The sequence below is a fragment of the Phyllostomus hastatus genome, unplaced genomic scaffold (assembly GCF_019186645.2).
Source record: "Phyllostomus hastatus isolate PE091 unplaced genomic scaffold, TTU_PhHast_1.1 phas_contig_38, whole genome shotgun sequence".
In the NCBI taxonomy this organism is placed as follows: domain Eukaryota; kingdom Metazoa; phylum Chordata; class Mammalia; order Chiroptera; family Phyllostomidae; genus Phyllostomus; species Phyllostomus hastatus.
In genome coordinates, this window is record NW_025333869.1 from 7558919 (window position 1) to 7682410 (window position 123492).

The following is a 123492-nucleotide window of genomic DNA, read 5'->3' on the forward strand; positions in this document are numbered from 1 at the left end:
TCTGAGCTGCAGGGGGCCTTACTCACCTGGGTGATTTGATATTTCACCAGAAAACTCTGCACAAGATGTGATACATGAGAGGTATGTTGTCATGTTGAAGCTGCCAATCACCAGTTGCCTCTAGCTGAGGCCATTTTTGTCATGTTGCATCTCTCATCTGATGAAGAACATTGAGCTAGTATTCATCAATTGTTTGGCCTGGAATGGCATACTCATGATTGACAACACCTTCTCAATCAAAAACACAGTTAACGCTGTGAACCAAAGTGTTGCACGTTCGATTCCCAGTCAGGGCACATGCCTGGGTTGCAGGCCAGGTCCCCAGCAACTGCACATTGATGTTTCTCTCTCTCTCTCCCTCCCTTCCCTCTATAAAAATAAATAAAAATAAAATCTATAAAAACACACACACACAGTTAACATGGTCTTGGTCTTGCGGCAACTTTGCCATGCCTTCTTTGGGAGTGGAGAACCACGTGACCTCCATTGAGATTACTAGGCCTTTGTTTCTAGATCGTAGCCATAGACCCACAATTCATCTCTAGTTATGACCTCCTTGAGGAAATCTGGTTCATTGGTAGCGGGTTGAATCAAGTCATTAGCAACTGCAGCATAATGTTCTTTCTGCTCTGATAGCAGAAGATGTAGAACAAATTTTGCCATGACACATTTCATGCCAAGATTTTGTGCCAAAATCTTAGACACAGTAGTTTTTGGAATCCCCAGATCAGCTTCTAGTTATCGCACTGTCAGTTGCTGATCTTTGCTGATTGCAGCCCATACACGTTCAACATTCTCAGGTATTCTACTTGTTGTTGGGCTTCCAGAACATGGATCACTTTCAACAGATTTTTGACCACCCTTGAACCATTTGTGTCACACCTTTATTTGTGTTGCACTCATTGCATCATCCCCAAAAGCCTTCTGGGTCATCCAAATAATTTCCATGGAGGAACGTTCAAGCCTAATGCAAAATTTGGTGTAGATTTATTGCTCTACTCACCCATTTTGAATGGAATGGCCACATAGTACACATGCCCACTCAACAGTGTCTACCACTGTCACTGACTAGTATAGTGAAGTTGTCATTGTTTACCTACACACATTCCAGTTCACTCTCCTTGGCTACCAGGTTCCATTGATGTCATGCAAACCATTCTCATTGTATTAACAATGGCTGGACTTTTTCTGGACAGACCTCATATGTGATAAGAGCAAACCCACATTACGTGGATCCTGAAACTTCCTAACCCTTCCATTCCCCATGGGACATTCTTAACCCTTATCTTTTTGAATAATGCCTTTTCCATATCCTAATCACACAAATCATACATTTGGAGGTTCTTTTTAGGCTCTGATTGAAAAGCATTTGGTTTCTATTTGGAGGAATTTCCATTCTAGTTCTGTGATTATTGTGGCTGTGTAGCCAGTCTTGCAGCTTGGAATGATCTTTTGGCCATGCTGGCTGAGGGAACCTGTGTGCACAGGTATCTGTGAACCTGCAATAAGAATGCTAGTTTTTTTTAAATATCACTTCCTAAGTCTTCATAAATTCCCATCTTATGTCATTTTACCACAACCCTAGAAGTGGATAGTGCTGATATCAACATCCACATTTTACAGATTAGTAAACTCAAGGTTATACAGGTGAAATAACATCCCAAAAGTTCATGGTTAAGTTACAGGTAGAGCTGGGTTCATATTTTAGGCATCCTACCTCTGAGTCTGGTGCTTTTCCCTCCACTCCATTCTTGCTGTGCATGTTTGTGCAGGCTTAAATGGAGATACCTAAATCTACACCCAGCTCTCTATCAACCTTACCATAAACACACTGTGAAGATTCTCTGCCCCTCACCCCCACCCCATGGTGGTGTACCACACACTAGAGATTTAATGTTTCTTCTTCCCCTTTCTCTTTTGGTCCCTGTATCTAAAGACATTCACCACTGCTGCTAACACATCTCAAATAAAGGCAAATGAATTGTTGACCCAGATCACAGAATTTATACCAAAATTTTAATAGCATTTCTGGGTAGAAATAATGGCCAACACCATCTTTCTTGGCATTACTTTTTATTGAATACAGACTTACAGTCTTTAAATAATTTGAATATAGTGTTTTTAATATACAGTTCTTTAGTCATATATATATTTCTTTAAAGCACAAAACTATAACTTAGAATGGAATGGCTATAAATGCTCATGTACATATCACCATAAATCTGAAACTATTTTATAAAAATAGAACTCAAATAACTATATATTTTGGCAACATAGCAGTATTGTAAGGTGGCCACATACATTTTTATTATGCAGCACTATCCCCAAATGACTGTCTCAAGTTTCATTTTCCATCTCTTTGGGGCAGTCTCCTTTATTAGGGTCCCCACAGAGATGCCCATGGCCATGGCTCAGTGTCGCTTTTCCATAAAGAGTCTGTGCACCCACCTGTGCATGGAGGGAGAAGACCAGCTTCCATTCCCTTCCTCTAAGAGAGGAGGTATCCCTCCTGCCACACATCAGCATCAAACTTCTCAAAGCCCTCACAATGCATGGTTAATATCTGAACATACAGAGTTAGTTTCCTTTCCCTATACTCATAAAATGGCAGATGTGAGTTTGGTTCTGTCAAATTGGTATAAAATGTTTGAAATAAAGACCACTTGCATGGTGCCCACTGGGGAAACAACATCCTGAAAGTGGGAGCCAATGCCCATCTGTTTGAGCAAGGCCTTTACATATGTAAGGCAATCTTCACAGCCTCACAAGGTTGGGACATTCTTGTCCCCATTTGATGAGTCTCTTGGCCAAAGTCAGTAGGGCTCCCTGACCCCAAATCCAGAGCTCTCTACCTGCCCAGAAATTCCTGGAGTGAAACCAGAAAAGAACTCAGATCTGCACTATGGTCATTGGGTGAGGAGGACAGACAAGTGGCTTTGGGTCAACTTATATCAGGTGGACAGCAGTTCCCAGACATTCTCGAGACTCTTGGGCTGCCACTTCCCAAGGAGCACAGGAAGATGGATGTCTGAGAGCCAGAGCAAGGACCTACAGACCAATGACTTTGATGGTCAGTGCTGGAATCTCTAGGGTTATTCAATAGAAGTCCACAATCTAAAACCAGGGTCTCAGGGAATTGACTGCTTGGGACTGCGTGTATTTTTGAAGAGCTAAGGAAAGGTAAAAATGCCTGCTCCCATCTCTACCCTACCTGCTTCAAAACAGGTCAAAGGCAGACAGCATACAGAGTGACCCAATGAAGGGACAGGTGCAGCATCCCTGGGCCAGGGTGGAGTGCTCAGAATGTCACAGAACACAGCAGGATGGGTGGGGGTGGGGCAGGAATGGGGATGACTTTTTCAGGACTCTGCCACTCCCACCCAGGAACCCGAAGTTATGAGAGCTGAACTCTGCAGTTCCTCTGGTCAGAAAGAGGCAGCCTCAGCTATGTGCTATTTGGTTTTTCTGGCTGCTTTCCTACTTCTTTGTCCTTTAGGTTTCCCATAAAAACATGCCCCAGTGGGAAGATCTCTTCAATGATCAAAGCCTCTCAGGACAATTCCAACTATGGCTCTGTGGACTGTCTGCCCTCCATCAGGGTTGGCTCTGGATGTGGCTGTACTCCCTCCTGGCCAGCTATCCCACAGCCCCTAAGGCCATAGGAGAGTCCTGCTCTGGGCTCCTCCATGTAGGTTTAAGTTCTAATCCCTGGACAACATCCCTCACATAAAGACACCCACCCATCTGTCCAAGGATGTCCTACTTGGGCCACTGAGATCATTTCCTGAAATTAACATCACAACAGTATTCTTAAAAGCATCTCTTAAAGGTAAATAAAACAAATCAACAACAACATTCTCAATGCAACCGTCTCTCCTCTCCTCTAAAAGGCAGGTCACCTATGGGCACTTTTTTGTGTGAAGGGGAGTAAGAAAGCAGCCAGAAAAAACAAAAGTGGCAGGTTCCTTGGGGAAGTGTGCTGGTCCTCCCTCCATCTCCACTGCTTGCCCTGGGCTACACTGTTTATTCAACAGGGATTGTCCCTGAGGCCCCTGGGGAAGCAGAGAGCAGCAAGTACTCCAAAGCAATGACAGACAAGTTTTTTTCCCTTTCCAGTATAGCCATATCAGATTTTATGAGTTCAATTGAAAGCTGTCCCTGGGAAGTGAAAGGTGTAATGCATTTGTGGGTCCAGGTCACTATATATTAAATTAACTTGGGTTCTGTGTGTATAGGTGAGTAAGAGCTTATAGAACTGTATGGCTCAGCACAGGCCACTTTGAATGATTAGACTGTTTGAATCTAAAAACGAATCCCCCTACTCCTCCCCAAAAGAAAAGAGGTAATGACTTAGAGTTAGACTCTTTCCTCATGATTCATTAGGTACATTGCACTTAATAAGGTGATTCATTCTTCTGTTGGCCAAAAATGTGACCTAGACATTCTAGGTCCTCTCAGGGAAGCAAATACCAACATTAAGCTTCCAAGGTGGTGAAGGGAAGTCAGTGTGCATTTCCCCAATTCACCCCAGCCACTTCTGAACCGGGCTGGTCTGATTTTCTTATCACCAATTTTATCAGTGCACAGGCCAGAAGGCAGCTCTACAACCAATGACAATTTCATGCCTAATGAGAGACAGTTTCTTCCAGACATTCGACTTTGTGTGATGTCCCCCTTTGGTCTGTGTGTTTGGCCCTGGGGACAGAGGAGCTGCAGAAAGCTAGGGTGAGGGTTGAAAGCAGGGGTTCAGCAGGGTCTGGCAGCTGCAGAATGCTGGATTTGGGGAGGTGATATGCAGTGGTAGGAGTCAAGGTTGGTGGCACTGGCTGGGCCTTGTTGCTTTTTCTTTTGTCACCAGTGGCTTGCCTGCAGCAGACTGAGGCAGACTGCAGAGGTCTTTCATTTCAGTCAGGCTTTCTTCTACAGCTTTTGCAAACTTGGGAGAAGAGGTTTCTTTGCAGCTGTGGAAGCTTGAGATGCAGAAAAGAATGCTTTCAGGCTGGGGGTTGTAGCAGGCACCATACCCTTCGGGCACGACTGGCCCATAGCAGCAAAACATCTCCATGGCTGTGGGCACCTGCAGGAGAGGACAGATCAGGAGCTGATTGTTCTGAAATGCAACGTGTGAGCCTGCCAGAATGAAATATGTTCTAACAATCTGGGGGCCTCAATGGAATATTTGCTTCTCTGACTATTTTCCACCTGGGCATTTGACTGAATTAAACAAATCAACTAACTGCTTCAGCATAGATGGCCACACCCAGAGTCATAATGACAAACCCATCTAACTGCATGATATGAGGAGAAGAGGGTCATAAGCCATTCCCTGGTGTGAAATCTGCTCTTCTTGTGGAGTCAGAAGCTCCCAAATTCAACTGCTGCTGGGTCTCAGCTGAGTCTCTCCTTCACCTGGGGGCCATTTGAGGCACTGAGGCAATCAGAGTAATTTAGTAAATGGCACCCTGGTGACACCCAATGGTTCAATGTCTTTCCAGAGGGAGAAATTTATGAACTGGAGGAAATCTGGCCTGTCTCCTCTGTCAGTTTCCCCCATATCCTTAATTACTGTCAGCATTGCCTGGCTGGTCTGATTTTTTTCCCCCCAGTCTGGTCATGCACAATTACCAGGCACTGGGTATTTTGAAGTTTGCCATCAATTGGAGTTTTAGTTATATACCTGATATGTTTTGAATTCAGAGCACCGATATTTTGTAATCCAGATCACAAACCCAGAAAATTGTTTCTGAAGGCATTTAAGTCATAAATGTTTATTTCCAGTTGAAACAAAGAACCCCAAACCACTGCACTCCAATTAATTTTATTAGCTGGTCTTAGGGAGAAAATAGAACACATTTTGGGTCAGGTGCAGGGTAGGTTTGTTTTAAACCCATAGGTTTCTGGCACTGTGTACTCAGGCCTTCAGAAATGACACTGGTTGTTTCAATGGGGCAGAACAAACCACTAGTCTTGCTAATAGAGTCACCTCATTGTCAGATAAATTTGCCATGCAACAGCCAAAGGCCATAAAGCCATTCCAAAGCACTTTTTGCCCATGGATGGTTTCCTGAAGAATTTATGTTGTGTTCTGCCCCCATTTAGTCATGTTTGTGAGCTCACTGCTGTAATAAGAAAATCAAATTACTGAGAGGACTTTTATCCTCAAACACAATTTTATGAGTTCCTTTTATTGCCGATGTCCAGCCTTTCACAGATGAGGTGGAGTTTAGGAAACTGACATATTGGGGCAGCGAGGGAGTGGTACTTTCTTTCCTAAACTGCTGCCTTTCTCTAATGGATTTCATTCTGTCTTTGTGACAGCAGGCCTCCAACAGAACAAGCCTGTGGGGCTGGTTAGGAGATGCTGGGCTGGCAGCCAATCACCTACTGTTGGTCACTGGACCCTTATAATGGCCGTGGCCTGCTTGGAGGACCCTGTCATACCAGGCACTGGGCTGGGCTTTCTACCTACATCAATGCATATAGTTGAGTCAGGACTTCATTCTAGGCCTGTCAGGCTTCAGAGGTAACATTGACAGAGAGTAAACATAATGGTTAGGGCACCAGGATGGGTGCTTTCCTGTCCTGTCCACCTCTACTAAAGTCATGTTTGTGATTACTCCCACTTAGAAGATGAAAACCAGTTCTCTGGCCATTTAGGTCATTTTGCAGGTTGCAGAGCTCATGAGATGTAGATACAGGACTTTCTGAAATCCAACCAGTGGGCCATATTCACTGAGCTCTACAGAAAGCCCACTGGTTACACTAAGTGGCTTCTTAGGTGATGGTCGCAATAGGGCTACATGTACCTGGCTGGTGGAGAGGACAAATTGATTGCTCATCAAGTATGTTTCATCCGTGAATATCTCAGGTAGCTCCTTGCACATTTCTCGGGCCAGCTCCCGCAATCCCAGCAGGTGGTTGTCAATAGCCATCCCTGTTATGGCCTAGGTAGTAAGGAACAAAGAATAGTAAATGAGATGTGGGCTCCTTATACCTCCTGCCTTCCTTTCCAGTTTACAGTGCTAATGGTGACTCCAGTGACCATAGTTTCTCAGTGCTTGCTGCAAACAGTGTGCATGGGAGGGAGCCCAGAACTGACCACTTTAACATGTGGCTCTGCTCCTTAGGCCCTTGTGCATTTGTTATGTGCACAGGATGAGTCCAGATCTAGCTTCATTCTAACATGAGTCCCTCCCATGGTCACTACTGATGTGTACCATGTATGACCACTTAGTGCTATAAGTGAAAGGAGCAGAGTTGCCGAGCCATCCTCAGAACCTTCTCAGATAGTGAAGGAGTCTGGGGAGGACAAGTGCTGGGCCCAGGGACTGCCAAGCCCTACACAAACATGGTGAGGGGTGCCCTAGGCTGCCACTGGGCAGACTCTCACCATAACCAACACTTGATCCTCCAGCCAGAGCCCTAGGAGTGAGGATAGAGGGTGTTCCTGAATCTTGGCTGCTATTTCATGGGCTCAAAATCAATTCAATTCAACTGGATTCAAAATCTAAGAAATCATTTTCAGACAGAAAGTAGACATCTTAGCAGAGGTCCAGCTGATATTTTTAAGGAAAAAGCTCTTTAAATGGAGAAAGGTTGTTTTCCTTCTTATCACAAGCTATCATCAAAGGATAAGATAATAGCAGTGGGAGCTCCAGAATCTCTATGTAGGAGGCACTCAGTGTGGTGGTGTGGCTGAAAGTGGGTCCGTGGGTCAGGGCACATATTCTATATCTTTCCCACTTTAGGCTGCATGTATAGGACACATGCTGGTTTTGCTTGGATTACATGTTTATTTGGGACAATTTTGGGGGGGCTGATGTAGGCATGGGGTCCACCTCTGGCCTACAGTGATAACCTCTGGGTCACCCTCAGGGCAGTTGTAACTGTTGTGGAATGCCCTCCCCAACTGTTAAAGCCCCACATATGAGGAAACCTCCCATCACAGTGAACTTTGCTCAGATTTACAAAGCACATTTGGAGATTTTGACAGCTATTGTCTTTCAGTTGGGAACGAATGCATAAAGATGGCTCAGACGCTCTAGTCTCTCTAAATGCACCCAATTATAGGCTGAAAAGGCATGTTATACAACCACAGCTGACTTTATTATTATTATTTTTCAATCTTCACCTGAGGACATTTTTAAAAGAGAGAGAGAAACATCAGTGTGAGAGGGAAACATTGATTGGTTGCCTCTCTTGGCCTCACAACCTGGGATCAAACCTGCAACCCTGGTATATGCCCTGACTGGGAATCAAACCTGCAGCCTTTCAGTGTACAGGATGATGCTCCAGCTGACTGAGCCACATCAGTGAGGGAAACCACAGCTCTCTTTAGTCTTGCCCCGTTAGGACAAGGGAAGAACTGAGACCATCTATGAAGTAGAGTTCACTTCTAATTTCTCTGTTTAACTCTGTTTAATTGCTGATTTCTGTGGATCTGTAAAAGAAGCCAACCCACCCCTGTTTTCACTCTCTCTGAACTGACAATGTGACAACTTGCATTGGTTTAACAGATTGTTTGGATTAGAACCATGAGTAGTAATGAGTAAAATGACACATCATCAATCTTAATTGAATGCCTACTATGTGCCTGATGTTGCTGGGCACTGGAAAGACAACAGAGAACAAAGAAGTCCTAGATCAACCCTCATTGGAGCCTTGTGTGTGGTGAAAGGCAGATATTAACTAATCATTCACAGAAACTTATGATCAAAACTGAGGTAAGTGCTATGAAGGAAACCATATGGTGCTGTGGAAAAATGTGATAGGGGTCTGGACAACATTTACTCCTTCACTGTAATTTCCTTTCTTTATCACCACTACCAAATATATTTGCTAGATATTTGCAGGTTTCCTTGATCCTTTCCCTTGTCCCTTACCCTTCATGGCCAACCAAGCACCAGATTTACTTATAAAACATCGTCATAGCTCTCCTCTCCCCATACTCTATTTATTTTTTTAGATAGAGTCAACTTAAAGCAGTTAACACAAAATAACCTTGTGGCAATGCTTTGAAGAATAGTTTTCTAAATTTTTTTCCTAAACATTTAATTATCCAAGTTATCTATTTATATAGTTTAAAAACCCAAATAAACCAAAGGCTTATGTTGCCTTATCAGCATTGATTCCCACTCCACAGAGACAACCACCCAGAACACTTTCAACTTTTACTTTCTTACTTCTAAATAACATGCTTTGATAATCATTACTGTATTTTTTGTTTTACCTATAATCTTATGATAGAAGATGAACTTTAACTCTTTGGTACCACTGCTCCCCCAATACACTTGCACTCTCCCACCTTCCCAATAGTTACATTTTAACTCTTTGTTGCTTAATCAACATTCAGTGTTTACATGATTATAATTATTCAGTTATTCACAGATGAGTCCTTAGTGTATTGTGATTAGATTTCCTTTCTTACTCAACTTTTTTTGTTTTCCCTAGAATTGACAACTTTTAAATTATGATTTTTCCCACTTGCTGAGCTTTCTATATATCTATAACTAGTTGATTCCTAAATGCTCAGCCAGAAGTATAAAACTTCTCTCAGTTGAAATATATCTGAAAATTATCAGGTTCATTTCTCTTCTCAATTCTTGCTCTTCTATGGACTGCTGAACAGCTGTCAACTTGGAATCTCCCTTTACTATCATCATCCTCTTTCTCTGCCTCTTGTATTGATCTTGTTATTTTTGGATCCTCTAACTTTTATTTTTCTTTTTTGTTTTATTCTTACTTTAGTGGTCTACATCCTCCAATAGCTTTACAAGAAACAGAGCCTAATAAGTAAAAATTTTGAAATCTTATCTGTCTGAAAATATCCTTATTCTTTTTTCAAACTTGGTGATAGTTTGGCTGGGTATGGAATATGTGTTAAAAATTATGTATCCTTTAGAATTTGAAAGCATTGCTCCATCATATTCCGCCTTCCAGTGATGCTGTTGAGAAGTCCGATTACATTTCCACCATATTTTCCCTGAGATATTTTTATTTATTGAAAAAGAAATAAAATTTTATTTTTATTTATGAATGCAATAATATCACTTATCTTTCAGATTTCATTTATAGTTCTAACGAGTCCTGTTTCCTGCATTGTTTTCATTCAATTTGTGTTTTAAGTTACTTTTAAAATTACACAAAATTGTTTGTACTGGTTTTAAACTTTTCTGTTAGCAGCTCTCCTCAATGTATGATGATTTATGGCCATCCATTTATACTTAAGAATAAAGCACTGATAATATGAGTAGAAGAGTGAGAATATGTTTGTCAACTGGTAGACTTTCCTGTGAAGTGAGCTAGCTGGGTTTTTCATTGGGACCCCCACTGTCAGTATCTGTGTCTCTATTCTCTTAGCCAGATCAGTTTTACCACAAAGAAACCCTTTAATCTGCTTGGGGAGAGGTGGTAATAAAAGTGGTTAGCAGTGTACCTGGAGCTGAATGGCTAGAGGGTTTATTATTAGGTAAGCCAACGTTGACTAATCCTCTATTTTGAGGAAAATATCCACTCCCTCAGATGTACCCGGTGTCCCCAAATGTAGAGTACTTCTTCGGCCTATCCAGAAGCTAAGCTTCTAGTTTACCCTTGGGGAAGAGGAAGGTACTAGCCTGGCTGTGTGGGGCGGTGGAGGGGAACTGGAAGTCTGTTTCTTATATAAATCAACCAATCCTCTTCAGCACCACATGAACCCCTACTTTTTTAAAAGTATATTTTACTGATTATGCTATTACAATTGTCCATTCTTTCTCACCTTTATTCCCCTCTCCACCATGCACCCTGCCTCCCACCAGCATTTCCGCCACCTTAGCTCATGTACATGGGTCATACATATAAGTTCTTTGGCTTCTCCATTTCCTATACTATATCTTACCCTGTCTATTTTGTACCTATCATTTATGCTTCTTATTCCCTGTACTTCTTCCCCGATTCTCTCCCCACCCCCTCTCTTTGACAACCCTCCATGTGATCTACATTTCTGTGATACTGTTCCTGCTCTAGTTGTTTGCTTGTTGTTGTTTTTTTTTTTAGGTTCAGTTGTTGATAGTTGTTTGTTGTCATTTCACAGTTCATAGTTTTGATCTTTTTCTTTTTCTTAGAGAGGTCCCTTTAACATTTCATATAATAAGGGCTAGGTGATGATGAACTCCTTTAACTTGACCTTATCTGGAAAACACTTTATCTGACCTTCAATTCTAAATGATAGCTTTGTGGGGTAGAGTAATTTTGGATGGGGGTCCTTGCCTTTCATGACCTCAAATACTTCTTTCCAGCCCCTTCTTGCCTGCAAGGTTTCTTTTGAGAAATCAGCTGACAGACTAATGGGAACTCCTTTGCAGGTAACTGTTTCCCTTTCTCTTGCTACTTTTAAGAGTCTCTCCTTATCTTTAATCTTGGGTAATGTGATTTTGACCTGCCTTGGTGTGTGCTTCCTTGGGTCCAACTTCTTTGGGACTCTCTGAGCTTCCTGGACTTTCTGGAAGCCTATTTCTTTTGCCAGACAGGGAAGGTTCTCCATTATTTTTTCAAATAAGTTTTCAGTTTCTTGCTCTTCCTCTTCTCCTTCTGGCACCCCTATGATTCAGATGTTGGAACATTTAAAGTTGTCCCAGAGTTTCCTCAGCCTTTTCTCACTTTTTTGAATTCTTGTTTCTTCATTCTGTTCTGGATGAGAGTTTATTTCTTCCTTTTGCTCCAAATGGTTGATTTGAGTTCTGGTTTCCTTCCCTTCACTGTTGGTTCCCTGTATATTTTTCTTTATTTCACTTTGCATAGCCTTCACCTTTTCCTCTATTTTGTGACCATACTCAACCATCTCTGTGAACATCTTGATTACTAGTGCTTTCAAGTCTGCATCTGATAGGTTGGTTATCTCTTTGCTGCTTAGTTGTTTTTCTGGAGTTTTGATCTGTCCTTTCATTTGGGCCATATCTCTTTGTCTTGGCACATCGGATACATTGTAAGGGGTGGATCCTTAGGTATTCACCTGGGCAGGACAGCCTATATCACTGCATTGTGACACTGTATGTGTGGGAAGGGTCAAAGGGAACAATGCCACTTTCTCGGCTCTCCACTGGCTTTTAGTGACTCCCTCTGCTGTCCAGAAGCAAATTGGGCCCTTCTGGTGCTGATTCCCAGGTGGATGTGCTTGTGTGCATCCTAGGACCCTATGGGTTTCTCCAATGAACTCTCCTATGAGGCTGGGAGTTTCTCCCACTGCTGCAATCCCCACAACTTTTTACAGCCAGAGCTTTTGAGGTTTTCTTTTCCCAGACTGGAACTCTGGGTTGGACGGTCTATCTTTCTCCCCAGTTGTTCCTCCCAGTTTATCTGCACACAAATGTGAGACCACCAGCTACCACCTTTCCCACATAGTCCTCCAACTGCCACCTTGCCAAGCATCCTCTCCACCCCTGCTGCTCATCTCTACCCACCCCCTACCAGTCCGTATGAATATTTCTTCTTTACTTCCTTGGTTGTTGGGCTTCCATACAGTTTGATTTTATGGCAGTTCTTGTTGTTTTTTGTTTTTAAATTTGTTGTTGTCCTTGTTTTGCTTTTGCAAGGCAGCAAAGTGTATCTACCTATGTGTCCCTCTTGGCCAGGTGTACCCCTACATGTGGTGGGACCCTCCAATGTCTGAGGTCCTGCAATATAGTTCATTAGCTTTCTGAACCTCCCTCATGATTTTCTTGGGTTTTAGCTTCCTCAGATCTGCTAAATTAGTTGTCACCTATTTTACTTTTCAGCTCTGAAACTTTGCTGTCACCTCCTTTTCTATTCTCTTTTTCCTAGTGTATTTGTGACTTAAGAAATTTCTTTGCTGGCCTGGCGTGTGTGGCTCAGTTGGTTGGAGTGTCATCTCATAACTGAAAGGTTGCGAGTTCAATCTGCAGTCCATGTGTGTACAATTACCAGTCCGGGCACACATGGAAGGCAACCAATTGATGCTTCTCTCTTGCATCAATATTTCTCTCTCTCTCTCTCTCTCTCTCTCTCTCTCTCTCTCTCTCTCTCTCTCTCCCCCCCACCCTCTTTCTCTCTCTTCCTTTCTCTCTAAAAGCAACAAAAATGTCTTCAGGTTAGGATAGAAAAATTTTGAAATCCCTTTGCTGGTATCTGTGACCATTTTAGAGGGAGTGACAGTTAACCCTTGTGTTCAAGCCACCATATTTAATCAAGAGTTTGTGCTTCTTCTTCAGCCTCCATCCCTGGTCTACTTCAGTCCTTATACAAGGTCTTTCTAAATATATATAGGTTCTTGTACATAATCAGTATTGCTATGTCTTGGCAGACCAGTCCTTCTACCTGGTCATCAGAGTAGCTTTGTGACAGGAAAATCCAAAGTCATGACCTCTCTTGCTCCTCTGTTTGTATGTTTATTTATTTATTTACTTACTTACTTACTTACTTTTTAGACAGAGGGGAAGGGAAGGAGGAAGAGATGGAAAGAAACATTAATGTGTGGTTGCCTCTCGTGCCCCCTCTACTGGGGACCTGGCCCACAACCCAGGTATGTGCCCTGACTGGGAATCAAACCAGTGACCCTTTGGTTCACAGACCCACACTCAATCCACTGAACCACACCAACCAGGGTACTCCTCTGTTCTTTGCACATACCAAACTACTTACTTTTCCTCCAATGTCTCTCAAGACTTTTTGCACATGCTGTTGCCTTCTGGAGCCATCCTTTGCTTCTATGTATGTTACAAGTACTTCCTCATCCTTCATGTCTCATTAAGCACCATTTCCTCCATGAAGTCATTTTAGCTTTCCCAAGCAGAAGAATGAGCAGTTTCTCCATGCTCTCTGCTACTTCCTGAGGGCGTCTTTCACGTGGGCTTGGATTTATCATTTAAGGGTCTCTCCTCCTAACTACAGAGTAAACTCCCAATGATGGGCTTATTGACTACATTGTTTATTTCCTAACTCTCAGCAGTTTATCTGGCATAAAGCAGAAAACCAAAAAATACCCATTGAGAGTATTTTTGAGAGTAAGCTTGATTTTCCCCAAACAGAACAAACACTTTACTCTTCAGAATTGGAGACCTACATTAGAGAACATAGTGAATTAGAGGAAAGTCTACATTGACTAGTTCTAAAACCCAAATATGCATTGTACTTGCTTTCAACTACATAAAGTAAAATCTGGTAAACTTTTCTTTCTAAAGACTGTAGGAGAATGATTTGCAATTAATATATTGATCACTGGCCCCAGTAATAGCTTATTCTCTGTTGTTTGTATGCTGGCTTGCAGTGCTAGAAAGTAAATTATTTCCCTAAACTAGGGAAATATTTTCCTTGTGATTTTGATGTTACTATTAATTTTCAGAAAAGACTTTTTATTTACAAGCTGTATAAAAAACCACGAAGAATCAGAAGGCAAAATGAGTATTTATTCCCTTGGTGGAAATAAACACTGCTTCATCTATGATTGTGTGAGGTGTACAAGCACTACAGTTTGGCAAGCCCAGGTGCAATCCCTCGCATTATACTTCTCTTGTAGTATAAAGTAGAAATTGCTATATGTATTTGGTGCAATTATTATTGTTGTTGTTTCAAAGACTATTCATTGTATTCTTGTAAAATTCATGTAGAACGCAGGAAAGGTGTGTTATCTAGGTTCTAAAAGTAAGAAGAAGGAAACTCTAAAAGGCAGGGGGCCTTGCCTAGTTGCTGCACAGTTGGTAGCTCAGCTCTTACCCAGCTTGGGTGGTGGCTCTGCTCTGGTGGACCCAGCTCTGGCCCAGCCCACAGTAGGAGCTCAAGCAAGGAGGTGCCTTAACACTTACCATGACTGTGTACTCGGTCTGGGCTCGGATAGCATCCTTCAGAAGCAGCAGCTTCTCTGAATCCTGGAAACAAACCAGATAGATGTCTCAGATGGCAGACACTAAGCATATGGAGTTTTAAGAGGCTGTTCAGTGACAAACAGGTCAAAGGAGCTAACTGTCACAAAGTCAAGCAGACCAGTGGCCTCCTTGAGACTTCTCAGATGGAGTAAGACTTACTGTCAGAGCAGCCTTGTGGTCAGTGATGGCTTTCACAAAGCTCAGTGCCTCTGGAGTGGCTGATCGAATGTTGTCCACCCGTCCCTCCTGGAACCGGCGAATGGATGCACTCTCATAGGTGGGTGTGAGTCTGAGATGGAGCCTGCACAAGTGATGGATGAAATGCAAATAGAGATGCATTCTTGGGTATTCTGAAAAGCTGAGAGAATGATAGTCCAGCTGGGTTTATTTTTACAGTCCTGACTTTACTTGGCATAGTATTACATTTTAACCTTAATAGAATTTTAGAGGCAGTTTCCCAAAGATGAATATCAGGGAGTCTAATATGAAGAGCTATGTATCTTTCTATACACTGGTGATACTACAAAGATATAAAATAAAGAAGTGACTGGTTGCATTAAAAAAATCCCAATATGGCAGGAAACCTAGAATTTTCTACAAGACCTGATGAATGTTTGATTAATGGCACAGAATGGAACAATTGTACAATTAATCATTCATACCCTTGAGAGAGTCCTGTTTTATTTAAAATAAGTCAAGCATGAACTATGGATGGAGGGAGGAAAGGGCCTCAGTGGTCCCTGGAGTAAACTGTTGCAATGTCTAGGGATGGCTGAGCTTCCAACAGACCCATAGGAACTATGGTTGTGCCTCTCCTTCTTAAAGCCTATGATGGGAACAGTAGCAGCCACTGCCCCTGCCACTGTCTCCTCCTTAAGCATGTGAGTTCCCCTAGGTTTGTGTACCCCAAGTGAGTACCCCTAGGCTTGTGTACCTGGCTGCTTCACACCTTTGTTTACCAGTCAGTAAAGTCCTTGATGTTGGGGTTGAAAGAAAGGAAAGACACAGAAGTCAGAGAATAGTGGTGACAACCCCAAATCACACAGCAAGTCAGCCTCCTCAGGGCATGTCTGTGCCACACGGGGTTAGCTCCAGGAGGGTAGAAGGCCAAGTATGATTCGGCCTGGTTCTGTATTGCTTGGTGAGCAAGTGAATAAACTTCTATTACACTTATATCTCATTTTCCCAGGACACAGGCAGGGAGCTCATTTCCCAAATCTCTATGGCCCCTGGAGGCAAATGCTCTGCCAAGCATGAAAATAGATGCCATCACTGGCTGGCAACTAATCAACTCCAACTGAGGCAGCTTCCAGTGTTTTGCTGAATCTAGATGCAGATTTTTAAAAATGTATTAAAGCTTAGACTATGAAGAATGTTCTCCATGGGAAGCAGATCATGTTTTAGCTTTTCAATGAGGTCCGAGATTGTCTGGCCACAACCATTTCTGGTCATGTCCAGTGACAGCAAAGATCATGTGAGAAGGGGGTGCTCTGTGTAGGTTCCTCTTAGCTTTGGATCTGAAGCTCTGAAGTGCTCATTGAGTAAGTACAGTCCCCAGTCATAGCTCCAGCAGGGACCTGACCTCATGGTCTATTTCAGTCCATTGATATCTGAGTATCAGAACAACAATGACTGCAGTTCCAGACACCAGGTCCTGCCACGGTTCTATGCTGGCAAGGTCTCTGTGTACCAGTGATGCAGGGTGACATCAGACTTTACCAATGAGTTGTAAGAAGACAGATGCTCAGAGTGGCTGCCCCTTTCGCAATGAGTTACAGCCCCACATGGGACACTAGGATCAGGATGCTGTGTCTGCAGGGGTGCTGCCTGCATATTAGTGAGACTTCCTTACTCCAGCTTTAGAGAAGATCACTTCCTGTTTTCCTGGGTGTTGAAAACTGAAAGCAGATCTGGTGGGACAACTGCCATTTGCCAGCCATGCCAGTTTATGAGCAGTTGCTTCTGGAATTCTGGAGCCACTGAAGCCAGTCCTATCTTGAGGAAGATCTGCTTTGTTTTGTATGTTAGTTTTAGTGTTCTATAAAAGTTGAGTCAGGTGCCCTACTTAACCTTCAACCATTACTTCCTACAACTATAGAGGTTTTTCTAAATCACAGACCTGATTATGCCACCCCAAGCTAACACTCTTATGGTGTCTTCTCATGTTTGACTCAGTAGCTGATGCCTGCTCTGTGCCAGGCATGTAAGGTACCCAGAATGTTATGCTTGGGAGAAACAGTCTAGAAAACAAAGTTGACAAATCAATGAACAATGTAGTTCACATGAAAATAGTACCATGAAAATAGTGGGATACAAAGTCAATATCCAGAAATCAAAGGCATTTTTGTATACCAACAATGAAACAACAGAAGCAGAAATCAAGAAAAAATCCCATTCTATACAGCAAAAATAAAAATGAAATACCTAGGAATAAACCTAACCAAGGAGGTAAAAGACCTGTATGCAGGAAACTATACAACACTGAAGAAAGAAATCAAAGAAGACACAAACAGAAACATACACCATGTTCATGGATCAGAAGAATTAACATCATCAAAATGTCCATACTACCCAAAGCAATTTACAGATTCAATGTAATACCTATTAAAGTACCAATGGCATATTTCACAGACATAGAACAAACACTTCAAAAATTTATATGGAACCATAAATTACCTCGAATACCTGTGGCAATTTTGAGAAAGAAGAGCAAAGTAGGAGGGATCATAATACCTGATACCAAACTGTATTACAAGGCCACTGTAATCAAAACAGCTTGGTACTGGCATAAAAACAGGCACATGGACCAATGGAACTGAATGGAGAGCCCAGAAATAAACCCAAACCTGTAAGGTTAATTAATATTTGACAAAGGGGGCAGCAACATAAAATGGAGTAACAATAGCCTCATCAACAAGTGGTGTTGGGAGAACTGGACAGCTACGTACAAAAAAAAATGAAACTTGAGCACCAACTTACACCATACACAAAAATAAATTCAAGGTAAAGAAAAGATTTAAATATAAACTGAGACACCATTAAAGTCCTAGAGGATAACGTAGGCAGGAAAATCTCAGATATTTCACACAGAAACATTTTTACTGATACATCCCCCAGAGCAAGGGACATAAAGGAAAGAATAAACAAATGGTATCTCATCAAAATAAAAAGCTTCTGCATGGCTATAGAAAACAGTATTAAAATCAAAAGAGAACCAACTGTATGGGAAAACATATTTGCCAATGATATCTCAGACAAAGGTTTAATATCCAAAATACATGAAGAACTTACATGACTCCACTGTAAGATGACAAGCAACTCAATTAAAAATTGGGCAAAGGACTTGAACAGACACTTCTCCAAGAAGGACACACAGAGGATCCCGAGACACATGAAAAGATGTGCAATATCGCTAGCTATCAGAGAGATGCAAATTAAAACCACAATGAGATACCACTTTACACCAGTCAGAATGGTCATCATAAACAAAGCAGCAAACAACAAGTGTTGGAGAGGTTGTGGAGGAAAGGGGACCCTAGTGCACTGCTCTTGGGACTGCAGACTGGTACAACCACTGTGAAAAACAGTATGGAACTTCCTCAGAAAACTAAAAATGCATCTGCCTTTTGACCCAGCAATTCCACTGCTGGGACTATATCCTAAGAATCCTGAAACACCAATCCAAAAGAACCTATGCACCCCAATGTTCATAGCAGCACAATTTATAATACCCAAGTGCTGGGAGCAACCTAGGTGCCCATCAGTAAATGAATGGATCAAAAACTATGGTCCATTTACACAATGGAATTCTATGCAGCAGAAGGAAAGAAGGAGCTTCTTCCTTTTGCAACAGCATGGATGGAACTGGAAATCATTAGGCTAAGCGAAATAAGCCAGGCAGTGAAAGACAAATACCATATGATCTCACCCTTAAGTGGAACCTAATCAACAAAACAAAGAAACAAGCAAAATATAACCAGAGACACTGAAATAGAGAGCAGGGTGACAGTGTTCAGAGGGGAGATGGGATGGAATTTCAGGGGAATTTCAGGGGGAAAAGGGAAGGGTTTACAGAAACAAGTATAAAGGACACATGGACCAAAACTGGGAGGAGGGGTGGGAAATGGGAGGGAAGTGGGGAAGGCTGGGTGGGTGGGCTGGGATAGGAGTAAAATATAGAAAAATTGTATTTGAACAATAATTAAAATTTTAAAAAGTGAAAAAAATTAAAAAAAAGAAAATATAAAAATATAAATTCACACAGAAAAAAAATGAAAAAAAAAAGAAAAACAATTGCCATGAAAGAAAAAGAGAGCGCAATTGGTATGATAGAAAACTGGGTGGCAAGGTTCTCTAAGGGCTGAGAACTAAGTAATGGGAAGCAGCTGGCAGGTGAAGAGTGGTGGTTACAGGTGAATAGGCACCTATCAGAGCAAAGGTCTAGAGGTGGGAGAGAGATTTGGGGAGGACCCCAGATGAGGCCAGGGAGCCTCTCTAAGTCTGGGCTTTGTTTTAAGCATGGTGGGAAGCCACTGGAAAGGTTCAAGGAGGTAAATGATGAAATCTGATTTTCGTATTTCCAAGTTCATGTTTTATGAAGATAGGATATAGCGGGTAAGATTGGAGGCAGAGATCCCCAGGAAGCATGTTGCAGTTGACCGAGCATGAGATGGCAGGGGCTTGGGAGGAGCCAATGGTGGTAGAGGTAGAAATGGAAGTGAAAGGCAAAGAGACGCAGGGAAAATAACTGACATGGTGGGAGGTGAACGATAGGGACAAATGAAGGGGGAATCTAAAATCTTTGACTTGGTCCACTGAGGGATGTTAGTTCTATTTCATTATTGAGGCCAGAATAATGGGAGGTCACATCACAACTCCAGAGGCCCAGGTGGACTGGATGAGATCTGGAGGAGGAGCATCTTCTCAATCTTGTGTCCCAATCACCTCCCTGGCCTTAGTTAGCTTTGTTCCTGCTCTTTGTGCTCTGTGCCCCTGGACTATCACTCAGGTAAGTGACTGACTATGACATCCTTCTTTCTCTTTTCTGAGAGGGTTTTATATCTTGCAACCCAGTTAGGTGGCACCTCCTATCAAGCAGTCTACCCTGATTATCCTCCCATCCTCTAAGCCCATAGAAAGTCTTTCTCCCTCCAGGGTACTTCTAGACTCTAGAGTCTAGAGCAACTCATCAGTTAGGCCTTCTGGGCAGGTTTTGCTCACCTGTAGAAGGCCAGTTGGAGGGCCACCTGAATAAAGGCATCGGGGCTGCTTTTCTGCTTCTTAATGAATGTCTTCCCATAGTTGTCAAACTTGTAAACAATGAAGTCAAGATTCTTTACTATTCTATGGAGAGAAAAAAGATGCTTTTATTTCATGCAAAATAGAATGCCCAGATCACAGAATCTAACCAAATTTCTTGAGCTTGGTCTATGTCCTACCATCCCAGAAGTTCAGGACAGTCTCTGTGCTCCAGAAATGGATCAGTGTGTCAGAGACAGTCCTTGACATATGGAAGTGGCAGAGGGTGTACTGGACCAAGGTTACTCTGAGCTGAAGATGAGGTGTGGCTGGGCAGGCTGGTGGCCCAGCCCTGGAGCTGGAGGAAGGTGGGCTTAGCTGCAGGGAGGGACATGGAGGCAAAACATACATTTGCATGGGCAGGGAAAACACTGCTAACAAACACAGTCATAAAATCCTGCTCCTCACGGGAGTGAGCCTGAGAGAGGTCACTCATTTGAACTGTTTGGAAAGTGTGTCCAGCACCCTTGTGGGTTTTTGTTTTTGTTTTGTGGGTTTTGTTATGTGTTTGTTTGTTTGTTTGTTTGTTTTGCTGCATCTTGGCCATCCTGCCAGATCCATAAACCCTCCCTGTTCAGGGAAGAGCCCACTTCTCATATGGTTGCAAATAGCGTCTCCTCACTCAGACTCATCCCTGTGCTTCGGAAAGAAAGGTGTGGGGCCTGGCTGCTCAGCACCACAGTGAAGGCTGCTTGCCAGTAACTAAAAATCCATTTTACTCAGATACTGCTGTTGTGGCTGCCATGACATGCTCAGGTCTTTGCTGCCCAGGAGCCATTGTAAGAGTAGTGGGAAGATTTCCTGAGTCTACACTGAAAGCCTTGAGCGCCCCAATAATGACCAGTCTCCTCCTCCAAAATGAGCTTGGGGTCTGGGATGACTGCCCCCTGGAGCAATGTCCAACAAGGTCCACACCATTCATCTACCAGCCATATGTAAAATCAGAGTCTAGGAGGAGCAACCTGGGCCCCCACTCACACACTCACTCCCTCGGGACTTGACACTCCCTGACTGCCCCTCCTTGAATTATTTCTCCTGCCTCACAGGACTTCAGCTCTTGTGGGGCCATGGTAGGTTCTGGGGACTCAGCAGAACTCAGAGAACCAGTTCCAATGAGCCTGTCTGGCCCTTAACTCACTGCCTCCAGTCTGGCCTGTTGACTGCCTCTACACAGGCTGAGCACAGAGTCACCACAGCCCTCTGGAAACCTTTTGCTCAAGTTCTGCCCACTTGGACCCCACCTCCAAGTGGGGTGCCACTCTTTCCCTTCTACTTCCCCATCCTCCAGAAAGAGGAGCTAGGGGCCTTGGGATCAAGTGGAACCTGCTCAAACCCCTAAAAGTGTGCAGGTTCCTTCTTCTTCCCAGGGCTCAGCAATGAACTCACCCTCCTAGTGGCCTGTTTATCCCCAAACAGCTGCATATGCTTGAGAATGGACACCACCTTATCATGATCACCTAAGGCCACTCCTCCACAAAAGCCAGTCTCCACAGCAGCTTTCAGGGGACTTGTCCTTCCTGCTCTAGGTCTCAAGCCCAGCCACACTCTATCCAGCTCACCTACCCTTTTACCACAGTCTCTTCCCTGGCTCCCTGGAACCCTCTGTACAAAATCTGCCAGGGCTCCTCACAGCTTCCAGGCCCTGTGACATAGGAGAATAAAGCTCTTCACAATGTGGCCCTAGTTTCCCTTTAGTGTCTCCAGCTCTGACCATTCTCTCACTTGCTGGTCTCCAAAGTAGTCTGGATCTTTTATGAACCCCCCTCCCCCAGCTGCCTGCAACACAAATTCCTCTCCATCCTTCAAGGCCCATCTTGGCAAAGCCCTACCTCATTATCTTGGCAGAATTCACCTCTTGTGTCTTCTGTGGGTTCATGCCTGTATGCCTTTGTCTGAGTTTGGTACTTAATGCATCACACATTTTTGCTCTGGGGATTCACTTCCTCCACTAAAGTCTGGAAGGCAGGCCTCATAGCACATTCATTTCTTTGTTTGCAGAGCCTTACCACAGGCCTGACACAAATTAGAGCTCTGCACACATTGGCTGAATGAATGAATGAATGCACTCATGCTCACTTACTGAATGAGAGAATGAACAACCAAGATCCGGACTCAGTTGTCAGCCTGTAGCTCCCCTCACACCTTGCCACTGACAATTCTGTGGTCCCCAAGAGGGGCCCTATGCCCATCTCTGGCCTCCCCCCCCCCCCGCCTGGGTCCTGTTAGGGGTCCTTACCCCCCTGCCCAGGTTCTGTTAGGGCCTGAACTGCCCTTGGGAATAAAACCTTCCTTGTCAAGATGCAGTGAAAATTCAAGCAAATTAAAATAGCTTGGATTCAAATGACCTATTCAAACCAGTTGTTTATTGCTCCCCCTAAACAGAATGATTTTCCCTTCTTGACTGTGCTCAGTCAGGTGAAACCCTTGAAAAAAATAGGTCCACGTTTGCATTTTATGGAAATGATGGATCCTTCAACAAGGTTATTTCCCCTAGAGTTATAACTCCCCTTTAATTTGACTACATTTCCATGAAGTCATGGGAAGTGGAGGAACTGGGGTCTCTGAAACCTTTCAGGGAGTCTCAGCAGCCAGGGTGGGAAGGAGGACACAGGTGACCCCCAGGGCATCACTCTGAAGGAGAGTTGGGCTTTTCCTTACCGTTGAAGTTTTTCTGCTGAAGAGGCTAAGAAACCTTGAATTACTGGGGAGCATTTCCACCTCAGCCTCCTGGGGGCCGGCAGCTCAGTAACGGAGTCAGCTCGGACTAGCTTCTTGCTATTCCTCATCCTGCAGGCACAGAGAGATGACCTCTTCAGACCTGTGAGGTGAGGCCTGCAGGCAGCATGTTTCTTTGCCCTCTGCAGTCATCTCAGCTGTTGGAAGTTCATAGGCATAAGTTGCCCCCAGAGCATTGTACCAATGAACAGAGTGAAGCTCAGAGAGCCCACCCAGATTAGCAAGTGGCAGAGTGAGGATTCCATCCAGTTCCACCTGGCTGCAAAGCCAATTTTTTTTTTTTTTTTGCATTTTCCTGTTCCACTACATTACACCATGACAATTATAAAACCTTTGGAGAAAAATTGAAGCAAATTATGTCATTATGTTTGCAAGGATTGGTTTGGGTTTTCAGAGATCCTAAAGAGATCCTAACCCATGGAAGAGGTTTAGAACTTAGAATCATGGAGAAGATTCTAAAAAAAAAAAGAGAATGAGGGAAGTGGTAAATGGAGGAAGGAACCCAGTGTGTTAAAGGTCAGAGAAGCCCTTAGCTTTCTCGGAAGCTAGGGAGAGAGACCCAGCCTGAGGGGATGGAGAGAATTGCAGCTCAGAAAACTTCTACCTGTGCTGGGTCATCAGTTGGCCCATCCTGGACTCAGGACAGACAATAGGGATTGATCGGAGCTCCCCTGGTCAAAGCAGATGCTCCTTCTTAGCTAGAAATTCTTTACCAAGCTCCTCCTTAACTGCCTGGATGGCCCCTTCTATCCATGGCTGATAAAATGTACAATGTATCATTTTAGCTAGTTTGCAAACTCATTTTTGACTAAGACGCTTTCCAGGCTAACAGTCCCCACGTGGCCACCCCAGTTTTTCTTGGCCTAGCTGGGCAGTCCAGTTTTGACACCATGGCCGCTCTGGAGGGGTCCTGTGCTCCAGACTCACATGTGCTTGAGCAGATGTTCCACACACTGTACCAGGACAATGCCATCAAATGGGGAGTGCTCACACACCACACCACAGGTGCCATCCTGGCCCACCACGAACTGCAATAAGGAAGAGAGAGGTGAGCAGACCTCTGGTAGAGTCAGCATTTCAAACCTGCCCCTTGGCTCCAGGTCAGGTGCTCCTCACCTCTCAAGGGGATCCCTCCTTAAGGACACCAAAGCACATTGTTTTCTGAAAAGAACACCTCATGCAGTCGCCATGGCCTGAGAATATAGGAGTCTCAAACAGCAGGAAATGGTGAGACCTCCTTCCTAGAAAAACTCCAGGCAGTGAAGGTACAGCATGAAGTTCACTGGCTGAAGTATCCCAGCAATTCCTGAAAGGCTGTGCATATTCTCCGCAGGTCATGGGTAAACTCCTTCAGCTTCATTTAGCCATGTTTCCCCTTTACAGTGAGTGAGAGGATCACCCCGCTACTACACTGGGTCATGATGTACCTGATGGCCCCTGTGGTTTGGGCAAGATTGATTTTATTCCCAGCCTCTAGACCAGTGTCCACCCTACAGTAAGTGCTCAATAATTTTGTTGGATGACTGAATGAAAGATAACAACCCTATTTGAATGGTGAACAAATTCCTAGGGAGAAATAAAACTTCCCTTGATGGGAGTGAGAAAAATTGTGCTGAGGGCACCCCATCAACTGCTGCCTGGGCTTTCATGTCTGTGATCCAGATTTCAGTTCTGTTGTTGTGGCTAGCCAGCTGGGAGAGCTTCAACAAGACACTTCAGCTCTCTGATTTCAGTCTGCTCTCATTTAACTTGGACCCAATAAGGCTAGTTCACAGGATTGATATAAGGATTGGAGAGAAGATATATGAAAGGACCATGGGAACTGTAAAGATTACTTATGCTCTTTTCGTGACCTTACAAAGGCTGTATTTAGCTGACATGGAAAAGGGACATACTCAGTGCAGAAAAGTGTTGGAAGAAAATAAGAATGAGATTTGATTCTTAAAGCATAATCCAAATAAAGTAGGGCTGCCTTGTAGCTCATCTAGCATAGCAGCACACTCAGGAGGTATTTGCCTAACATCCATAATCAACAAGCAAACGAGGAAGCTATTGAAGTCTGTATGGCACACACTGGAGCTATCTCCAGGTCTCCCCCAATCTCAGATAGTTGTCCTCTGCCCGAATCTTTGCTTCCATTCTTCAAACTTCCCATAGAGTTTCTTTCAAAACATAGCTCTGCAGGCTCTTTTCTCTCTTTCCTGGTATCCCCTGCCTTCTGTCCTGTGAAATCTCTCAGTCCTTTCAATTCCCATTCATGAAGCCAGTTGGGCTTCTCCAACTCACCTACCTGATAAAGTGTCCTACCTTTAAAAATAACCCAGAGGTGGGTACAGCTACCCACATAAGGCACAGAGGGGAGGACTCTGCCCAATCATATGTTAGTGCTTTTCTGTCCCTGTCACTAATAGAAAAAGAGGCAAACAGTACCTTTTAAAAATTGCTACTAAGCCTTGCTATGTTTCAGTTCCTGTACATCCATGATATCATGTCCCTCCCACAGTTTCTCCATGAAAGGTTATAAGCCATTAGCAATGGTGGTGAAGGCTGAAACAGCCAGCACAGCAGCAACAGGACTCATCAGAAAGAGCAGAATCAAATGCACACCAATAAAAAGGATAACCTGTAGAATGCAGGGGACAGTGAAAGAGAAAAATATGCCTAGAAATGCTCATTACGTGTGAGCAATGCTAACCAAAAGCATAGAGATAGTTGGCTGCCATTTAATAAGGGCATTGTGAAAGTGTGGTGGCTTTAAAAATAAACAAGATTAGATTTAGGATTGGCATGCTGGGGTAAAAAGGATGTAAGAACAGGAATGAATGGCCCAACCTCAACCTTATCCCCATTTGCATGAGTGTTTTCCTCCAGGCTAAAGTGACTGTTTTGTTTCTGAGCTAATGTCATACGAATGAAAAAAACAAAACAAAACAAATTGCTTTATTTCATTTTATGACTTTTTTCTGTGTAGACACTGGGATGCCACACTTCTCAGGGAAGGAGGGAGGTGTGTCAAAATGGCCAGACCAGGGTGACAGAAATTCAGAACAGCTGACATTCCTAGGAATCAGATGTGATTGTTGCTGAACATGTTGAAGATTTGTTCAGTGGGAGGAGCCCCTGGCATGCCCCCATCTTATAGTGTGTGATGGGAGATGGGGAGTGAGCCCCAGGTCTGACCCAGAGGGCCCTCAACCTTTCCTCAGGTTTCAGGAAAGTTAGGGAGCTTGAGTGAGGTTTGGCCACTTGATCCTTATCCAAGGGCTTATCTCCTGGCCAGGTCAGCAGACAACATCAATGACACATCTCCAACCCCTGTAGTTATCTTGGCCCCACATGCAGCATCCTAGGCAGCAGAGGCCAGTAAGTGAGTCTGCCAGCTGTGAGCAGAGCTGGCTTAGGCCGCTGGCCATACTGCAAGGGAGGCTTACCTGCAGGGACTTGTCATACCAACGGTTTGCCCCATTCTTGCTGCAGCCTCCACCATGAAGGAGCTGGAGTGCCCTGTTGGTGTCGTTGAGCTCCAAGCCCCCCGGGGCATCCAGACACACCACACAGATGCAGCGCTCGATCATGTCCAGCGAGTCCCGATTGGTGGAGTCTGCAGGGTGGGCAAGCAAGGCCTTATCTTCTGTCCCACTTGGGGCCTGGGGTCCCCTCTGCAAAGCCTCACACACCACAGGCAGATACACATGGACTGTCAGATCTGTATCCAGTCCTGACCCCTCCCCTATCCCAGTCCATGGCCTGGAGAGTCAGTCAGACTGTCCTGGGCTTCTGTACTAACCTCAGGGCCCAGCTCAGCCTCAGAGTCCCTCCAGCTGTGACAAGTTCTGTCTCCAGCTGTGTGGTCACTTGGCCTGCTTGCAAGGATGAGAAGAGCTGGTGTAGAGCCTTCTCCATGGACATTAAACTATGCCAAGAGAGGAGCTCCACTTCCCCCTTCAACAGCACCCAGTACTGTGGCACCAGGAAGCTGCATCTGACACATAGGCAAGTTTATTTGTCCTGAACTATGATTTTCAAACATTAGTTTCCAGAATTTTAAAGTTAGTCAATTTCACATGAAAATCTTTAGTAAGAGAATAAGGGTGTTGCTCTCCTTGTCCTCTGCCACCCCAGCTGTTATGTTGATGCAGAGGCAGATAGAAGGGCCAGGCTACCCTAAACCTATAACCACGTGAGCCACTGGGGCCATTTCAGGCCCGTGGAACTCATCAGGACAAATAGGTTAAAAGCCACTGAGTTATGCAGGAGATGGGTTGTCAAGGGAGCTTAAATCCTCCAAAGGGACATTGGACAAGGTGTTCCTCCTGGAATAGAGCAAGGCCAGCAGATGGGCTGCTGGTAGCTTCCTCAACCAAGCACAGGAAGGTTCACAAAGCCTGGCCAGTGGGACCATGGCTGGTGTTGCTACACGTTCCTTCTCTAAGTCAGGAGTCTTTACGGTGGTGATTGTGTTCCTTCTCCACTATCCCATACAGGGTGTGGCATCAGGACCTAATGGGTAGGCTGCACATTGCCCAGAGATCCAGACTTCTGGGCTGGATGATGTAACAGGATGAGAGTTACCATCACCACCCCCAAGTCTCAGAATATCATATGCATGGGAAGGTGGGGTGTGTGGTGTTTGGTGGCAGAGGGATATCATGTGTCAGTGACTGCTAGTTGCATATAATAATATTCATTCTCTTTAGCCACAGAACACTTGGCTTTTAGCTTGGCACAGGGACAACCAGAAATAAGGCTATATTGCCCAGCCTCCCTTATAACTACGAGTAACCATGTATTTAAATTCTACCAACAAGATCTAGAAACACTATATGACAACTTCCAAGAAACTTCCTTAAAGACAGCTGGCATGTGGTCTTTGTCATATTTTCACCCTTTCTCTATCCTGCTGCCTGGAACACAGGTAAAATAACTGAAGCTCTAGCCCCCATTTGGGACCATGAGGATGAGGGCCACACCCTTGTAGTGAGATGGAAGAACACGAGCCACCCTGTATCAATTCTGGCTCATTTCCAATATACATGAAAGAGATAAAAACGTGTGCTTTTTAAAATACTATTATTTCAGGTTTTCTGTCACATGTGGCCATAACCAATTCTAACTTATATTGTCTGGTGATGTTAGATTCACATTCATACACTGCAGGAATTAGCTGGAGCTTAGAGGCTATACCTTGGTTTGCCAGAGTCCTCTCTCACTTATTTAGCATATTGATTTCTTCAGGTATTTAAATTCAAGATCCTTGTCCAAAATGCCGTCCTCTTTGTTAAATATGGGAGGCAGGGGATCCCTCCAAAATGACAGTCAAGTCCCTCTGTTCTCCCTCTTGTGTCAGAATCAAAGCAGGTACTTGTGTGGCACTGGTCCTAGGTGCTGGCCCTTCTACTTCCTGTTGCCAGCTCTGTGCCCCTTGATTCTGAGCCCAGGTACACATGCAGTCACATGTACCTCTCAGCTCCTGCCTCTTCCCTTCCCTAATGGGATCTCAGTAACTGCTGAGTTAGGACTCCCCTTTTCAGAGTCCCTGGCCCTGGAGGCTTCTCTGCTTCTAGAGCCTCAAGCTGAGAATTAAGCCCATTATCTCTCATAGTCATCTGGAATCTGCCTTCCCGAAGTCCAGGGCATGTGTGGGAGGAGGTGCAGCTTTCACTTGCTTCCACTCTCAGGCTTAATGTCCTCTAGCACCCTCTATTCACCAGTTGGGTCTAGCCTGTGGGGCAGGGCTACCCATAGCAGCACCTTCCTCAGGCAGTGGGAGGCTGAGTCTACACTTGGCCTATGATGACAGTGGGGGACCACATCGGGAGTATGCCTGTCCTTTCTTCTGTCCAGCAGGGACCTGAAGTGATCAAGGTGGGTATTGTCTGCTCCTCTCTACTCTTGGCCTTGACCTAGCCTCTCTGGGCTGCTACCCTACTCAAGCGTGTGGCAAGTTCCCCTTGCTGGTGTTGTCAGCCTTGAGTGAAACAATCCCTAAGACCCTCTCCTGGTTCTCCTCAATACTTGCTGGACACACAGATGCTAAAGGTACCTGTGCTGTTCCCTATTCTGCCCAGGTAATTCCTCCAGGTTCGTGAGAAGTTTTCACATGTCTTCATGTGAAAGGAGTTTCCAGTCCCCACCTATCCCCTTCCTCCCACTCTGAAAATTCTGGAGATAGGAGCCGTTGCTCACAGCAGGTCTTCTACTCAGGGAAGGAAGGTGTCCAGCAAGCTAACCCATTCTCTGTCATCCACCCCACCTTCCTGTCTGGAATAATGAGAGTTCAGGAAGCACTGTTCTTTCAGGATGCTTCTTAATCCCTAAGGGGCTAGGATGATTCATCACCTTGCACTTGACCTCTTGGGCTCTCCTGCCTCAATCTGCTGAACTTCAAAGCTCTGAGCCCTGCCCTGAGGAGCTAAAGATAAATGAGATGCCATAGTGGCCCTCCCTTCCTTCCACTCCTTAAGTGTAATGCAATTACCATGTTACCCCTTTGACCTAAAACAGCTTCTGGTGCTCACCAGGTAGAATCCAAACTTGTAAATATAGCTCTTGGGATCCAGGGCTAGCTTTTGCTGCCCCTCATGGCTCAACTCCTCTGACTCTTTGGAATGACTTCACACAAGCCTCATGCCACTCCCTGGACATCTGTGCACATGCATCCCCTCACCATCATTCAGGCTGTCCCCAGGATGGCGGCCGTTCTCCTACTCTACCTATCAAATTCCTTCTTATAGACTCTCCCCAAGCTCCCTAAACCTCTAACAGTGCTTGTCGTGTGCCCAGGATTAGTGGGAGCAATCTAGACAGAGTTCCTGCTACCCCCCACCCCAGGACTCCTCACACTTGGAGCTGTCTGCTTGGTGCAGATGAGGAACCTCTGCTCTGTCTACCAGGTCAACCTCACATAGCATCTGAGTCAGAGCTGGACAATTCCCTCTATACCAATAGTCTCCTACCACATAGCACATGACCTTATAGCACACAAACCCACCACTGTCCCCAGATCCCCATGCTTCAAGCAGTTACTGAGAGTCTAACCCAGGAAGCCCTGTGTTGGTCCCTTCTCCTCTATCTGTAAGCTTACAGAGGGTGGGGTCTGTGTCCCCAGCTGAAGCAGGCAACTTCCATGGCTGGCAATGAACTTGAGAGTGCATGGACAGGTAAAGTTGACATCTCTGTGTACAGCTCAGAGGAGCCCAGAGAAGCCCAGATGGCCAACAACAATAAGAACAAAAAGGCCTATGGCTCCTGGAGGGTCAGAAAACCACTACTTTGAGGGACCTGGAGCTTCATGGTGGGGGTGAGGGATGGGGAAGAGATAGAGAGGGGTTTGCAAAGCTCCAAGCTCTACCTCTCTCTACTCCTGTTCCTATTGGCCATGACCATGGTGCCTGGCCTTGTACCATGTGCTGTTCTGGGGGTTTCTTTGGGCTCCTAGGCTAGCTAATGACTTCAGAATATAGGGAGGCCTTAGTTAGGCCTGTGTCAGATTCAAATAAGCAGAGAGGAAGAGAGAAGCATGTCAGGAAGGACATAACAGTAAAGAAAAGGCTTTGAGGGCTGGGAGGTAGACATCCAGGATTGTGGGTAAAGGCATGCAGGATTTAGGAGACTGAAAAAACACAGTACAGTAATGATGTTAACTAACTTTTTTGAGCACCTACTATGTGCCAAGCATCAATCTAAGCACTCATACAAAATAATACTGAATAGGTACTATTATCATCCCTATTCACAGGTGAGAAACTGAGGAGCTACATGTCTTACCTAAAGTCACCACTAAATGAAGGGAGCTGAACTTGATCCAAACCTAACACAAAAGCTGGAAGCAGATCATCAAGGACTAAATGCAGTATTGAGAATATGGACTTCATCTAGCAACAGCAGGGGACCACTGAAGGATCTACATAGAAACTGATGTGGTAAGAGAGAATCTAGGTTGCCTAGGAGCTTGGGAAGGGCATGAGACTAGAAGCCAGACAAGAGGCCATAAGGAGCTCCATGGATGCCCATTTTAACCTTGTTGGCCATGTCTCAGTGAGGTCTGAGAACCCACTTATCTGCCTACACCAATATTTGTTATCTGCTTACACCAAGGTTTGCTCAAGAAGAGCTCTAAGGCCAACGTGGAGTGGGAAGGCTTCAGCTCTCCCCAACACCCCCAGGAGTCCAACCAGAAGACTACAGAACAGGCCTAGCAGAGCCTCTGGAAAGGAAAGTAGAGGCTTGGAACAAGCCTTCCCAGGAGCTGGTCAACTTGAGGCTGGCAGCAAAAAAGAACAGCTTCCCAGGCATCAGTGCTCCATCCTCCTCCAAACAGGAGAGAGGGACTCCTGAGAAGGCTGACCCATCACTATCCAGCATGCTGGTTGTACAGGGCCCTGGAGCTCGGTGCCAACCAACAGGAGCTGGTCCTGGGTCATTAGACAGAGTAAAATGGGAGCAGGACAGTGGGGATGCCAGGTGGCCTTGCAAATGAACTCCCTGCATACAGGAGCTGATCAGTCAAATGCTGACAAGTTTATCATGTCAGGCAGAAAATAAGCTACAGCCAAACTCTTCCACCATGACTCTTGCCCAAATGTGATGGAAATGTAGCAGTGGGCTGGAGGCACATAGCAGAGGCCATTTGTCTTGTGAACTCCTCATTGAGCACATGGAGGTTCAGTTAATTTGGTAAATCAATCTTCCTCAAGGAGCCCATGCTTAATAGTGAGAAGTAGGAGTTGAATAATAGGAGGAGCTTGCTCTGTCACCCACACCTAAGGAGTTGATATCTTTGGTGATGCAGAAATTCTAGAGGCCACAAGGACTTTGAGGGCCCTGGTGCTTCTGTTAGATGTGGAAAGCTTACAGACCATGACTAAGGTGAACAAAGAGAAAATCAACATGGCACCTCTGCCTTTGGAGGGCTGAAGAACTCTCAGGTGCTATACACAAATGTACACATATAGCCCTCTGTGAGATGCTTGCTCTGATCTATTACCTGGGAGGTTGGCTCAGGTCAGCCTCATAAGGTCTAGGGAGATGGAGGTACCTGGCATATTCTCAGAAGCTTATAGCTTCTAAACCATTATCAATCCCATCTGACAATCTTTCCTCCTCAGATGAATGAATTGTATCTTTCTTAGGAGGGAAATATGCCCTGGTACATCCCATATACTTCTCCACTCTGTAGTTTATGGGGTAATCTTCAAGCTCCCCACTCCCAGAGGTTATGAGAATTCTAACAAATGTATCTCTTTCCCAACTAAACCTGTTTTAGCAAATCAGAACTACTTTGACTTGAGTTGCAAAGCCCTCTTTAAATAGTGCAAGGAGGAGGGGCTTCTTCTAGGAAGATCAAGTAGACTCTCTATTCCACTAAAAACTCTGGACATTATTTCAAACAAACATAAGATTCTGAAAGGCGAAAAGTGGAAGTCAGAGTGACTAAGAACCTCAGAACCAAAGGAACACATGATAGTGAGTTCCCTGGCTGCTATGGACTGAATTAGGTTCCCTCTCTCCACCCTCAAATTTATACTTTGAAGCCCTAACCCCCAATGTGACTATATTTAGAAACAAAGCCTTTAAAGAGTTACTTAAAGTCATAAGGGTTGTGCCCTAAACCAATATGCCTATTGTCCTTAGAAGAAGAAGAAGAAGAGACACCAGCAATATGTGTGGAAAGAGTTTACTCTGAATTGGTCATGGGATGATTCAGTGAGATGGAAGTCATATGCAAGCCAGGGAGAGTGGCCCCAGGAGAATCCAGCCCTTCTAACTCCTTAATCTTGGACTTCTAGCTTCCGAAACTGTCAGAGATAAATTTCTGTTGTTTAAGCCACCGAGTCTTTGGGCTTTCTGTTTTAGAAAACTTCAGACTTGGAGTTAAAGTAGCCAGTAAGAAACAAATAAGCCATAAGCCAGTAAGTAAGCCATAAAGAAACAAATAATGTGGACAAGAAAAGAGCCTGATAAAAACCTGCTCTCTTTAGCCAAAGAACCAGTCTGTAAGGGACAGACTAGCAAAACAGAATGCTTTTAGATAACCTATTCCTCCCACCCTCATGCCAGCAAAGAGAATGGAGAGATTAGACTTATACCATTACCAGTCCTTTAAAGAGGCAGCTCATCTTGGGTGGTTTCAGAGAAGGCATGACTTCACATGGAAGCTGTAACTTCCATCTTCATTGGATAGTAACCATCACCACAGTACATCCCAAGCAGCATCAGTAGAGACCATGTGGGGAGACTGAATTCTTAACCCCTCACCAATAACAAAGCGTACCCACCCTTGGCATGTCAACAAAGACTATATGAAGAGCCTGAACATCTATACCCACCTGGCTGGAACAAGGCAGCATCTATTTCTGCCCCTGTTGGAGCAGTGTTGGAGGAAGCCAGCTAAAACAAAACATTTAAATAAGGTCCAGAGTCTCAGAACATAATATATCCAGGTTTCAATAGAAAATCACTTTTCATACCAAGAACAAAGGAAATCTCAAGTTGAATTTAAAAAGACAATCAGTAGCCCTGGCCATGTAGTTCAGTCTGTTAGAGCGCTGCCCTGATATGCCAAGGTTGTGGGTTTGATTCCTGGTCCGGACAAGGTATACAAGAATCAACCAATGAATGCACAAATAAATGGAACAACAGATAGATGTTTCATGCTCTCTCTCTCTCTCTCTCTCTCTCTCTCTCTCTCTCTCTCTCTCTCTCTTTCTCTCTCTCTTTCTTCCTCCCTCCCTCCCTCTCTTCATCTCTCTCTAAAAAATCAATAAATAAAAATTTTTAAAGAGAATCAGTAGATGCCAGCACTGACATCACAGAAATGATAGAATTATTTGACAAATATTTTTAAATTAGCCATCATAAAAAATGCTTCAGCAATCAATTAAGAACATATTTGAGACAAATGAAAAAATATCCAGAGAGTCTCAGCAAAGCAATAAAAAATAGAAAGGGGACCCAAGATAGCAGCAGAGCAAGTGGAAATCACGCTCATCTCCTCCTAAGACAAAACTGGGATTACTACTAATATATAGAACTATCAGTCTAAGTAACCAACTGGTGACTAGCTAAACAGAAGTCTTATAATCGAAGTTTTACATAAGAAGCCATATAGAGACTTGCAGGAAAGGCAGAGATGCAAAAAAGCCTGACCCAGCTCCCACAGATGGTGGCTGAAGTTTGGGAGGGATAGCTCACCCACAAAGTTTCCTTGTGAGGAGCGAGGGGTCTCAGACCCACACCATGTTCCCCAGTCAAGAACACCAGAGTCAGAAAGAGGTTCCCATATAACATCTGGATATGAAAATCATCAAAGACTCTGTCCTCTAGGGAAAGATGGGAGTCTGCTGGAGACCCAGGCACCCTCTTAAAGTTCCATTGCCCAAAATCTCACTTGCAGCCACTCAAGCCTGCACTCGAGTGGAGAGAAGGCAGAGTAGACTACAATTATATGAGGAGAGACTGGAGTTTGTGGATCATGGAAGAGTTGAAGAGACAGCTTCCAGGGTCTCTCCCAGTGCTGAGTCCATCTTCCACACCCCAGATACTATATTTCTTGGGTGAAGCACTCTCCTCTTCACAGCATCAGCATGGGGAAATGCAATAGCCCCACCCTCTAGACTCCCTGTTGCTCTACCCTGCTGAGCTCACACCCTGAGGAGGAGTAAATTGCTTGGTGTAGAGGTCTGGGCAGACTGGGGGTTGGGGAACTGAGTTCTGTGACTCTGGGGCAGGGACCATTTCCTCCACCTTTCTGTGAGCCTGACTGGTGCCTCTCCTAAAGGGAGATCCAAAAACACCATCCTCTGGGCTGGTGGACACCCCCTACCAACCCCTAATGTCCCCACCCTGCTGAACTCTGGCCTTGCAGGAAGTAGAGGCAGAATTTGGCACAGACTAGGTTGTGTGGCTGCAGACCTGAGCCATATCCCCACCTTCCCTGCCTCCCCCTCACAGTAGATGCACTAGCCCTACACTCCAGACTCCTGCAGCCCATGCCCTACTGAGCTCAGGTTCTCCAGGAGGTCCCAACAGAATCTGGGACAGACTGAATTTTGCAGCCCTAGGACAGGGGCCATTTCCCCCTTACTACCCAATAGGTGCAAAGCCCTCCCTTCACATGGTCAACTCTTGGTCTGTATGGCCTGATAAACTCTACAGACTTCATCCTGATGACTCCCTGAATCCCTGCCCCACCACAACAGCCTGCAGGCATTCGATGGTTGCAGGGTTGGGGGCAGCTAGACTTGTTATACCCTGAGAATTTTGCTGACTGGCCTCAGACCCAGTACTAGCACCAACTTTGAATTTGTATCAGTCTGGTGAGCACTCACTACTACCTGGTGACTCACTGAAAACCTACCTCATGCAACTCAAGTTCAGCTAGAGACTTCTTAGGTGACTAAACCTAACAGGTGGCTGGCAAGCAGAGGCAGGCAGAGGTGGATTTTGGGGTGCTTTGGCAATTTTGCTGGCCTGCCCCTGGGGTCAGTACTGGTGGAAGCTGGCCTTGGTGTGCAGCTTGGTCCTTCCCATGCACACCCAGAGCCAGCAGAGGCAGTCACAAACTGTGGACCACTGTGAAACTCTTAACAGGTTACACAGGGCCAGTCACAAGCAGACCAGAGTCACTCCCAAGAGTCTGTAGAACCAACACACCCAGTCACTAGCTTCAGACAGATCAGAGCAGGATCCAATTAGCATCACAAGCAGGATATTGAAAGGAAAATTGTGGTAGGCACAACACCCTGCTAAAGTGAATTCTACTTTCTGAAGTCAGTCCCTACACAGCAGCTTGTACCTTGTGGCAGAGTCAGTTCCCACAATTTTGAGGGTTGACCCTAGCACAAATGACAATCAAGACCCAATTACAATAGGAGAGCTCACATAACCTACACAAGGGACATTCATGGAGAACTTAGTTCAAGAGATCAAGGAGACTGTGCCACAGGTCCCACAAGATAACTACTACATAAGACCATCCTGCCAAGACTGAGAGACTTAGATCTACCTAATACATAGAAACTAACATAAAAGGCATCCAAAATGGGGAGACAAAATGAAAGAACAGAAAAATATCTCCAGAAAAAGAGCTAAATGAATAGAGGCAAGCAGTTTACCAGGTATAGAGTTTTAAAAATGGTAATAGGGATACTCAAGGAATGTAGTGAGAACTTAAACAACATGATAAATGACATAGGAATCATAAAAAAGAACCAATTAGAAATGAGGAATACAATAAATGAAACAAAGGATACACTGGAAGGAGTAAACAGTAGGTGCAGTAGGAGCAGAGGATTGCATAAGTAATATGGTAGACAAGGTAGCAAGGAACACTAAATAAGTACTTCAAAAAAAAGAACATAAAAATTGGGGATAGTTTAAGGGGCTTTTGGGATTACATGAAGCATAACAATAACCACATCACAGGGGTACCAGAAGGAGAAGAGAGAGAGCAAGGAATTGAGAACTTATTTGAATAAATAATGACTGAAACTTCCCTAACCTCGTGAAGGAAAAAGATGCACAAGCCCAGAGTCCAGGAAGTATAGAAAGTCCCAAACAAGATGGACCCAAAGAAGCCCACACCAAGACACATTATAATTAAAACAACAAAGGTTAAAGAAAAAGAGGGAATCTTAGAAGCAAAAAGAGAAAGACAGTTAGTTACCTGAAGGAAATTCCCATAAGTCTGTCATCTGATTTCTCAACAGAAAAATTTCAGACCAGAAGGGATTGGCATGAAGTATTCAAAATGATGAGAGCAAGAACCTACAACCAAGATTACTTTGCCCAGCAAGGTTAGCATTTAAAATTGAAGAAGGAAAAAAGGAGCTTCCCAGACAAGAAAAAGCTAAAGAATTTAATCTTGTAGTACTAAACCAGTACTACAAGAAATTTCCTCCATCTTCCAGAGGAAAAAGAAGGAAAAAGGGGAGGAGGAGGAGAAGAAAGAAAGAAAGAAAGAAAGAAGAAACCAGAGGAAGATAGTTACAAAGAATAAAATAGCAATAAATACATACCTATCATTAATCACTTTAAATATAAATGGCTTAAATGCTGCAATCAAAAGACATAGGGTAACTAACTAAATAAAAAAAAACCCTATATATCTACTGTCTACAAAGACCCACCTCAGAAGGGAAGGTATAGGAAAAGTTATTTCATGCAAATGGAAATTTTAAAAAAGCTGGGATAGCAATACCTGTATCAGGCAAAACAGACTTTTAAGAAGGCTATAATAATAGGCAAAAAAGACTTTACAAAATGATAAAGGATTAATTAAAAAAAGGATACAACCCTAGTAAACATTTACACACCCAGCACAGGAACACCTAAATATATAAAGCAAATCTTGATGGACATAAAGAGAGAGAATGACAGTAATATACTCATAGTAGGGAATTTTAACACCCCTTTAACTTCAAATGATAGAAATTTAACAAATAAACAGCTGCCTTTAACAATACATTAGATTAGATGGATTTCATCGATCTCTTCAGAGCATTTCATCCCAAAGCCACAGAATATACATTCTTTTCAAGTACACATGGAACATTTTCTAGGATAGACCACATATTAGGACACAAAACAAATATCAATAAATTTAAGAAGACTGAAATCTTATCAAGCATATTCTTTGACTGTAATGATATGAAGTAAAAATCAATCACAAGAAAAAAACTGAAAAACAAACAAAGGCATAAGACTAAATAACATATTACTAAACAACAAATGGATAAACAATGAGATCAAGGATGAAATCAAATAAAAACAAATGAAAATTAGAACACAACACCCCAAAATACTTGGGACAAAATGAAAACATCCCTAAGAGGAAAATTCATATTATTATAGGCCTATCTCAAGAAACAAACAAACCAAAAAAGCTCAAATAAACAATCTAAATTTATACTAATGAACTAGAAAAAGAATAGCAAACAAATCCCAGTGTAACATGGCTTGTGGACTTCTGGTCAAGATGGAGGCCCAGGTAAACACCTCCTCACACAACCACATCAAAATTACAACTAAACTATAGAACAACCATTACTCAGGACTGTCAGAAATTGAGTTGAATGGGAGTCTGATAGCAACAGAATTAAAGAAACCTCATCCATTCAGACTGTTAGGAGTGGCAGAGATGTGGACATGTGGAATGGGCTGGCACCACACCTATGTGTGTAGATAAAAAATGGGAGGAATATCTCAGGAGTGAGCAGGTCAAGCCTCACACTAGGACCCCAGCCCAGGGTTCTAGTGCCAGGAAAATAAGTCTCCATAACTTTGGGATGCAAAAACCATGGGGATTGAGTTGGTGGAAGGAAATTCTGGATTTCCAAGCAGTTCCTCTTAAAAGGCCCACACACAAACTTACCAGTACTCAGACTCACTCACTCTGAGCTCCAGCACTGGAGTAGCAGCTTAAAAAGCATCAGTGGCATACAGGAAGGACCTGAAGTATCTGACATCGGGTCAGGAGATGGGAGAAAGCTTTCTCCCAGACAGAGCTTCAGGCAGAGGCCACTGGTCCTTTTCTGAGCCTTCCCACTACAGAGCCACAAAGCTGACAGACAGGTGCCATTTCTGAGATTCCATCAACGTGGCTCACACTGTTTGTCTCACCTTAGTGATTTCCTGAAGTTCTGTCCCACCCATCTTAGGAGTCTACACAAGATGAAACTTTTCTATATAAGTGGCTTGTCTTGGCTCATGTTTCAGAACTTCCAAAATCCTCTAAACAAGCAACATCTGGCCTCAGTAAGCCCCCAGTCCTCTGTACTCCTTGCTAGGTGGCCTCAGGCTTGGCATTAGTCTTGCAGGCAGCCTTGGTTCACAGCTTGGCTTCACTGGGAGCCTCCAAGCACAAGTAACAGCCATCTTCAGATTAATTTGTAGCTCATGCTGGGTAGCACACAGCAAAACACAGGTGGTAGATGATCTTGGCCTACACCAACTTGGAAACCCTAGAGCCTGTACACTCAGTGGACAGCTATGGACCATGTCAGAGCACCACCACCCAACTACCTCTAAATTGATGTGTTCAAGGGGTGGACTCCCTAGGCTCCAGAGCCTTACTGAAGTAAGTCCTGCTCTGCTGAGTAGGCCCCTGCAGAGCTGATTCTCCATGGAGGGTGGAGGCCAGTAGTCAGGGGTCATAGCCAGTCCCTGCAGATGACTGGCCTAGGTAAATCCCTTCATTAACCTTCCAATAGCAATCAAAGCTCAACTAAAGAGGAGGGTGTACAGAGCCAACAGGGAGGGTGTGCCTCAAGTCCCCAGCTTGGGTGATAGGGGAGGCTGTGCCACTGGACCCTACAGTACATCTACTGCGGTAGGCCATGTTACCAAGACAGAGAGTCATAGCATCTCTACCTAATACATAGAAACCAACACAGGAAAGCTGCCATACTGAGGAGAAAAGAAACATGGCCCAAATGAAAGGACAGATAAAATTCCAGAAAAGAACTGAACAAAATAGATATAAGTGATTTACCAGATGCACAGCTCAAAACAGTGGTTATAAGGATGCTTAAGGAACTTACTGAGGATCTCAACAGAATAAAAGAAATTCCATCAGAAATGAAGGATATAATAATTAAATAAGAACAATTTATAGGGAAACAACAGTAGAGTAGATAAAGCTGAGAATCAAATCAGTAATTTGGATCATAAGGAAGCACAAAAGCAGACAACCAGAATGACATGAAGCAAAAATTAATCTAAAAAATCAAGAGTAGTTTAAGGAGCTTCTGAGACAACTTCAAGAGGTCCAATATTCACATCATAAGGATACCAGAAGGAGAAGAGAATGAGAAAGAAAATGGAAATCTTTTGAATAATGAAAAAATATTTTCTTGATTTGATGAAGGAAATAGCCACACAAGTCCAGGAAGCACAGAGTCCCAAACAAGATGGCAGCAAGGAGGCCCACATAAACACATCATCATTAAAATACCAAAAGTTAAAGATAAAAAAAGAATCTTCAAAGCAGCAAGAGAAAAGCAGTTAGTTACCTATGGGGGAGTTCCCATAAGACTGTCAGCTAACTTCTCAAGAAACTTTGCAGGCTAAAAGGAATTGACAAGAAATATTCAAAGTCATGAAAATCAGGGACCACAGCCAAGACTGCTCTATCCAGCAAAGCTATCATTTAGAATCAGAAGGCAGATAAAGAACTTCCCAGACAAGAAAAAACTAAAGGAGTTCATCAGTACCAAACCATTATTATATGAAATGTTAAATAGATTTATTTAAGAAAAAAAATAAAAACTTGACTAAAATGGCAAAAATACATATCTATCAACAACTGAATGTGAAAAAAAAACTAAGCAAAAAGGAAGAAAAGAGATAGAAACATGGATCTGGAGAGCATTTTATTGGTTGTCAGATGGGAGAGCTGTTTGGGGGACTGGGTGAAGAGGTGAGGGGACTAAGAAGTACAAAAGTTAGGAATAGAATAGTCATGGGGATGCAAAGTAGAGTGTAGGAAATGGATTAACCAAAGAAATTATATGCATGACCCATGAACATGAACAAAGGTGTGGCAATTTCCTGATGGGGGTGCTGGGTGGAGGGAGGCAAAGGGGTAAAAGTTGGGGCAACTGTAATAGCATATTCAATAAAATACAGTTTTTAAACTTTAAAAAAGCCCAATGTAAGTAGAAGAAAAGATATAATGAAGAACAGAGCAGAAATAAAGAAAATAGAGTCTAAAAAACAATGCAAAAGGTCAATAAAATCAAGATCTGGTTCTTTGAATAGACAAACAAGGTGATAAACCCTTACCCAGAATTATCAAGAAAAAAAAGAGAGAGGACCCAAATAAATAAAATCAGAATAGAAAAGAAGGAAGTAACAGCTGAAAGCACAGAAATGCAAAAGATTGTAAGAAAATATTACATACAACTATACATCAACAAACTGGACAATCTAGAAGAAATGAACAAATTCTTATAGGCTTTCTGTCTTCCAAAACTGAATCAGGAAGAATCAGAAAAACTGAACAGGCCAGTTACAACCAATAAAATTGAAACAGGTATCAAAAAACTTCTAACAAATTAATGTCCTGTACTGGATGGATGGCTTCACAAGTAAATTTTACCAAATACTCAAAGAGTAACTAACACTTATTATAATGAAATTGTTCTAAAAAATTCAAGGGGAGGGAAGACTCCCAAGCTCATTTTATGAGGCCAGCATTATCCTAGTTCCAAAACCAGATAAAGACACTATCAGGATAGAAAATTATACAATATCCCTGATGAACATAGATGCTAAAATCCTCAACAAAATATTATGAAACTGGATCTAGCAATGCATTAAAAAGATTAGTCACCATGATTAAGTTGGATTTATTCTGGGGATATAGGGTTGGTATAATTTCCGAAAACCAATAAATGAGATACACCACATAAACAAAAGGAATGATTAAAACCACATGATCATATCAATAGATGCAGAAATAGCATTTGATGAAATCCAATACCCATTTATAATAAAAACTCTGAGCAAAGTGGGAATAGAAGGAACATACCTCAACATAACAAAGGCCATATATCCCAAACCCACAGCCAACGTCATAGTCAATGAGCAAAAACTACAAGTATTTCCCTTAAGATCGGGAACAAGACAGTGATATTCACTTTCATCACTCTTATTTAACACAGTGCTGGAAATCCTAGCTGTAGGAGACTGTTCTGCGTGGCGTGGGCCCAGCTCCCACTTGGAGATACACAGGACCCATGCCTATGGATAGGTTCTCCTGTGGGGAATCAGGCCTGCAGTGTGCCTAGGCCACTTTGAGTCTTGCTCTTGCTAAAAAAACTCTCTCACCCTGAATCGAGGACATTTACTGCAAAGTAACTTCCTAAATTCCATGCTAAACCTTCCAAGGATGAGTGTAACTGGTTCAACCACTTTTGCCTTTTCATTTGCAAATATCCCTCTTCTGTGATGTGATTAACAGCATTGGCTCCTTTGTTTTCTGTAAAAGGTAATCACCAAAAGCCAACCTGTGCATAGTAAATGAGGACCATCATGTAATGTGCAGAGATAGAAAAAATGGCCTGTCATGGTGGGGGCCACTGCTCTTGCTCCCCTTGAGAGAAAAGCCGTGCTGTCCCTTTTCCTCCACTGGACTCGATAGTCTGTGTGAATGTCTCATTTCATCTGTAATGTCGTGGACCCTGTGGGCTGGTGTCTGCATCACCTAGCCATAGCAATCTGATAAGAAGAATAAATAAAAAACATTCAAATTAGAAATAAAGAAGTAAAACTATCATTGTTTGCAGATGACATGATACCCTGTATAGAGAACTCTAAAGAGTCCACCAAGAAACTACTAGAATTGATCAATGAATTCAGTAAAGCTGCAGCATACAAAACAATTATCCAAAAATTGGTTGCATTTTCATACACCAGAAATGAACTATCAGAAAGGGAAACTAGGAAAATAATCCCATTTACACCTGTTTCAGATAAAATAAAGTACCTAGGAATAAATTTAACCACAGAGGCAAAAGACCTGTATTTGGAAAATTATGAAACACTAAAGAGAAGATACAAATAAAAGCAAGTGTGCACTGTGCTTATGAATAGGAAAAATTAACATTGTACAAATGTCCATACTACCCAAAGCAATCTATAGATTCAATGCAATTCCTATTAAAATCCCAATGGTGTATTTCACAGAACTGGTGCATTTTTATACATCAAAAATGAACTATCAGATTGTATAAGAAAACAATCCCATCCACAATTGCATAAAATAAAATAATAAAATAAAATACCTAGTAATAAATTTAACCAAGTATGTAAAAGTATTGTACTCAGAAAATTATAAGATGCTGAAGAAAGACTTTGAATAAATGGAAACATATACCATGGTCATAAATAGAAAGAATTAACATCATTAAAATGTCTAAACTACCCAAAGCAATCTACAGATTCAGTGCAATCCTTGTCAAAATATGAATGGCATATTTTGCAGAACTAGAACAAATATTTCAATAATTTATATGAAACTACAAAAAGACCCCAAATTACCTCAGCAATATTGAGAAAGAAAAACACAGTCAGAGGTGCCATGCTACCCAACAGAAAACTATACTACAAGGCCAAAATTATCAAAACAGCATGGCACTGGCATAAAAACAGACATACAGATCAATGGAATACAATAGAGAGCCCATATACCCAAGTCTATATGGTAAATTAGTACTTGACAAAGGAGGCAAGAACATACAATAGGGTAAAAGCAATCTGTTCAATAATTGGTGTTGGGAAAATTGAACAGATATGTGCAAAAATATGAAAGTAAACCACCTTCTTACACTATTTACAAGAATAAACTCAAAATTTATTAAAGACTTAAGTGTAAGACTCGAAATAATTAAAATCCTAGAAAACAACATAGGCAGTAAAATCTCAGGCACTTCTTGTAGCAATATTTTTTTCTGATATATCTCTTTGGGCAAGGGAACAAAAGAAAAATAAACAAATGGGGCTACCTCAAACTAAAAAGTGTTTGCACAGCAAGGGTACCATAAATAAAATGAAATGACAATGTGCTGGATGGGAGAACATATTCACCAATGAAACATTTGATAAGGCATTACTATCCAAAATTTATAAGGTACTCATACAGTTCAACACCATAAAAACAAACAATCCAAGTAAAAAAATGGGCAAAGGACCTGAATACACACTTCTCCAAAGAGGACATACAGATGGCCAATAGACATATGAAAAGATGCTCAATGTCACTAATTATCTGAGAAGTGCAAATTAAAACCAAAATAAGAAATCACTGCACACCTGTCAGAATGGCTATCATCAATAAATCAACAAACAACAAATGTTGGTGAGAGTCTGGAGAAAACTTATTGTGGAAAACAATATGGAGTTTCCTCAAAAAATTAAAAGTGGAACTGCCTTATGACCCAGACATTCCACTTCTGGGAATATATTTGAAGAAACCCAAAACAGTGATTCAAAAGAATATGTTTGCCCCTTTGTTCATTGCAGCCTTATTTATAGTAACCAAGATTTGGAAGCAGCCCAAATGCCCATCAAGTAGATGGGTGGATAAAAAAAAGTTGTGGTATATTACACAGTAGAATACTACATGGCTGTAAAAAAAATGGAAATTCTACCATTTTTTACATCATGGATAGACCTGGAGACTATTATGCTAGTGAATAAGACTATTATGAGACTATTATGAGACTATTATGCTAGTGAAGTCAGTCAGAGAAGGACACATACTATATGATTTCACTTATATGGGGAGTCTAATGAACAAAATAAATAAACAGACTCATAGATACAGAAAACAGACTTACAGTGATCAGAGATGAGAGGGTTTGGGGGACTGGGTAAAAAAGGTGAAGGAATTAAGAAAAAAAAGCGTAGACTCAAACAACAGTATAGTGATTGCCAGAGGGGAAAGGGGATGGGGACAAGTAGAAGAGAATAAAGGGGAGATAAATAGTGATGGAAAGAGACTTGACTTGGGTGGTGAATGTAATACAATATATGGATGATGTATTATAGAATTGTACAGTGGAAACCTATACAATTTTATGAAACAATGTCATCCCAATAAATTCAGTAAAAGTGAAAATAAAATTTAAAAGAAGGAGTAAGAGAGATCTTGGACATATTGTGCCTGAAGTTTCTGTGGAATATGCAGAAATCTCCAGGAGTCAGCTGGATATGTGGTTCTGAAGATCAGGTGGGAAGACCAAGATGAAAGAGAGGTTGGGAAACACTGGTATTTTGTGGTAACTGACACCAGCAGTGAATCAGATGGCTCTCTAGGAAAGAGACTGAGCAGGTGAAAGTCCAAGTACAGAATCTGAGGGAACTCTACACAGGAGCCTGGAAGAATAGGCCATGGAAACTGAGAAGTTTAATGAAAGGTGAAAATAAAATTAGCAACCTACATTAAACATATAGCTTTTTACTTATGGAAAATAAACAGAAAGTTTAAAAAGCAGAGATGTTTTAAGAAAACCAAGGGCATAATGGTAAGAACTAAGATAATCAAAACTAAACACAGATAACATAAAATCACAGCAAAAATTGTCAGAAAACATTTTTTATTCCAGTATCTGTGTGTCTGTGGAGAGACGAGAGGGAGAGGGAACAGAAAACTGTTTAAATTAAAACTGACTGGAATTACAAGGAGTCACCCCCAAACAAGAAAGAATTTTCAAAAATTAAAAATTATCTGCTTAATTGTGAAAATCAAAATTCTTAACTGAAAATAAACTCTCAACTGAAGGTCTAAAATAGAATGGACATATATCTTTAAGAAGTACAAATCTCCTAGATCATAGAAGAAAGGATAGAGACAGCCCAGTATACATGGGAGATCCCCAAAAGACTGAGTCTTTTTTCCTAGCATTTAAAACTGTAAGAGTCCAGTCCAAGATGGCAACAGAGGAGGCTCCTGAATTCACCTCCTCCAATAGACAAATTCAATCTACAAGAATAACAAAGCCATTCCTTCAAAAAGAAATTGGAATCTAGTTGAGTGACTCCTTCTTAATGGGTAAACAAGAAAATACCCACGTCAAAATGGGTAGGAAGCCCTGGCCGGTGTAGCTCAGCAGACTGAGCGCAGGCTACGAACCAAATGGTCACCAGTTTAATTTCCAGTCAGGGCACATGCCAATCTGAACAGACAGAAAACAGACTGCTAAAAAAAAGAACAAATCCTAAGGGATCTGTGGGTCAAAAGATCTAACAATCATGTCATTAGAGTCATGGAAAGAGAGAAAACAGAGCAGGAAAGGAAAGTACTAATAGAAATAATGGCTGGAAACTTCCCAAACTGGGCCAAAGACATAAACCTAAAGATTCAAGAAGCTCAGTTAATCTCAAACAGAATAAATTCAAAGAAATTCACACCAAAGCATATTATAGTCAAATTTCTGAAAACTAAAAACAAATTTCTTCTTGAGAGCAAAGAGAGAGAAAGGATACTTTACCTATAGAGAAAAATAAAAACAATTCAAATTACAGCATATTTCTCATCAGATACCATCAAGGCTGGTGGGAAGTGGTGTGACCTTTTTCAAGTGCTGAAAGAAAAGAACTGTCACCCCAGAACTCTACATCCAGCAAAATATCTTTTAGGAATAAAGGCAAATCAAGACCTTCTCAGAAGAGAAAACTCTAAGAGAATTTGTACCTGGCAATCTTAGTAAAACAAATTTTCATTCTTTTTTTGAGTTTTTTTCAGTTATATTTCACTGTTAAGCCAAAATTATAACACTGCCTGATGTGGTTTTAAATTTATATTAAAGGAAATATTTAAGACAATTATACATGGGAACAGTAAAGGGATGTAAAGGGTGGTAAACTTCCTACACTTCACTAGAAGTAGCAAAATTTAACATCAATAGCTCATTATAAATTATGTGTGTGTGTGTGTGTGTGTGGTAATACATATAGCAAGCAGCAGAAAAAGCTATAGAAATAGATACACTGAAAACACAGATAAATCAAAATTGAATTCTAAAAAAATGTTCAAGTAACCCACAAGAAGGCAGGAAAAAGAAAGAAAAAATTGAAAAACAGAGAAAACAAAAAATAAAATGGCAGAAATAAACCCCAGCATACCAATAACTATAGTGACAGAAATTGACAAAGTAGATTAAAAAACATGTTCCAGGTATATGCTATTTACAAGAAACTCACATTAAATATTATGATATAGGTTGGTGGAAAGTAAAGGAAAGAAAAAAGATATATCAAGCAAACGTTAATGAAAAGAAAGCATTAATGGCTATATTAATATCAGAGTAAGTAAACTTCAGAGAAAATATGATTACCAGACATTACACATAAAAATGATCAATATGCCAAAAAAACACAACAATCTTAAATATGTATATATCAAACATACCACAAAACATGTGAAGGAAAAGCTGACAAAACTGAAGGGAGAAATAGACAAATTCACAATGGCATTTGGGGACTTCAACACACTTCCCTCAATAATTGATAGAAGAGCTAGACAGAAAGTCAGCAAGGATATGGAAAAACTCAACAACACAATCAATCATGAGGGTCTAATTGGCATTTATGGAACAGTCTCCCCAACAACAGCAGAATGCACATTCAAGTTTCCATGGAATATATATGCCAGGGTCAACCATATCTTAGGCCATAAGGCATCCTCCACAAACTGAAAGGAATTGAAATCTTATGAAATGTGTTCTCTGAATCAAAGTAAAAATAAGTAACAGAAAATTCCAAATACTTGGAAATTCAACAACACTTCCAAATAATCCATGGGTCAAAGAAGTAGCCTTAAAGGAAATTTTTGCAAAAAATTGAAATGAACAAAAATAAAGATACACTATATCAAAATTTTGGAGGCACAGTTAAAGCATTGTTGAGAGAAAAATGTACAGCACAACTGCTGACATTATAAAAGAAGAAAAGTCTTAAATGAATAATATAAGCTTCCATCTCAAGAACCTAGAAAAGGAAGTCTAAATAAACACAAAACAAGCAGGAGAAAGGAAATCAATGAAATTAAAAACCAAACAAAAAATAAAAATATCAATGACAAGAAAGCTGGTTCCTTTAAAATATCAATCAAATCTCTCACAAGTCTTAAAAAAAAAGAAATGAGAGAGAAAAGACACAATATCAGTATAAAAAAGCTGTCATTACAGGCCCTGCACACATCAAAAGCATAATCAGTAAATACTATGAACAACTCTGCAGATAAATTTGACAACTTAAATGAAATGGACCAATCCTTTGAAAAGTATAAGGTACTAGAATACACCAAATATCAAATATGAAATTTGGGTAACCTTATAGCTATTAAGAAAATTGAATTTGTAAGTTTAAAACCCAAAAAAGAAATTTCCAGGCTCAGATGGTTGCACTGGAAAATTCTACCAAACATTTAAGGAAGAATTAACACCAGTATACGCAATCTCTCTCAGATATTATAAAAGGAGGAAATACTTCCCAATTCAGTTTATGAACCCAAAGTACAAACACACACACACGTGCGCGCACACACACACACACACACACACACACACACACAACTATAGACCAATAATCCTCATGAATATAGATTCAAAAATACTTAATATATAAACAAACAGAATTAAACAGCATATAAAAAGAATTATACTCCATGACTAAGTGGGTTTTATTCCAAGGATGTAAGGCTGGTTCAGTATTAAGAAAATCCATCAATGTAATCCAGTACATTAATAGACTCAAAAAAGCATGATTATATCAATTGATGTGAAAGTATTTGACCAAATTCAATATCTATTCATGATAAAAATCTCAAAAAACTAGGAATAGGTGGGAACTTCCTCAATTTCATAAAGATCATCTAAAGAAAAAAGCCTATAGCCTTATCATACTTAAAGGTGAAAGGTTGCATGTTTTCCCCACAAAGATAATGAAAAAGAGAGGATACAATCCACTATTACTAATACTATTCAACATAATATTGGAAGTTCTGGCCTATGCAACAAGGCAAGAAAAGGGAATAAAAGGAATATAGACCAGAAAAAGAAAAAGAGTGCCCCTATTTTCACATGACATGATTGTTTATGTAGAAAATCCTAAGGAATATACAAAAAAAAAATCCCCTAGAACTGATAAATTGTTGGTATTGGCACAGAGATCAACACATAGATTAATGGAAGAGAATCGAAAACCTGCAAACAGACACACAAATATGCCCAACAGATTTTGACTAAGGTGTAAAAGTATTCAATGGAGGAAGGATGGCCTTTTTTAACAACTGTTGTTAGAGCAACTGGACACCCATAGGGACACACACACACAGAAACCTGGATATAAATCTCACACCTTATTAAAAAAAAAAGCTAATTCAAAATGGATCATCAATTTAAATGTACAATGCAATATTTTAAAACTTTTAGCAAAAATTAAAAAAAGAAAATCTTTGGTATCTAAGAGTAGGCAAAAAATTCTTAAACTTGATACCAAATGGAGAATCCATAAAAAGGAAATTTGACAAATTGGATTTCCTCAAAACTAAAGCACTTACTCAAGGAAACATCCTATTAGGAAGAAGAGAAGATAAGCTACAGATTGGAAGGAAATATAAGGGTCAGTGAAGAATATATAAACAACCCTGACTGATATGGCTCAGTGGCTGAGTGCCAATCTGTGAATCAAAGGGTTGCTGATTGGATTTCCAGGCAGGGCACATGCCTGGGTTGTGGGCCAGGTCCCCAGTAGGTGGTGCACAAGAGGCAACCACACACTGATGTTTCTCTCCCTCTCTGTCTTTCTCCCTTCCTCTCTCTAAAAAATAAAATAAATAAAATTTTCTTTAAAAAGAATATATAAACAACTGTCAGAACTCACAGTAAAACAAACAAAAACAAACCCCCAAACAATCCAATTAAGTAATGAGGAAAAGACATGAAATTATATTTCACCAAAGAAGATATACAGATGGCAAATTAGCACATGGAAAGATATTTAGCATCATCAATCATTAAGAAAAACATAAATTAAAACTACAATAAGATATCTATACAGAACTACCAGCATGTCTAAAATAAAAAATAGTGGCAAACCAAATGCTGACGAGTATACAGAAAAACTGGATCACTCACACATTGCTGATGGGAATGTAAAATAGTACAGTCTCTCTGGAAAACATTTCAGCAGTTTCTTAAAAAAAAAACAACTGAACATTCAGATTTAATTAATGGGTATTTTTCCTAAAATAAATACTTATGATTACACAAAAACCTAAAATCTATACATATATATTCATAGTAGCTTTATCTATAGTAGCCAAAATGGAGAAAAACATCAGACATCCTTCAGTGGGTGAAGGGTTATATCACAACTATTGTGATACACCCATTCTGTGCAATAAGAAAAAGGAATGAACTATTGACACATGCAACAACTTAGATCAATCTTCCAAAATTATGCTGAGTGAAAAAGAACCAGTGTCAGAAGGTTATATACTGTATGATTCCATTTATATAACATTCTTGAAATAATACAGATTACTGGTTGCCACAGGTTGAGAATTGATGGGGGCAGGAGGAAGAGGGTATGGGTATAAAGGGAAACACTGGGCCCTCCATCCCAAAGAAGCTAAATACACATTCTTTTCAAGTGCACATGGAACATTTTCAAAGATAGACCACATGATAGGACACAAAGCAAGCCTCAACAAATTCAAGAAAATTGAAATTATATCAGGCATTTTCTCAGATCACAAGGGACTGAAACTAGAAGCCAGTCCCAAGGAAAAAAAACCAAAACACTCAAAATCATGGAGATTAAATAGCATGCTATTAAACAATGAATGGGTCAAGAATGAAATTAGGGAAGATATCAAAAAGTTTTTGGAAACAAATGAAAATGAACTCACAACAACACAAAACTTATGGGACACAGCAAAGGCAGTCCTGAGAGGGAAGTTCATAGTGATACAGGCCTACCGAAAAAAGATAGAAACATTTCAAATAAACAACCTGACCCTATGTCTACAAGAACTCAAGGAACAACAACAAAGACAGCCCAGAGCAAGTAGAAGGAAGGAAATAACCAACATCAGAGCAGAATTAAATGTCATAGAGACTAAAAGCACAATTCTAAGGGTCAATGAATCTAGGAGCTGGTTCTTTGAAAAGATAAACAAAATTGACAAGCCTTTAAGCAGACTCATCAAGAAAAAAAGAGAGAAAACCCAAATAAACACAACCAGAAATTAAACAGGAACACTACAACTGATACCACAGAAATACAATGGATTGTAAGAAATTGCTATGAAGAACTATATGCCAAGAAATTTGAAAACCTAGGTAAAATAGACAAATTTCTAGAAAAACATAATCTTCCAAAACTCAATGAAGAAGCAGCAGAAAGCCTGAACAGACCAATAACAGCAAATGAAATTGAAGCAGTAATTAAAAAACTCCCAACACACAAAAGCCCTGGACCAGATGGTTTCACAGGAGAATTCTACAAAGCATTTAAGGAAGAGTTAACCCCTTCACAGACTATTCCAAAAAATCCAAAAAGATGGAAGACTCCCAAACTCTTTTTATGAGGCCAGCATCATCCGAATCCCAAAACCAGATAAAGACACAACAAAGAAAGATAACTTCAGGCCAATACCGCTGATGAACATAGATATTAAAACCCTCAACAAAATATTGGCAAACTGCATCCAACAGTACATTAGAAAGATCATATACCATGACCAAGTGGGATTCATCCCAGGGATGCAAGGATGGTACAATATTCACAAGTCAGTAAATGTAATACATCACATAAACAAAGGCAAGGACAAAAATCACATGATCATATCAATAGATGCAGAAAAAGCATTTGATAAGGTACAGCACCCATTTATGATCAAAACACTCAGCAAAGTGGGAATAGAGGGAGCATTCCTCAACATAGTAAAGGTCATATATGAGAGACCTACAGCCAGCATCATATTCAATGGACAAAACTAAAATCTTTTCCACTAAGATCAGGAACAAGACAAGGCTTTTCACTTTCACCGCTTCTATTCAATATAGTATTGGAAGTTTTAGTATTGGATGTTTTAGCCACAGCGATCAGACAAGAAAAGGAAATAAAAGGCATGCAAATTGGAAAGGAAGAAATGAAACTGTCACTGTTTGCAGATGACATGATAGTGTACATAGAAAATCCTATAGACTGGGCCAAAAAACTGCATGACCTAATAAATGAATTCGGCAAAACAGGGGGATACAAAGTCAATATCCAGAAATCAAAGGCATTTTTGTACACCAAAAATGAAACAACAGAAGCAGAAATCAAAAAAAAAAATCCCATTTGATATTGCAAAAAGGAAAAAAAAAAACTAGGAATAAACCTAACCAAGGAGGTAAAAGACATGTATAAAGAAAACTACACAACACTGAAGAAGGAAATCAAGGAAGACACAAACAAATGGAAATATATACCATGTTCATGGATCAGAAGAATTAACATCATCAAAATGTCCACATTACCCAAAGCAATTTACAGATTCAATGCAATACCTATTAAAGTACTAATGGCATATTTCAGACATAGAACAAACACTTCAAAAATTTATATGGAACCATAACGACCCCGAATAGCTGCTACAATTTTGAGAAAGAAGAGTAAAGTAGGAGAAATCACAATACCTGATACTAAACTGTATTACAGGCCACTGTAATCAAAACAGCCTGGTACTGGCATAAAAACAGGCACATCACCAATGGAACTGAACAGAGAGCCCCAAAATAAACCCAAGCCTGTATGGTCAATTAATATTTGACAAAGGGGGCTGCAATATAAAATGGAGTAAAAATAGCCTCTTCAACAAATGGTGCTGGGAGAACTGGACAGCTACGTACAAAAAAAAAATGAAACTTGAGCACCAACTTACACCATACACAAAAATAAATTCAAGGTAGAGAAAAGATTAAATATAAAATGTAACATTATCAAAGTCCTAGAAGAGAACATAGGCAGGAAAATTTCAGATATTTCACACAGAAACATTTTTACTGACATGTCCCCTAGAGCAAGGGACATAAAGGAAAGAATAAACAAATGGGACCTCATCAAAGTAAAAAGCTTCTGCATGGCTATAGAAAACAGTATTAAAATCAAAAGAGAACCAACTGTATGGGAAAACATATTTGCCAATGATATCTCAGACAAAGGTTTAATATCCAAAATACATGAAGAACTTACATGACTCCACTGTAAGATGACAAGCAACTCAATTAAAAAGTGGGCAAAGGACTTGAACAGACACTTCTCCAAGAAGGACACACAGAGGATCCAGAGACACATGAAAAGATGTGCAATATCGCTAGCTATCAGAGAGATGCAAATTAAAACCACAATGAGATACCACTTCACACCAGTCAGAATGGCCATCATAAACAAAGCAGCAAACAAGTGTTGGAGAGGTTGTGGAGAAATGGGGTCCCTGGTGCACTGTTGGTGGGACTGCAGACTGGTACAACCACTGTGAAAAACAGTATGGAACTTCCTCAGAAAACTAAAAATGCATCTGCCTTTTGACCCAGTAATTCCACTCCTGGGACTATATCCTAAGAACCCTAAAACACCAATCCTAAAGAACCTATGCACTCCAATGTTCATAGCAGCACAATTTACAATGGCTAGATGCTGGAAGCAACCTAGATGCCCATCAGTAAATGAATGGATCAAAAAACTATGGTCCATTTACACAATGGGATTCTATGCAGCAGAAAGAAGGAGCTTCTACCCTTTGCCACAGCATGGATGGAGCTGGAAAGCATTATTCTAAGTGAAATAAGCCAGGCAGTGAAAGACAAATACCATATGATCTCACCTTTAATGGGAACCTAAACAAGAAAACAAACAAACAAGCAAATTATAGACAAAGACACTGAAATGGAGAACAGGCTGAACAGAGGAGAGAGGGGAGGGAATTTCAGGGGAATTTCAGGGGAGAATAGAAAGGGTTTACAGGAACAAATATAAAGGACAAAAACTAGTGTGGGATGGGAATGGGAGGGAAGTGGAGAGGGATGGGTGGGTGGGCTGGGATGTGGGTAAAAGGCAAAAAACTGTGCTTGAACAATGATTAAAATAAAAATTTTTTAAAAGAAAAAAGCAACACTGGGGTCATTGTGGGGATGGAAATGTTCTGTATCTTAACTTGTTTCAATGTCAATATCCTGGTTGTGACATTGTACTAGAATTTCGCAAGATGTTAGTATTTGGTTGGGAAAGGGCACAGTCAAGATTATTTTTTACAAGTGCATATGCATCTACAATTACCCCCCAAATATGCTTAATTTAATTTTTAGAAAACCCTCAAGAGCCAAGAATTCCTTCTTCCTCTATACTCTATGCACCCTTCCTACAAAGGCAGATGTGCTACCATACTTCTAGAGTTAGGGGTGGCGATTAAAGAAAGGCAGGAGATATCAAAAATATCTCCCAGCTGCCTTGTATCCTAAATACTGTTGTGCTTCCCATTATTTCACGGAAAGTGAGAGCCAAAGGAGTGGCAACCAGGGAAAAATGAAAGAGAGGTGTCTGTAGTCTATGTACACAGGGCATGTGGTATGTGGGGGGTCTGAGCATCCCAGAGTTAATAAGGGTTAAGGTTCCATGCAAGGAGTACATGCCATTTAGTCTAGGGCTACGGGCCACTGTCACTGATTGTATGGACAGTGGCCATTCAACAGGTGCCTATTTTCAGTTCACTAGATTTTTCCAGAGAGGTTGTGTTCTTAGAGTATTTCCCCAAATCTAAAAAACTTATCATTTAATGAACACCCACTGTGTGCCAGGCACCAGACCACCTCTTTGCAGCCCCTCTGTGTCCCCTTGGTCCTATTATCAGGGACGGGCTGCCATCTTCATATCCTAGCCTAGGGATCCATGTTTGGGGGGGAAAAAGGGATGTCAGATCAAGGCCAGGCCTCTTGCCCTAGATCACATGCTTCTTCCTGTGTGGATTTTCTGGTCCATAAAGGTCATCGTGCTTCCACTGTGGGAGGGAAGCATTGGCTCAAGTCCCACCTCCCCACAAGAAAGAAAACAGCATTCAGCCTCAAGAACTCAGGAGGTATCTCTGGACCAATTAAATCAGAGAGGCTGTTGATGTGTAATTGGTTTTAAAATCAGCAAAATTGCCTGTCTGTGGATGAGAATATTGAAATAGCAAAACACCCCATCTGAGTGGTTCTTGTAAACCATGGCAGAGACCTTCTGCAGACAAGGCCAGGCCGCCTTCTGTCAGCTTCCTCCTTGAAAGCAGTATCTGGTTCTGATTGGCTGCTGGGGATAAATATTTACGGGTCTGTGTAAACAGAGGCATCTGCCTCAGAGTCTGTTGGCAGGATCTCCACAGTAGCACCCAGGAAAGCCAATGAGATGGGGGAGGGGGCTCTCTGAGCTGGCTATCCTTTTTCTATAAATTGACAAGCACTGTAGTCTTCCAGACTCAGGGCTGAATGTCTAATTGAATTTTAAGACCAGGATAAGAGTGTTGGCTCCTGCTGAGTTCAAGAAGCCACAGTTTACTGGAGAGAAAGGTCCTGAGAGGATATGAACATCCCTCCTGAGGCCCCAAATCTTAAGCCTGCCTGCCAGGCCCTGCAGGCAGGCTTGGGATGCAGATACCATTGGGTCAGTCCCAGCTCCGCAGCTGACAACTTTGAGAGTGGGGTTACCTCAACCTGAAGGAGACACAGCTTCTCATGGGGATGAAATTCTTCCTCATGGGCTATAATGACTACCTAAAGCAACAAGGGACAGAAAATGCCCATGACATGGACCAACATCAAAGGGACCTCTCATGCACAGAAGCTGCTAACATCTGAAGAAGAGACTCTCAACTGAGCTGCACAAAATTATGGTGCTTAAAATACAGATTCCTTGGCCTTACTTCTGTCCCACTGGAAAACCACTGGGCCTGAAGAATTTGTTTTCTTGTTTCTTTTTTAAGGAGCTTGCTAGATAACCCTGATCAGTTGGCATTAGTCTCAAATCTCAGTTGGCGCAGAAAGCCCTCCTGGACTATGACAGGCAGAGGGGTGAGGCCGATAAATACCAGCAGAACTCTTTCCAAACATACTCCTTTGGCTCTATCCTGTCGGCTCTTGTCCTAACAACTCTGCTTATACCAGTCTCTGCAACAAAGACCTCTGGAAGCAGCTCTTGTCACTGGCTGCAGATGCCTGGGCTGCCAGTGGAGATGACAATACACACATGTGTCCTGCACCATGTTCTCAGTGAGCCCTGTGTGAGAAGTGCTGTATGGGGGGCTGTGGAGGTGTGTGGATACCGGACACAGAGGAATAACATGGGCTTTGCAGAAGACATCTGGCTCCACTGCTTTCAGGCTTTGCTACAATGGTGTTAAGGCCTCCATGAGCTCCACCCTCCTAGTGGCACAGCAAAGAGGTTGGGCTGAGAAACCTGGTAGCTCACAGAGGGACCCCTGTTTGGGGGCCAGGTGAACCACCTCTTTTCCTGAGGAGAAAGGTTTAATGAAATCAATTGCTGTGTTGGGCCTCAATTGACTCTATGAGAATTTAGGGGCAGATTTCATCTGAGCTCAAGGGCTTCTCTCTAGACTTCCACTAAGACAAAAGAAGCTCAGCTTGGCCATGGCCTCCTGCAGGACAGCAGCTGACTGGGCCCAATGCCACAGGCCCCAGTCTCTGCCCAGTCCCAGGAAGGGGGTTGGAGATCTTGGGGCTTCAACGAAGATGTCCTGAAAAGCACCCACCCCATAGTATTAACTGTAGTACTGCTATGCATCAGAAAGCTGTCCCTACCCCCATAACCACAGGCAGGCAGGCATGCCTGGAATTAGGAGAGAGTAGCTTTCTGGAAGTGAAGGATTTAGGAATACTGTTTGCAGTGATGACCACAGTCCCTGGGTCTGTTGCTGGCACTCCCATGCCCTGCTGATCCAATGCTCCCTGTGTGGGCTCAGCCTCACCCCTCTCCTTTCCTCCCTTCTGGATGCTTCATGATACCTGAGTAGGGCTGGCTGGTCCTCCATCTTTAACCTCTTCTGTAAGTATTCTTGTTCACCTTCTGCCTCAACTGAAGAGCAGCTTTCCCTGAGGAGTACACATCCCTGTGCCGTTTCACAGACTATTTTCCTTGATGCTCATGACTCCAAAGCAGGTCAGGTAGGTGACTTACTTCTCCGTGTTCCTATTCTTGACTCTTCCTCCCTCTTTTCTGTTTGGAGCAGCTGTTTCATCTTCTTATTGCTATGTTACACCAACCTCTATCATGCAGATCTGGCTTCCTGTTTCATCTTTCTCCTCCCCATCACTACTCCAATTATTGTCCCGGTAGCTTCAATGTCCATGTGGATAACCCAGCCTGAACCCTCCTCTCTCAGACCCTTGACTTCCCAACTTTGGCAGTCTAACCTCCCACTCACTCCCACAATCACATCCAGGAACTCATCAGTACCAGTAACTGACACCTCCTGAAGTCTGTTTCAGGCATCCAACCCTCTAACGACACACTTGACTTTTTGGTTCACACACTCTGTTACCAACACTGCAACATGACTCACCTCATTGACACCCCAAAACCATGAGCTCCACTACCTATTTCTACTACCCATTATCCACCTCTATCTTTCACTTCCCTCCTGTCATGGGCTAAACTGTGTTCTCCCAAAATTCCTAAGTTGAAAGTCCTAACCCCAGTATCACAGAATGGGACTGTATTTGGAGACAGGGTTTTTATTGAGGTAACTGAAGTCATTAGGATGGGACCTAATACAACATGATTGGTGTCCTTATAAGAAGAGGAGATTAGGACACAGTGGAAAGACTATGTGGGGACACAGGGAGAAGATAGACAACCACAAGCCAAGGAGAACCTCAAAAGAAACTAACCCCACTGATACCTTGATCTCAGACCTTTAGTCTTCAGACTAAATAAATTTCTGTTGTTTAAACCACTCAGTATGTGGTACTTTGTTATAGCAGCCCTAGCAAACTCAGTTTAGATTCCAACATTATAAACATTCCCTAGCCACACCTTCCTTCCTTTCCCTTAGTCATAATCACCAACCTTGGCTGAACCTAGTGACCTATCTTTTCCTTGCCTGAACCTGAGGAGCTGAATATTGTGGGGTAGAATTACAAAACAATATTGATTAGTTTTTCCTAAATGTATAACCCCAAGTCCTGAAATATGAGCTCAAAACAGTCCATAAATCTTATCAAGTTTCATGAGTAAGCTCTCTTTCCCACTTTCCAAGAGGCTATTTCATGCATTCTCTTTTGTCTAAAGAATCCCATCTTTTCTCTTTTGTCTTCAGAATCCCATTTTCTGCCTCTCAGCTCAGGGCCACAGCTTTGCTCATCTTGAGACCAGACACCAGAAGTTGGGAACATTTTCACACTTCTGCCACCACAGAACAGTCTACAGTCCTTGTGTTCAAGTTTCCATTTTCCTTGCAGCCCCTTATTCCCTGGCTTCCATCTCCTTTAGTCTTTTAAAAAAATTCTACCCCTCCATTTATCTCTTACCTCCTAATTAACAGTTCTGTTTTGGGATTATGCCCCTGTGTTTGTTAGCATAAAACCACGCCCTTGCCTTTCCTACTAAAAACACTTCCCTTTACCTTATCCTCCTGCAGCAACTCCCCCATTGTCTGCTCCTTTTACTTATTTATCTTTTAAAAAGATTTTATTTACTTATTATTATAGAGAAGGGAAAGGACAGAGAGAGGGAGAGAAACATCATGTGAAAAACATTGATCAGTTGCCTCTCCTATGCACCTGGATGGGGGACTGAACCCAAAACCTAAGCAAATGTCCTGATAGGGAATCAAACAAGCCACCTTTCACTTCATGGGATGATGCCCAACCAACTAAGCCACACTAGTCAGGGCATTTTCCTGCTTCTTTTAATACCAAAATGTCTGAGAAGAGTCATCCTCACTTACTGATTGTACTCATTGACCTCATCAACAATTTATTCCTGCTGTTGGATCACTACCATCAGCATACAACCATTCATTCTTCCTACTATTTCAATCTGACCTTTGTGAAAGTCAATGATGACTCTTCCTTGAGCTCTCATCAGCATTTGGTGTGATTGGTCACTTCCTCCTCCCATCTTGGATCTTTATGTCTCATCTGGCTTTCTCTTGACTCCAGGGCTGCTCTTTCTCAATCCCCTTAGCATCTTTCTCTGCCTGACCTCCGAGGCCTCATTTTTCTGCTTCTAGATGATCTCACCCAGGTCAATGACTTTAAATATCATTCAAGTGCTGATGGCTCTCAAATTTATATCTCTGTACTGATCTTTCTTGAGTTCCAGACACATAGATCTAATCTGATGTCTCCACTTAGATGACTCAAGGCATCTCAACCCTGACATACCTGGAAAGGACTTCCATTTTATAGCCACCTCTTCACCTGTTCCTATCCCAACAAAGAGAGCCACCATCTACTCAGTTGTTCCAATCAATGATCTAGAAACACTACTCACTTCTTTTATGCTTCCTTTTCTACTTTGAAATATGTTTAGATCTCACCCATGTCTTTATGTCTTCCCCCTCAACCTTAGCCCAAGCTGCCATAATATTTTACTGACACTGAAATTATTTTTTAAATAGTTTCCCCATTTGCCTTCAATGGGAAAGGGCCATTCCAGAGAAGAAGGCTCTTCAAAGTATTGGTTTCCTGCTGTTCAGGTGATACAGTCAGTGCTAACTGGATTTCCAAAGGGAAGGGATGTGCAGCCCCCTTTTCTCTGTCATGTTTCCCACAGAAACAGCACTTCCATTCAGAAAACCAGATCGAGTGCCATTAACAAATTAATTCCAATTAGTACAGCTCATGCACTGAGACCTCAAGGTAATCCCAGCAGTACTGCAGGAAGATGGCTTGGCCTTGCCTGCTAATAAAGTGGAAACCGTACTGGAAGCAGAAGCAATTATTTTGATGCCAGTCACTGTCCCTAGAGGGGAGAAGGGTAGGATTTGATTACACCATGGTCTCCTAAGGGAATTAACTGACTTTCAAATGATAAGTTATTAATTCCCCAACTTGGCACTTAAGTCGTGAAAACAGGCTCAGTTCTCAAACTCCTTTGTGACCTGTGTAACTCCCTGGTTAGAACCAAGCATTCACATGTGCCCAATAAGTGAATGAAAGGAAAATTAATTGGTAACTGGGAAATAAGTCTGGGGCCCAGTATCCTTAATAATCCTTCAGTATTTCATTTAACAAATATAATTGAACCTTTACTGTATTTGGCACAGCAAGTTCAAAGTTAAACCAAACAGATAAGGTCCCTATTCTCCTGGATCTTACTGACTGGGAGAGTTTGATGCAGGGCAAATAATCAGCATGAATCAAACAAATGAAACGCTGACTTTGGCAAGTGAGAAATACAATCTAGATGAGAAAACAGGGCAAAGTGACAGAGTGTGGTTGGGGAGAAATGCTCAAGGAGGTCCTGAGGTGGTGACACATGACCTGAGCTCTGGATAGTGCAAAGACCCAGCCAGCCCTGTGGGAAGAACTTTCTAGGGAGAGGGGTCAGACAAGGCAAGTGCCTATTGTCAGAGAGCAAGGTCCCCTTACCTCCTCATTCTCCCAGTACATTCAGCATGGCCATTCTTACCAGTCGGGTTGCTATCCTCATGGTACTGGGCAGGGCAGATATCCCTGGTGGGCAGTTGGCTTTGCCCACAGTCAGTCTGCCAGCCTTGATGCCATCCATCCCTCCTGTTGTTCTTATGTCACAGGGATTTGCACAATTTCCACCTCTTCCAACAAAACCTTTTGAAAGCTTCCCAATTAGAAGGGTCACCTTCCTGCTCTGAAGTCCTAAAACAGTTATTTGGCACCTGCTGTCTCTATTACCTTACATTAGTAGAAGTCACATTAACATGTATTTGAGCCTGCTCCCTCATGCCCTCTCTTTCCCTGTCCCTATCTAGTAGCTTCAAGGGTGGGTGCTTCTTCCTACCTCTTACACTCCCCAGGCCTAGCCCAGGTCCTCTGCAAGACACTGAGGGAGTCTAGATGGACACCTGGCCAAATGAACACCTGATGGGCAGATGGAGGCTCATGGGAGTCTCACTTCTCATCCAGGAGTCTCTAACATAGGCAGGAAAGGAAGGCTCTTCATCCAGTTCCTTGGAATAGAGCTGGCCTTGGGTTTGAAAAATAGTTTCCAGAGAATGACTTTAAAATGTTAAGGCAATACTAGATTTCTTGTAGGTGTACTTGGAAACTTTCAGCTTAAAGATGAAAAGTTTTAGGACCAAAAACTCGTGTAAACATGGCACCTCCCAGAGGTGGGCTCCATTCCAACTCTTCATCTGACAGCTCTCCCAGTAACTCAGACCCTTCCAGTGAGAGCCACCCATGTTAACAAGTAAAACACAACTGCTAAATTGCTGCAAGCCTTCCTCCAGCTCAAAATCTTCCTGCCCCCATCATTTTCAGACACCCCAGGATTCCAGGGCTAGTTAGCTTCACCCATGAAGCTAGAGTATTGTCAGATGATGTAAGAGGGTGCCAAAGGTGCCTTCAGCATCAAGGCACCTTGGTCGACAGCAATGCTTGCCACTGGGGCCTGAGTTGGAGGGAGGTCTCAGCTACCCAAGCAATGGCAAATAAGAATGAGGCATGGTGCCCAACCCTGCAGGAGGAAAAACCAATGGGCTCAAGGATGAGATGAATGTGGAGATGCACTGGACACTGCTGCTGACCTTTCACGAGGACTGTCCTGGCCTCAGCCCACTGGCTCCTCCCGTCTGATGTCAGCAGGCCGATTGGAGGCAAGCGTTCATCCTCGTTGGAAGCCATTTTGACTATCTTTCTCAACTGAGTGAACAGATCCCCCTCACTGAGACGGCGGAAATTAATGACAACATCCAAGACAAAGAACTGTGGGGGAAACAGGTCAAACACATCATTTGTGGCAGCCAGCCCACAGTGCCAGGCCCTTCACTGAACCTTCACATTTGAGAACAGCTGGAGATGGTCAGGCTCGAGGTTCCCAAGGTATGTGATGGTTTTGAATAGTCACAATTTGGGGACCAGAATTCTTGTCAACTGTTGGACTCCAAGCTGCCCCAACTGAAAGAAGTCCAGATTAAAATTAGCTAAAAGAACATTTGCTTTTGTGGTTCCTAGTTCATATAAAGGCCATTATGTTTGCGGGAAATTGAATATAAATTGGTACAATCACTTTTGGGGAACAATTTCTATTAAAACCAAAAATTTTCATACCCTACAACTCAGCAGTTGCTCTTATAAATACATATTTTGGCGTAAGGCTTACAGAAGATATACCTTTGTGCCCCGAAAAATGTACAAATGAAAATACATATCAGCATTGTTTGCAGTAACAAAATGGTAGAGGAGCCTAAATAGCTCCTGTAGGAAATGGTCAAGTAAAATGTAGTATACTTGTCCAGTGCATGTCTACCTAGAAGTTGAAAGGAAAGAAATAGGTCCATGTACAGCTTAGGGATAGATCTCAAACACACAAGTAGAGGGACAAAACAGCAAGGAGGTCCCAAGAGTCTATAAAGCTGCCTTTCTGGTGTATAGTCTCTTAGAAGGCCATAGCCTAGGTGATTGCATGTGGAAGTCTAAGGCCATGCTGAGTCTCATTAATGACCCTGAGTATATCCATCCAGGCAGCTCTATTGACCTGACCTGCCTGGTCAAGGCTGGAATAGAAGCCCAGTGAAGGTGTTTTCAATTGATGACCCTCCTCGTTCTTAAAACCTAACCAGTGTAGAAAAATGGACCTGACAGAGAGTCAGGAGGCCCCATTTGGGGGCCACTCTGCCACAGCTCACTGTGTAACTTAGGAAGGGGGCTAAGCACCCTTGGGAAAACAGGAATGGATGAGCACACATGTGCCCTCCCCAGCAGCAAGAGGCCACTTACCTGGTTGCAGCAGGCCACAATGATATGCTCTGGCTCAGGCATGACACTGCTCTTCTGGGACACCAGTGTGTCCTGGGTGTGGCCAGGGAGGCGGTAGGAGGAGAAGAGGGCATAGTATTGCTTCATACAGAGCCGCTGCCCTGACAGCTGGCCCTTGGCACAGTCAGTGGGGATGGAGTGACTGGAGAGGGAGAGTGGGGAGGGAGGGAATAAATCAGAATTGGTTCCACTGTAACTTGATTAGACAAAGCAGGGCACAAAAATCAGAACTGCATTGTGATGGCAGTCAAAGAGCTTGACTCCTTACTTTTAAAGTAGTGGAATGCTCCATTTCCATGCCCAAGAAGACCCTCAGGGTTTTCTCACACCTTCATTAGTGCCCCTTACCCCTGCTTCATGCACTACAGTGCAGACCTTACCATTTTAGCCCCCTTTGCCTTTGCTTATGCTTATCTTTGCTTGGCATGTCTTCACCCCAAACTTGCACTCAACTAATTGTTTAGAAAAACCCTTTCTACTCTTATAAGAGCCTATTCCTTCATCATCTCTTCTAGAAGCATCCTCTGAGTTCAAGAAAGGAAATTCTCTTTTTCCTGTGGTGTTAGCATGTCTCATGTTCTATCTTCTTCCCTCTCTCTCTCCCTCCTCCTCTTTCTTTCCCCTTATTTTTTCCCCTTCCTTCCCTCCATCCTTTCAGACAACAAATATTATTGAGTATTCCTTTGTGCCAGGTACTATTCTGGGATCTGGGGGACATAGCAGCCAACAAGACATGAGTTTACTATTTTAAAGGGATGCAGAGAGCAAGCAGAAAATTGGTAAATGTGAGGGTTTCAGGTAGAGATTCAGGGTGGCAAGGAGGAGTGGCCAAGGACAATCTTACTGATGATGAGATGTGTGAGCTAAGCCCTGAGGGTAAGATGCAGCCATGGGAAGAGCTGAGACCCATCCATGGGGTGTCCCATGACACTTCTGCTCCAGGTGTGGGTATTAAACAAAACTGTAATGATCAACCCATAACAGAGTGAGTATGGGAATCCAGAGGGAGCTTTCAGAAACATTGTACTAGCTGAAAAGAGGAATTTTATGTCTGTTGAATCTAATAATAAAAGTAGTTTCATCACATGTCAGAACACGAAACAAGTCTCAACAAATTTAAGACGATTGAAATCATATCAAGCATCTTCTGTGACCACAGAGTTTTTAAACTAGGTATCAATTACAAGGAAAAAACTGAAAAACACACAAACACATGGAGGCTAAATAACGTGTTACTAAACAATGGAGGAATTAATAATGAGATCAACAAAGAAATCAAAAGATACCTTAAGACAAATAAAAATGGGAACACAACAACTCAAAATCCAAAGGACAGCAAAATTATTCCTAAGAGGGAAATTCATAGCATTACAGGTCTATCTAAACACACACACACACACACACACACACACACACACCAAGAAAAACTTAAAATAAACAATCAAACTTTACACACAGAAGAACTAGGGGGAAAACAACACACAAAGCCCAAAGAGAGTAAAAGAAAGAAAATAATAAAGATCAGAGTGGAAATAAATTAAATTGAGTCTAAACAAATACAAAACAATACAACAGATTTCTGAATATTTATTTTGTGTCCTGCTACCTTACTTTATCACTGCTAGTAGTTTTTTCGGTGAATCTTTAAGGTTCTCAGTGAAATCAAGAGCTGGATCTTTGAAAAAACTAAACAAGATTGATAAACGTCTACCCAGACTCATCAAGAAAAAAGAGAGAATCCAAATAAATAGAATCAGTGATGAAAGAGAAGTAACAACCGACACAACACAAAAACTAAAGATTGTAAAAAAAAATTAGAAACAACTGTATGCCAACAAATTAGACAATCTGGAAGAAATGGATAAATTCTTTTTAAATATTTTTTATTTTAATTGTTGTTCAAGTACAGTTTTCTGCCATTTACCCCCATCCCAGCCCATCCCCCCCGCCCTCCCCACCTCCCTCCAGTTTCCACCCCCACCTTGTTTTTGTCGATGTGTCCTTTATCCTTGTTCCTGCAAACCCTTCCCCTTTCCCCCTGAAATTCCCTCCCCTTTCCCCTCTGGTCACTGTCAGTCTGTTCTCTATTTCAGTGTCTTTGGTTATATTTTGTTTGTTTTGTTAATTAGGTTCCTGTTAAAGGTGAGATCATATGGTATTTGTCTTTCACCACTTGGCTTATTTCGCTTAGCATAATGCTTTCCAGCTCCATCCATGCTGTCGCAAAGGGTAGGAGCTATTTCTTTCTTTCTGCTGTGTAGAATTCCATTGTGTAAATGTACCAGTTTTTTGATCCATTAATTTACTGATGGGCACCTAGGTTGTTTCCAGCACTTGGCTATTATGACCATACAATCTTCCAAACCTGAATCAGGAAGAATCAGAGTATCTGAGCAGACTGATTACAATTAATGAAATCAAAATGGTAACTAAAAAATTACTAGCAAACAAAAGCCCAGGACCAGATGGCTTCATAGGTGAATTTTACCAAGCATTCAAAGAAGAACTAGTACCTTTTCTTCTCAAACTATTCCAAAATTTTCAAGAGAAAGAAAGACTCTCAAGCTCATTTTATGGGCTGGCATTATCCTAATTTGAAAGCCAGATAAAGATACTACTGAGAAAGAAAATTACAGGCCAATATCCCTGATAAACATAGATGCTAAAACCCCCAACAAAATATTAGCAAACCAAATTCAGCAATACATTAGAAAAATCATAAAACATGATCAAGTGGGATTTTTTTCCTGAGGTGTAAGGTTGGTAAAATATCCACAAATCAACAAACATGATACACCACATAAACAAAAAGAAGAATAAAAACCACTTGATCATATCAATAGATGCAGAAATAGCATTTGATAAAATTCAGCACCCATTTATGATAAAAACTCTGTGCAAAGTGGGAACAGAGGGAACATATTCAACATAATAGAGGTCATATATGACAAACCCACAGGCAACATCATACTCAATGGGCAAAAATTAGAAGTGTTTCCCTTAAGATCAGGAACAAGACAGGGTTGTTTCACCACTCTTATTCAACATAGTTCTGGAAGTCCTAGCCATAGCAAGCTGACAAGAAGAAGAAACAAAAGGCAAATTAGAAAGAAAGAAGTAAAACTCTCATTGTTTGCAGGTGACTTGATACTGTACATAGAGAAACCCAAAGATTCCACCAAGAAACTACTAAAACTGATTAATTAATTCAATAAAGAAGCAGGATACAAAATGAATATGCAGAAATTGGTTGCATTTTCATACACCAAGAATGAACTATCAGAAAGGGAAACTATTTGATATATTTACAATTGTATCAAATAAAATAAAGTACCTAGGAATAAATTTAACCAAGGAGGTAAAAGACCTGTATTTGGAAAATTATAAAACACTGAAGAAAATGTACAAATAAAAGCAAGTATATACTGTGTTCACAAATAGGAAAAATATGGACACATTGTAAAAATGTCCATACTATGCAAAGCAATCTACAAATTTACCACAGATTTGATAGTATTTACCAAATCCCAATGGTGTATTTTAGAGATTAAAACAAATAATCATGCAATTTATATGGAATCACAAAAGACTCCAAATAGCATAGCAATCTTAGGAAATAAGAACAGAGTTGTAGATATCATGCTACCTGATATCAAACTATACTATAAGGTTATATTATTCAAAAGATCATCGTACTGGCATAAAAACAGACATATAGATCAATGGAACAGAATAAAGAGCCCAGGACAAGCTATGGGCATCTCTCAGAATAACTGGCACAAGTACCACAAGACATAGGGCAAAAGAAAGCCCCACCACAAAAAGAGAAAATATGAGCTGGGACACCCTGCTTTTAATGCTGAGATTGGTCCCCACTGCATACACATGGTCTGAATGCAGGGAGGCAACAAGTACCGAAACTTGAGGTTGGACATGGAAAACTTCTCCTGGAGGTCAGAGTATTGTACATGCAAAGCGAGGATTGTTGATGTTTTCTATAATGCATCCAACAACAAAATGGTCCACACTGAGACCCTAATAAGAGCTGCATTCTGCTCACTGACAGTACACTATACGGATAGCAGAACGAGTCCCACTAGGCACTACCCTGGGCTGCAAGAAGAAGGATAAGCTGATCCCTGAGGGGGGAAAGATTTCAAACAAAAAACAGTCAAAGAAAATTCAGAAGAAATATGATGAAAGGAAAAAGAATGCCAATGTCACAATCAGCAGTCATCTTGAGCAGCAGTTCCAGCAGGGCAAGCTTCATGCTTGCATCCTTCAAGGCCAGACCAATGTGGCCGCACAGGTGGCCGTATCTTAGAGGGCAAGGAGCTGGAGTTCTAGCTGGGAAAAATCAAGACCTTGTAAAAGCAAATAAATCCTTCTACCGCCTATCTTAACTCATGTAATAAATTTTATTCTAAAAAAAAAAAGAATGGAAAGCTCAGGAATAAACCCATGCCTATATGGTCAAGTATTTATAACAAAGGAGACCAAGAACATACAATGGGGTAAAGACCATCTATTTAATAAGTGGTGTTGAAAAAATTAAACAGATAATATGCACAGAAAAAGAAAATAAACCACTTTATTACACCAATACAAGAATAAAATAAAAATGGATTAAAGACTTAAATGTAAGACTCAAAACCATAAAACTCCTAAAGAAATCATAGGCAATAAAATCTCAGGCATTTCTTGTAGCAACATTTTTTTTTCTGATATATCTCCTTGGGCAAAGGAAACAAAAGAAGAAAATAAACAAATGGGACTACATCTAACTAAAAAGTTTTTGCACAGCAACAAAAACCATCAATAAATGAAAAGAAAATCCATTGAAATTGAACAGGACAACATATTTGCCAATGATACATCTGATAAGGGGTTAAGGGATAAGGGATAAGGGGTTATACATTATATAATGTATAATGTTCTTTATACATTATATCCAAAATGTATAAAGAACACAAACAACTCAACACCAAAAATAAACCATTCCATTAAAAATTGGGCAGGGAATATGAACAGTTTTCCAAAAAGTACATAGAGATGGCCAATAGGTTTAGGAAAAGATGTTTAAATCATTAATCATCCAAGAAATGCAGATTAAAGCCACAATGAGATACCATCTCAAACCTGTCAGAATGGCTATCATCAGTAAATCAACAAACAAGTATTGGTGGGGATGTGGAGAAAAGGGAATCCTTGTGCACTGTATGTGGGAATGTAGATTGGTGCAGCCACTATGGAAAACAGTACAGAGGTTCCTCACAAAACTGAAAATGGAACTGTCTTATGACCCTGTGATTCTACTTCTGAGAATACATTTGAAGAAACCCAAAACACGAACTCAAAAGAACATACACATGCCTATGTTCATTGCAATGTTATTTATAGTAGCCAAGATATGGAAGCAACCCAAGTGCCTATCAATCGAGGACTGGATGAAAAAGAGGTGGTACATTTGTACAATGGAATATTACTCAACCATGAAAAAGAAGAAAATCTTACTGTTTGTGACAGCGTGGATGAACCTAAAGAATATTATGCTAAGTGAAATGTCAGTCAGAAAAAGACAAATACCATATGATTTCACTTATTGTGGAATCTAAAGAATGATGTAAATGAACAAAGAGAACAGAAACAGACTCATGAATACAGAGAACAGACTGATAGTTGTCAGAAGAGAGAAGTGTTGAGGGACTGGGTGCAAAAGGTAAAGGGATTAAGAAGTACAATCAGTAGTTATAAAATAGTCACAGGAATGTATAGTATAGGGAATATAGTCAATAATGTTGTAATACTATATATAGTGTCAGGTGGGTAGTGGAAGTATCAGGGGAACACTTTGTAAAGTATATGATTGTCTAACTACTTATCTGTACACCTGAAATTAATACAAAATAATATAAAATGTAAATTATAATTGAAAAATTAAAAATATAAAGTTAAAATCTAATTTTTTAAAAAAGTGGTCTCATATTTTGTACCTTTGTACCATTCTCTACTAATTGATTTTGTAGTATTTTACAAACATTTTACAAAATTTAAAGGAACACTGCAGATTGTTCAATGAACACTGGTTTAAGGCAGAAAGGAAAGTGGGGTTGAAGCCAAGTACAAAGGCTCAGAATGAGGAGACCATTTCCCTCAAGTAGCAGGTGACAAGGCTGACTCTCCCTTCTCTATCTTCTTGTGTGTTCTCTTGATTCTTGATATACATACTCTTGTGTACATATGGAGGAATGGGAGCATTTTTAAAAGATCAAGGTAGAATAGTGCTTATACCAGGAAAAGAAACTATTAACAGCTAGGCCAGCGGGAGCAAAGGTCATCCTGACTCTGGTGGGTGATAGGGTCTTATTTACTCCTGACAGGAGCCAGGAACACAGAGATGAAAAAAGACAAGTTCCCTGCCCTCTAGAGCTTCTTGTCCAGTGTGTCAGGGAGACAGGTGAATGAACAGGCTGTGCCAGAACAGGGCACTACTTTTACCAGTCTGGGCCCAGTCCTACCTGTCCAGCAGGGCCTTGTAGTTCAGCACTCCAGAGATGAGGTTGGCGGCAAACCTGCGGGGAGAGATGAGGCCTTAGCCTCTCCTCTCAGGGTCCCAGGCTCCCTCTCTCTCTCTCTCTAATCTCCCTTTTTGTTTATTTCCTTCTATCTTTCTTTCTGCCTACTTCTTTCCCTCCCTCTTCAATATCTCTCTCTCACTCTCCCTCCCTCTATCCCTCCCCCTTCTCCCCATCCTCTCCTCCAACTCAATAACCACTCACCAGATGCCAGGTCTCAGTAGTGCCCTAATAGGATGGTATACCTACTGCCTCCTACCCATCTCTATGTTGTCAGCTTTTCACAAACTTTGGATTAAATGTGGTCCCCTGGGAAGAACTCCCAGAGGAGAAGACACTAGGATGTGAACGAGGAGCAAAAGGAGGAGGGAGAGGAAGCCAGGAGAGGACACAGAGCAGGCAGGAAAGGGCTCACAGGCAGACAGGGGTTGGGCTCTTTCTAGGAAAGGCTGGTGCTAGGGCTGGACTGGGCCAGAACCCTGGGGTTGTAGAAAATTCAGTCTCTTGGGAAAAGTAAGTAATTTAGTTCCCTAAATGCTAGTGAAAAAGAAAGCAGGTGCTGAGGCGAAAAGCACCAGAAAACCATGCCATGGAATCATGTCATCTTAACTGTTCATGGAGGAATGAGCCCTGGCTTAACCACATCAAGAGGAAAATGCCCACTTGAATGCAATTTTGAGAACTGTTCTCAGAAGTTATTCATCCATCTATACATGTCCTTTTGACCAGGGGAGGCCCTTGTTGCAGGGGAAGAAGGAAGGCTGCCCCCAGACCTTTGGATCCGTCTTGGTGAGAAAGCACATGTTGGAGGTCTCCCAAGCATAGCTGAGTCATGCCTGTAGGCGAGATGGGCTCTGCCTTTCTTTTCCTCCTTCTGAACTGTCCCCATACTGTGTCCCATTCAAGTCCTAAAATTAGAGACCTGGATTTGGGTCTGAGTGACTCTTGTAGGGAGATCCTTTCTCTTTGCCTCCCCCCCTTGCATAAATGGCCCTTCCATTGTCATCAGTGGGCCCAGAGGCTATTCCAGTAACCCAGTGAGCTGTGAAATTGCAGCAGATGTACAAGATCTGGCAAAGGCAGCTGGCAGGAAGAAACCATTACCAACCACTCTGAGCCTCTGTTTAGAGCTGGGGGCTGGAGGGCAGCCGAGGCCTCTTGGATCACCTGGGGCATTGCATCCTACCAACAAGTCCCAGCCTCAAGTACTGGCAGGATGAGAGTGTAACCACCTCCTCCCAGGGCCTCAGCCAGGTCAAGACTTGCCATGGGGACATCTGAGGGCCCATGCCCTCCATTAGTGTCCACTCACCCAAAATGTGTTTATTTCTCATGTGCAGCCTTGCCTAACCTCTTTCCTGATCCCATGGCCTGGACCAACCCTGCCTCAGGGTCATTTGGCCTCAGAAAGCTCTGCCAAGACACAAAATCTAGCCTTTCCTTCCTGGTGCTAGGGCCAGGACCCCTTCCCCAGGCAGACACCCAAGCTGTGAGCCCAAGAGCACAGTGACCTCACCTTAGCTGGTCATTGGTGTCCTGGAAGTGTTGACGAGAAAAGATCACAGCTGGGCTGGAGTTGACAGGCAGGGCTAGGCGGTTATTGAGATACATGTCATTCAGCCAGTATTCAGACACCTGTGGGGGAGAGTAGGGAAGAGGAGCCATTACCCACAATGTTCATGTACACTCCATCGAAGAAAGGGCACCTTGCTTATGAAACACACCAACACCATCCTGGAAGCCCCAAGAGACAATTGAGATACTTCACTGAATCATTCATTCCTTCCTTCCACAGGACCATGTGTTTCCCAACACACATGCCTGTCCTTGCCCTGTACTCTATTCTTTCTTCCATCCCAGGTTCCCATCTGGGTTGTTTGGTGTTTTATCCATGACCTCTGCCCATCCTTATGAGGGTCCCATTCCTTTCACCCCTCTATGCTTCCCTGACCTAATCAATACCTTCTGCTGCTCATCCCTATCACCCATCTGTCCCCCAAACTTGTCCTTGTCTGTTCATACTTGTCCCCCATCCTTGTCCCACATCCCTTTCCCCCATCTGTCAGCCCTATGTCCACATACTGATCTCACATGCCACATCTTGTCTGTTCCTTGCCCTTGGCCCTATCTGTCCCCGACCCCTGTCTCCCATCTGCACCATCTTTGTCACCTACCTGTCCCTCACCCAAATCCCTCTGTCTCCAAGTCTTCCTCCTGCCCTTCTGCCTTGTGAGTCCTATGTCTGCCCCCCAGTCAGTCTCCTCCTGGCAACTCTTACCCAGTTAGCTGTCTTCTCCTGCCGCTCCAGTAGCTTCTGCTGCAGAGTCTCGCCAAGGCCACCAGGGGCCCCAAACTGCTGCACAATGGCCTGGCTCTGCCTAAACTGCTCCTTAGGCACCAGATGCTGCATGCAACGCAGGTAAGTGGCCAGGGTCTGCTGCAGTGGGGGTACTGGAAGTTTGGGAAGCCCCTGGAAGAGAGGGTTCACAGGCATTTGTTGTGCCCATCCTTATGTGTTACCCTTGCCTGTCCCCGAATTGATGCCTAGTGTCTCTCTCCATCTGCTGCCATCCTGGTTCCCTATTCTGAGACTCACGTATTTTCAGGCCTCAGCTCAGCAGAATTGTGAATTTAGGAAGTTCCTGTTTGCTTTCTCCCATACCTCAGCCCTGCCCCCAGGATGGGACAAAGTGCAGAGGAAAAGACCCTGATGTTGATCCCAGACAGACCTGGATTTACACACTGACCCTGCTGCTGACCAGCTGTTCGATTTTAAGCAAATCACCCCTACCTCTATTCCTCAGTTTCCTTTCCTGTCAGATGGGTGTAATAACCTCTCCTCATAGGATCAAAGAGATCATTGATGTGAAAATTCTTATCAACCATAGCAAATGGGTCTAAGATGAAATAGTCCTGTTATTGATATTGACTGCTCATCATTCTTAATTTAGAAACCATTCCCAGCTGGAGCTCCACAATCCAATTGATCTCTGGATCCAAACGGTGTGACTCTAATGGAGATATTTGAACAGGTGAAAGATGGTGGGAGCTATGGTTCATTGCTTGTCCTAATGACCAGAATCATGCAAGATGTTTCCTGGAAAGGTGACTCATGCCTTGGACTTCTTATTAAATCCCTTCTAGTTATGATACCCAGAGAGGGGTATTCTACTCCCTGTGGGTAAGGGGATAGGATGGGAAAAGTGCAGTGGAAGTTCCTCCTCTTTTAATCTTCCTAAGTCTTAGCTTCCTTATCTGTAGGAGACCATTCTACGTGGTATGGGCCCAGCTGCCACTCGGAGATGCACAGGACCCACACCTATGGATAGGTTCTCCTGTGGGGAATCAGGCCTGCAGTGTGCCTAAGCCACTTTGAGTCTTGCTCTTGCTAAAAAATTCCCTCGCCCTGAATTGAGGACATTTACTGCAAAGTAACTTCCTAAATTCCATGCTAAACCTTCCAAGGATGAGTGTAACAGGTTCAACCACTTTTGCCTTTTCATTTGCAAATATCTCTCTTCTGTGATGTGATTAATAGCATTGGCTCCTTTGTTTTCTGTAAAAGGTAACCACCAAAAGCCAGCCTGTGCATAGTAAATGAGGACCATCATGTATTGAGAAACCCAATAAAGGCCAGTTGCAGCAAGGGCCAAGGCTTTTGCTCTCTTTGAGAGAAAAAAAGAGACATTTTTTTCTCTTCACATGGTAGTCCGTGTGAATGTCTCATTTCATCCATAATGACTTGGACACTATGGGCCGGTGTCTGCATCACTCATCCACAGGACATAAACAACAATTCCTACCTGAGAGGGGCCCAAAGAAAATTAAATGAGAGAAACAACTGGCCACAATAGGTATGTTATTAAATGTTATAATGCCGGTGTCCTTATCCTTCCAGAAGAATTCCTAAGAGGAAACTCATAATTTCTGGGAGCCCCCCAAAGTGTGGAAAGAGTCTGGGCCCCAAGATTCCCAGTTTACCAGTTGTGTTCACCAGGGATCTGACATATGTATTCAATCATATTACTGCTTAGCCTCATTGACAGATGAGGAAGCTTAGACCCAGAGAGTGGAGAGACAATCCAAGGTCACCCAGAAATTTGGTGACAGAGTTGATACCTGAAATCAGTCTTCATCCAATATTCATTTTGCTCCTTCTTCCTCAACAATTCTCTTCTTTCTCTCTTGCTCTCTTTTCTATCCCCTTTCTTTCTTCCTCACTCAGCTGGTCACAATGGGAAACCAGGACTTTTTATATTATTGCTTAAATTGTACAAAGTAGGCTGTCTTCTTTAGAGGTTTCTCCTCTGTAGAGTGATGGAGACAGTGAATTTCTATCCCAGCAGGCTGTGGAGTGAAGGGGCCTGTTGAAAGCCTTCCTCCACTCTGCTCTCCACACAGGCTGGAGCCCCGTGGCTGCCCTGGACAGATGGGACTGAGTGAACATGGCTTGATGAATAAATGGGGTTCCTCCACTTTTCAGATCCTGTGTCTAGAGTTCACTGCCTTAGTGCGAGGGAAAAGGCTGTCAGTGCTAACTAGAAGATGTTGCTACACTGAGGACCACTCGAAGATGGGTCTAGACAGCATTTTAAGCTATCCAACCCACTCCAGAGAACCAGGTCCAGGTCCTCCATGTAGCTAATCTAGTTTCCTCTTTCTTCTATTGGGACCTGGGGGCCTTTGTGGTGGGTAAATGCGCAAGTACCTACAGAAAGCCAAGACCTGTTGGTGGCCTGGCCAAGAGTAACAGCACATCTGGCTGGAGCCCCTGCTAGAGACAGGTCACCCTTCTTGGGGACTCTGACAGTGCTCTGGGACTCAGCCTGAGTCATGGGGAGTTGATAATACACAAAAAGGAATGAGACAGAAAATCTCTGCTCGGATATCAGCCCCTTGGGGCTCCTTCCAGACTCTCACAGGCTTCTGGACCACAATAGGAACAGAGGCAAGGTCTTGTTTTTATGAGGGTGTTTGGACCCTGGGGTCTCAGGTCAATACATGTTTCCTGGGCAGTTTATGTGAGCCAGGGTCTGAGCTGGACTCAGGTTCAATGGAGAGACAAGGTAGCCACAGCCCAAAGGGAAGAACATGCCAAGGAGCAGAGGAAATGTCAGAGATGTCAGCTACAGCAAGTGGGATAATGTGGTGAACAACTTTACAGGGAGAAACCAGAAAGTTCTCTTCAGGGTTCCAAATGAAACCTGGGAGTGGGGATGGGGAATGGTGTGGGTATCAAGGAGGTGTCAAGAAGACAAGTGTAGCAGAGCGACCAGCATGTGCCATACTGAAGAGATTGGATGTGCTGCTCTTCACTCTTAAAGGTGAATGGGGAGGGAGGAAAGATGCTTGCCCAAGAAGGGGTGGCTTATCTCAAGGCTCCAGGGCTGAACCAGTGACAATAGCTGGGGCTGGGGTGTGACAAGGCTTACTTAAGACAACTCTGGGCTCAAAACCATGGGAAGTGGAAATTGGGGTGGGAGTAAATCCTAGAGGGAAAAAAAGAGTATCTAGCCTAGTTCAAGGGCTCTTACTGGACTTAGAGGATAGGAAGTATGGCTGTAAGCATTCCCTTAGCACCTCTTGAAGCTACTCCTAGTGCCCCCATGCCTGTCTGGGCCCCTCAAGAGGATCAGGGCAGGGCCACAGCCTGCGCCTCATGCCCAGGAGAGGGCAGGACTGGGATCCAGGCAAGTACTAGGGGCAAGTCCCACTCAGGACTGTTCTGGAAGCCAAGAGCATGTGAATGGGCAAGTAGGGATAAGAAAGCGAGCTCCAAAAGTCACTCACAGGTTCCTCCTCACTGCTGAGAGTTTTTGCTGCCATCTTATGGGGGGCTTTTTCCAGGATGGGCATCTTGGTGACTCCTGGTTGAGGAAACAGAAATACAGATCTGGGGACCAAGAAGCAGAAAGGCATCAACACAACAGCCACATAGACCTGCCATAGACCCATCATCTCCTGTAGTCTGATGCCCACCTATACCCTGTAAGGAGGCCAGAGTGGAACAGTAGTGTACAGGAGTCTCATTGAGGCCTGGCCCCAATTTCCTGGCCTCCAGATCAGCTCCCCTGACCACAGTGTCCTTTCTGAACACCCCAGTAAGAGAGCATGGAACCTGAAGTGAGCTTCCATCTGGTACCTGCTTCATCATACTGCTGTCATCCAGGCCCAACTGACTGCCCTGGGGAGTGTAGGAAGCAGCAGGACTGGGCTTGCCCACTCCTAACCCACACTTGCTTTGTTTTTGCCTGGGACCGAAAAGATGTGTGATCTGCAGATTAAAATCTCTCTTTCCCACTAGACTGTGACCTTATCCAGGGCAAGACCATACCTGCAATGTTTAGTGCTTCATTTCTGGAACCTAGCAGGTGCCTGGCATGGAGTAGTATTAGTGTTGGGGAACCAAGTAAAAGAAATGCATGTATGCATGAATACATACATGAATACATTCCTGAATAAATGCAAGGTCCTCCAAGGACCTCCAAGGCCCTGGGTTCCAGGAGGCTCTCTAGGTTGATGGGGAGGCTGGCATATGGCCAAGACATAGAGGGTCCTGGCACCAGCTGATGGCTGTGATGTAGGCACTCTGGTCTGCATGTTCCCAGTGTAGGTGCCATGGGAATGCTGAGGGAGGTGGTACAGGGAAGCTGGGCAGCCCAGTACCCCAGAAACTGCCTGACAGCCTTGAGAGTAGTGGATTAATTTTAAAGGGTTAGTAGGGTGAGCCAGACCAAAGGAGGCACAGGTCAGTTTTTAAGAGCTCAGACTCTACCCTTAGAAATCCCTATAAGCTAAGTGTAAGCCTGTAAAGACACACACCCATGATTTCTACTCACCCATTCCATATTTATTCCCAAGAGCCTAAAATTGATGCTTAGACCATTCCACTCCTACCCTACACGAATCCCAGGCAGGCACAGTACAGGTAAGGGCTGGGCATGGGCACAGCTGGTCTAAGGGCAGAGCATCCAGAAAGATGGATGAACCCAGTCCAGTGGTGGAGGAGCCAGGGGTTGCCTGGAAACTCTGGGCAGAAAATGTAGAGTCCTTTTAGGTACCGTACCAGGTGCTCAGGACTAGATGGTCTCCAAACAGCTGGTGCAATACCGTGTAGTGGCTTCCCCCACCCACCATGGAAGCGGCAGTATCCAGGTGAGGGTCCACCCCCACCACGGCAGGATTTTGAAAGGGCAAAGAAAGGTAAGGTCAGGTTGATAAAGGCCCTAGAGACAGTGCAGCCCATGCTTCCTATCTGATCTGGCACCCCACCAGCGCCATAGCTGGAAGATACTAGTCAAAACTCAGAGACCCCACAACTTGGAAAGCTGCAGGGATAGAAGCAGTACGGTTTCCTGAGGGCCAATGGTGAGATCTTGGTGCCTGAGCCAACTACTCTTTCTCCTTGGCTTGGTTGGGCACCTAGAGGGTGTATGTATGTGTGTATATGTACCTTTCTGTCTGTCTGTCTGTTTGGTGCCCTCCCACCAGCCAGGCTTTCAAACACTCCCCACAGAGATCTCTGCTCTGCCCTGAAGGGCCAACTCCAGCTCGACTCGACACCACAGGCTGTCCAGCCCCTCCAAAGACTCCCCCAGACCTGGCTCATGCTTGCTGTCGTCGCCCTCTCCCCACCTCCTGCCTCTTCCAGAGTGGGAGAAAGGTGAGTGCTCTCTGACACTTGAGGGTAGTCGGGGAGAGACCTGCAGACCCTCTGACTGGGCACAGAAAGTGCAGACCTTGGCACTCAGCGGACAGAGGTCCAGAAGAAGTGCGAACATGCACGTGGAGCCGCGGAGCCCTGATGATCAAGGATCTCCAAGCCCTTTCCCCCAGACGTCTCATCGTCCGGCTCCCTTGTTCCCTGCCCCCACTCTTTGTGGGTAAGCACCAGAGCGGCGGAGTCCCTCAGTCTCCTGGTGGTGCCACGACGGCCGCTGCTGTTCACGACTAGGAGGACTCCGAGAGTCCCGGGACCTCTCGTCCCTGCGCGATCTCTGGACGGAGACGTCCTCTGCTCGCCACGCTGTGTGCCGCCAGCCCAGCCCTTCTCACCTGCTCTCCTAGGCTGCACCGCTCAGCCGCCGCTGCACCACACCAAGCAGGACTGGAGGCGGGAGTATGAGCTCAAGGGATCCGAGAGCTCGTCAGCAGAGCGAGGGTGGGGGGTTGCCGCCTCTGTTGGCTGTAGAGCCTCCGACGACTTTGTTGGGTTCCCGCGGGTTCCCGACCTGCTGCCACCCGGCCGCGCCAGTCCTCTCCTCCTGTAGTTCCTCCTCCCTCCCCTCCCTTCTTTTCTTCCCTTCCCCAGCCCCACCCCTGTCCTTCCCCCCCCCCACCCCGCCCCTCCTTTATCCCTCGCCACCTCACTCGCCGCAGCCTTCCGGGATCCCACCTCCTGCAACGCCCCCACTGCGCCACCCCAGCTGGGGCCAGTTTGTACAAGGGCAACAGAATCCAGGACTGAGAAGGGTGTGCAGAACTTCCCGCGAACCATGCCATGCCCAAGTCCCCTCGTTCATCCAACCCCATTATCCTAGCCGCAGCCGTGTCTGCAGAGCTCTGGGGATGATTGGGTCGGAGGAAATCTGTGCCCTCCCCATCGTCTAGGCCATACTCAAATACTATATATATCACTCCTTCCAAAATAAAAGCAACAACGATAACGATGATGGTGGTGGTAACAACAACCTGTTTGTTAATCACAGCAGGTCCTCTCCATCCTGGATGGTACTACTGGGATGGGGAAGGATACAGACTAGGGGATGCTTAGAGACAGGCAGCCAGAGGCAGACACTCCTCCCAGACAAAGCACTCCTCCCCCTCCCCACATATAGATCATTACACACAACACACAGACCCATAAAGACAGATTCTGTCCAGACAAACACACAAAGCCAGACACATGTACCTAGGGCAGACTGTGCTCACACCAGCGTGCAGATCCCTCCCTGCAGGCCTTACAACCCTGGCGGGCTCTGCTCACACTGGAATTGGAGCACTCTGCAGCCTTAAGCAGGCCACAGGCTCCAGGACTGGGAGTGGCACAAAAACGCATGCCTGGGATTCCTGGGGACCAGAATTCAAAATGGGCAGTTGCTTCCATTCCAGGATGGGGTTAGGATGGGGAGGTGTGAGGGGGTGCACCAGATCCTACACTGGTATCCTCTCCAGTCCAGGCCCAGACCCACACACAAGACAGGGACAGGGCAAGACACACTGACCACAATTTTCCTACACCTCACAAGATAGAGCCTGACTCTCAAACAAACACACATCACACTCGTGTTTGGGGAGATGGAACGTCAGCCCAGAACAGCTCTTCCCCTACACCCTGTGGGCATCTAGATGGGGTAGGATGCCAGGGTCAAAGGGAAGCCTTCGATACAAGTTTGTATCTGCAGGGCATGTGCTGCAGGGGCAGAGCCTATGCACCAAAGGGTGCGGGTCCTCAGTTTACCCTAGGCTGCACCCTAGGGCACTGCGCTGGGCTGTCTCGAGCTAAACGGATGTGAGGACTTGGATGTGAGGACTTGGATGTCCATGGGCGAGAGCCCTTGTTGGGTTTGCTTCTTTCATATCTATCTCCTCATTCAGGTAGCAAAAGAGCCACAGGTTCCCCGTGTGCCCACCGGGCTGAAACTTGGATTGCGGCTAGACTCAGCTCACCCTCCCCTTTGTCCTGGCCCTGTGCCTGGCTGCCCATCCCCATCAGTAAAGAGACTCAGTCTGGGACAGATTTCTTTATTGATTCGGGCCGGAGACAACGTTGTGCAGCAGGCCAAGGAACAGAAGGGAAGACAGAGAGACATACAGCCCTACACAGGGTGGCACCGAGATAGAGACTTGCATGCCTCGTTTTCTGTGCAAGGAGCACATCACTTTGCGGGCCTCGGTGCTCCACACTTTACTAGACAAGAGGGAGAGGGACACAGAAAAGGTCATGGAGAAGGAACACAGGCAGAGGAACTAAAGACAGGGGCTGGCTCGGGATACTCGCTGGAGGGGCAGGCCCTGAGCCTGAGCTGGCCACTGTGCTCACAGAACAGCAACCTTGACCTGATGGGTAGGAAGTGGGTGGGTGGCCTGGAGAAGGGGCGGGGCTGCTAGCTGCGGGTGTAGTAGTTGCTGTAGTCATCCTCGCACTCATCAAATGGGCACCGCGCGCTGCGAGGCGCGCTGTCTGAGTGGGACACAGGGCACTCACGCAAGCGCACGGCATCGTACAGACCCTGCGGGGGCTCATCCAGCAGGATGTCCCGCTCGGAGCGGGAGCGCGTCAGGAGGCCCACATTGCGCAGCAGCAGTAGGACAGGAGCGTAGAGAAGGTTGGCCAGGCCCATGCCAAGGCTAAGCTGCGCAAAACCGAGCGAATGAACAATATGGCCCGCCACTATGGGCCCCAGCGCATAGGCCACGGAATAGGAGATGTCGGCGATGGCATAGACACTTCCGTAGACCGAAACGTGGCGCACGTCCACGAGAAACGCGAGCGTGGGCAGCAGAGCTGTGTCAACCAGCGCAATGCCGAAGCAGAGGCCGCAGAGCGAGGCCACTAATGGTGTGAAGGAGCGGCAGGCAGGCACCACGCATGAGCTGGCACCGATCACTGCCAGCCCCAGTGCGCCGTAGAGCCACTGCAAGTGTGGGTAGCGCGCCGCCAGGCGCACGGTGAGGTAGACGCCTAACACGTGAGGCACAAAGGCCGGCAGCCAGACCATGCCCATCTCCCACTCTGAAGCCGCCATTGTGTGCTTCATCCACGTAGCGATGGTGGGTTCGAGGAAAGCGAGAGGGATGTTACAAGTAGTGAGTGCACCGGCCACCACAGCGATGTAGGGGTCCAGCATGAGGCGGTGGATGGGTGTGCCCACAGGCAGGTTGGCCCGCGCCCGTGCGGCGGCTGAGAAGGGCTTGGCCACCACTAGCAGCAACAGCGCGTCGAGCAGTGACACCGCGGCGAGCACCAGAAAGGGCACCCGCTTGCCCGCGAACTCATAGAGGATGCCCCCGAAGGGTGGTGCCACTAGACTTCCAAAGCTGATGAAGGCCAGCGCTACGCCCAACGCGCGACTGCGCTCCGGCTCCTCGGGATACTTATCCGCGATCATGGCAATGCCGGATGTATCTGCGAAAGCCGAGCCCAGACCTTGCAGGCTGCGCGCAGCGAAAAGCGTGGCATAGTCCTCCGCGAAGGCAAACAACACGGTAGAGGCGAACATGACACCCAGGCCGATAAGGAGCGGCACGTCGTAGCTCATGCGATCGATGAAGGTACCGCTTAGGGGATTCACCAGAAGCTGCAGGATGGCCTTGGAGGCAAACAGCACCCCGATCTTCACGTCCTCGCTCTCCGTGGGGTAGCGGGGCCGAAGAGCAGACCCGGCCGGCCACGAAGCCGTCGGGGACTCTGAGCTGTTGAGCGTGTTGGCACTAGCATTGGCTGGAGTGAGCGGCGGCAGGGTAGGCACCCACACTTCTGGGGTTGGAATAGGACTCTCGCTGCCCCCGCGCATGTGGGCGATGTAGTCAGGCACGATGGGCACGATGACCATGTACAGCATGTTGTCCAGGAATAGTGCCACGCACACGATGACCAGAACCAGGCGCCGCTGCCGCCGGGGCTCCTGGAGCGCTGCGCCCACCGTCTCTGACAGCTTGGTGGCTGCCTCTCGGGCCTGGCCCGCTGGTTCCATTGCCCCCACCCGGCCGCACTTCCCAGGACACCGCCACCGGGTCGAACGCAGCCGCCCTGCAGGACACAGACTAGAGCTCAGAACTTCGGGGGCGCGGTCCGCGTCACGTAGCGCCCCCTGTGCCTCAGGTAGCTGTAGGGCTCATGGCCCTGCACCTCAGGAAAAGCAAGGACCCGGTTCGGAGAAACGCCGGCGCTGTTCCGGGCGGAACCGCAGACCCTCTGCTGCTGAGCTCAGGGGTGATCACGAAAGGCGGGTGCGCAGAGGGGTCTGGGATGGAGACTGAGCGCGCTGCGCCTCTGGCGCGCCTGGACCCTTCCCCGCAGGACTGAGAGATGGCTCGCGCGGGCCGAGGGGCACGCTGCTGCCTCCCGCCCGCCGGCTGCTCACCCTGCAGCCCGTTTCCCCTCCCCTAGCGCTGACTCCTGCCTCCTCCTCCTCCGCCTCCTCTTTTTTCCCTTTCCACTCGGGGCTGTGACGCTGCGAGTCTCGGCCCCCGAGTGGTGCCCGGGCCACTAGCGTCGCTCATGCTAATGCGACGTCCGCTGGGCGGGAGCCGGGGGCGGGGCGCGGCCCAGTAGGGGGTCTCTTTCCCAGAGGCACCGGGGCTGAAACCCCCAGAAAGGGGTCTTGGTACGGAAAGAGTCCTGGCTAAGTCCCTGAGGATATTGGGTGCTACATGCGAGGAACTGGCTTTCTTCCTACCTTCCGCCCCTAGTTAGGACCCACCGGGTCCGAGTCCCCTTTTCTTCCCCTGGGTGGGGGCGCACAGCGGCCGCGTTCACCCCGCCCAGCAGGAGAGGTGGGCGCCGGAGACTCCAAATCTCCACTGCAGTCTGGATCTCCGAGCACAGAGGGCAAGGAGTCTCCGAGGTGAGCCGCAGCCTCGTCCATCTGCTCTAGTAGCTGGATTGTGGGGCTGAGACCCGAGGAGTTTAGGATACAGATACCCCAACCCTTCTTTTCGCCCCGCCCTCTGGCCCCTTCTACCCCAGGGAAGGGAGGGTGAGGCAAATAGACTGCTGGGCGGTGTTCCGATGACCCGCCCTTCAGGAGAATGTCAAAGCAGAGAATTCCTAAGAGAATCTGGGGACTGAGGAGAAAAGTCGCCTTGTCCCTACCGGGCTCGGAGGCCCAGAGTATTAGCCCGGCTTCTCCCACTCTCCTGCACTACCTCGCCATCCTCTCCCAGCCAGTAGACCCCTTTTCCTTTTTAACTGTCCAGGTCCCCCAGCTCCGCCTCTTCTCCCTTCCCTCCTCCTCACCCCTCCCCCTCTAACTCCTCCCAGGCTCTGTGCTCGCCAGAGAATAACCCCATCTCGGGCTCTTGGGAGTCCCGCCCCGTTCCCTACTCCCTATTTTCACCCTTTCCCACCCCACCCCCGCCACCCCTGCCACCAATCTCCAAAGCTGCCTCCAAGTCCCGGGTGGACTCAGGGAGCGATGTGGCTTGGGTCCTCTCAGAGCTGTAAGAAAGACCTTTTGGATGCCACGCCCAATATCACCCCTCCCCCGTCCTCGGTCCCCCGGGCTGGACTCAGCCGCTTTGCTCTAGTCAGAGACCTAAGGGAGGCTCACTTGCAGAAATGGCCGCACCCACTGAGACTTCCCGTTCTCAGCGCACAGGCTGAGCTTCCCTGGTTGTACACTGGATCCAGTGCTCCCCCCAAAGAGCGTTGACCCTGGATGGCACATCCTGTCCATGTACCGGTCTGTGGGTTGGCAGGAGAGAGGTTTTGAGGCAGCTGAGTTTCGGAGAATTGTGTTGTTGGGATTATAGTTTCCTTCTCTCTTCCAGAGTCAGAGAAGACTCTTCCTACTCTTCTCACCTCAAAAGCAAATTAGCATTAGGTTCAGCTTCTTCCCCTACCATACTCCCTGCCCCCAAGAATAACTTTGATGCAGTGCGAAGCACTGGGGCTTTGGAGACTGGCGACTGAGATGGCTTTCGGCTCTTGCGGTTACTAGTTAGGATACAGAGGAAATTTCTTCACCCCTTTGTGTCTCAGTTTCTTTATCTGCAATGTAGAGTAGTAGTACCCACTGATTAGGGTGGCTGGGACATAGGAAGAGCAATGTAAGTGCTTGCTATTGTTATTATCACCTGTAAAATGTGCTATTTTGTTCATTTCACAGACGTGAGTCTTGTGAAGAGCAGATAAAAGGTACGGGGTCTGCCTGGCTTCCTGGCTAGTCTCTCTGGTTGCATGGGCATTGTGATTCTAGGCTCTGTCCTGGCTGGTGGAAGGCTGGAGGTCATTGGAAAGTTGGCTTCTGTGCCCCAGATGGCTATGGGATGAGGTGATGAAGACCAGAGCATTAGGATGAGAGGCAGCAGCCTATTGTCTAATCTGTCCCAGGCACTGCAGGGAAGGAGAAAGTCTTACACTTAAGGAGTGCCCTCGCCTGCTCTGCAGCAGTCTAAGGGCTCTCTCTCTTTGAGGGAGGGAAAGAGCCTCAGTATGGGGCAGGCCTGGCTCTGGGTGATCCTGGGCAAGTCATAGCTTCTCTCTGAGCGCCAGCCTTGGTATCTTTTAAGTAGGGATTAGCAAAGAGCCCTCTCACTGAGGACTTTGAGCAGAAATGGGTACTGTAAAAGGGCTCTGTTGGGGTGAAAGAATTATTTAAAATTTTATTTATAGGCCTTTAGTCAGCACACAAACACTTTTCAGCTAATTGCAGGCTTCCTTTATCTTTGCAAATTTATGTCACCTGTCTAGCTCTCCAGTCCTTTGAGTTAGAAATTCAGGTGGCTTCTGACTCTCTCATTATTATGCTTTTAAAGAGGTATTCTTCCCTCTTGCCAAACAATTATTATTTGTGCATATATTGTTTGCCCTGTCTGACTGGAATGAGGGAATTTAAAGCAGAAATTTTCTCTTTAGTTACTGAAAAACTTAGAACTTAGTAGAATCTTAGAGAAGAAAAACTTTTCCAGGGCCTTCAAGGTACAGACCCTTCTCCCAGTCCTCTGGCACACATAATTCATGGCTGTTTTTGAGCATGGAGCCAAGTTATCTCTAGGCTCATGCTTAACTCCCCTGTCTTCCATTCCCTAATGGCAGGAAACAGACTCACTTATTAAACAGTCTGCCAGGGGTTTTATGTGTGCTGTTGTAGTTAATCCTCACTCAATCCTGGTGTAGTGTAGGTGCTATTCCTCCTGTCTTATTGATGAAAAACTGGACATAGAGAAGTTGAATCACTTTCCCAAGATCCCAGGAGTGGATTTGAACCTGGGCTGTGTGACTTGTCTTGTGGTCCTCACACTGCCTCCCCACATCTTGTACCTCAATATGCTTCTTCTATTTCATCTTCAAGGTGGCTACAGACTGGCAGCATAGAAAGAGGGGCAGATGAAATCCATGGGAGGAAGAAGGTCTTGGGTTGGTTCCCTAAGGAGGCCCCAGGGACACTAAACTCCTTCACCTTCCTACTCCAAGCTCAGAAGACAGCTCCCCATACCATTCCTTCAGTAGCCCAAGGGCTAGGGTACAGGATTTGCAGGGAGGTGAGGACCCTCTGCTTCAACAAAAGGATTGGGCCTAAGCCTTTGCAGGACATTGGGAACAACGCTTCCATTCTTGCCCTTGCCTTAGGGGAGCTGTCCAGGGTGCTGGCCCTGACTCCACCACTTGCCAACCAGCCACCTACACAGTCCCTCAGTCTTCCTGTACCTGTGACTTCCTCTTCAAAAGAACTCAAGTAAATTCCTTTCTGGAGACTTTTTTTTCTGAGTATAGTTTACAGGCATAAGAGAACTTCCCTTCCAATGCTGCTGAAGAAAAGGGAAGAATTTTTTCCTCTCCTTTTTCAGCCAGATATAGGAACTATTGCTACAAAGTCCCTATCTGGTATTCAATGTAACTCAGTGAGTAGAAGAAGGAATTTATTGATTAGAAACAATCAAATAATGTGCCAGGCACAAATCTAAACATTTTACAAACATTAACTAATTTAATCCTCTTACCAATCATTGTATTATATTTTTAAAAAGATTTTATTTATTTTTTTGAAGAGAGGGGAAGGGAAGGAAAAAGAGAGGGAGAGAAATATCAATGTGTGGTTGCCTCTCAAGCACCCACTACTGGGGACCTGGCCCACAACCCATGCATATGCCCTGACTGTGAATTGAACTGGTAACCCTTTAGTTTTCAGGCCCTCACTCAATCCACTAAGCTACACCAGCCAGGGCCATATTATATTTTTACAGGCAAGGATATTGAGGTATAATAATGCATCCATGGTCATATTTCTCACAAGTGGGGGAGACAGGATTCAATGCAAGATATCTAGCTCTAGCATTCAGCTCTCAGCCACTATGCTGTCCTGGCCCTGGGTGTCTGAAGAATATGACTTACTTGAAAGAATCTACCTCAATGCCTGACACTTTATAGGAGCTAAATTATGGTTTTGTGTGGACAGAGACAGCTTGGTGATTTAAGGATGACAAGCTTTCATTTTATCCACTGGATACAGTTGTGGCTTCAGCCTGTTAGAACCAAGTCCTTCTCATGCTGGACTGGTGCTTGTTGTAGACTTGGGGATTCTTGGTGTATGGGAGCTTGGGGAGGGGCCAGGAAGATAGTCTTCTTGCATCTGTGCCTGAGTGAGTTCTGGCTTGTGTGGGGTGGGATTCTTGGAGGAGTTGTGTGGAAGGGACCCATTTTGGAAGAAGGTATCAACCAATCCTGGACTGTTTTCTGAGAAGGTCATGGGTCAAGTCAATTCCAGGGAGGGACTTGTTGCTTCACTGAGATATCTGGTCCCTGAGACATAAAATGAGTATGTTTCTGTGGAAAAGCAGGTTGATAGTGTTGGCAGCATGTGGGTGGGGCACCTGATCCTGATTTATTATTATTTTTCTCCCTGGAAGCATTTAAGTGCCAGCTTAGTTCTAACAAAGCTCATGAGCCTCTTTGGATTCCAGTGCTGGGGGAGGGAGTACAGTTTACCCTGGCCTTCCTTGCCACCCACCCCTGTGTCCTTATTTGGGAGGACCTCAGGGCCTCAGCATCAATTAATTAATTAAGGCTTCCCCAGCCACATATTCTCAGATTCAAAAGAACAGAGCCACCCTGTCAGCTGTTCCCGGAAGCCTGTGAGTCTTGTGGCTGGGATCCAGAAGGACTACGTGTCTGCCTGCCTGCCCTTGAACAACTGGTCCTCAGGGCCCAGACCTGCCTTGTGAGTGTAGCTGAGTAATAAAGGGAAAAGAAAGGGAGTGCAGCTCCTGCACTGTGGGTGGGCCTCAGGGCTCCTCTCTATTGCTCTGAGAGCAGGGGCTGCCCCTATCTGCTTTCCTTCTGACTCCTGCCATTTCCCTGAATTATTGTGTGGCAGCAGGGCCTCAAAATCTTGGTTTCTCACTCTCTGCATTCACTTCCCATTCCAATCCAATGAATTTCTCAGGTTCATCTACCTCCTCTATTGAGACCCTCCTATCCCTTAATCTTCCTCCAACACTAATTGTTTTTCATATTGGGGCAGTCAACCACCTCTCACTTGTCCCTTGCTTCCTGACCCAGCCAACCAACCTCTGCACATAGTATAAACTTCTTTTCTCTGTAAAGTTTCAGGCAAGTTCCCACATGCTCACAGACCTCATAGCGCTCCTTGTTGCGTGGGACTGGAGTCCAGGTTCTTCTCCCAGCGTTGTGGCTTTTCATAGCGTGCCCCAACCTTTCCTATCCTCCCTAACAGGCCCCAGGAGCTCTCACCTCCACACTTTGAACCTGAAGTTCTCTCAGCCCATGCTAGGCTTTGCCTCTCCTTGATTGCCATGTGATCATGTTACTTGACTCCTGAAATATTGTGAACTTTGCCTCTCTCTCATCTCCAGGAATTTATTCTACATGGTAATGGATGTGTTCCCCTACATCCTCCTGAGAGCTCCTTGAAGGCAAGATCTACCTCCGTGTGCCTAGTAACAACACTTTATTTACTATGCATTCTGTAGAGAACTGGCCACAGCACTTTACATAGGAACTCATGTGTCAGTGGTTTTAAAATCCATCTCCACATTTATTGACATCAAAATTAATCATTTAAGTGATACATAAATAGAAATTGTTCATAGAGATGTTCATAGAAATTAGAACATGTTCATCTGTGTCCCCAAACCCTGATTGTCTGCCACCCCACAGAAGCTACCACTGGATTTTTTTTCTTTCTTAATTTTTTTAATTAAATACTTTTAAATTTTATTGTTGTTCAAGCACAGATTTCTGTCTTTTCCCCCCGCCTCTCCCCACCACCCCAGCCATCCCTACCTCTCTCCTCTGGTTCCACTCCCTCTTGGTTTTGTCCATGTGTCCTTTATTGAAAACCCTTCACCCTTTCTCCTGCATCATCCCCTCCCATTTCCCCTCTGCTTACTGCCTGTTTGTTCTTAATTTCAATGTCTCTGGTTATATTTTACTTGCTGGTTTGTTTTGTTGATTAGGTTCCACTTAAAGGTGAGATCATATGGAATTTGTCTTTCACTGACTGTCTTATTTCACTTAGCATAATGCTCTACAGTTTTATCCATGCTATATCAAAGGGTAGGAGCTCCTTTCTTTCTGCTCCATAGTATTCCATCATGTAAAAGTACCACAGTTTTCTCATCCATTCATTTACTGATGGGCACTTAGGTTGCCTTCAGCACTTGGCTATTGTAAATTCTGCTGCTCTGAATATTGGGGAGCATAGGTTCTTTTGAATTGGTGTTTCAGGGTTCTTAGGATATAATCATAGCAGTGGAATTGCTGGGTCAAAAGGCAGTTCCATTTTTAGTTTTCTGAGGAAATTCCACACTATTTTCTACAGTGGCTGCACCAGTCTGCAATCCCACCAACAGTGCACTAGGGTTCCCTTTTCTCCACAACCTTTCCAACACATGTTCTTTGTTGCTTTGTTTCTGATGGCCATTCTCACCAGTGTGAAGTGGTATCTTATTCTGGTTTTTATTTGCATCTCTCTGATGGCTTGTGATGCTGAGGGTCTTATCATATGTCTCTGGACCCTCTATATGTCGTCCTTGGAGAACTGTCTGTTTAAGTCCTTTGCCCATTTTTAAAATTGGGTTGTTTGTCTTCCTGGAGGGGAGTCTTGTGAGTTTTTTATATATTTGGAAAATCAAACCCTTGACTGAGGTATCATTGTCAAATATGTTTTTCCATATGGTTGGTACTCTTAATTTTAATGCAGTTTTCTTGAGCTGTGCAGAAGCTTTTTATTTTGATGAGATACCATTTGTTTATTCTTTCATTTATTTCCCTTGCTCTAGGGGACATATCAGTGAAAATATTGCTGTGTGGAATATCTGAGATTTTCCTGCCTATGTTCTTCTTCAGGGCTTTTATGGTGTCCCGACTTATATTTAAATATTTTATCCACTTTGAATTTATTTTTGTGTATGGTGTAAGTTGGTGATCAAGTTTCACTTTTTTGCATGAAGCTGTCCAGGTCACCCAACACCATTTGTTGAAGAGGCTATTTTTACTCCATTTTATGCTGCTTCCCCCTTTGTCAAATATTAATTGACCATAGACACTTGGGTTTATTTCTGGGCTCTCTATTCTCTTCCATTGGTCTATGTGCCTGTTTTCATGCCAGTACCAGGGTGTTTTGATTACAGTGGACTTGTGGTATAGTTTAGTGTCGGGTATTGTGATCCCTCCTACTTTACCCTTCTTTCTCAAAATTGCTGCAGCTATTTGGGGTCATTTATGGTACCATATAAATTTTTGAAGTATTTGTTCTGTATCTGTGAAATATGTCATTGGTACTTTAATTGGTATTGCACTGAATCTGTAAATTGCTTCGGGCAGTATGAACACTTTGATGATGTTAATTCTTCCAATCCATGAACACAGTATATGCTTCCATTTGTTTATGTGTTCCTTAATTTCTTTCTTCAGTGTTGTGTAGTTTTCTCAGTAAAGGTCTTTTACCTCCTTGGTAAGGTTTATTCCTAGGTATTTTTTTTTGTTGTTGCTATATCAAATGGGACTTTTTTCCTGATTTCTGTTTCTGATATTTCATTGTTGGTATGTAAAAGTGCCTTTAATTTCTGATTATTGACTTTGTATCCCACTGTTTTGCCAAATTCATTTATTAGGCCAAACGTTTTTTGCTGGAGTCTATAGGATTTTCTATATACACAATCATATCATCTGCGAACAAATGATAGTTTTGTTTCCTCTTTTCCAATTTGGGTGCCTTTTATTTCCTATTCTTCTCTGATTGCTATAGCTAGGACTTCCAATACTACATTGAATACAACTGGTAAAAGTGGACAACCTTGTCTTCTTCTTGATCTTTAGTGGGAAAGTTTTTAATTGTTGCCCATTGAGTATGATGTTGGTTGTAGGTCTCTCATATTAGGCCTCTATTATGTTGAGGAATTCTCCCTCTATTCCCACTTTGCTGAGTGTTTTTATCATAAATGGGTGCTGTACCTTATCAAATGCTTTTTCTGCATCTATTTCTATGATCATGTGATTTTTGTCTTTGCTTTTCTTTATGTGATGTACTATGTTTATTGATTTTGGAGTATTGTACCAGCCTTGCATCCGTGGAATGAATCCCACTTGGTCATGGTGTATGATCTTTTTAATGTATTGCTGGATACAGTTTGCCAATATTTTGTTGAGGATTTTAGCCTCTATGTTCATCAGTGATATTGGCCTGAAGTTTTCTTTGTTTGTTGCATCTTCATCTGGTTTTGGGATTAGGATGATGCTGGCTTCATAAAAAGAGTTTGGGAGCCTTCCATCTTGTGGGATTTTTTGGAAAAGTTTGTGAAAGATAGAAATTAGATTTTCCTTAAATGCTTTGTAGAAATCTCCTGTGAAACCATCTGGTCCAGGGCTTTTGTGTGTCAGCAGTTTTTTGATTACTGCTTCAATTCATCTGCTGTTATTGGTGTGTTCAGGCTTTCTGCTTCCTCTTCATTGAGTTTTGAGAGATTATATTTTTCTAGAAATTTGTCCACTTCACTTAGGTTTTCAAATGTCTAGGCATACAGTTCTTTGTAGTAATTTCTTACAGTCCTTTGTATTTCTGTGGTATCAGTTGTAATCTGTCCTCTTTCATTTCTGATTGTGTTTTTATGGGTCCTCTTTTTTTTCTTGATGAATCTGCTAGAGGCTTGTCAATTTTGTTTATCTTTTCAAAGAAACAGCTCCTGGATTTATTGATCCTTAGAATTGTCCTTTTGGTATCTATGTCATTTAATACTGTTCTGATCTTGGTTATTTCCTTCCTTCTGCTTGCTCTGGGCTGTCTTTGTTGTTGTTCCTCCAGCTCTCGTAGGTGTAGGGTTATGTTGTTTATTTGAAATATTTCTAATTTTTTTAGGTAGGCCTGTAGTGCTATGAACTTCCCTCCTGGGATTGCCGTCGCTGGGTCCCATAAATTTGGGGTTGTTGTGAATTCCTTTTCATTTTTTTCCAGAAACTTTTTGATTTCTTCTTTGCTCTCATCCTTGACCCATTCATTGCTTAATAGCATGCTATTGGATCTCTATGAGTTAGAGTGTTTGGGGTTTTTTCCCTTGAGGTTGGTTTCTAGTTTCAGTCTCTTGTGGTCAGAGAAAATGCCTGATATGATTTCAATTTTTGTAAATTCGTTGAGGTTTGTTTTGTGTCCTATCATGCGGTCTATCTTTGAAAATGTTCCATGTGCATTTGTAAAGAATGTGTATTCTGCTTCTTTGGGATGAAAGGCTCTCTATATACCAGTTAAGTTCATTTGATTTAGGACATTGTTCAATGCCACAATATCTTTGCTGATAATTTGTTTGGAAGACCTATCCATTTTTGAAAGTGGGGTACTGAAGTCCCCTACTATAATTGTGTTGCTGTCAATATCTTTCTTGAAGTCCTCCAAGATTTTCTGTATGTATTTGTATGCTCCTATGTTGGGTGCATATGTATTTACAATGTTTGTGTCTTCTTGATGGGTTCTTCCCTTGAGTATTTTGAAGCATCCCTCTGGGTCTCTTTATGGCCCTTTTTTTGAAGTCTATTTTGTCTGATGTGACTATTGCTAACCTGACATTTTTTCCCTTTCCATTTGCTTAGAATATTTGTTTCTAGCCCTTCATTTTCAGTCTTCGTAGGTCTTTTGTCCTGAGGTGGGTCTCTTATAGGCAGCACATGTGTCGGTCATACTTTCTTATCCATTCAGCTATTCTATGTCTTTTGATTGGAGCATTTAATCCATTTACATTTAAGTTTATTATTGATAGGTACTTATTCATTGCCTTTTTTTCCTGCCTCTGTTCCTCTTTCACTCTTCTCCTTCCTTTTCTTAAAGCAGCCCCCTTAGCATCTCTTGGCAAGCTGGTTTGGTGGAGGTATATTCTTTAAGACTTCTTTTGTTTGGGAAGCTCCTTATTTAGCCTTCCATTTTAAATTGAGAGCCTTCCAGGGTAGAGCAACCTTGGTTGCAGGCTTCTGGTTTTCATTACTTGGAATATTTCTTGCCATTCCCTCCTGGCTTGGAGTGTTTCTGTTGAGAAGTCAGATGCTAGCCTTATGGGGGCTCCCTTGCATGTTACTTCCTGTTTCTCCCTTGCTGCCTTTAAGATTCTCTCTTTGTCTTGAAATTTTGCCATTTGAATTATCACATTTCTTGGAGTGGGCCTCTCTGGGTTCCTCTTGATTGGGACTCTCTGTGTTTCCTGGATTTGTGTGAGTTTTTCTCTCATCAAATTAGGGAAGTTTTCCATCATTACCTTTCAAACAGGTTCTCTATTTCTTGCTCTTCTTCTTTTCCTTCTGGTATCCCATTAAATGGATGTTATTATGTTTCATGTTGTCCTGCAGCTTCCTGACCACCTGTTCATTCTTTCTGAGTCTCTTTCCCTTATCTTGCTCTTTCTGTGTGTTTTTTCTACCTTTTCTTCCAGCTTGCTGGTTCAATCCTCTGCTTCATCCAGCCTGCCTGTAATTCCTTCTAGTGTGTTTTTTTTTTTATTTCTGAGCTTTTATTGTTCATTTCTCCTTGGATTTTGTTTATAGTTTCTATTTTTTTCCATGCTGATGTAGTTCTCACTCAGTTCTTTGTAGTTGTCTGTGAGTTCCTTGAGCATCTTTATAACCATTATTTCAAATTCTATATCTGATATTTTGGTTGAGTCCATTTCATTTAGCTCTTTTAGTGGGGAGTCTTCCATTCCTATTCCCTTTGATTGCATGTTCTTTTATTGTCTCCCCATTTTAGGTGACTTTGTTTGTTTGTTTCTGCACTTCCTGATGTTTCTCTTTGCTAGCTGCCTTTATAGAGTGAACTTCTATGGTGGGAATTCTATGGGGTTCAGTGGTGTGGTCTCTTTGAGTTCCTTGTCTGGATGCTCTAAGTTTGACCTTTCTTCTGTTTGTGTGGACTTTCTTGTACTTGGGTTTTTACCTTTTGGTGGTTCTCTTGTTGGTGGTTTCTCTCCTCCTGTGGGTATACTGATGCTCACAGCTCCCACCTCTCTTTGTATGTGATCAGTGGCAGGGGGTAGGCAAAATGGGTTAAGACAGCGGGAGAGTATTTTATGGGATTTAAAGTGCTAGCAAGTAGAGAAAAGATAAGAGATTCTTTGGATAAGTATAGCATTGACTGTGATATTTCACCCAACTAGCCACTTTTTATAAAAGTTGAAAGAGAGATAAGACTCTTGTTAGAAGGGAGGATTGCGAGCTGAATCTAGAAAACAGATCACTTGTGCAAGATTAGATGATGAAATATAGTGAGACTAAAGGATAGAAAGCAGGAGTAGTGGGCAAGACAGTAGAATTAACCACAACAATAATAATGCTCAGGAATAAAGTGAAGTGGGCTAGTGTGGCGGATCTGGCCTGCAGGATCCGTGTATGTTGTGGCTGCTAGTGAACAAATACACACAGACAAGAGAAGTCCTGTGGAGAAAAAGGGATCGCATGGCCACTCTCTGAGAGAGAGAGAGAGAGGGCCAGAGGCCCCGACCTCTGCCTGGACAGGCTTTTATTGCTTTTCTGGGTATGTTACATGGAGGGGAGTCCTCATTTACTATGCACAGTTTCACTGCAGGGGATTACCTTTTACAGATAACAAAGGAAAGAATGTTGCTAATTACTTCAAAGAGATGATGTTACAGATCAGGGGGAAAAGTGGTTGAACTGGTTACACTCCATACTTGGGAGGTTTAGCCCAGACTTTAGGAAGTTACAGTAAGCACTTGCTGCCTCAATTCAGGGTGAGGGAGTTTTAGCAAAAGCAAGTCTCAGCAGTCTAGGTACAATGCAGGCCTGACTCCCCATGGGAAAACCTCTCCATGGGCATGGTCCTGCATGCCACTCAGTCCCCTCTGGTTTTCCACGTGAGTGCTGAGCTACATTTCCACACCACACAAAATAGTTCCCTACAGGCTAAGATCAGGGAGGGTTACTGTGTAGTATGTGCAATTGTATGGAACAACAATTATTTACAATAGTACTGGAATAACAATAATATGACAAAAATATATGATTTGGATCACCAGCATAGAAAGTACCTGATCAAGAGTAGAGTGTTACTGGAACATGAGTGAAGTGAAAGAAGGAAAATTAAAATACAATAAAGAGAGAATAAGGAAAACCAGCCAAGCAATGCAATTAAAAGGAGAAATAACACGAAGAAAACTAAATGTAAGGAGGAGAAATTTCAAAAATACTAATAAAATAAAAGTAGTAAGAATAATGAAAAAATAATAATAATACACATAAACAATTAAATTCCATTTCTATGGGATAGCAAAGTGACATTTGTCTCAGTTTCTCAGTTTTGGTGGTTAGCCTTGTGCTACCCCTTTGGATCTGTCTCTGGACCTTTTATAACTCCATGTCTTATTGTCTCACTTGAGGGGGAGAAAAAAGGAAAACAAAGAGAGAGGAAAGAAAAAAAATAAGCCTCCTGCTGACTTTAACCCCATTAAGCCAGTTCTGCTGGTCTTCCTGGATGCCACAGGAAGAGGGGTTCTGGGCTTCACTTTTCTCCCTTTCTTATGGTTTCATGAGGATAGCGGCCAGGTCTGGGCTGCACTTTTCACAGTTGCCCAACCTGTGGCCCAGGTCCTCTGTGAGCTGCCAGGCTCAAATCAGAGCCACTCAGCCTCTGGGCATGCAGTGGGAGTCAAGCTCAGGGCCAGAGGCTTAAATCACCCTCTGGGCGAGCCAGTAGCTGCTCATGAGTTCCTTACAAAGCAGCTGCCCTCAGCATGACTTTTCACAAAGCCCAACTTTCTAACCAGTCTGGAAACTATCTGGGTCAGGGTCCAACACTGCCAACTCTTCTCCCTTCTCCAGGTGTCACCCAGCACCCCAGTTTCTCTGGGAATGACCTACTTGGTGTCCACAGTCCCAGGGGATGTATATCGTGTCTCTGTGTCTTCCACTTTGTCTCTATTCCCCCCAGCGACTTCCAGCATTCAGGTCTCTCCTAGTGCTGGGCTGCCCTCCCTGCTCTGGTAGGGGAGAGAGCTGGTGATCTAACTCTCCTCCCCATATCCTGTGGCAGACACTGGCCAGGGGCCACAGTGGTCTAGATCCCTGCACAGATCCCAGGGACCCTACCGTCCTAGCACAATCTCCTCACCACCTGTTTTTCAATGTCCTCTACAATTTTTGGCCTCCAGGCTTCATATAAGGTGGGATTCCGTTGGCTGTTCACTCTGTTTCTCAGCAGATCAGCTAGGTGTTCCAGCTGGGCACAGGGAAAAATGGGCTCTGCTCCCACCTACCTAGCCACCATCTCTTTCCTCTGGGTTTTCAATACAGTGGCCCATCTGTTCTCGCTGCTGTGGCTCAGTAGGTTTAGCACTGGCCTGCGAACCAATAGCCAATGTTCCTTCACTGAAGGAAGAAAAAAAGGAAAGAAACTACCAGTATAACTGTCTTTATGGATATTTTCCAAGCCCCTTTCTAAACTGTTTTCCAACCATATCTATGAGCCCATGTAAAATGTAAGGGAAAACAGCCTTTATGTTTAAATAAGTATTTTTTAATGATAATTTTTTAAGATTTTATGTATTTATTTTCAGAGAGGGAAGGTGGGGAGAAAGAGAGAGAAAGAGAGAAACATCAGTATGAGGTTGCTGAGGGCTGTAGCCTGCAACCCAGCCATGTACCCTGACTGGGAATCGAACCTGCAACACTTTGGTTCGCAGCCTGCGCTCAATCCACTGTGCTATACCACCCAGGTAAATAAGTATATTTTAACATAAGTATTATATATGTGCGATTCTGTAGAATCACACATATGTGAATTAATCTTTTGAATATGTGAATTCACATGTGTGAATTAATCTTTTCTTTTCTACTCAACAATATATCCAGTTTAGTTTATACAGAAATAGCTCAATTATCTTTGCTTCTACATATTCTTTTTCATTGTGAACATATACTGTAGTGTTTGCAGTTGTTTTCCTATGATGGACATTTAGGTTATTTCTAGTTTTCAGGTATGAGGTTGTTGCAATGAATCCCCTTGTATTTGTGTGGAACTGCTTCCCCAGGAGGTACACCAACAAGTTGGTTGATCCTCCAATCTGTGCATATTTTTAATTTTAAAAGATATTTCCAAATTGCCTTCCAAAGTGTCTGCATAAATATCTACCCCTACAAGCAGTACATGAGAGGACACAGATTCCAACACCCTTATTTGCCAAATCTTAATTTTTTCTTTCTTAATTTCTTGTCAATCTGATGGGAGATAATGGTATTTATTATTGTTTTAATTATGAAATTATTTATAATTGTTTTAATAGAGTGGGCACCTTTTTATATGTTTAGTGGCTACTTGCATTTTTTTTGTAAATTGGTTATTATTTTCTTTTAAAAATTTTCTATTAGATTGTTTGTCTTTTCCTTCCTGAGTTGTAGGAATTCTCATTAAATAGAATTCCATCATTGAATAAGATAGCATCATTAAATAAAAAAAGTTTTCCTGGACATGTCCAGCTAATAACTGTTGTTACTTTTTCACTACTATAATTTGTGGTTTATGTTTGTTGTGCAGGATAAATTAGAGTTGATATGAAGTTGCTACACCAATTAACAACCTTCAGAGCCTGTTTAGCATCAATGTGAGGGCATCCAAATTCTTTAGCTTGATATAAAAGAGTCTCTTTAACCAATCTACATCTGTGGTCTCAATATGATACCCAGATTTGATCCCTGATTCAACCACCTTCTACCTGTGTAGTTTTCAGCAAAATTATTTAAATGCTCTGGATCTAGGTTCTGACATTTTAAAAAGCATGCAGAATTGTTTCTTCTTTGCAAGTCTTCTAACTCTCTGACCTTGTGCAAGTTACTCAATTTCTCCAAACTTTACTTGCACATCTATAAAATGGGTGCATTGACGATGTCTCCAAGATTAGGTATTGATAGGATGAGATTCTTTGTGAAGTAAGTTGATGTAGTTGTTAATTATACCCCATACCCCTCTGTCTGCTTAGATGACTCGTACTCATCTTTTGTACTTAAATCATGCCTTATGTGTCACTTCCCCCAAATAAAACTGATCTCTCTCTCCTTTGTGCCAACACCATGCAGCTATCACTGTCCTTGTCACACTGCATTATGAGGATATGTTCACACGTCTGTTTATTTACCAGAGGGGGTTTGAGATGGCACACTCAGTGCCTAGTACACAACATAACCAGGAGAAGACTACACAATGGAAGAATGAGTCTATTTGTCACTTTTGCAAAGAATAGGGATTCCTCATTGTGTCAAAATTTTGTTGAGCCAGGAGTGGATAGAGGACTACATAAAGGAAAACTGAAGTGTTCCTGAAAACTATCCCAAATGTACCTTGGGAAGAGCCAGGAAACAGATTGGCTATAAACAGATTTGCACATTTGACACTACAGCCTCATTGAAAATCTCCCCTGATTGTCTAGTAGGGCGAGCAAAAAGATATTTAAGAGAAACTCTGGATTTACAGTCAGTGTTGCCTCTGTTGGGAAAACCAGGAAGATAGATGAAGGCTGTCAGGCATCTTTCCTTGTGTTGGAGGTTTGTCTTGATCTGGAAAGAGCACTGACCTGTCAGAGCTACTTTCATCTTTAGACTTGAAAAAGTGCATTTTTGGGGTAGTGAAAGCACAGAGAGATGGCAGAGGACTGCCCTTGAAGGATGACCCCTGGCAGACATGAGCTGCACGGGGCTGCAGCATGAGTGACTGCATCAGTGTATCCACAGCACCCAGCACTCTCTCTGCACATAGAAGGGCTGAGTGCAAATTATAGGGAGATACTTGTTTGGGAGCAAATCGTTCTGAATGGGGATGTAGTGGCCATCTTCACTAAAAACTGTGGAAACCCTCTGTTCTTGGGTAATGTGGCCACAGGTTCAAAAATCATCTGTCTCGAAGCCTCTGAAAATAGATTGCCTCTCAGAGGGGCCTCAGGTATGGATGGTTGAGATGCAAGGAGAAGACTCCATTTGCTGAAAGGGCTGATCCTGCAGGGCCCATGTACTGCACTTGCCAATTCTGTGCTCTAAATCCTGTGGACAGGTCCAAGTTGTGAACATGGGCTTGGAAGGTGCAGGGCAATACAAAATCAGCCCAGTTTCCCTGACTTGTGTCTCAGTGGCCGGAAGTCAGTCTTTTCCTAGGCTGCCTGACAGTGTCTTCTCCAGGTGTAACTGTGATATAAGAATGAGGTACGAAAGCAGTCCTAGCATTAGCCCTTGCCCTATGCCAGACACAGTAGAAGGCTTTTAGCATTATTAGCTTTCAATCTCATAACATTCTTATGAGCAAGTTATTCTCTGGGTCCCATTTCATAAACTGGCGGTGCAGGGGGTTGAGTAATGTGCCAAGGTCACCTGCTTATCTGATCGGGCCCACAGGTTTATACAATTGTCCATGTGGCATTCATGTTTTGGATACCTGTGGGATCCCTCTGTGGCATTCAAAGCCCCAGTCTTCCCCCCTGCAATCTTCGTGCAGAATCATGGCTGCATCCAGCCCCAGGTACAAAAGCTATACCTATTTCTTCCTTCTTCAGATGTTCTCACCTCTGTCCTTATTACATCCCTCTTTTTAAAAATTATATTTTATTGATTATGCTCTTACAGTTGTCCCAATTTTCCCCCTTTGCCCCTCTCCACTAAGTACTCCCCACTCCCTCAGGCATTCCCCCACCATTGCTCATGTCCATGTGTCATGCATGTAAGTTCCTTGGCTATTCCATTTCCTATACTGTACTTTACATCACCATGGCTATTCTGTAACTACCTATTTCTACTTAACAACCTCACCTCTTCACCCATTCCCCACAAGCCCCCTCTCACCTGGAGACCATCAAAACACTCTCCATATCCATGATTCTGTCTCTGTTCTTCTTGTTTGCTTACTTTGTTTTTCAGATTCAATTGTTGACAAATATGTATTTCTTGCCATTTTATTGTTCATAGTTATTGTCTTCTTATTTTTTTTAAATAAGTTCCTTTAACATGTCATATAATAATGGTTTGATGATGATGAACTCCTTTAGTTTTTTCTTCTCTGGGAAGTTCTTTATCTGCCCACTGAATCTAAATGATATCTTTGCTGGGTAGAGCAATCTTGGTTGTAGGTCCCTGCTTTTCATGACTTTGAATATTTCTTGCCAGTTGCTTCTAGTCTGCAGTTTCTTTTGAGAATTCAGCTGATAGTCTTATGGGAACTCTTTTGTAAGTAATTGTCTGTTTTTTTTCCTGCTGATTTTAATATTCTCTCTTTAACACAACACTGAAGAAAGAAATTAAGGAAGATACAAGCAAATGGAAGCATATACCATGCTCATGGATGGGAAGAATTAACATCATCAAAATGTTCATACTGCCCAAAGCAATTTATAGACTCAACACAATCCCTATTAAAGTAGGAATATAGAAAAAACATTTCAAAACTTTATATGAAACCCTAAATGACCCCAAATAGCTGCAGCAATTTTGAGAAAGAAGAACAAAGTAGGAAAGATCAGAATACCTGGTATCAAACTGTATTACATGGCCACTGTCATCAAAACAGCCTGGTACTGGCATAAGAACAGACACATGGACTAATGGAACAGAATAGAGAGCCCATAAATAAACCCAAGTGTCTATGGTCAATTAATATTTGACAAAGGGGGCAGCAACATAAGATGGAGTAAAAATAGCCTCTTCAACAAACAGTGTTGGGAGATCTGGGCAGCTACATGCACAAAAATAGAAAGAAAGAAAGAAAGAAAGAAAGAAAGAAAGAAAGAAAGAAAGAAAGAAAGAGAGAAAGAAACTTGATCACCAACTTATACCATACACAAAAATAAATTCAAGGTGGATAAAAGACTTAAATATAAGTTGTGACACCATAAAAGTCCTAGATGAAACCATAGGCAGGAAAATCACAGACATTCCACACAGCAATATTTTCACTGATATGTCCCCTAGAGTAAGGGACATAAAGGAAAAAATAAATAAATAGGACATCATGAAAATAAAAAGCTTCTGCACAGCTAAAGAAGACAGCATTAAAATAAAAAGAGAACCAACTGTGTGGGAAGACATATTTGCCAATGATATTTTGGACAAGGGTTTGATCTCCAAAATATATAAAGAACTCACATGAATCCACTCCAGGAAGACAAACAACCCAATTAAAAAATGGGCCAAAGGCTTGAGCAGACACTTCTCCAAGGAGGACATACAAAGGGCCCAGAGACATATGAAAAGATGCTCAGCATCACTAGCCATCAGAGAGATGCAAATTAAAACCACTGTGAGATACCATTTCACACCAGTCAGAATGGGCATCATAAACAAATCAACAAACAAGTGTTGGAGAGGATGTGGAGAAAAGGAAACCTTAGTGCACTGCTGATAGAAATGCAGACTGGTGCAGCCACTGTGGAAAACAGTGTGGAATTTCCTCAGAAAACTAACAATGGATCTGTCTTTTGATCCAGCAATTCCACTACTGGAATTATATCCTAAGGACCCTGAAATACCAATCCAAAAGAACCTATGCACCTCAATGTTCAGAGCAGCAGAATTTACAATAGCCAAGTGCTGGAGGCAACCTAAGTGCCCATCAATAAATGAATGGATCAAAAACTATGGTACATCTACACAATGGAATTTTATGCAGCAGAAAGAAAGGAGCTCCTACCCTCTGAGATAGCATGGATGGAACTGGAGAGCATTATACTAAGTGAATCAAGCCAGGTGGTGAAAGACAAATACCATATGATATCACCTTTCGGTGGAACCTAATCAACAAAACAAACCAGCAAGCAAAATATAACCAGAGACACTGAAATTAAGAATAATCTGACAGTAACCAGCGAGGAGGTGGTAGGGGATTTTGGCAAGGGGAAAGTGGGAGGTTTCAGGAACAAGTATATAGGACACATGGACAAAACTAAGGGAGGAGTGGTGGAATCAGGGGAGGTAGGCGGGGATGGCTGGAGCTGCGGGGGAGTAGTGGGGGGATAAATGCAGACAACTGTACTTGAAGAATAAAATAATTTTAAAAATAAATAAAAGGTATTTCTCATGAAAATAGAAACAATAGATTCTCTCTTTATCTTTAACCCTTGGCATTTTAATTATGATGTGTCCTGGAGTGGGCCTATTTGCATCCATCTTGTTTGGGACTCTCTATGCTTCAGGGACTTGCATGTCTATTTCTTTCACCAAATTAGGGAAGTGTTTTTTATTATTTTTTCAAATAGATTTCCCATTCCTTTCTTTTCTCCTCTTTCTTTTCTCCTTCTGGCACTCCTACAATGCAAATGTTGGAATGTTTAAAGTTGTTTCAGAGGCTGCTTACATTATTCTAATTTTTTTTTTTATTCTTTTTTCTTCTTGTTGTTCTTGTTTGTTTGGTTTTTTTTTTTTTGCTTCCTTATATGCCAAATCATTGATTTGATTCTCAGCTTCATCCATTCTACTGTTGTTTCCTTGTAAATTGTTCTTTATTTCATTAGTGTATCCTTTGCTTCTGACCAGATCTTTTTTATGCTGTTGAGATCCTCAGTAAATTCCTTGAGTATTCTTATAACCAGAGTTTTGAACTCTGCATCTGATAGATTGCTTATCTCCATTTTGTTTAGTCCTTTCTCTGAAGTTTTGATCTGTTCTTTCATTTGAGCCATGTGTCTTTGTTTCCTCATTTTGGCAGCCTCTTTGTGTTCATTTCTATGTATTAATTAGGTATAGCTGCTATGACTACCTGTCTTGGTAGCAAGGCTTAATGTAGTAAGTGTCCTATAGGATCCAGTGACACAGCCTCCCCTATCACCCAAGCTGGGTACTCAAGATGCACCCTTATGTGGACTGACTACACTCTCCTCTTGTAGTTGGACCTTGATTGCTGTTGGCAGGTCAGCAGGAGGGATTTACTCAGACCAGTCAACTGCAAGCACTGGCTGTGACCTGTGACCACAAACCTCTACCCTCCGTGGAGTATCAGCTGTGCAGGGGCATGGTGGTGGTGCTCCAATGTGTCTGTAGCTGTCTACTGGGTGTGTGGACTCTGGGGTTTCCTGGGTGATGCATGCCAAGGTCAGCCCCCACCTGTAGTTTTTTTTCCCAGGGCCACATTCTTCATCTATAAACTAATATGAGATGGCTCTTACTTGTGCTGGGCTTAGAGATTCCCAAGTGAAGGCAAGATGTGAATCTAGGCTGGTTGCTGCTAGTGCCAAGCTTGGGGCCACTTAGCAAGAGGTACAGGGGCTGGGTGCTCACTGATGTTGACTGTTGCTTGTATGAGAGGATTTAGGAAGTTGTGAAGCATGAGCCAAGACTGGCATTCATATGGAAAAGCAGCTTGGGTGGGCCTGTAAACTGAGTGGGACAGAATCTCTGGGGATCTCCACTTCGGGATAACCAGTGTTAGCCAGGTTGATAGAGTCTCAGATATGGCACCCACCTGCCAGTTCGGTGGTTGTGGGAAGAATGTTCAGAAAATGAACAATGGTCTCTGCCCACCCTTCAGTCTGGGAGAAAACTGTCTCCCAGCTCTCACCTTGATGCCAGACACTTCAATTTCTTCCTCTATGCCACTTGTAACTTTCAAGCTACTATCCTGGTGTTAGAGCTCACATGGAGTGAGTCTGAATAGGTTTGTGCGTGTGTTCTTGCAGAGGAACTGCTTGAGACTCCAGAAGTTTCTTTCACTGACTCAATCCCTGCTGGTTTTTGCAGCCAGAAGTGATGGGGACTTATCTTCCTGGCACTGGAATCCTGGGCTGGGGGGTCTGATGGGCTGGGACTCCTCACTCCTGAGATATCCCTTCCAAATTTTTATCCGCCATACTTGGATGAGGGACCAGCCCATTCCACATCTCCAACCCTCCTACCAGCATGAATGTATGTGGTTTCTTTAATTCTGCAGTCATCAAATTTTCATTCAACTTGATTTCTGACAGTTCTGATTGATGGTTGTTTTATATTTTAGTTGTAATTTTTATGTGGTTGTGTGAGGGGGCAAGCTGTGTTTAGGTATGTCACCATCTTGACCAGAAATCCCCTTATTATATTTCTTGCTAGGATTATTGCAGTAGCCTCTTGGTAGATCTCCCTGCTTCCACTATTGTCAACAGCTCTTGACCCCTTAACTGCTCTCACATTCAGCTTTTAAAAAGTTAAATCTTCCCCATAGTAGGCACTCAATGGATATTTGTTCAATCAGTTATCCTCTTCCTTTCAATTTCCATTGCCTATGGTCAAGTTCCTAAGCTAACCATGGCTTTCAAAGCCCTTGGTATGTGACCCCAGCTCCTCCCTATGCTACCTCTCCCAGCACTACCTGCCACATGTGCAGAGCTGCTTGTCCAGGATACCTGGGTCCTGTCATGCCCAGTTCCACTGTTGTCCATGTTCTCTTTCCCTGCATCCTGGAGTATGTGCACATACTTCTCTCCCCAGGAGGGATTCTTGGGTTTTCATTCATGTAAGACATGAATGAAACAATAGACAATGGACAGTGGTCTCTGCCCACCCCCTCTCTGGGAGAAAACTATCTCCCAGCTCTCACCTTGATGCCAGACACTTCAATTTCTCCCTACCTTGGCCTATATTTAATCCATCTACTATCTTCCAGGCCCCAAAATAGGGATTCACAGGTGGAAAAGCATCCGGGAACAGTTTGTGACACATGCACATATAGATGTGTGTACCAAGCCCCTCAAAACAAGGCATACTCTTGTTTCCACTTTATTTACATTAAGGTTACAACCAACTAATTTGATTTTATAACTAACAAGTGGTTGGTCATGTACAGCTTGGAAAGCTTGTCACTGGCTTACTTATTCCTCACACAACCTTATTATGTTGATACTATTATCTTCTCCCATTTGTATTGATGAGGCAGAAACACAGAGGTATGAAGTCATTCATTCCAGATAATACAGCTAGCAAGTGACAGAGCTGGGGTCTGCCCCTGGCAAGTGACTCCAGGGCCTGTGCTCCCACACCCACAAATATGGCTTTGATAATAGTTCAGGGATGGAGGGGCTGGGTGACTCAGTAAGACAGGAGGCCATCCTGAGCCCACTGCAGGGCTGGCTCCCAGCTCCCTACACACCTGTGGCAAGTGGTCAGCCTGAAAGAAAGAGCTGGAGCATCCCTCTACCCCTCCAGTGTCTAGCTACAGCTGTTACTGAAGTGAAGCATACTCTCCTCACCTGCAGTCTGTACTCAGGGAATGAGGCTGAGACCAGGCATAACAGGGGTGTTGGGAGTGGTGGTGGATGTACAGGCAGGATGGAAAACTTCAGGATAATGACACCCCTAATCCTGCCTGTGATTGTGCTCTGATGATAGCCAATGCTTCACATGCATGAACTGTGATCCTCTCAGATCTGTCACCACCATGTCCCTGGCACCCAGCACTATGCTTGGAACATGTGGAACAAATAAAAAGTGTCTCTTTTTGAAGGTGTTCTTAAGAAAGCAAGTGACTGGACTTCTGACCCTTTCTTGTTGAGGAAAAGATGCTAAAACATATCTGAAGAACTCCAGGGGTCTGCACTATAGATGCATGATAAGATGAAGCCCTGAGAGAAGGTTTCTGGGAGAAACTCTGAGCCAGCAAGGTGGGGATTCTGATCCCCAAAATATTGGTGATGTCATGAGAGGTTCTGGAGAAAAAAATCGGTACCTTGACAGAAATAACTGATCACTTGGGGTATGGGCATATGGCTCAGGACACCCTGACTGACCCTAACTCTGGAAATACTAGCCACATGAAGCTCCATTTCTACAGAGGTCCAACTCAAGGTTGAGTTGGGGAGGGTAAACCCTGAATAGTCTTGGGGTTCCAGATGGTAACATGAGCAAGAATATAGTTTTCCTACCTGGAGATGTGAATGCAGGTGTGGTCCTCCTCTCTCCATAGGTATGTGGGGACCTAGCAGTTATGGGTGGCAGCCTTGGGGAAGGTCAGTGGCAGGGCACTTTGACTCAGGGCATGTGATTAGCTTTGAGTGTTAAGACTAATTACAGTATTGTTTCTCCAGGAAATTAAAGATGCTACTAATTAAACTTCACTTAAAGCTAGTTTCAAACTAATACTTGATGACACGTGTCTGCATTCCTCATAAGGAATATCTTTGTCTCTTGTGGGCTGTGAGGCCCCAGTGGGGTGGTTGACCATCTGAGGGAGCTCCATGCCTGGCCAGGCTGGCACAAAGTGGACCATCCCTGGGTTTGCAAATGAACAAGTGACAGGTGGACCGTTGCCATTTTCTCACTTGTACTTCTTGGATGCTTTCTGGTATCAACTGTATGGTCTGGAACATTCTTTTCATCTCACCCCAGATATTGAGCAAATTCCAGCCTCCCTTATGGAGTGTTTTATCTGCACAGTTGATGAGCTCAAAGCCTCTGTTCACCCCCTAGTGGTTGGCAGGAGGGAGAACAGCAGGGCCAAAACTGTCCTTGAGTAGCCCTTCTCAGCCATCCTTAGTGAGAGATGGGATCCACTGAGCACTCCCAGAGGGCCCAGGAAGAGCCTAGGCTATATCCCATATGGAGGACCACCAGATGACACCTTTTATTCATGGTGGAGGTGAGAGGCTGGCCTAGCTTCAAACCTCGGTAGGAAGGATGGAGAGAGGCACCTGGCACAGGATCAGTCATGAATGTTTATTGAAAGGCTGAGGATGAGAACATTTTCTGAGCAGGGTGTGGACCCTGGCTGAGAGGAGAAGATGAACATCACATACCATGACAGGTGCTCCAGGTGGGAGGCCAGACCAGGGGCCAGGTATGGGATGGGGCACTGGAGTGCATAAGCCTGGGACTGAAGGGACAATGTGCCAGGCCCTGGGGAGCCAACTAGCTTTCCATGGGATATTGAAGGGAACCACATAAGGATTGCCATGTTTGAGAGTTTTCTTAGAGTCTAAGATGTAAAAAAACTTGTCCAAAGAGTAGGATCATTTCACATCTCTTAATGCATAAAGCCAGATGGCTTTCTAAAAGCATGATTCCAGATTCCATTCTCGCTAGCTATGAAGGTTTTTCTCTCCCACTTCCCCAACCCCTACAGTACCCAGGGTTATTATCTTTAAAAAAAACCCAATGAGCTAATGGGGATCAGTGTCATCTTGTTTAATTTCTGTCTTTTGAGGATTAGAAGTCAGTGTCACACCAATCTTGGGGCCTCCAGATGCTCTGATCTAGACCCTCCCTCATGGCCCAAGGGCAGGTCCTGGCATGCTGGCTCCACCCACTGGACACTTTGTACCTGCTCTCCCCTCTGCCTGGAAAGTGATCCTCTTGCAGGTCTCATTTCCTCATCTCCCTCTTACCTGCTCTTGTTAATCAAGCCTTCCTAGACCACCTTGCTTAAAATTGCACCCACTACTTCTCATCCTCCTTAGCTGCTTATTATTTTTTCCAGTGTGTGTGTCTCTATATGCATAGTTCATAGATTAAGTTTACTGTCTGTCTCCCCTCCCTGGAATAGATGTCCTAGGAGGGAACATGGAAAGGGGAACAAGGTCAAGTTACAGAGTTGAATGTCAGCTAGAAAGAGGGTATAAACCAGCCACCCAAGAACCCAGCACTGGCTGCTGGGCTGGAGTGGACAGAGGGGCCAAGGATACTACTGAGAGGATGGGGCAGAATGGGGTACCTCCCAGTGTCTGACCCCTTTGCTCTTCCTGTGGGAGGGTTGGAAGGAGGAAGAATCTCACCCTCAACCATATGTTAATGCAAGGGAGACCTCTGGGCCATTCTTTGTCTCAGCTGCAGTTTGGGTGACAATGTGTGACATGCAGCAAAGGCTAAATACATGGTCCCTTTGATGTGGATCTTGAGGGGCCCTCAGGAGGAGATTCTGGGCGTGTCAAGGGCTGGCACTCCAAGGCCCTTGAGGGGCTACTGAATTAACCCCCAGGGGTTACCCTGTAACCTGACTTGGAGAAAGTCAGGATTCAGGAAATCCCAGAGGTAGAGGTGTATTTGAGGGAAGTGGGTAACATGGAGGAGTCCCTGTCCATAGCACCAGGTAAGGAAGGAAGGGGTAAGTGGAGCTTATGATGTGTAACTTTGAGAAGAGAAATAGGAAGGGGAGAGCCAATGGCATCTATCCACTGCTGGATTGTGAATGTGCCAGGACATGGTCCAAGTGACCTGAGCTGTGGCCTCAGCCCAGGAATACTGACCTCTGACCCCACAGTCACTGGTCATCTTGTCCAGGATCTCAATAAAGCTATTCACTGAGATTGTTCCCATAGCTCCTGTGCCTAGGGGATCTGTGCCCTTGTTTTCTAGAGCTTGCTCGAGACTGTAGGCTTGGAAGGCTGAGTCCTCAGGGAGCCAGCCATACCCCTTTAGGAGGGTGCTGTCAGGGCCTGGCCCCAGTGGAACTGAAAGCTGCCAAGGTATGAAGCCTGGGTGTGCTCTGTCTTGGTGAAAAGCAGAAACCACATCTCATGGGTAAAGACCACCACTCACAGCCAGGCTTTCTGAAAGAAAGAACAAAGTCGGTTTCACTCACCTGGCAAGGTGGTGTCCTTGTCAGCAAAACAGGAAGTAAAGGAGGCACAGAGGGTCTCCAAATGGCTTGTCCAGGAGGCCTGGAAATCCCAGGAGACAACCAGAAGTTGCTGCGAAGCCTCCATGCCTCCCACATTCTGAGTAAGCCATACATCAGATTCCGTGGTACTGGGCCAGCAGGTCCTGCCACTGAATGATGGGAAAGATGGTGACACGTTAAATCCCACATGAGGCCATCCCTTTTAGTCAGCCCTTCAGCATCAGTAGTTGGGTGTGAAGATCTGGGGTAGGACAGAGAAAGCTGCTAAGCAAAGCCTTAGTTTGGCTTTGCTCCTGAATTTGGGAGACCAGGCTGAGGGCTCAGAGGTGAGACGAAGGACAGGATTGAAGGGTGTCCTGGTAGAAGGGAGAGCCATATCTGGTAAGAAGTGTGTCTTAGGAAAGGAGGCTTACACCTGAGAAGACAACTTCAAAACTGGAGATGCCCAGAGGAGGCACGGAGGGTTGGGGAGATGGCAAAACACCCAGAATCCCTGATGAAGGGGGAGAGACCTAGGAAGGGGCTCCTGGGGAGGGAGGAATGGTATGAATAGCATGCTGCTGCAATCCTAATGGCTGGCATTACTGGCTACTTGCCATGTGCTCTGTAAAGAGAAAATTTCCACATGGCACCACATTTATTCCTCCAAGTACCTTGGGTGCTAGTTTCCAAAGGTGTGCAAATCTTTACCCGAAACCCTGGGCTGTATAGTTTTGGGAATTGGAAATTTTTCATATTTTAGGAAAATAAGATGGTGTATATACTGTATATTTTATAATTCCTCAGGAGGATTTTGGGGAGAGCCCATAATCAAATACATCGATATTTTATGCAGAGAAATACACAAATCTTCACCCTTTGCAAAATTAATAGACCATAAATAGACTCAGTTCAGGCAGATTTTGTAACCTAATGAATTAGGTAGAGACCAGTTTTATCATCCCATGAGTTACAAAAAAATCTTTTAGTTTTTATTGCTTTTTAGATTTTGGAATTGCTGGTTAGGGATTGTGGGTCTGTACTTGACCCCAAACAGGTTCTGAGAGGTTAAGTGAGCAAAGATTACAGAAGTAGGAAGTGGCAGAGCTGTGGCTCAAGGGCACACAGTGTGGTTCCAACAATAGGCTCTTAGCCTGTGCAGCACTGGAGAGGCACCTACTACTGTTAATACACCACACCTTTAAGAACAATGAGGCTGTGGTGCTGAGAAACTTGCTTTCTAAAGTCAAAGAGGGCTAGAAATGAGACATCCCAGTCATTATAGAGGGGTTCATGGTTGATCAGAGAACCAGTCCACATCTGTAACCCAGGTGCAGAGCTCCAGGTAAAGAATTTTCAGACATAACATCTCATACAATCTTGTCTTTGTAGTTTCTGAGGAAGTACAACCCTGGATCTATCTCTCAGCATATTTCCCCTTCACATACAACCTTGCTCTGTCTTGACTGTGTCAAAAAGTCCTTCATCTAAGTTTGTTCCTACATTCTGCCCTTCCCCAAAATATTTCAGTAACCTTGTCACTCCTCTGGTAGGAGGCCTACCACTGCCAGCTGTGTAGTCTCCCTTGCTTCAGCAAGTTCATAAACCTAACTTTGTTGGGCTATAATGGCACATCCCTAGTGGTCTTTATCAAATGGGGTTTGTTATCACTGATTAACAAGAATACCTCATCTCCAGGTTCAAAGCCCTTTCACTTAACCTCCACTAAGACTGGAAAAGTAGGTGTGATTACTAGCCACATTTTACAGGTGGAGAAGAGGCTCATTGTCGGTAACCATGGTGTTCAAGACCTCACAATTGGTGAGCATGGGAGCCAAGATGCAAAGCCAGGTATACTGATCAGGGACCAGGTTCTTCCCTCCTTTTGTGGCTCCCTGGAAGGCCTCCAAAGGTAATGGTTTCAGTTTGTCACAGCTGTAAGTGAACTGGGGTATGGATCCCATCTGTTGTTGTCCTCAGGTGGCAGGGTGTAGCCTGAGCTTCATGTAAGCATCTCAATTTCTACTGAAAAACAAGGAAGTCCAATGAATCAGGGCCCTCTTTTCCACTTGGTGACAGCTTACTGGGCAGAGCAGCAACTTCCCCTTCAGCAGAACAAGCTGTTGCCAGCTTCTTACAGGCCCCATCTAGCTATGGCAGCCATGTCTATTAGTGTCTAGCACCTCCTGCAGGCATTTCAGCTTGCAACCTCTGCTCTACAATGTCTTACAAAATAGGCAACAATCTCAACTCACATACCACGAGACACAGACTCACTACTTTCTGAGGGAAAAGAAGATTATCTCCATGTGCTGAAAGCCTACTAGGTATTATGCACCATGCCAGACATTGATGTGCTTGATAGTTTAGCAATCCTGTGACAAATGTAGTTTTAGCTCCATCATACAGACATAGAAATTGAGGTGTGGTAAGGCTTGGTGATTTGTGCAGACCCTGTAGAAAGGGGCAGAGCTGAGACTGGAGCAGGTATGTCTTCTTCTGGAGCCCATGCTCTTTCAGCTGCTGTGCCCAGACCTTATTTCAAGGCTCCATAGGCAACAGCATCTTTATCTACTCACCTGCCTCCAGTGATTGCTGGAGGGATACCCTCCTAGTGTGACTGTGGGAATGGCCCAGGCTTTCATAGAAGAAACCAGGACAGAACTGGTAGAGTAGGAGAACAGGTCTGGACTTTCCCTCTAATTTACCAATTGAGGAACTATGGAAAGAGAAAGCTCCATGGTATAAAAAGTTTTACCTCTAGTGCCAAAACTAGGGAGAGTGAAGGCTCAGAACTGCAGATCCTGTTCCCTGGTTTGATCACAGGGTTCCTTTCCAAGAGGAGACCCAAACAAAGAAAAATTCCATGTCCAGGTTACCAGTGTGAGAAGCATTGAGGCAAGAGAGGAGGGTTGGGCCTGAGTCAGGGCAGCCACATTGCCAAGACCAGGACAGTAGCAATGAGATAGCCACACTGGGAGCTGTTCTTGCAGACACAAGACTCTGATCCACCCATTACTGTTTCAGAGTTGGCACCAGGTTTAAAGCAGGTCACCTGGTCTGACAGAGTCTGCTGTGCTTTATTTCTTTCAAAAATGCAGTTTAATGGCTAAGCAGAAGCTGTTTGGTGAAATAAGGGAACATGTAATCAACTCTTACAATAGCATCTGCTTCTTTTGGAGAGAACTGACCAGTGCTTGGCTGCAGGGTTTCCTGGGTGGGCATCAGAGCCACCAGAAGGGCTTGATAAGATGCAGACTGTGGGCCCTACCATTGGCAGTTTCTGATTCATTGGGTTTGGATTTGTACTTCTAGCAAGTTCCCAGCAGGGCTTTGTTTGGCTTTGCCTGAAATTTTGTATCTTACATCTTCCCAGAACAGGCTGTTTGGTACAGAGGTTACACTTTGAAGACCACCGGATGGATGATTTCATTACTGGTATTTGCTGCCACTGTCTGGTCACTCTGGGGAATGACATTCTGTCCCTCACATGTCAATTCCATCTGGCTCTTTATTTTAATTTTATTTTCACTAAAAGTACCTTCACAGAATAAGTTATTTTCCATGTAAATTTATCAACAAAGATTTGATTTTTCCATTGGGATTTAAAAGTCATCAAATTTTTCCACTATAACGTCTACCTCTGTGAGTTTTCTTTAGGAGTCATTGTTGTCATTACTAATTCATCAATTTCTTTAGTCAATTAAAATTTTTATCTATGCTGTTTTACCTATTGTATTTTGGGTTGCTTATTTTAAACAAATTTATCTCCACTCCAGGCAATTTGGTCAAAGTGTTGCTGGAGTTAAAATTGCAGAGTCAAATGTCTTGTTTTGTCTGGGTCACTTTAGGATTATAAATGGATTGCTTCCTAAGAAGAACCAAGAAATCTGAGATCATCAGAATTGGAAGACTTGGATTTGAATTCAGGATCTGCCACTTGCTGGTGTGATCTTGGGTGAGTTTCTGTTTCCTGAGGATTCAATGAGATAATGTCTATAAAGCCCTTGGCACATAGTAGGATCTACAAAGACCCAGGCTCCTTTCTCTCTCCAGGCTGTACTATATTCTGATGCTTTGTTCTCCCTGAAATGAAAATAGTAGGCTACCCAGAGCCCAAGCTCAGTCTGAGGGTTTCAGTCTTCCTTTATGCCTAATTGTACACAGCACTATGCAGTCTCCAGGCATTATCTACAGGGATAATTGGGATTCAGAGATGATCCACATGGCCCTGGTCTGTGGAGGTGGTATAGCTTACTTTGCAAGGGGTTACGGTGAGGAGACCTGGGTGAGTTTTCATGTGGCCTTGTAACAGGGTGCAGCCAGGGGTCCCCCAAGAGAGGGATTTGTAATGGGGTCCAGAACTCAGGGTTATCCAGGAAATATTTAAAATATAGGACATCCTCACCCCCACAAGTCTGAACTGGGAGATGGAACACATGGAGCAGGGCCATTGAGGGTTATTCTGCATAGCAACAGTTTTGCAAATAACTTCAGGAATGGTCATTTAACACATGTATAACTTTTAACTGGTTTCATGGACATGTTAAATAGCTGTGGCCATGCTTTGAACTAAGGAGATGGGAGTGACTTCCATCTTATGACATAACTGGGAGGCAGTTTCCCTGGTTACAGTGCCTGCATAAGAGCTTGGAGATGATTGGTTCCACACCATGGGCTATGCCTGCCTGGACTTATGGCTGCCCAGAAACACTGAAAAAAATTTGGGAATGTTGGCAGGTATAGCCAATTGTGGGAGGAGTTGAAAATGGGGCTGCAGAGGAAGGTTGGTGCTGGGATTTAAACCAAGGGGAAGCAACCATACTGAAGGGGGGATCCATGAAGCATTGGCAAGAGGGAGAATCACATGACTTTGGGGCTCCCTTTGCCATGAAGCTTAGGAAGCCAGAAAGCAAGATGTAGCAGCAATGCAGACTTCTTAGCAGTTTGGAAAAAGTCAGGAGAGACGCTATGGGAAAGAAAGGGGTGAAAGGAATGTTGCTGGTGGGGCAGGAAAACATGCTACATGGGTTTTGGTTAAGAACTGGAAATCTCAGCAGTGTCACAGCTAATGGTGCTGGGAACTGAGGGAGGCCTGCCAGCCAAGCACAGATTACTGGGAAGAATGCGGGGGGGCGGGGGGCGGGGGCGGGGGAGGCTACCTGAGCCACAGACTTCTATCTCTTTTCCTGAGATACAGTACCCCAGACTAGGGCAGAGAGAGAAGGAAGGACTGTGTGCATCTGTGGGTATCCTAAAGGACTTCAGTATTTTAATGAAGACATTAAGTCATTACTCTTAAGTCTGTATAACTTTTGAATAAATAACTCCTTTTCACCAATCTCTGGCATTGAGAGCTATAATTTCCTGGCGGTGGGCAAGGTGAACCTAGTACAGGGGCACCCTGGGAAAAGGGGGGATCCATTTGGTAATAGTATTTTGCCCTCTCTCCACTAGTTTGTTCAGTAATAGACTCAGTCAAGCCCCTTTAGAGATAGTTGGCAACTGTTTCAGCAAAAGGTGGAAAATGTTCTGACCTCTGTCACCTTCTCTGGAACAAATTGGTGGGTCCATAGTTGCTACAGAACAGACCCAAGGTGGATGTATGATATACTATTACCGAAAAGACCCCCCCACTAGGTTTACTATGCCTGCTGCCAGAGGAAAGATGTCTCTCCTTGTCAGAGATTTGTGAAAAGGAAAGGAAATGTTTATTTAAAGTTATACAGACATAGAATAGTGACTTAATGTCTTCATTAAAATACTGAAGTCCTTTAGGATACCCACAGATGCACACAGTCCTTCCTTCTCTCTCTGCCCTAGTCTGGGGTACAGTATCTCAGGAAAAGAAGCAGAAGTCTGTGGGACGGCCGGGACCATCAGCTGTGTCACTGCCACGATCTCCAGTTAATTGAAAGCCATGTGGCACCTTCTCATGGCCCACCAGCAAGAGTCCTTTGATCCCTTTTCTTCTAGGCAAAGTCTCTTCTATTTCCTAAGCCACATGGTTCTCACTCTCACCAAAGCTGCAAGGTTCTCCCCTTCATGGCTGCTGCATCTGGGTTTAAATCCCTGAGCCAATCTTCCTCTGCAGCCCCATTTCTGACTCGTCCTACAATCAGTTATACCTGCCAGTATTCCTGTATTTTTCCAGGTTTATTGGGCTGCTATCATGAGTCTGGGCAGGTGTAGCCCCATAACATGGAGCCAATTTTCTCCAAGGTTACTCAGGTGCTGTAACCAGGGGGAGCTGATTCCCAGTTATATCTTGGGTGGAAGTCACTTCCATCCTCCTGGCTCAAAGCATGGCCACAGCTATTTAACATATCTACGAAACCAGTTAAAGGTTATAGATATGTTAAATGACCATGCCAGAGGTTAGCTGCAAAGCTGTCACTGTACAAAATAGCTCTGCATGGTCCTGCTTCATGGGTCTCTCCCCTCAACTCAAACCTGTGGGGGGTGGGGAGGACATCCTATATATTTTTCTAATATTTCCTGGACACCTTGAGTTCTGAACTCCATTCCAAATCCCTATTTGGGGCCCCCATCTTAGCTGCCCCCTGTTATATGGTGACAGTTATAAACATTTTCTTAGTCCTATTTTGGGCATAAAGAGACAAGTTCTTTTCCCCAATTTATGTAAGAAATCTATCAAAAGAGTGAATGAGTAGAATTTTAAAAGAAAGGGGCTTTCAAACAACTGCTTTAGATAGAAGATACATGTCTTCTTCCCTCAGAGCAGATTCATAAACTATTTTATTTTAGAAGAGGCCTTAGCATGCATTAGCTGAATGGCAAAGAGATGGTCCATTGTCCTTGTGTCCCCAGGAGAGGGAGACTCACTTCCCAGTGCTGCTTGGCAGCACAGGCCCATCCAAGACCATTTTCTGGAGATTCTCACAGCAAAAAGCACACCATTACTTTATTCAGGTTTGGGGAAATGCTGACACTGAATACTAAACTATTTAATTATAGAAATTTGACCTTGGTTTGCCTAATATGTTACCCAAGTCCTTCAAATTCTGGGAGTGGTGCATTATCTTCTGAAGGTATTTCATATTGGGAATGAAGGGCAGGATCCTGGGCTATATTAAACAGATTTGGCTTGGGAGGTTTTGTTATTATTGTTGTATTTTATTTTGCTGCAGAACTTCTTCAAAACTTTAATGAGGTATCTATCAGTGTCTTCCATATTTATTTGACCAATGAACATTTTTACTTCCCTTGAAGATCATTTTAAGGGATTAAGTGTTGAGAAAGCTCTGGTGTGTTAAAAATGACAGGGGGATTGAAGCAAACAGCAAGCCAGGACACCTCAAGGAGGTGGGTCCTTTTGATCTGGGGTCCTTCTGTGTTCTGAGGTTTCTTGAAAGGAATCTGACCTTTTCTGCTTTGACTAATGACCATTTGTAGACCATTCCTAGCCCAGGGTGTGGGGCCCTGGAAAAGGTCTGATATTGTGGGAGGCCAGAGGCTAGGCCTCAGAGGACAAATGTGTTTGATTAATGGATTAGTCAGCATTCTCAAAAAAAAAAAAAAAAGAACCAATATATATACAAAGAGAGAGAGAATAATTTAAAGGAATTGGTTCATGTGATTGTGGTGGTATGGCTTAGAATCCTGTGTTTATGCCTTCTGCCTTGAGAAGGTCATGCCCAGAGAGAGAAATCAATGCTTATTGCTGTGAGCCACTGAGCAGGGGTTGTTTATATGAGGAGTGGCTGTGGTGGGAGATGACAGTGTAAAACCCTATGCTCTGCTGGTCCTTGGAAATATGACAGGAGGCATTGTCACCTGTGAACCCTTGGTCTCATGCTAGATCTCCTGTGGTCCAGATCCTGGTGACGTAACTCAGAAGCTGTGTTCCTTGGACACTTACATGTAGTAGAATAGGTGCTTGAATGGGGGTACACAGGGTTTTTTTGAGAACGGAAGAAGGAGCAGCTTCTGCAGTGTGGAGAGTCAGGGAGTTTCCCTGAAGAATGAGGTCTAAGCTGAGTCCAGAACTGGCTTGGTCTAGAGACCTGCATTTAGTCCTTACTATACACATGTGTATGTTTGTATGCACATGTAATTATTCACACTTGTGACATGTGTGTGCCAATATGCACACACACACACACATACACATTAAGGCTGCCATTTTTCTTCTGAAGTCCATTATGCTATCCACTTACCCTCTGTCCTACTACTAGGCTATTTTCCAAAAGACTCTAAACAGATAACCACCCCAGTTCTTAGTCCTCTATAATTATGGGCAAATGTTTTAGAGTGGATGGGTAAGCTTGCTATATTTTCTCTACTTTCCTTTCCCCATTCTTGGTTGATATCCTCAGTTCCTGGAGCCTCTCTGGGTGTCCTGTGGAATCTGTTGGACCACACAAGGCCAGGCAGAAGCTAGCCAGACTCGGTCCACTCACTGTCTCAGGCTGAGGTCCAACTGTCAGTGACACTGTTCCTCCTCACTGACAGGGTCTAGAGGAGGACTTGTACTGCAAGCTCATGCTGACCAAGTGTAGGGCCAGAGGTCTTTTAGGGAACTACTTCCCCAGTTCTGCAGAAAGAATGAAACTGGACTGGAATCAGGAAATGTAGGTATGTATGTCTTGTAAACAATGTAATGTGGCCCCACATTCTGCTTCTGGAGGCTCTGTGGGAGTGACATGCGGGGCTACTGATAGCCAAATTTCACCGCAGAGAAGGAGCTGCTGGGAGGCATGGAGAGGTGAAGGAACAGCCCCCACCCACCCCCACTGGGACTGTTTTTCAGCTGATGTATGTACATATCCTATTGTCACATTTCATTCTCTGGTCTTAGGTAATATCTCTGCTTTTGCCTGGGTGACAGGTGGTTTGCATTGTTTCTCTGGTGTTCAAAATAGCCCAAAGGAGTAAAATAATGCCACATATTTTGGAGGTGGTAGAGATAAAGTACAGAGGTGGGGAACCAGCTCCCTAACAGCCTAGCAGCAGTAGAGAAAACCCACACAATAGAGTGGAGACTCCTCCTTGATCCTCAAATGGACTTAAAGGCAAATCAGAGTTAACCAGACCAGAGAGGAGGGCAATGACTTCCCAGGAGGAACAGCCCATGTGAAATGGAGTCTGCTGTTCAGACAACCATAAGGAGTTGGACAGGACTGGCATGTGATGGTTGGGTGGTGAGAGAGGGTGGAAGGGAGGCTTGGGCATCCATCGTCTTGCCTGCTCTCAGCCTGAACTGGAGCTCATCCCCTCAGAAGGCAGCATTTCAAGCAAAGGGAACATGAGATAAAGATTAGTTGAGGGCTCAGCTGACTGTATTATGGATTTGAATTTGCTTCTTATTTTATCTTATTCCTTTTGTGTTCCCTGAGTCTTCTTTACCTTGCTTGAAATAGCCATAGTACCTTCATTCATCTACTGACTCATCTACCCATCCATCTTTCTCTGTGTCTCCCTTGAGTCTATTGCTCTGCTGGGAGGTGTGAACACAGAGGAAACAGCCATGGTTCCTAGTCTCCTGGTTCTAGACCCAACAAGCTTTCCTCATGTGTCTTTGTGATGAGATCGCTCACTTTACCCTCTCTGGTATGTAATATCATATTCACCTTTCAAGGTTCACCTATCAGTGATTCCCTCCTCTGTGAATCTCCCCACTGGTGGTGGCAGAATTAGCACCCTACATTGCTGCTTCAGACACAAGTCATTTGAATAAATGAATGGACTAGCCAGAGGTGGTCACTTCCTGGTTATTTCACTGAGTTGATCCATAGATTTGCTGTTGGGTCATGAGAGTGAAAAAAAGAAAATGAGGGAAAAGGAGTAAAAAGGAATCTGGGTGGCAGTTGGATTTCCTTTTGTGGCTCAGAGCAGAGATAGGCTGCCAGCCTACCAGATTCCCTCCCCACCACACCCAAAAGGCTCCAGGATGGTTTGAAAAGCACATAACTCTGGGAAGAGCAAAGCCACTGATTGCAGAGTCAGAAAGATCTGGTGACATCTACTCTATCCCTGTTTTCCCTCCAGTGTACATTCTGCCTCCACCCTCTGACATCTGCCTTTTCTACTCATCTGTGCTCTACTACAATGGGTAGGATTGCAGCCACAACTCAGGCATAGAAGAAATACAAGGTCTTTCAGGAAAAAGTACAACCATTGTTAATATAATGAAAATGACTTATGTGACACCCAGGTAACCTCACAGCTAAGGAGAGTGGACTGGAATGTGCTTGCATGAACAATGACTACTTCACTGTACTAGTCAGTGGGTGTGGTAGATGTGATTGTGTGAGCATGTGTGCTGTGTGGCCATCACATTCAAAATGACTGAGTACAGCAATGAATCTGCATCATATTTTGCATTAAGCTTGAACATCCCTACACAGAAACTATTTGGATGATTTAAAGGGCTGTAGGTATGTGCAACTGGTGATTGGCAGCTTCATCACCACAACGTGCCTGCTCATGCATCATGTTTCATGCAGTTTTTTGGTGAAACATCAAATCACCCAAGTAACTCAGACCCTGCTCCCTAAAGCCCAGATTTGGCACCCTGCAACATCTGGCTTTTCTCAAAACTAAAATCACCTTTGAAAGGAAGAAATTTTTTACTGTTGATGAGATTCAGTAAAATAGAATGGGGCAGCAGTTTGGAAAACTGTGTGAGGTCCCAAGGTACCTGCAATGAAGGGGACTGACGCATCATTGTCCTACATACAATGTTTTCTTGTATCTGGTATCTTCTTCAATAAATGTCTTTATTTTTCATAGAGTGTGGATGGATACTTTTTGGACAGACCTTTTCATATGAACGTTCTTTATTCCAATTCCAGCCCCCCACTCTGTAGCAGCAAGGGAATTCTACTCTTAGCCAAACACAAATTCTCCTCCCTTTTGTTATGATGGAGGTTAAACTTTGGTAAAGAGAAGGATTCTGATCCTTAGTGTCATTTACAAGTGCAGGTCATGAGGATGGAGAGAAGAACATCCTTCATCTCTGTTGCATGGTCTCTTAGGGTATAGCAGCCTTCCTATCTCCTTCTGTGATGCTCTTGGCTCTCACAAATCCATCACTCCATCCCTGCCCAATTCCTTGTGGGTGTCTGAATGGCAGGCTGCCTTTTACGTAGACTGTTCCTCCTCTTGGAAAGTCATAGCCCTCATCGCTAGTCTGGTTAACTCTGATTTGCCCTTGGTCCATTTGAGGATCAGGGAGGAGCCTCTACTCTATTGTATGGGTTTCCTCCCCCTACTACTGCTGGGTGTTGGGAACCGCCCTGACTGGTATTAGAAGCTGAAACCCCCGCCTAGCTAAGGCTAAGGGAACGCCTTTGGAACCGTGAGCCGGCAAGGAGACAAAAGCTTATCTTCCTGGCAGTAATGCTGTTTCTGCTACTGAACCCCCAAAAAGCTTGGTCGGTTAGCCAAAGACGGGTAAGATTCCCCACGGGGGAACAACCCAAGCCAGGCACGATCACTTTTGGGAGGCCCCCCAAAAGAAGGACTTGGGGGGCTGCAGCAAAAGGGGGGTGATGGACCCTCACTCCTCGGCTTTGACAAAGTCTGAGTTCTCAGCGTCCGGAAGAAAATCTCCTTATCTCTCGGTGGCCTTAGTTCCCGCGCTCCACCTAAGCCTGAAACAATGACGGGGAAGTACAGCTCGGTACTGGGAAGTGCGGATTTCCCGGGGTGATCAGGCCTAAGAAAGAACATGTAAATTACTGTGAAACCTTCTTTGTTCAAGAATGCTCTCAGTTGAATGAGGAGGGTCTTAGGAGGAAGCTAGTTTGTTCCTCAGCCTTACAGCTCTTTGACCCCCAACTCAATAGACCGGCAGAGTTCTTTGTTTCCTATATTCCTTACTTCCCCTAATGAGTACTGTACTTTACCTGAATTATTATGCAAAATGATCCCAATAAAAGCAGGTATGGACGGTAAATCAGCGCGCTCCCCCACTAGGGGGGGTGGCCATTCTGTCCCTACTTCCCCACAGAAACTAGTTTGTCTCTGTGCATGTGTGTTTTTTTCTCGCGTATTGTCGAGCCATCCACAGTGTGCCATGGTCACTGCTGGCCGGTGACCCACGCGCAACAGCTGGCGCCCAACGTGGGGCAGCGATTCGGGACCACAGAGGTGGGACCCCGCTCGAGACCACTTGGAACCAGCGGCTACGAGCCGTTGCTGTGGACAACGCATCAACTTCGGGTGGATTTGCGCGCTAACAGCCCAGGTAAGGGCCGACGACCCCGAACTCTTTCTCGGGCATGTCGTGGGATGCGTTGAATTTTCAGGGAAGTAGGTCTTTCTTTTCTAGGTCGTTTCTCTCTTCGCGACCGCCTATAATTGGGTAAATAGTAATCTAATTCTCAAGTTTGAAAAAAACAAACGATTTGCCTTGAAAAAAGTAATCAGGTGATTTGTTTTGGCCAATTAAAAGTAAATAAAAGTAAGCTTTTTCTTTAAAAAAAGAAAAAAGAAGGGAGGTAAACATAGGTTGTAACTTATCTAAAGGGCAGAAATCTTTTCTGCGTATATTACAACAAGTTCTTAAAGAAGCAAAGTATAAGGAAGTATAAGAAAGTATAACAAAGTATAAGAAAGAAAAGCATTTGGTGCAGCTTTTTGCAATCTATAAGAAAATGTTGTCCTTCATTTCCTGATAGAGGGACGTTAGACATTGATGTTTTGGGAAAAAGTGGGTGAAAGGTTGAAATCTTTGCAAAACAGTGGTATATCTATTGGTGCACACACCTTTGTAACCTGGAGGCTTGTCAGGGATTCTCTCGAGTTCATTTGGGCAAAGAAAACAGAGCTAGATGATGATGAATCTGATTCTGACAGTGAAACGGTGTGCAAATTGAGTGAGCAGATCACGGAAGCCCCCACCTTCACCCCCCCACAGAGAAGGATGGATTTTGCTCTGTATCTGCTCTGAAAAGGAAATTGAGGATTCCAGGGAAGGTTGAAACTTCACACTCTAGGAATGTAAATGGGAAACTGTAAAGATAAATGGAAAAGTAAATGTTTTAGGAAAGAAGTTATGTGATGTTAGTTAATAATTGAAGGTATAAGGCATGGAAATGCAATCTTGGTGAATATCAGAAGGGGTATGAAAGAAAGATTAGAAGGTTTGTGAATGTTTCAGAAAGTCTGTGGAAGTAAATGTTTTAAGAAAGAATTGTGTGGAGTGTGTTAGTAATGGAAGGTATAAGGCATGGAGATACAATCTTGGTGGATATCAGAAAGTGTATGAAAAAAGAATAGAGAGTTTGTGAATGTTGCAGAAGGTCTGTGGAAGTGAAAGTTTTAAGAAGCCTGGTAGATATCAGAAGGAAAAGGATTTTCCTTCACACTTTATATTTTTCTCCCTACCTGATCCCTCCAGAATTTGGCATTCTAAAGGAGTGAATGATGACATAAGGTTTCTTTGCATAAATCTAACAAGATCAGTCGTTAATAATGGTTATGATTTAATTGTGTCTTCCAACTCTTTCCAAATCTGTTATCTCCAGAATATGACCAGAAAATGAATGAATCCAAATGGCATTATAGCATTTAACAATGCACTGCTCTCCTTATGAGTCCGACAGTTTGTTAACACCTGGTTGCACTTATGGTTTAATCAATGCTACTTTAGAATTAGTCCAACAGGCTCAATAGATCAGGAGATCCTGACCCGCCTTTCTGCAGTTGAATCAGCACTGGACTGGATTGGCGAACGCCAGGGACGCTCTCGTGATTCGTCAACACCTAACCTGTGACCCTGGTTTCTCCAGACTGTGTGTCACACCGCTACAGTGGAATTCCAGCCAACATACTTGGACTGATATACAACATCGCTTGAGGGGAGCTTTCTCCACTAACTTAAAAGGACAAATTGATAAATTGCAGTTGGAGTTACATCAGCAGCTGCAGGACATTCAACGTTTAACCAAACAGGACATTTTTTCGAGCCCTTAATGAAAATATTAATTGGCTGAATCCTAAAACATGGTTTGATGGAATTAATTTGAGAATTTGGGTTTTTGGAGCTGCTGGTTGTTTACTGATTGTGATATTGATTTGTGTACTTCGGTGTATTTGCAAATTGTTTTCCCAGGGTCGTATCAGAGACCAGCAGATAGCCACCTTGAGAAACCACTCTGGCAGGCGTAAAATTAAAACTCAACACCCACGTAAGAAAGTAGGTGATGAGTCGGTGCGCAGAACTGCACCTGTTAAGAAATCCTCTCGTAAGAAGTCAGGCTTGCATTATGCTCAAACTGCCTTGTAATTTGCCTTTCCTGATATCTGTGTAATTTCTATCAAAGATTGAAATGTAATCAGACCTATTACTTTTGTTTTTCCCTTAATATGTTTTCTTGCACTGAATTTAGAAATTTAGGTATTCACAACCCATAGAATTTAGTTTCTGCTTTATATTTCTATTATTGCCTTATGATGTATGTAGATGTTGCTTTTCTTCTGATTTGCATTCGAAAAACAGCAAAAGTAGGTTTCACAGGCTTAACGACCACAATTGATTTTAAAAACTAAAAAAGGGGGATATGTTGGGAACCGCCCTGACTGGTATTAGAAGCTGAAACCCCCGCCTAGCTAAGGCTAAGGGAACGCCTTTGGAACCGTGAGCCGGCAAGGAGACAAAAGCTTATCTTCCTGGCAGTAATGCTGTTTCTGCTACTGAACCCCAAAAAGCTTGGTCGGTTAGCCAAAGACGGGTAAGATTCCCCACGGGGGGAACAACCCAAGCCAGGCACGATCACTTTGGGAGGCCCCCCAAAAGAAGGACTTGGGGGGCTGCAGCAAAAGGGGGGTGATGGACCCTCACTCCTCGGCTTTGACAAAGTCTGAGTTCTCAGCGTCCGGAAGAAAATCTCCTTATCTCTCGGTGGCCTTAGTTCCCGCGCTCCACCTAAGCCTGAAACAATGACAGGGAAGTACAGCTCGGTACTGGGAAGTGCGGATTTCCCGGGGTGATCAGGCCTAAGAAAGAACATGTAAATTACTGTGAAACCTTCTTTGTTCAAGAATGCTCTCAGTTGAATGAGGAGGGTCTTAGGAGGAAGCTAGTTTGTTCCTCAGCCTTACAGCTCTTTGACCCCCAACTCAATAGACCGGCAGAGTTCTTTGTTTCCTATATTCCTTACTTCCCCTAATGAGTACTGTACTTTACCTGAATTATTATGCAAAATGATCCCAATAAAAGCAGGTATGGACGGTAAATCAGCGCGCTCCCCACTAGGGGGGTGGCCATTCTGTCCCTACTTCCCCACAGAAACTAGTTTGTCTCTGTGCATGTGTGTTTTTTCTCGCGTATTGTCGAGCCATCCACAGTGTGCCGTGGTCACTGCTAGCCGGTGACCCACGCGCAACAGCTGGGGTGTTAATGGGTTCGTGCCCTACCACTGTACTTAATCTCTACCCTATTCCAGAGGGTTTAGAGGCTGCCCAAGATCCCTTCTGCTTAGACATCCAATGCAGCCACTCACTCTAGGAATGCCTCTGCTGCTTCTCTCAGGTCTATGCCAGGAGAAATGCATAGCTTGTCTCTGCTCACAGACCCCACACACTTCTCTGGATTGTGCTTGGGGGCAACATGCAGGACCACTGTCTTTGACATCCACCCAAATCTATACCTTATTGTTTCTCCTAAACTTCCTGTCCTGATAGCCTAGTAAAGGGTAAAATCCTTACTTTTATTCATCATGTTTTTTTCTTAAATTCATTGCTTGTATCATCTGAGGGTCTTCTTAGGTTTTGAAACTCAAAGTCAGGGAAAGGTCCCTTTATATAATTTGCTTGTGGCTGTCCCTTCTTCTGTGTATAGTCAGGGAAGAATGTTATCCTCCTACTACTTCACAGTACCTCTACTCCCTAGATGTCAAGGCTCTCACACTCTGACCAGGAACTTCAGTTTCTTAGGTTATCTTACCCTAATGTGGATCCCAGCTTGTGGGGTCCGAGACATTGTGGATGGGGGAGAGACATTCACACAGACTACCGAGTCCTGCAGATGAAAAAGGTAGGCAGCCTCACTCTAAAGAGGAGGCAAAAGCTGGGGCCTCCGCCAATGACAGGCCTTTATTTCTTTTTCTCATCACATTACATGATGGTCCTCATTAACTATGCACAGGTTGGCTTTAGGTGATTACCTTTTACAGAAAACAAAGGAGTCATGCAGCTAATCACATCACAGAAGAAGGATATTTGCAAATGAAAAGGGAAAAGTGGTTGAACTGGTTATACTCATCCTTGGAAGGTTTAGCATGGATTTTAGGAAGTTACTTTGCAGTAAATGTTTGCTGCAAATCAGGGTGAGGGAGTTTTTACCAAAAGCAAGACTCAAAGCAGCCTAGGCATGTTGCAGGCCTGATTCTCCATGGGAGAACCTGTCCGTGGGTGTGGGTCCTGTGTATCTAACCTTGCTTTCCACTGGGAGCTGGGCCCACACCATGCAGAATGTTCTCCTACATTACTCCATTCTTGTTTCACTAGCTTTTCACTCTTTAGACCTGTATAATCCCTTTTCTTCAGGATGTCTATTGCTCCCTTAGTTAGATCTTCCATAGTGGTTGAGATGGATTAGTTATGCTTATACTCAAATTTGGATTCTAATATTAAGCTGGAGTGGGCCAATATATTTAAGGTGACCAAGATAGGAAATACTGGACAGAGCATAGTGAACCATCAACTTTGGCTCATGTTCTTATGGAGTCCTGCATTAGTTAAGCTAAAATTGCTCTAATAGGACAACCAACAATTATGTGGCTTAAAGAACAGAGAATTTTCTTTCTCAAACCAAGAATCCAAATAAGTGTCACAAGTCAGCAGGAGG

The 123492-nt window shown here is 43.7% G+C and overlaps 2 protein-coding genes across 2 annotated transcripts; both read right to left on the minus strand.

Annotated features, from left to right (window-relative positions):
* Window positions 1-4703: 4703 nt before the first annotated feature.
* CHAT (choline O-acetyltransferase) lies at window positions 4704-77127 on the minus strand. Its single transcript, XM_045842234.1, has 15 exons — window positions 77029-77127; window positions 74764-74840; window positions 71252-71443; window positions 70490-70608; window positions 68917-68970; window positions 62360-62540; window positions 61168-61345; window positions 26321-26490; window positions 23817-23917; window positions 22812-22940; window positions 20076-20198; window positions 15015-15156; window positions 14796-14858; window positions 6807-6944; window positions 4704-5077 (listed from the first exon to the last, which is right to left on the minus strand). Exons 2-15 carry the CDS (start codon window positions 74827-74829, stop codon window positions 4808-4810), a joined length of 1926 nt encoding a protein of 641 aa, XP_045698190.1. The 5' UTR covers window positions 74830-74840; window positions 77029-77127; the 3' UTR covers window positions 4704-4807.
* Window positions 77128-78849: 1722 nt separating this feature from the next.
* Window positions 78850-80977, minus strand: SLC18A3 (solute carrier family 18 member A3). Its single transcript, XM_045842231.1, has one exon. It carries the CDS (start codon window positions 80667-80669, stop codon window positions 79080-79082), a length of 1590 nt encoding a protein of 529 aa, XP_045698187.1. The 5' UTR covers window positions 80670-80977; the 3' UTR covers window positions 78850-79079.
* Between the last annotated feature and the right edge of the window lie 42515 nt (window positions 80978-123492).

Coding starts and splice junctions, on each gene's coding strand:
- CHAT (XM_045842234.1), bottom strand. CDS start 74,829: ATGCCCATCCTGGAAAAAGCCCCCCATAAGATGGCAGCAAAAACTCTC. Junction 70,609..71,251: donor AGGAGAAGACAGCTAACTGG/GTAAGAGTTGCC, acceptor TCTCCCCCACAG/GTGTCTGAATACTGGCTGAA. Junction 61,346..62,359: donor TTGTGGCCTGCTGCAACCAG/GTAAGTGGCCTC, acceptor TTTCCCCCACAG/TTCTTTGTCTTGGATGTTGT.
- SLC18A3 (XM_045842231.1), bottom strand. CDS start 80,669: ATGGAACCAGCGGGCCAGGCCCGAGAGGCAGCCACCAAGCTGTCAGAG.